Source organism: Schistocerca piceifrons, chromosome 4, assembly GCF_021461385.2.
Source record: "Schistocerca piceifrons isolate TAMUIC-IGC-003096 chromosome 4, iqSchPice1.1, whole genome shotgun sequence".
Lineage (NCBI taxonomy): Eukaryota > Metazoa > Arthropoda > Insecta > Orthoptera > Acrididae > Schistocerca > Schistocerca piceifrons.
The window spans coordinates 323,429,718-323,573,896 of record NC_060141.1 but is presented as its reverse complement, the minus strand read 5'-3'; positions in this window follow the sequence as shown (position 1 = coordinate 323,573,896).

Below are 144,179 nucleotides of genomic sequence, written 5' to 3'. Positions count from 1 at the left end.
TCGATGTTACCGTGTGGGGGAGATTCTACGGTGACAGCAGAAGTGAATGTTTCCCAGTCCGCCTTGTTTAAAGCCCATCTGGGCAGACGTCCGTGGGCCTGACGCTGGGGCAGTGACAGGAAGATAGGGAAGTGGTCACTACCACACAGGTCGTCATGTACTCTCCAGTGCATAGATAGGAGAAGTCCTGGGCTGCAAATTGATGAATCAGTGGCCGAGTAGCTACCATTAGCCACGCTGAAATGTGTAGTGGCCCCAGTATTTAAGAGGCAGAGGCAGAGGTCGAACTGAGCCAGTAAAGTTTCGACATCTCTGCCTCAGTCAGTAAGCAGGGTGCCACCCCACAAAGGGTTATGGGCGTTAAAATCTCCCAAAAGTAGGAAAGGTTTAGGGAGTTGAACAATTGGTGCAGCTAATACATTCAGCGGTACTGCACCACCTGGAGGAAGATATACATTGCAAACCGTCATTTCCTGCGTCGTCTCATTCTGACAGCCACAGCTTCAAGAGCGGTTTGAAGGGGCACAGTTTCACTACAGACTGAGCTTAGGACATAAACGGAAACTCCACCTGACACTCGATTATAGTCGCTATGGTTCCTGTAGTATCCTTTATAGCTGTGGAGGGCGGTGGAAAAAACCATCGCAATTCCACTGGAGGATGATGTCATTGTGAGACTGGAAAGGCATAGAACATTCAATGAGGCAGTTTACGCCTCAGGGTCACTTGCTGCCACCGACTTATTGCCTGAGCAGTCTATATCCATTGTGTCTGTCCTATGTCCAGCTGCTTTTGGGCTCTTCGGCCACTGGCGGTTGTCATCTTTCCCACAGGCAGAAACCTGGAAAGGGAGTGACCCAAGGGACCCCTCCCTAGAGAGAGGAGCCAAAGAAGACTTACGCTTTTCTTGTTTGGAAGTGGGGACTGATAGCATCGATGGTTGGGGGAGGTGTTGCTCCCAAATCAGGTGGTGCGGGAGCAACAGCGAGGAAAGTGCCCACCACCATCAAGGGGGTAGGTGTAGTCTGCTGGTTCTGATAGGCGACAGAAATGCGAGGAAATGGTGGGGGCGACAACCGATCTCGTAGCGGCGGCGTGAGAGGAGGTCATAGCCACAGGATGTAGTCGCTCAAATTTCCTCTTAGCCTCAGTGTAGGTCAGTCGGTCCAGCGTCTTATATTCCATGATTTTCAACACTTTCTGTAAAATCCTGCAGTCGGGCGAGCAAAGTGAATGATGCTCTCCGCAGTTGACACAGATGGGAGGCGGGGCACATGGAGTATTGGGATGTGATGGACGTCCACAATCTCGGCATGTGACGCTAGAAGTACAGCAGGAAGGCATATGGCTGAACTTCCAGCACTTGAAGCACCACATCGGGGGAGGGATACATGGCTTGATGTCACAGCAGTAGACTATCACCTTGACATTCTCAGGCAATGTATCACCATCGAAGGCCAAGTTTAAGGCACCAGTGGCAACCTGATTATCCCTTGGAACCGGATGCACATGCCGGACTAAATGATCACCTCGCCGCTCTAAATTGGCGCGCAGCTCGTCCTCAGAGTGCAAAGAAGGTCCCTGTGCAATATAAACCCTGGACCATATTTAAGTTCTTATGGGGCGTGACGGTAACAGAAACATCCCCAACATGTCACAAGCGATTAATGCACGTAACTGGGCAGAGGATGCTGTTTTCCTCAAGACTGACCCAGAGTACATTTTGGACAAGCCCTCCACCTCCATGAACTTGTCCTCCAAATGCTCCACTGAGGCTTTATGGACATGAAAGATTCCCCATCAATTCTCGTACATATGAGGTACCGGGGCAAATAAGCTTCACTGCCATCAGTAGCCTGGCATTCCTCCCATGGTGTGGCCAGGGAGGGGAACGATTTGGGGTCATATTTCCTAGCGGGTTCGGGTAGTATGGTTGGTTGTGGTGTACCATACTCCTGTTTCCAAACAGAGCACTCGAAACGGCGCCGAAGTAAAGGTATTCTGCACGGACCAAAGGTTCCAAATAAGATTTCTAAAGGCTTGATGGTTATCTGTGTAGTGGCGCCTCTTCATAGTAGTCACCAGCGTTGTGCGGAACCCGTTGACAGCGATGTGGAAGGCGAAGTATACTGTTAGCAGAGCCTGTTCTGTTGATGGTGCGAATGGAGCGCTCTACTGCCTGTCGAATCTCTGGAACAGTTCTGAAGCGAGTGCCACGAAGTGGTTCCTTCATCTTTGGAATAAAAGTCACAAGGACTTAAGTCAAGGGAGTTGGTGGATGGAACAGTACATCCCAGCCTCATCAACCGAACAAAGCAGCCACAGCTTGCGCTGTATACGCCCGCGAATTGTCGTGTTAAATGATGGGTGGGTTGCGCAGAATGTGTCGCCCCTTCTTCGGCAAGGCTGGTCGCAGGTGATCCTCCAAAAACGATCAGTAATACTGTGCATTGATGATCTGCAGTGGAGGAACGTAATGCGTTAGGGTAACATCACAGTCGTTCATGAGAAACACCATAACTTTAGACTACTCCATTCGCACCATCAACAGAACAGGCTCTGCTAACGGTGTACTACGCCTTCCACTACACAATGCTGGTGACTACTTTGAAGGACAGTAACAGGTGCAAACATGTAACACTTTTGTATCTGTTGTGAATAAATAGTTGCCACTGTTTAAGTTCCAACCCTCGTAGGTGTATTTAAACTGAAATTTAAGTTCTGAGAATACTCTGTTCAGTTTCAGGAAAAGCACAGTGGCCCCAGTGACAGACCGAAAGGCAATCGACTGAATGCATGAAGATACCAATCCGTAATAAAAGCGCTCACTGGCCTGAACACAAAAGCGGCCACTGTCTTGGACGCCTCGGCCAAAGGAAATTGATAGCATATTTGGTTAACGTCGAGAGGGGCAAACACCCTTGCCACATAAAATCATCCAAAACAGGACTGGAGATCGGGTAAAGGAATGGATTGGTGCACTACCTTCTTGTTGAGCTCTCTATAGTCAACAACTGGCCAGACCCTCCCCTCTCCCCCGGCTCCCTTTTGCCCCATACGCACCATAAAAATGGGGCATACGTAAGGTGACTTGGATGATCTAATTACACCTGCCTCCATCATCTTATCGATCTAGGTTTTCAATTGTCCAGGGTAGAGATAGTCGGTACGGGGGCCGCCTCACCGGGATCTTGTCAGTTATTTCTCTTCCATATTATTCTCCACGTACCCACTCCCAGGCGATTACGTCCGCAGCTCGTGGTCTAGGGGCTAGCGTTGCTGCCTCTGGGTCACAGGTTCCCGGATTCGATCCCGGTCGGGTTGGGGATTTTCTCTGCCCAGGGACTGGGTGTGTGTTGTCATCGTCATCGTCGTAGTCATTTGTGAGAGTGACTAGATTGGATTGTGAAAAGAAATTGGACTGTGTAAAAATTCGGACTTTGTACGGGCGCTGATGACCACGCAGTTGAGCGTCCCACAAACCAATCATCATCATTCAGCGATTACAATACATCACGAAACTCCCCACACTTTTCTAATCCTGCTTCCTTGCTAAGGCTCCAAATTCTGGTGTATGAAGATATCACCCTCACCCCTCCTCTAGCGGCAAATCGCGAACCAGTTTGCTCCCCAGAGTGGCAGTGACAAAAGGAAAAGGGATGGACACTCCCTTTCGGACCCGAAGCAAAACTTTCCTACCTCCAATAGGGAATAAGACTACCCGATAGATAAATCCGAGGGTAATCGCTACAACAAGACCTTGCGCCACTCAACATTACCTTTCAAGTGAAATCCTATATTCTAACGCTCATCCAGACACCACTCAACAAGGCCATTTTGTGTAAGTTCGCCACCTTTATCATTAACTTATAGATTTGCTTCTTATTTTTATATCAGGGCTGACATTCGTCTGCACCAACTACCTGAGTCCAGCAAGGCGTACTGCGGCTGCTCATTGAAACTAGCGCAGCAAATGGCACTTCGCGCCCAGCCGCGGCTACGATTCGCTTAAAAAAATTTCATTCTTGTAGCCGCGGCTCTCCTCTGGCTTCAGAACCTCCGCCGTCGCGAAAGAAAGTGCAATCCCTCGCTAGATGTCCCGCTTACTGACACCTGTAACAGCGGGCCTTGACCTCACCTTTCCTACTTTCTGGTTTTCCTCGTCTCCGCCACTCCCGACCTTCATAATCGAAACGTAGCCGTTTTCTGTTTGCCTGTCTTATTGCCTGACCCCGGCTAATAAAATCAGATAGTTTCTGGAAGGAGGTCGGCCTACTGCAGAAGGTGAACCGCAATCCATCATTCGGATTGATATCCTCTATAATATTAACTACCTCCCGCTCAGTGTACTTCAAAAGTAGACTACGCACTGCGTCACTCACCGTAATTACGTAGCGTTTAACAGTTCATTTTCCCCTTGTGCAGAGAAATACCTCATCGTGACCAATTCATGACGAACGCGAAGCGACAAGAACTTCTCTGCAATCCCCCACCCAAATTCCACAAACGTCAGTTTACCACCTACCAGAAAATATGGGAGTCAACAACTGGCACAAATGCTTACTAGCTAACCCCATTTCCTCTGCCCGATCTTGCAACATCAAAAGATAGTTCAGATTACAGTCGGTTCTCTCCACTGAACTGACATAACTCTCCTCCGTCCTGCAACAGCGTGAGCAATGAATCTGGTAATCTGGCAAACATTTTAACCAATCCCCTCTAGAGCACAAACTCTCCATGCTTCGCTGTTTAACATTCCGGAGGTGTCAGCCTTTTGTGAATAATCTTCTCCGCTTCCTGCACTCTCTTTAAAGACTCATTCGCCTGCCGTTCTAGGTCATTACGTAACCATTTGACTACTTTGTCCCCTAATGCCTGTATCCTAACTACCAGCTCATCCACTTCTACTTTCAATGGAGCACAAACCAATTCCAGGATGCCGCCGCTGCGCAAATCTAAAAGTCTATTACCGTAATGTAGTGTTGGAGCCCGTAAACCTACCTAACTGCGCCCGAGATAGCTCTGCGCCCTCTAAGAAAGTCACTAGAGAACAGAGCTCGGCCAAAGCAGTAGGCCGGCCGCTGTGGCCGAGCGGTTTTAGGCGCTTCAGTCCGGAACCGCGCTGCTGCTATAGCCGCGGGTTCGAATCTTGCCTCGGGCATGGATGTGTGTGATGTCCTTAGGTTAGTTAGGTTTAAGTGGTTCTAAGTTCTAGGGGACTGGGATGACCTCAGATGTTAAGTCTCACAGTGTTCAGAGCCATTTGAACCAAATCAGTACAAACACAAGACGCAGTACTCCTCACCTCGTCCTGCTGTAGCTGCTGCGTCACCCCCCAGCAGGCCCGCCGCATTGCGTAGCGCTACATCAGCTCGACCACACACTCCCGCTTACTTCCGCGCCCCGGATCACCAGCTTGTCCTTACGTAGTTCTGCAATATCGGCCACCTTCCTTCCTGATATTCTGGAAGACAATATGAAACAAGTAGCAGCTGCCGATGCAAAGAAACTAAATCACACAAAGCCAGTACCCCCGAAATAAGCAAAGTAGTCACAACTCGAATCTCAACTACGCGCCATTAAAGGATTTTTGTTGATGATGTATGTTCCTTTCACCAACCCACAACCACGCTCTGCTACTAACAGTGTATCAAGGACGGGTTGCATTGGGTATGGTTGGTGGTGGGTTGAGAGAATACATGCTCACACAATTTTCAGTTGTTTTCTTTTGTCAACCTTGCCATCCATGAAGGCGTGAGACATGAACAATACACTACTACTAATATCAAATTTCAAATAGCTACAGTAATTTAAAAATACGGAATAAAATACTTAATATCAATGAACATCCAGAATACTAATGAAATACCAGTCACTTGTTTTCTTTCTTCGAAACCAACATTGGCGTCAATCTAAACAAAAAAAAAATTACATGGCACCCAGTAACAGTTCAACGACAGTACTATACTGTTTGGTACCCAACAGCTTTCTTTAGGACAATATCAATGTATATTGACAACTCGACCTCAAACGTCTTTCTTTAGCCTGTTACAAATGGCTACTAATACCAAAAAAAAGGTCATTACAAATACACATGCGGCAAACCTACAATAGCGATTTGGTAGAATTTCATTCGTCGCCTACACATCGACCTGAGGCAATGTTTCTAAGTACACCTAACCGCTGATTGGCCAAACAACAAACACATCAAATAAGCCCTAACCGCCCAAGTCAAGTCATGTGCTAGGAGGACGCAAAATCACAATTTCCTTTGTCAGACTTCTCCACAGGGGAATTCTACAATATTAGCAACACAGGTTAATTTCTTTAACTTCACCCAACCACAAAGGACACAAATACATGTACAGGTATAACTTTGTATGTACCGTACGCCAAGGGATAAACAACTGTAAGTAGACAATAACTGACACATGAAAAGACAACAGCTCGATAACTTAACTAGAAAGCTCAATCAGAATAACAACCTAACCAGTTAACACATTTGTGGAGAAATTCCGACCACCAAGTCACTGCTTCGGCACAACTGACAAGTATCGTAAAGGCTTAATTTTTTTTTTTCCATTGCAGTGCAAGGTTCCTTCTTCCATGCGTGTATAAACAGATACAGCACAACACTAGCGGCAAGAAAGCCCTACAAATTCAGAACAGTGAACAACCGCAACAGACGATTTCACAAAACCCTCAGCACCTAGGACAAAATGTTCAGACACAGTGCTAGGCTGAGTGCTTGCAGCAGACACAATATTTCATTCCAAGCGAGCAGAATACTGTCTGAAGCAAATGATACTTTTCACTCCAACTTACTCCAACACCATTCTGCCCTATCCTCTGTACCGATCATTTGCCATCACACATGCACAAACAGGACCCCCACAGTCAATGTCCGCACACGTCCTCAGTTCCCCTCACGCCAATGTGCAGGGTCTGTTTACTCCTTCCTGGACTGGACTGGAATCCACTCCAGCTTCTCCTTGACGAGCGCCAAACTGCTTCGCGTCATCCACAACAGCGCCCTCTTTCGCCGCTGGGGGACAACCGCTGCTCTCCTGCGGAACGCTGTTTTTAGTGCCGGTCACAGGGGGGAGTTCAAGCTCCGGCGGTCGGTGTGATACCGTAACGTCACTAGTCTATTGCGGATTTCCTGTTGGACATTTATTAGATGAGCTTTCCATATTAGTTTGTGACTGATGCTTACTCCGATATATTTTGGTGTATTAGCTAACTGAAACCCACCGTGGTTCAACATCAAAGTTAGGAAACTACTGCGAAAGTAAAGAGAGCTTCACTGCAAATTTATACGCAGCCAGAACCTCTCAGACAAACAGAAGCTAAACGATGTCAAAGTTAGCGTAAGGAGGGAATTCGAAAGTAAAATTATATTTACCGACTTGACAGAAAATCCAAGGAAGTTCTGATCTTACGTTAAGTGGATCGAAACAGCAAATCCAGACACTCTAGGATGATGATGGCATTGAAACATAGCATGACACCCGTAACGCTGAAATACTAAACACCTTTTTCCAAAGCTGTTTCACAGAGGAAGACCGCACTGCAGTTCCTTCTCTAAATCCTCGCACGAACGAAAAAATGGCTGACATCGAAATTAGTGTCCAAGGAATAGAAAAGCAACTGAAATCACTCAACAGAGGAAAGTCCACTGGACCTGACGGGATACCAATTAGATTCTACACAGAGTACGTGAAAGAACTTGCTCCCCCCCCCCCCCCCCTTCTAACAGCCGTGTACCGCAAGTCTCTAGAGGAACTGAAGGTTCCAAATGATTGGAAAAGAGCACAGGTAGTTCCCGTTTTCAAGAAGGGTCGTCGAGCAGATGCGCAAAACTATAGGCCTATATCTCTGACGTCGATCTGTTGTTGAATTTTAGAACAAGTTTTTTGCTCGCTTATCATGTCATTTCTGGAAACCCAGAATCTACTCTGTAGGAATCAACATGGATTCCGGAAACAGCGATCGTGTGAGACCGAACTCGCTTTATTTGTTCATGAGACCCAGAAAATATTAGATGCAGGCTCCCAGGTAAATGCCATTTTCCTTGACTTTCGGAAGGCGTTCGATACAGTTCTGCACTGTCGCCTGATAAAGTAAGAGCCTACGGAATATAAGACCAGCTGTGTGGCTGGATTGAAGAGTTTTTAGAAAACAGAACACAGCATCTCGTTCTCAATAGAGAGACATCTACAGACGTCAAAGTAACCGCTGGCGTGCCACAGGGGAGTGTTATGGGACCATTGCTTTTCACAATATATATAAATGACCTAGTAGATAGTGTCGGAAGTTCCATGCGGCTTTTCGCGGATGATGCTCTAGTATACAGAGAAGTTGCAGCATTAGAAAATTGCAGCGAAATGCAGGAAGATCTGCAGCGGATAGGCACTTGGTGCAGGGAGTGGCAACTGACCTTTAACATAGACGAATGTAATGTATTGCGAATACATAGAAAGAAGAATCATTTATTGTATGATTATATGATAGCGGACAAACACTGGTAGCCGTTAATTCTGTAAAATATCTGGGAGTATGCGTACGGAATGATCTGAAGTGGATGGTCATATAAAATTAATTGTTGGTAAGGCGGGTGCCAGGTTGAGATTCATTGGGGGAGTTCTTAGAAAATGTAGTCCATCAACAAATGAGGTGGCTTACAAAACACTCGTTCGACCTATACTTGAGTATTGCTCATCATTGTGGGGTCTGTACCAGGTCGGGTTGACAGAGGAGATAGATAAGATCCCAAGAAGAGCGGCGCGTTTCGTCACAGGGTTATTTGGTAAGCGTGATAGCGTTACGGAGATGTTTAGCAAACTCAAGTGGCAGACTCTGCAAGAGAGGCGCGGTGTAGCTTGCTGTCCAGATTTAGAGAGGGTGCGTTTCTGGATGAGGTATCGAATATATTGCTGCCCCCTACTTATACCTCCCGAGGAGATCACGAATGTAAAATTAGAGAGATTCGAGCGCGCACGGAGGCTGTCCGGCAGTCGTTCTCCCGCGAAATATAGCGAATGGAACAGGAAAGGGAGGTAATGACAATGGCACGTAAAGTGCCCTCCGCCACACATCGTTGGGTGGCCTGTAGAGTATAAATGTAGATGTAGATGTAGATGTAGATGTACACTAAGGTGGATTTGGAAGGATCATTAGGATTCCAGGAGTTTAGGGTAGACGGTCTGAAAAAGGATACCAGTAGCATACTGAAAAGAAGTGGACTGGCGGAAGTGCTTTGGTCATGTTTGCAGTGTAGAGGAGGTAAAGGATATGAAAGAGGAAGAAACCTTGGGGGCACAACTGCAGTGGTACGGAAGGTATGGAAATTGGTGTTGTTAATAGTGACAATGGCAGGGTGATTAAGAGAGGGAGGACATAGGTAACTGGAAGCGGAGTCTGGTGTTTGAAAAGGAGTCCATAATGCCACACATGATCATAGACTTCCTCTAGGTTGAAGGTGTGTTGAGCTGGTGGAATTGGCGATGAGTGAGGTACAAAAGCTGTCATACTAGGAAAAGTTGGGTCAGAAGTCACACTGGTGTTGGTTCAGGTGTTGATGTATGCATCGAGAGAGGTTGGATTCGAAAACGTTCCTGAACACTGAGGTGCAGCAGCTGGATCAGTAGGAGGAGGTATCATTAGGAGGATTGTATGGTTTGAAGAAAAGTAGGATTTTTAAGTTTTCCAGTGTTCAGGATAGTAAACTGGAGGATTGTGTGCTTTGAAGAAAAGTAGGATTTTTAAGTTTTCCACAGTTCAGGATAGTAAACTGTAGACAGAAAAGTGGCACAACGGGTTGCTAGAGTGACTACAAAGGAGATGGGGCCATCAGGAAATTTTGTTATTGTCATGGAAGATATTGCATATTAATTGAAGTAATTATTTTATGTTGGGTGCTGTGAATGATGTACTTAAATCTCTTTGTCGTATGGTGTCCAAGTAGTGACAGCTGGGAGACCTGTTGGGTGAGGAAGAGGTTGTGGGAGGGGGAGGGTAGGCAAAGGAGCAGCAAGACGATTGCATTGGAGGTGATGGAGATGCAAGCGATGAGGTAACTGCCACGACACTGACGATGATCCACAAGGCGAGATGAGGATGTTGATGGACACATACATATACACTGGTAGAAGAAGTCTTGAGGACACAAACAAGGTAGACTGCACACACACACACACACACACACACACACACACACACACACACACACACACACGCACACGCACGCACACACACATAGCAGGTACTGTTTATGAAGTGTTAGAGAGTGCTCCTACCAGTATATCCAAGACTCTATTGATTTCGACCCATTGATCTAGCAGCAGAGATTGCGTTAGCCACTCTAGACAAACAGCTGTAGGGAAAGAGACATTCCAGTCCTCAGATAAATGACTAGTAATCATGTTCTTCCTTTGCTTTTGTATCGTTCCCCCTCTCCCCATTGGAGCCGTCCGTGGTACAGTCAACCCGCTTTGCAGCCAACTGACAGAAAATAAAGATGGAAGATCGTAGTTAAAGACGAGACTTAAATATCTCGAGGAAAATTTAATTATAGGATCTATACGATCTCGTGAGGTCCAGGATTTCCCGATAATGACCAGCGCTGGGGTGCTATTCCAATGCCAGAGAGCCCTGACAGTAGTGATGATTTAGGGAGAAAATAATCTGAAGATATGAAGTTTGTGTTGAAGAGGGCATTTGAATTGGGCAATGTCACCCATAGAGTTGCTGCAGTAGTGTAATGGTGAGCATTCCTGCCTAATAAGCAAGGAGTCCCGTGTTCAAGTCCCGACCGTGTCACGAGTTTTAACTCATTTGTTCAGCTTGAATCATTTTCCTTGGTCGACAAACCCTGTGAAAGTATCCTGATTTTCCTTAAGTCTTGCTTCAGTTATCAGACGCGACGTCAGAACTGCCTCCTTCGTTCATTAACTTCCCAAAAACCAAACAGGTCGTCTACCAGATCCCCAATCTTCATTTTTTTTTTTTTTTTTTTTTTTTTTTTTTTTTTTTTTTTTTTTTTTTTGTATACCACACTTGTCAGTAACGTAGATGCAAGAACTGTTAAGCTTACTTTGCAACACTTCTCGCACTTATCTGTCCTTGCTATCTTCGGAATTGTGTTGACGTTATTTTACCAAATGTCTGATAGTATGTCTCCAGTCTCATAGGTTCCACACACCAACCTGAATAGTCGTTGTCACTTTCTCGAATTACTTTAGAAATTCCGAAGGAATGTTATTTATAATTGCTATTACCAGAAGTCTTCGGCCGCCATTGCTGACGAAGTTTAAGCCGTAGCTGGAATCCAAATTGGGACAGAAGACATTTTAATGCTATCCCTAGGCCATGGTATTATCCACCATAAACAACATTCGGGCAGCGGACCGCGAGACTTGCACAAGAAATCTCTCAGTCGTTTTAAAATTATCATTTGCTTGGGAGGGTCCAATATTGGATATCGTTCGGTCCTTCTTTTTTGCAGAAAAGTTATATTTTTGGTGGTAAGGGGCAGGCTACTCTAACAGAAACTGGAGTGGAGCAGCGCTTCATTAGATGCTACCCAGCAGTAGATTGCGATTTACAATGTGAATCATTGGGATTAAAGGGGAACATGGAGAGAAAGGTAAAGGCTCGTGAAACTAAAAAAGCTTTACTGTTATTTAAAAACCAAAAAAAATAAGCAAAATAAGCAGTCTGTTCAAAAGTACACATTTCTGCTCATCTGAAAAATAAAAATCTGGTGCTGGGTTACATATAATGCCGTAATTCTCCACTCCATGCAGTATGAGACGGTAGGATTCACCTTGGAACGTTGTCCACAAGATGGTCGATACCTTGCCACTCCGTCCTAACCCACTCTTCGACGGTGGTATTGCAGAGGCAATTCAGAGTGTGAGGAGTGTTCATGTGACCAAGAAATGCGATCTTCCTATAATCGTATGCATGGTCCAACAGATTCACGACGACGGATATCGCAGGACATTCCATTCAGTTGGTTCCCGACTTCTTTAAAATTTTGACTAGGTGTGCGCGATGTGCTCGTGTATTCTTGTCTCAAAAACCATGAACTCATCAGCGAAATGTTGAATGCAAGGCTGGGCAGTAGTTACAGGCGATCCAGTCCCGATACTGCACAGCCCTCAAATTACACTCAACAGCGACTACAGGTGTCGGATATCTCTTCAAGCTACCAACCCAAAACATATCTTCAAATGGTTCAAATGACTCTAAGCACTATAGTACTCAACATCTGAGGTCATCAGTCCCCTAGACTTAGAACTACTTAAATCTAACTAACCTAAGGACATCACACACACCCATGCCCCAGACAGGATTATAATCTGCGACCGTAGCAGCAGCGCGGTTCCGGACTGAAGCGCCTAGAGCCGCTCGGCCACAGCGGCCGGCTAAAATATAAATGACCCACTTGGTTGTTCCCCCGCGTTTTCACTTCACAGTATCACCAACAGAAGACTTGAGCAACTTTAGATGGATTGAAATGTCCATGAAGGATTTGTTACACAGGTGACAACCAGTGGCAACTTCACATTCGACGTCACTGAGCTCTTGTGACTGACCAATCCTGCCGTTACTGCTTCTAGGTGGGCAATACAATACTCCGTGCCTCGTGTTATGCCGTCGGATCAGCCCTTCGTGATACCTAGTGATCACTTCTGCCATATTGGTATGTTCGCATACTTTTGGTTGACAGTCTATAATTTGTGGATAGTGGTCATAGATTGTTTTGTCGAACCCGGGCTACCACTAAGGAGCTGATATTCGATGTTTAGTGTTTCACGACAAGGATTGAGTGTTCGAATGACATCACTATTTTCTACTCTAATACAGTGGGTAGCTGCCCATGCTGACAGTCCTTTAGTGACAGTGCGCTCTCAGTCCAAGCTTGAAATGGTCCTTCGAGTCAAGCTGACGGAGTGGGCGACGTACAGTACACAAGCCACACTTGCAGAATGATATTTCATGCCGCTGCGGAGAGTGTGCTGGCATGAAGCTTCCTCGCAGATTAGAATTGTGTGTCGGATCGAGTAAGTTCTCTACCAACTGAGCTACCCTTTCTTCCTGAAGTACTAGCCCCGCAAGTTACGCACGGGAACTTCTCTGAAATATCATAGGTAGGAAATGAGGCGCTGGTGGAAGTAAAACCGCGAGGACTGGTCATGAATCGTGCTCGGGTTGTCAGTTGATGAAGCTCTTGCCCGCGATAAGCAAAGGTCTCGGGTTCGAGTCCCGATATGGCACACAGCTTTAATATGCCACGAAGTTTCGGAAGACATATTGTCCTGTTCGCGATTGGAGACACAATGCACCCCTATCGAATTCCAATAGGTTAGGCGGCGCAGTGGTAGGACACTAGATAGGGTGGAGCTGGTTCAAATCCGCATTCCTTCAACCAGATTTGTGTTTCCAGCAATTTTCTCGGTTAAGACAAATAGCGGGATAGTTCCTTTGCAAAGTCAAGGCAGATGTCACTCTTGGTTCTTCCCCCAACCCGAGCTCTTGCCTCGCGTCTGTTGACCTCTTCATCGGCAGGATGTGAAACGCTAATCTTCTATCATTCTTTCTACTAAGTTGCATTGAAAATGCCGGCCTACATTTACCTTCACCACCTAGGTGTCAGTATGTAGAAATTTCTTGTGACCAAAAGTCTTTCTGATTTAAAAAAAGGAAAGAAAAAGAAAAAGTTGTCCGGGTGGTTCTAAACATTGTTTTAGCAGTTCTTGTTGTTGAGGTAGTAATATTTTAAGGGCAGCGTTCCTCAGGTATTATCTGACCATTGAACGAAGCAAGACGCAAGTCATGGTCCAAGTTTGCAAGTGAAAACAATAAAGTGTATTGAAATGAATATTTGTGTCCGATCTTAGTTTTCAGTACAGCCACGGTTCAGTTTACACACATGCAGGATGCAGGAAGAATACAATATTCGAAGAAGTTATTTACAGTCATTTGTCTTCATTTCGAGATAAACCCCATCGACCACGTCGCAACAGCCACTTCTAGAAGAAGATACCTAAAGCAATGTCAATATACTTTGAAAATTATTTCTTTCAGTCAGTTTTGATACCTACTGCAATGACATCATCTGGGACGCTGAAGACTAATTGGATTACTTTGTTTCTGTTACATATGAGTTTTCAACAGTGAGCAGATTACATCTACGTAACGCACTAGTATGCAAAACGTAAGTACGTGGTGCATGTGGACGTTCTACAGTACGTCTCCCCAACACAACCCACACGAACTCGATGGGATTTAAGTCGAGGGAAAACTTCCGCAGCTCGTGGTCTAGTGCCTAGCGTTGCTGCCTCTGGATCACGGGGTTCTTGGTTCGATTTCCTGCCGGGTAGGGGATTTTCTCTGCCCGGGGACTGGGTGTTCGTGCTGTCGTCATCATTTCATCATCATCATCATCATTCGTGACAATTGCTGGATTGGACTGTGTAAAAATTGGGACTTTGTACGGGCTCTGATGACCGCGCAGTTGAGCGCCGCACAAACCAAACATCATCACCCCCAAGTTGGGGCAATGGGCACCCAATCCATTAGCCACCCTCTCGTTCCAAAAGCTCCTTCACCTGCGCTGTTCGCTACTGCAGTGCATTGCCGTTTATAAAACTGAAGTCGAGGACGAATGGAGACGTGGAAAGAAGCAGGTGGAGGAGGAGCGCAGTGTCACATTAACGTTGAGCAAAGAGTGCACGCTGTTCAAAGATTTGGAGATCAGTACGCTCATGCAAGATTACAATTCTCCACTCTGTAACACCTGGACCATCAAAACGATCATGTTCGACAGTGTTCGTGGATATATTACTGGTTCACACCTCTCGCCACATGAAGGTACGTCCACCATTGTTGAATATATTTGTTCTGGTGGTCCATGTGTTGTGGTAAGGGGAGGCATAAAGTTGCACTGGCGTACTGACTTTCAAATATCTGAACAGGTACAGTCACCGGTCAACGTTATTGTGACACTGTGCTCCTTCCCCACGTGCGTCTTTTGAAGAGTGCATTCGATCCTAGACTAGTTTTTATAAATGACAACGCGCGGCTGCATCGAACAGAGCAGGTGGAGGACCTCTTGGAACGAGAGGACTTTTGGCGAATGGAATGGTCTGCTCGTTCCCCGAACTTAAATCCCATCGAGCACGTGTGGGATGTGTTGGGGGGGCGTATTGCATCACGTCACCATGAACCACCGACCGTCAAGCCGTTGTCAACCGCGCTGGAAGAGGAATGGAACTCCTTAGCAACTCTGCGGCCAGAATGTGACCATGTTGCGGGGCATGCACTGTCGTCCATGATGATCACACACCCTATAAAGAACCATATCCCGCCTTTTTTAATGTCCAGAGAACCATCATACATTGTGATGGCTTTAGTGTAATTAATGTTTAACCTCACCTTAACGTCTCCAAGTTGCCGAGTTAACGTTGTTTTTTCGTATCAGCAAGTGTTAGAATGTGAGATCAACACCCAAGAGCCATCGGTACCACGAGATCAGACTGCAGTTTAGATGAAAATCTAAAACTTTGATATGAATGGCATTAATTTTTTTACGTACGGCTACACATTTTACACTGCGTTTTTGTCCCAGTTATATAACTGTTATATTACTGCTACAGTAATGTTTATATTCCAAACGACAGTTGTAAGTAGAGAATTTAATGCTTATGTTTCTAGTGTATATTCAATGTAATCATTCTTCTGGATCAGTTTCCTTAATTTTTACTCAGTTATGCAGATATTCCGCAATGCCAACTAAAACCTCAAAACATTCTTAAAATATGTCGAAAGGAAAAGAAAACAGCTGAACTTTGAAATTGAATATAACATTGAAAATAATAATAATGAACCTTATGAGGTTGTGCTTTAATTTACATTTTTACAGAACATGGAAAGAGGAGATTTCAGCCAAGATCTGTAAATAGGAATCATCCTGACATTTGCCTAGAATGATCTAGTAAAATCACGGGAAACCCAAATTATGATTGCTAGATCACTTTGAGAGGTGGCATGAGCCCCCTCTCATATTTCTATCTTACGATTTTTCTCTCTAATTGCATGCAGTGAAAAGTCGCTATTCCTTCACACGCGGACTTCCCACGCAGCGTCTCTCGTCACCCGGGTGGTCCGGTGACATGCGGGCTCTGCTGATCTGGAAAGGATTAAGCCGACGGGTGTGAGGAAGTCGAGTGAATGCTTTGCAGACGCCGATATGGTCAAAAGACATGCCCGGAGGGGTCTGAAGTAGCGGCTGGGCTAGAGGTTCTGTTACTTCGCAGAAACTTAGCGAAAACACTTTCTGGCGGGCTACCAGCGAGGCGTGGGAATGACTTGTGTACCCACGCAGTTGTGGCGGGAAAAATCCCGCGCTTTCTGCAAAATAGTAACTGTGATTGGCTTGCTCAGGGCATAGCTCCGTGACGCAGCAAAATCAGCGCAGAAATTGGCGCCAAGAATCTCCATTGGTGGAATGGTAGTGCTCCGGTAATAGAGTGGAATTTTCCGCCAGTTTTCGAGTTGCTGATTGGAACGTTTAACCACGGCCACTGTCGTGGGGGCGGGAATGTTGTGTGTTCGGCTTGTACAGGTGCTCTAGGTAGTCGGCTCTCGCCTTTCGGTCGAGGACGTCGAAGCAACCAGCCATCGCCTCCAGTATTCCAAATCGTGTTCTTGCAGTTAAGAAGACAGATTGGTAAGGTATGTCCGCAGCACCGGCAGACAGGGATTTTCCTAGGTGATAATCAGAGCTCAGCAGAGCGCGCCTGTTCGTCTTTTTCTAACTTTGTTCTGTCTTGGGTAGCAGCAATTAATGTTGGGTTGGCTATGTGTTTTCTCTTAAGATTTGAGTTGCAAGGAATTGGCTCCACATACCACTTCGTCATAATCCTCACAATCTAGTTTAGGGACAACTTCACATTCACAGCGTTTGTTTGAGTATCCAATTTGAGCCAATTTGATGTATTGTAAATGTTTCATGTGTTTTTGTTTATTATTTTGTGTTTAGTCTTAATAAATCATATTGTTATTTTGGACAGAACTTTCATTCTGTTAATCGGTAGAGCAACCCTATCATTCCTCACTACGTTAATGAAACCTTCGTTTATTTAATTTATTTATCAAATTAAATTACTGCAGGTGCCAAACTCTCTTCTACTCCACTGGCAGGGTTGATTAGAGTCAGTTCGCGTATTTTTTTTTTAATCCTTGTGCAACAGCAAAAGTCGGAGTTAGACTAGGGGGGGCTTAGAGCATCATTTACATATGTAGATTCTAGAAGAATTTAGTGTTAAATACACTGCTAGCCCCGGCACCTCGCAACTTATACAAACCTGTCTACTTCGTCCAGAGACTAAAATTTCACCAACAGTTCGTTATTGGTTTCGATTTCTTACGTTTATAATCACGCAGAATTGTTGGACTATTTGTTTTCGAATTCCTTGGGCCTGTTCGTGTATCATGTTCCCCTTCCTTTCTGACCCTCAGCAGCCGCTCACACTTCCCTAAAACCTACGCTCCCCCTTTTAAATTCCACGCTCGTCTCTGTCGATGTCTCTGCCTCGCTGCCGCAAGTCAGTGGCGGTATTTCTACTTGGTTGCAAAAAATTTTTATTTATCTCCTTAGGTCTTCTTGTGTCAACAGTCAGTCTCGTGTGATGCAATTCGTCATTTCCTTCACTCCTGTGGCACCTCTTCAACTTCAAGAAGCTCTCGCAACCAACGTCCGCGAATATTTGTTGAATGTGTTCCAATCTTTCTCCTCCTGAACAATTCTTACCCTCTACGTCTGCCTCAAGCCCATGGAAATTATCTTGGCACGCACTTTATGTAACGCGGCGGACGTGTTTTATAATGTCAATCACATTTCCTAACAAGTAATATGGTTTGGAGTCCCAACGTTTTGTTACAAACGAAATAAATGATGTCACACGTAACAGAAAACACTCTGTTTCAAAGTGTGTTTTAAAAGTAATGGTTCAAATTAGGAAATACGATCTGCTAAGGTTAACCGAGGTGATATCAACGATTTCAGCGAGTTCTAACAACACTTCATTAGCATAATGAATTACGTAACAAAACAGTATTACGAAACTATATACAAACACATGCACAAAAATATAAAAATGCAAAAATTAATTATCAGTATAATAATGGAGATGTTTTGTAGTCAGTCTAGTGCTAAGGAACGATTATGGTAGCGTGGGAACAGTAATTCTTTAAAAATGAATTTGATTTCAATAATTTTAATATATTCATTTGTAGGCAAACCGAAATTCAGATATCTAGCTGCCTTTAAAAAATATTAGGTGTACTTAACTTTACAGAAGTTCGGTGCACTGGTAATGTTCACATCAATTTCGCACTGGCATAACAATGAAAAAATTCTCTCACTTGTCCAACAACAAAAACAGGGTTATTGATTTATGTAGTACAGTTCTCTCTCTCTCTCTCTCTCTCTCTCTCTCTCTCTCTCTCTCTCTCTCAAATGCTAACCACACTGCTTATAAATGAATAATGTACTTTACACTGCACATTGTACTACTTTCATATTATTCTAACCATTTAATAAAATAATCAAAAACGTTTCACAGAAAAGTAAAGGCAGCAATTGTTATTTCGCAAAGCCACGACAAAATCTGAAATAGTTCCACACGCCACTAAGAGACGGCACTGGTTGTTCCCTTCATAAAACATTGGCACATATATTGAAATGTTTCAACGTAAATTATATAATAAAATGGAAACGAAAAGAAAGTGAAATTAAGGTTAGTATTCATGTCTTGAATTTACTGTGTCGTTATAGCATCGTCCTTTCCCTCTTCTAATCAGTTGCTTTCCTGATTGATCCTGCGAAGGACCACATTCTTAATTTTTAGCATCCTTCTATAAACCACTGCCATACAGTGATCCAGACATACATTCTCAGGAATTTCTCTCTCAAACTCAGGTCTTTGATACTAGCATGGCAAGCCCTCACTGCCTGTATCAATCTGCGTCTTATATCCTCCTTGCTTCGTTTGTGATGTTTTCAAGGGAGCAGAATTCTTTCACTTCGCCTCCGTAGTGATAATAAGTTTTTGTGTTAAGTTTATTGCTAACGTCATTTCTGCTACACCTCATACTTGCGTCTTTCTTTCGTTGACTCTCAGCCCATATTCTGCGCTCGTTAGACTGATTCTTCGATTAAACAAGCTGCCGTGTTCCTTCCCCACCTTCACTCAGGATAGTAACGTCATCAGCGAATCTTATTATTAATGTCTTTTAGCCCTTAATTTTAATTCGACTAATAAACCCTGCTTTTATTTTCGTTATTACTTCTTCGATGCTCAAGTTGAAATGCACGGGAGAAACAATGCATCCCCACCATATGTCTCCTTTAATCCCTGTACTCCTTTCATGGTCTTCCACTTTTATGTACATACTGAACATTTTCCACCTTTCTTTACAGCTTATACTTTATTTTCCAATGATAGGTTGACAAATCCTATGAATGTGTGAGGACTTTTCTTACGTATTTCCTCCATTATGAAGGAAACGGACGTAACGTCTTTGGTGTTCTTACCTTTCGCATAGCCAAACTGATCTCATCTGCAGATCCTCAATTTTCTTCTCCATCCATCTGAATACTGTCCTTGTCAGCAACTTAGATACATGAACTCATGCACTTGCTTGCGTCTGTCTTTGATTTCTTCTTGTAATCAATGGAACGGAATATTGTTGCCATTATAAACAATGTACCAACTTGCAACACATTTGCCAATCGCTGCAACTTGAGAAGTAATCTGTCACGAACACGCACACACATCTACTGACAGGGGAAAATTAACTTTACCTCTCTGTCTTTGGAAAAATTTAAACAATGCCTTCGTTGCAGGGAAAAGGGAGCTTCCGAATGTTCGAATGCGTGTGTAATCTTATAAGGCTTAACTGCTAAGGTTATCAGTCACTAAGCTTACACACTACTTAACCTAAATTATCCTAGGGACAAACAACACACACACCCATGCCCGAGGGAGGACTCGAACATCCGCCGGGACCAGAGGGAACTTCCGTAGAATTGTAAATTTTATTTCTTTTATCTTTTCCACATTACGATTAAATAATTTATTGGCTGCAAGAGATTCATGAATTCTGGGTGCCCTACATACTTCTTTCCACACAAATTCCTTTCAGTACGATATGGATATTATCTATTTGCATCTAGATCAATAGTCGCAATGGGTTAAAAGGTGCAATTTGCGAGGATTCTGGCAATTATCCCTCTAGGCGAAGAAAGTAACGATTATGTTTAATATGCCAAAAGATATATGAAATGCAGTAAATAAGTGAGATGCCCTTTCTTGTTGTTAAGTGTTGGATTAAGATACCGCAACTCCATTTGTAACACAATACATCACCTATATACAGTGTGGAGAAAAATTGTCACGAAATTTTAACCCTGGGTAGCTGATGCCAGTAGGAACCAAAATTACTACTGTTGTGCAGGTCCAAAAGGCACCATTTTTTAACTCCGGAATCTTGGTGCCATGCACTGCGATTGGCTGTGGGATTACGCTGTTGCCGTTCGTCGGTTGACGGACAGCACTATGGTTATCGATTCACACATACACACGTCCCTCGCCCAGTCACTGCCCCAACGTGATACGGACACCTGTCAAATAGGTCTTGCTGTTTGTCTCTACCTCACGTCAGAGGCATTCATACGTAAGATTCGCTTCGGAGCACACATACGTCACCTGCGATTTAGTCATACAGTAAGCATGGCGGCACAGTATTCGTTTTAAGAATAACAAGGTACGGTTTTGTTTATGGACTAGCCGACGATAATGCGCATGAAGCTCGACGGTTGTATGAGGAACGGTATCCAGCAAGACGCGACCCACATCAACAAACATTTACAGCAATTCACCGGTGACTTGGCGAAATAGGCTCGTTAGCGGGATATTGTGGTGTTGGAAGACCTCGAACACGACGGGATGCTGTATTTCAAGAGACTGTTCTCGAGCGCTTCGAGGAAGCACCTACGACAAGTACTCGAGCGGTTGGACACGACATGGGGGTCACTCATCGGTTAGCCTGGGAGGTTTCGAGGGATGGCGGCCAGCATCCATTTAGTTTCCACTCTGTCCAAGAGATGAATCCTGTAACTTCCTGGTAGATTAAACCTATGTGCCGGACCGAGACTCGAATTCAGGACCTTTGCCTTTCGCTGGCAAGTGTTCTACCAACTGAGCTACCCAAGCACGACTCACGTCCCGTCCTCAAAGCTTTACTTCTGCCAGTACCTCGCCTCCTACCTTCCAAACTAGCATAAGTAAAGCTTTGAGGATGGGCCGTGAGTCGTGCTTGGGTAGCTCAGTTGGTAGAGCACTTGCCCGCGAAAGGCAAAGGTCCCGAGTTCGAGTCTCGGTCCGGCACACAGTTTTAATCTGCCAGGAAGTTTCATATCAGCGCACACTCCACTGCAGAGTGAAAATCTCATTCCATAAATCCTGTGGCGGACTATGAACACAGGCTAGAGTTTTGCCGGTGGTTTCTGCGACGTGTTGCACGAGATCCCTACTTCCCCGCCATTGTGTTGTTTACCGACGAATGCACCTTTCATCGAGATGGCCTTTACAACATTCGAAACGTTCATTACGGGGCAAGGGGAAATTCTCACGTCACGTACGTCCACCGACACCAGGAACGATTTTCGCTCAACATGTGGCCAGGAATTGTAGGTGACCATCTGATTGGGCCGGTCCATCTACCTCGTCTACTTACTGGGGCAAATTACCTTCCCTTTTTGCAAGAAACTCTACCCAGCCTGCTGGAAGATGTTCCGCTGGACATACGGCGTATGTGATTGCAGCATGATGGGGTGCCCGCACATAACGCTAGTGCTGTGTACACACATTTAAATGAACTCTTCGACGGCCGGGTAATTGGCAGAGGTGTTCGTAGGATATAGCCCCCGCGATCACCAAACTTCACGCCACCTGTGTGGATTCTTCAAGGTTCTAGTTCACCCATCCAGTAGCGAACCACTTGGAAACGAAGAGGAATCAATGGATTGCATTCAACATTCCGCCAGTCACATCAGGCCAATGCTAGTAATCTTTGAAGGAGTTCGGTAAAACACCGTTCGACGTTACCATGCTTGTGTCGCGTCAGAGGGTCGCCAGTTCGAACACCTGCTTTAAGTAAACAGTGTCCTATCTAAAAAAAAAAATAAGGCCCTTTTTAGGGCCAACACAATTTGTAAAAGTCTTTCTGTACGTGAACTAACAGCTGTTGACGGGTTTGTTCCCGGTAGGTCTCATCGTGAAACTACAGTGGATGTGTTAGGACCCCAGCGGATTCGCTCCAGGCCCCCAGAGTGGAAGGCTGGCGCTCTACCATCGAGCGTGCGGGCCGCCTTGGATACATCGCGATCTCCAGTAGGCAAAGCATTCGCGGTCGTGAGTTGTCCAGAGCATCCGACAACAGGGCATTCCGCGCCCAATCAGAGCGCGTGGCGTCAAGTTACCGTAGTTAAAAAACTGTGCGTTGTCGACCTACACAGCATTACTAATTTTGGTTCCTACTGGCATCAGCTATCCAGGTTTACAATTTCGTAACACTGTTTTTCTCCACCCTTAATGTAATGACAGGGCAATTTGTACCACCAGTGAGTGATAGACAACAAGTTAAACAGAGCAATACACACGGAGTAAAAATGCAGATGTGTGGAATAGAACTTTTGCTGACAAAACGTACATTGCCTCACAGGTCACGTAACTTCGTGAGGGCGTAAAGATTGCCGGGCAGCGATCTGCATATTTTGAACGTCATTACATTGTTAGCACAGAAAGTGCTGCGGTAATGTGCACGTGGTTCACATAGAAAAAGTGTGTTTGCATATTCTCCTTAAGTCACGTTCCGTGTTGAAAAATTTATTTCTGTCTCGCAGTGTCATCTACTAAGTGAAAGGTAAATGTAACAGCAAGAAAGCAGAGTGAAGAGAACGACTATCATAAAGGGATTCGATGACGTCTTATACACAGTGCTTACACGTTAACCAAATGGTGCTCTCTCTCTCTCTCTCGAACATACACACACACACACACACACACACACACACACACACACACACTCAATGTTGCTTTCATGGAATGATCATTCTTTATTCCAACGCCTATAAACATCACCTTATCAAAACATTTTCCTGCGAAGTGTTTTGAGTTGACTCTGAAATACAGTATTTTGAGGGATGAATTTTTTTTAATTATATTTTCTCGTACCATATTTAAGTTTCAATCAATATCAGGAAAACTAAAATACCAATTACACAATTATTCACCACAACCAAGGCACGTTATTATGACTTCCTACAATGATCACTTTATTATAAAGTTTAGTAGTTTGGAAATCCGCATAAAACGGAAGAAATGGCTCGGACTGTGTCGTGTTCAAATAAAATCTGTAGATTAACGCTGCCCAAAGTTTATACTTCAGTGGATCGGCTGATAGTATGCTCCCACACCACTGAATTTATATCTCTGCAATCTCGTAATTACGTAGTCGTAGAATCACACAAATCAACCTCACAACAAAATAATGGTGATAGACAAAGAATATGCCACTACGCACTCGAATATTCGGTAACTGAGTTAGGAAAATTGGACATGAGAAACAGCATGCGCAGTTAGATTATACAACTGGTTTCAACTGAATTGAACATAATGCACAAGCCATTTCGCATCCCTAAGACACATTTCCGAATTGAAGCAATCACATAAATTCTACAAACTACTTCAAGAAAATCACAGAATAAACTAAATTGAAGGAGAGAGTGATTCAACTGACTGCACAATATTTTCGATTAAACAAGAATACGATTCTCTTATGTGATTCAAGCCTACAAAATTAAAACAGACATGAAATTTCTCCAACTCCACGTGAACTGATACAAGGTCACTTCTGCAACTCATAGCATGTTTAGCACACGAAACTATCGAAATACTGAGCCGTCGAATGCACCACACGTATGATTTAATAGGAAACATTGCATGTGAACAGATACCTCTAATAACTCCAATAAATGGACTTATCTCAGCAATACTGCTGCCGCCACATCTAACTCATGTAATCGTCTAGCAGTCCCAAGCGCACGCAAACAAGTGTGGACTTTAATAAAGGTATTCGCATGAGTGGTCTCCTAATCGCCCGGAAACTGTTGACAGAAAGCATCCACCAAACGTCACACAAGGAAACATCGCCAATTTGACCTCGTATTCTAAGGAGGAAAAAAGCACACTTGCAAGGCATCAGTCCAGTAAACGATCCCGAGGGAAAATTTGTGGCATAATTCTGATAGCGCGTAGTTGTAACCTTCTGAACGGTTTTTTTTTTTTTTTTTTTTGAGTCATCAGCCTTGTGATCGGTATCATGCGGCTCGGCACGAATTCCTCTCCTGTGCCAAGCTCTTCATCTCATTGTAGTACTTGCATCCTACATCATCAATTATTTCCTGGATGTATTCCAATCTCTGCCTTCCTCTACAGTTTTTGCCATCTACAGCTCCCTCTACTGGCTTGGAAGTCATTCGCTGACGTCTTAACAGACGTCCTATCATACTGCTCTTCTCCTTGTCAGTGTTTTCCCCAAAATTCCTTTCCTCTCCGATTCTGCGCAAAACCTCCTCATTCCTTACCTTATCAGTCCACCTAATTTTCAGCATTCGTCCGTAGCACCACATCTCAAACCCTTCGATTCTCTTCTGTTCCGGTTTTCCCACAGTCTGTGTTTCACTACCATACAATGTTTGCTCCAGACGTACATTCTCACACATTCCTTCCTCAAATTAAGGCCTATGTTTGACACTAGTAGACTTTTCTTGGCCAGGAATGCCCTTTTGGACAGTGCTAGTCTATATTTGATGTCCTTCCGTCATTGGTTACGTCACGGCCTGCATAGTAGAATTCATTAACTTCAGCTAGTCCGGGGGCATCAATTCTGATGTAAAGTTTCCCACTGTTCTCATTTCTGCTACTTCTCGTTACTTTAGTGTTTCTTCGATTTACTCCGAGTCCATATTCTGTACTCATTAGACTGTTAATCCATTTAGCGTTGTTGTTGTTGTGGTCTTCAGTCCTGAGACTGGTTTCGTGCAGCTCTCCATGCTACTCTATCCTGTGCAAGCTGCTTCATCTCCCAGTACGTACTGCAGCCTACATCCTTCTGAATCTGCTTAGTGTATTCATCTCTTGGTCTCCCTCTACGGTTTTTAGCCTCCACGCTGCCCTCCAGTACTAAATTGGTGATCCCTTGATGCCTCAGAACATGTCCTACCAACCGATCCCTTCTTCTAGTCAACTTGTGCCACAAACTCCTCTTCTCCCCAATTCTGTTCAATACCTCCTCATTAGTTATGTGATCTACCCATCTAATCTTCAGCATTCTTCTATAGCACCACATTTCGAGAGCTTCTATCCTCTTCTTGTCTAAACTATTTATCGTCCATGTTTCACTTCCATACATGGCTACGCTCCATACAAATACTTTCAGAAACGACTTCCTGACATTTAAATCTATACACGATGTTAACAAATTTCTCTTCTTCAGAAACGCTTTCCTTGCTATTGCCAGTCTACACTTTATATCCTCTCTACTTCGACCATCATCAGTTATTTCGCTCCCCAAATTGTAAAACTCCTTTACTACTTTAAGTGACTCATTTCCTAAACTAATTCCCTCAACATCACCCGACTTAATTCGACTACATTCCATTAGCCTCGTTTTGCTTTTGTTGATGTTCATCTTATATCCTCCTTTCAAGACACTGTCCATTCCGTTCAACTGCTCTTCCAAGTTCCTTGCTGTCTCTGACAGAATTACGATGTCATCGGCGAAGCTTAAAGTTTTTATTTCTTCTCCATGGATTTTAATACCTACTCCGAATTTTTCTTTTCTTTCTTTTACTGCTTGTTCAATATACAGATTGAACAACATCAGGGAGAGGCTATAACCCTGTCTCACTCCGTTCCCAACCACTGCTTCCCTTTCATGTCCCTCGACTCTTATAACAGCCATCTGCTTTCTGTACAATTGTAAATAGCCTTTCGCTCCCTGTATTTTACACCTGCCACCTTCAGAATATGAAAGAGAGTATTTCAGTCAACATTGTCAAAAGCTTACTCTAAGTCTACAAATGCTAGAAACGTAGGTTTGACGTTTCTTGATCTAGCTTCTAAAATAAGTCGTAGGGTCAGTATTGCCTCACGCGTTCCCATATTTCTACGGAATCCAAACTGATATTCCCTGAGGTCGGCTTCTACCAGTTTTTCCATTCGTCTGTAAAGAATTCGCGTTACTATTTTGCAGCCGTGACTTATTAAACTGATAGTTCGGTAATTTTCACATCTATCAACGTCTGCTTTCTTTGCGATTGGAATTATTATATTCATCTTGAAGTCTGAGGGTATTTCGCCTGTCTCATACATTTTGCTCACCAGTGGTAGAGTTTTGTCAGAACTGGCTCTCCCAAGGCTGTCAGTAGTTCTAATGGAATGTTGTCTACTCCTGGGGCCTTGTTTCGACTTAGGTCTTTCAGTGCTCTGTCAAACTCTTCATGCATTATCGTATCTCCCATTTCATCTTCATCTACATCCTCTTGCATTTCCATAATATTGTCCTGAAGTACATCGCCCTTGTATAGACCCTCTATATACTCCTTCCACCTCTCTGTTTCCCCTTCTTTGCTTAGAACTGGGTTTCCATCTCAGCTCTTCATATTCATACAAATGGTTCTCTTTTCTCCAAAGGTCTCTTTAATTTTCCTGTAGGCAGTATCTATCTTACCCCTAGTGAGATAAGCCTCTACATCCTTACATTTGTCCTCTAGCCATCCCTGCTTAGGCCATTTTGCACTTCTTGTCAATCTCATTTTTGAGACGTTTGTATTCCTTTTTGCCTGCTTCATTTACTGCATTTTTATATTTTCTCCTTCCGTCAATTAAATTCAATATTTCTTCTGTCACCTAAGGATTTCTACTAGCCCTCGTCTTTTTACCTACTTGATCCTCTGCTGCCTTCACTACTTCATCCCTCAAAGCTACCCATTCTTCTTCTACTGTATTTCTTTCCCCCATTCCTGTCAATTGTTCCCTTATGCTCTCTCTGAAACCCTGTACAACATCTGGTTTTTTCGGTTTATCCAGGTCCCATCTCCTTAAATTCCCACCTTTTTGCAGTTTCTTCAGTTTTAGTCTGCAGTTCATAACCAAGAGATTGTCGTCAGAGTCCACATCTGCCCCTGGAAATGTCTTACAATTTAAAACCTGGTTCCTAAATCTCTGTCTTACCATTATATAATCTACCTGAAACCTGTCAGTATCTCCAGGCTTCTTCCATGTATACAACGTTCTTTTATGATTCTTGAACCAAGTGTTAGCAATGATTAAATTGTGCTCTGTGCAAAATTCCAGCAGGCGACTTCCTCTTTCATTTCTTAACCCTAATCCATATTCACCTACTACGTTTCCTTCTCTTCCTTTTCCTACTATCGAATTCCAGTCACCCATGACTATTAAATTTTCGTCTCCCTTCACTATCTGAATAATTTCTTTTATCTCTTCATACATTTCTTCAATTTCTTCGTCATCTGCAGAGCTAGTTGGCATATAGACTTGTACTACTGTCGTAGGCGTGGGCTTCGTGTCTAATTTGGCCACAACAATGCGTTCGCTGTACTGTTTCTAGTAGCTTACCCGCATTCCTATTGCTTTATTCATTATTAAACCTACTCCTGCGTTACCCCTATTTGATTTTGTATTTATAACCCTGTATTCACTTGACCAAAAGTCTTGTTCCACCTGCCACCGAACTTCACTATTTCCCACTATATCTAACTTTAACCTATCCATTTCCCTTCTTAAATTTTCTAACCTACCTGGCCGATTAAGGGATCTGACAATCCACGCTCCGATCCGTAGAACGCCAGTTTTCTTTCTCCTGATAACGACGTCCTCCTGAGTAGTCCCCGCCCGGAGATCCGAATGGGGGACTATTTTACCTCCGGAATATTTTACCCAAGAGGACGCCATCATCATTTATCCATACAGTAAAGCTGCATGCCCTCGGGAAAAAAATTACGGCCGTAGTTTCCCCTTGCTTTCAGCCGTTCGGCCGTTTTGGTTAGTGTTACAAGGTCAGATCAGTCAATCATCCAGACTGTTGCCCCTGCAACTACTGAAAAGGCTGCTGCCCCTCTTCAGGAACCATACGTTTGTCTGGCCTCTTAGCAGATACCCCTCCATTGTGGTAGCGCCTACGGTACGGCTCTCTGTATCGCTGAGGCACGCAAGCCTCCCCACCAACGGCAATGTCTATGGTTCATGGGGGGAGGATCCATTTAGCAGATCACGTAATTCTTATTCTGTCCTGAGTGAAAGTGAATAAGAATTCAATTTAGCAGATCACGTAATTCTTATTCACTTTCACTCAGGATAGAAATGTCATCAGTGAATTGTACCGTTGATATCCTTTCACCTTGAATTTTAGTCCTTTCACCTTTGAATTTGAATTTCCAGCATTTCATCATTGAACAGTAGGAACGAAAGACTACATTCCTGTCTTAGACCCTTTTTAATTCGAGCGCTTCGTTCTTGGTCGACCACTCTTATTATTCCCTCTTGGTCATGTTGTATATTACCCGTCTCTCCCTACAGCTTACCCCTATTTTTCTCAGAATTTCGAATATTTTACACCATTTTACACTGTCGAACTCTTTTTCCAGATCGACAAATCCTATGAACTTGTCTTGGTTTTTATGTAGTCTTGCTTCGATTATCAATCGCAACGTCAGAATTGCCTCTCTCGTGCCTTTAGCTTTCCTAAAGCCAAACGGATCGTCATCTAACACATTCACAGTTTTCTTTTCCAACTCTTCTGAAAGTACAGCGTTTAAACATTAGCGCGGATTGTTTGTCTGTCATTCGCCCCGCCTCACTGCAGCTGCATAATTCCCGAGCGCGAAGTGGTGTACAATGTAGCGACACCGAGAGCTATCCTATTCGTGAAATTGTGAAGGAGAGCCAAGAGAATAGGGAAAGGTGGACATAACCGATCAAAGCGTTTCGAATTTTGTTCGAGACCACATGTTATTCTACGCGAAAAATAGTAAGTAATATGAGTATGTAACATGTCATGCACATATACGATCAACTTTAACATTATTCCCATATTCATATTCCGCAGTTACATACTCCCTCCAGAATCAAAATGAGTAAACCTAAGCAGCTTAACTATTATTATAAAATGAAGTTAATGAATTTCAATTTACACTTTTATCACACCATTTACTTCGAAGAATAATATATCTCCTGCAAAAGCTCTTCACTGTAATATTGGCAGCTTTAAAATCCAGAGCAAATAACGCACAATAACGATGTTTAAATTTTTTTTACTGACACACTCGTTCCCTTCATTCATTTACATAGCATTTGTGAATCACAACGTAAGAATGTTCAAAGGAAACATATATCTGGCACCAGTTACAGTGCAGAAATCGCGTACTTTGAAGCAATGAATAAAGCAATTTACCACGGTCAAAACAGTAGTTCACAAATCTCTCACTCACTTCTCTGGACAATACGTCGTGCTCAGACACCGGGGCCTGGAGTGGGGCGGAGAGAGTGACAACCGGTGAGTGCCCACGTTTAAAAGCTGTTCGTTCAGATCTTATCTACGTATTATCAGAATTATGGACCAAATTTTCGAGTGGGCTCCATTCCTGGGATTGATATCTTGCAAGTAAGCTTTTTTGTCCTTGAAGTATGAGGTCAACCTGCTATTTCCCTGTCAGACATCTCAAAGATACACAATGTATACAGAGTGTTCGGAAATTCCCGTTAATAGCTTCGATGGCTTGTAGTGGGGACTGAGTACCGTTTCCGTTTTACGGCCGTTATTATTCAGATGTTTAACTCATCCACGTCTTGTAGAGGAAATGAATTAGGCGTGACGCAGTACGATTATTAGTAACAATTCGGAAGGATGTGTGGAGAAACTTCCATGTATCACTTAAGCACATTCGTTTGTATTAACAATTAAACATTATGTGTTTACTACAAAACAAAAAGAACGTATTATACTGTACATACAGACGAGTACTGAAGCATTAAAACAGCGGCGCTTTGTGACGACCACCAGGATTCTTTCAGACACTGTACCTACGAAGCTTGTTCTGGTACACACTCCACGTCCCACCTGGTGTCTCTTCAGTATCTACTACAGCGTTAGAACTCGACCCCACAAGAAGTAGTCCATAGGACTAGGATGGAAGCGGCCACGTGGCTGGACCATATCGGCCTGTCCATTTTTCACCATATCATCTGTTGAGATGTCTCCGAACCGCTTGTGACAAATGAGGTGGTGAACCATCATACAGAAACCACATTTAGTAACGGACATTCAGTGGCACAACTTCCAAGAACGGGTACAATATGTTTTGTAGGAAGATCAAGTATGTAGCACCAGTTAGCTTGATTGAAAACAGACGTGGACACGTTACACATCTGAACTGAAATCGTCGTAGGACGGAAACGGTGCGTTTCCGGATATAGGTCCCTATTCAAAATACACTACTGGTCATTAAAATTGCTACATCAAGAAGAAATGCCGATGATAAACGGGTATTCATTGGACAAATATATTATACTTCAACTGACATCTACATCTACATCTACATGACTACTCTGCAATTCACATTTAAATGCTTGGCAGAGGGTTCATCGAACCACAATCATACTATCTCTCTACCATTCCACTCCCGAACAGCGCGCGGGAAAAACGAACACCTAAACCTTTCTGTTCGAGCTCTGATTTCTCTTATTTTATTTTGATGATCATTCCTACCTATGTAGGCTGCGGTCAACAAAATATTTTCGCATTCGGAAGAGAAAGTTGGTGACTGAAATTTCGTAAATACACTCCTGGAAATTGAAATAAGAACACCGTGAATTGATTGTCCCACGAAGCGGAAACTTTATTGACACATTCCTGGGGTCAGATACATCACATGATCACACTGACAGAACCACAGGCACATAGACACAAGCAACAGAGCATGCACAATGTCGGCACTAGTACAGTGTATATCCACCTTTCGCAGCAATGCAGGCTGCTATTCTCCCATGGAGACGATCGTAGAGATGCTGGATGTAGTCCTGTGGAACGGCTTGCCATGCCATTTCCACCTGGCGCCTCAGTTGGACCAGCGTTCGTGCTGGACGTGCAGACCGCGTGAGACGACGCTTCATCCAGTCCCAAACATGCTCAATGGGGGACAGATCCGGAGATCTTGCTGGCCAGGGTAGTTGACTTACACCTTCTAGAGCACGTTGGGTGGCACGGGATACACGCGGACGTGCATTGTCCTGTTGGAACAGCAAGTTCCCTTGCCGGTCTAGGAATGGTAGAACGATGGGTTCGATGACGGTTTGGATGTACCGTGCACTATTCAGTGTCCCTCGACGATCACCAGTGCTGTACGGCCAGTGTAGGAGATCGCTCCCCACACCATGATGCCGGGTGTTGGCCCTGTGTGCCTCGGTCGTATGCAGTCCTGATTGTGGCGCTCACCTGCACGCCGCCAAACACGCATACGACTATCATTGGCACCAAGGCAGAAGCGACTCTCATCGCTGAAGACGACACGTCTCCATTCGTCCCTCCATTCACGCCTGTCGCGACACCACTGGAGGCGGGCTGCACGATGTTGGGGCATGAGCGGAAGACGGCCTAACGGTGTGCGGGACCGTAGCCCAGCTTCATGGAGACGGTTGCAAATGGTCCTCGCCGATACCCCAGGAGCAACAGTGTCCCTAATTTGCTGGGAAGTGGCGGTGCGGTCCCCTACGGCACTGCGTAGGATCCTACGGTCTTGGCGTGCATCCGTGCGTCGCTGCGGTCCGGTCCCAGGTCGACGGGCACGTGCACCTTCCGCCGACCACTGGCGACAACATCGATGTACTGTGGAGACCTCACGCCCCACGTGTTGAGCAATTCGGCGGTACGTCCACCCGGCGTCCCACATGCCCACTATACGCCCTCGCTCAAAGTCCGTCAACTGCACATACGGTTCACGTCCACGCTGTCGCGGCATGCTACCAGTATTAAAGACTGCGATGGAGCTCCGTATGCCACGGCAAACTGGCTGACACTGACGGCGGCGGTGCACAAATGCTGCGCAGCTAGCGCCATTCGACGGCCAACACCGCGGTTCGTGGTGTGTCCGCTGTGCCGTGCGTGTGATCATTGCTTGTACAGCCCTCTCGCAGTGTCCGGAGCAAGTATGGTGGGTCTGACACACCGGTGTCAATGTGTTCTTTTTTCCATTTCCAGGAGTGTAGATCTCGCCGCGGCGAAAAACGTCTTTGCTTTAATCACTTCCATCCCAATTCGCGTATCATATCTGCCACACTCTCTCCCCTATTACGTGATAATACAAAACGAGCTGCCCTTTTTTGCACCCTTTCGATGTCCTCCGTCAATCCCATCTGGTAAGGATCCCACACCGCGCAGCAATATTCTAACAGAAGACGAACGAATGTAGTGTAAGCTGTCTCTTTAGTGGACTTGTTGCATCTTCTAAGTGTCCTGCCAATGAAACGCAACCTTTGGCCCGCCTTCCCCACAATATTATCTATGTGGTCTTTCCATCTGAAGTTGTTCGTAATTTTAACACCCAGGTACTTAGTTGAATTGACAGCCTTGAGAACTGTGCTATTTATCGAGTTATCGAATTCCAACGGATTTATTTTGGAACTCATGTGGATCACCTCACACTTTTCGTTGTTTAGCGTCAACTGCCACCTGCCACACCATACAGCAATCTTTTCTAAATCGCTTTGCAACTGAAACTGGTCTTCGGATGACCTTACTAGACGGTAAATTATAGCATCATCTGCGAACAACCTAAGAGAACTGTTCATATTGTCACCCAGGTCATTTATATAGATCAGGAACAGCAGAGGTCCCAGGACGCTTCCCTGGGGCACACCTGATACCACTTCGTTTTAGTCGATGATTTGCCGTCTATTACTACGAACTGCGATCTTCCTGACAGGAAATCACGAATCCAGTCGCACAACTGAGACGATACCCCATAGGCTCGCAATTTGATTACAAGTCGCTTGTGACGAACGGTGTCATAAGCTTTCCGGAAATCTGGAAACACGGAATCAACTTGAGATCCCCTGTCGATAGCGGCCATTACTTCGTGCGAATAAAACAGCGGCGTTGTGATTACATTTTCACGCAATTTGGGTGCATACATCCTGAGGAATCAGTACCCAGAACAACCACCTCCGGCCATAATAACGGCCGTGATACGCCTGGGCATTGAGTCAAATAGAGCTTGGATGGCGTGTACAGGTACAGCTGCCCATGCAGCTTCAACACGATACCACAGTTCATCAAGAGTAGTGACTGGCGTATTGTGACGAGCCAGTTGCTAGGCCACCATTGACCAGACGTTTTCAATTGGTGAGGGATCTGGAGAATGGGCTGGCCAGAATCTGTATCCAGAAAGGCCCGTACAGGATCTGCAACATGCGGTCGTGCATAATCTTGCTAAAATGTAGGGTTTCGCAGGGATCGAATGAAGGGTAGAGCCACACGTCGTAACACATCTGAAATGTAACGTCCACTGTTGAAAGTGCCGTCAATGCGAACAAGAGGTGACCGAGACGTGTAACCAATGGCACCCCATACCATCACTCCGGGTGATACGCCAGTATGGCAATGACGAATACACGCTTCCAATGTGCGTTCACCGCGATGTCGCCAAACACGGATACAACCATCATGATGCTGTAAACAGAACCTGGATTCATCCGAAAAAATGACGTTTTGCCATTCGTGCACCCAGGTTCGTCGTTGAGTACACCATCCCAGGAGCTCCTGTCTGTGATGCAGCGTCAAGGGAAACGGCAGCCAAGGTTTCCGAGCTGATAGTGCATGCTGCTGGAAACGTCGTCGAACTGTTCGTGCAGATGGTTGTTGTCTTGCAAACGTCCCCATCTGTTGACTCAGGGATCGAGACGTGGCTGCACGATCCGTTGCAGCCATACGGATAAGATGCCTGTCATCTCGACTGCTAGTGATAGGAGGACGTTGGGATCCAGCACGGCGTTCCGTATTAGCCTCCTGAACCCACCGATTCCATATTCTGCTAACAGTCATTGGATCTCGACCAACGCGAACAGCAATGTCGCTATACGATAAACCGCAATCGCGATAGGCTACAATCCGACCTTTATCAAAGTCGGAAACGTGGTGGTACGCATTTCTCGTCCTTACACGAGGCATCACAACAACGTTTCACCTGGCAAGCCGGTCAACTGCTGTTTGTGTATGAGAAATCGGTTGGAAACTTTCCTCATGTCAGCACGTTGTAGGTGTCGCCACCGGCACCAAGCTTGTGTGAATGCTCTGAAAAGCTAATCATTTGCGTATCACAGCATCTTCTTCCTGTCGGTTAAATTTCGCGTCTGTAGCACGTCATCTTCATAGTGTAGCAATTTTAATGGCCAGTAGTGTATTGTGCACTCACTCCCCCCTAATAGTCCTAGAAATTTGCAACGGGCATTTCCGAACTTCCTGTTTATCTACGCGTATACCTGTTACAGAAACATCAATTCAAAATATCGGAAAGGACAAGTTCGGGAGTCCCTGAACGAAATTTATTGAAAAATTGCAAGAGGTCGTTTAACCGGCGACTTTCAGTGTGGTGAATGTGCCGCACGGGCTGCTTGGTGGCGCTACTGCACAGACTGATGGCCCGGCAGCGCTGCACTCCGGCCCTCTAAAGGTCAGCGGCTGCTGGAGCAGCGGGATGACGGGCCGACGTCTCTCGGGAGGACGGAAGCCATTAGCACTTGAGCGGCGACACAGCCGCCGGACTAGTGCGCCCCCCTCCCCCCACCCCCCACCCCCCACAACCACTTCTAGCAGCAGTATAGGCAGCTCCTCTGCTGGAAGCGCTACTGCCGAGGCACGTGACACGTCTCAGGCAGCCACCCATTACTGTCTCTACTTAGTAATGAGAGGCGTACAATGATTCTGACGAAAGACAAACTTTCTACTTTCTTTGATATTATGATCACTTACATGACGGGAAAAAACCGCAACGCAAGAAATTATTAATGTAGAACAATGAATTTTCTGGAATACATTTGTTTATTATTGTCCAGATAACATATGCAAGTGATTACCATTACAAGGTTACAAGTTAATGTAAGGGCAAGATAGGCCATTGAAAATACGAAATGCTGGCGTACTAATAACCGATGTAACCGCCAGAATGCTGAATGCAAGAATACAAACGTGCGTGCATTGTGCTGCAATGGTGCCGGATGTCACTTTGTGGGTTGTAGTTCAATTTCCGTGGCACTTGGTCGGTCAATGCAAGGGCGGTTAACGCTGTTTTGTGGATGACGCTGGAGTTGTCGACCACTGAAGTCTCATATATGCTCGATTAGAGACAGATCTGGTGATAGACTAGACCTAGGCAATATGTGGACACTGTCTAGAGTATGTTGGGTTACAGCGGTATGTGGGCGAGCTTTATCATGTTGGAAATCATCCCCTGAAATTCTGTTCATGAATGGCAGCGCAAAAGGTCTAATCATCAGACTGATACACAGATCGGTAATTAGGGAGCATGGGGTAACCACGATAGTGCTCCTGCTGTCATACTAAATCGTACCCCTGATAGTAACTCCAGGTGTAGATCCAGTGTGTCTAGCACGCAGACAGGTTGGTTACAGGCTCAAAACTGGCCTCCTTCTAACCAACTTACGGCCATCACTGGCACCGAAGGAGAACCAGCTTTCAACAGAATACACAACAGGCCTCAACCCGGCCCTGCAGTTAGCTCTCGCTTGACACCACTTAAGTGCAAATGGTGGTGGTTTGGGGTCAGTGGAATGCGTGCTAGAGGACGTCTGGCTCGGAGCTATCTTTGATGTAACCGATTCATAACATTTCTTTGTCACTATTGTGCGAACTGCTGCTCAGATGGCTGCTGCAGATGCAGTACGATGCACCAGAGCCACACGCCGTACACGATGGTCTTCCTTCTCGGTAGTGCCACGAGGTGTCCAGAGCCACGTTTTCTTGAGAGTCCACTGCTTCGAATCCACAGCCGTCTGGCAGTGGAGCGGACTTTTTATCTGCAAGCGTCAGTCCTGCCAGTCACAAGGGTGACTGACTCAGGCTGCAGGCCAGGTCGATCTTTGTGTTCCATGGATAGAGAACCGATCTGCCCGAGTGCAAGCTGATCAGCTTAGGCGCTGGGCGCCTGTGTCGCCGCTACTGGGCCAGTACATGTACGGCCTTACCGGATGTATGCAGAGACTGCCACTGGAGCTGTCCGTCGTGTTGTTGCGGACTCTTCCGCCTAAACGTCATCTCGACAACCGACAAAAGCGACATGCAGATTCCTGGGGCCGAGCCTAAAGGCAACTTGACTCATCGACAGCGCTGAGGCTTTGTCAGACGTCTACACCCACGCCAGGCTGCGGCGACGCACGGCCGCCAAATCCTCCTGCGGCGAGGCCGCAGTACCGGCTACAGCCAAGGCAGGACCTCTGCTCAGCGAGTTCCTCGCCGGGCTCTAACGTGCCACCTCGTGCTTCCAAACAGTGCTAACTCAGCATGGTCGTTGTTAGACAGCGCCGCGAGGAAGGAGTGATTGTAAAACTCTCGCCAATAAATGACTATTAATTGAATAATGTTTCACTAGCGCCCCGTCACATCTGTAGGATCACTCAATCCTGCTCTCCACTCGACCACCTGATAACAACGCGGCTCCGGTTTAGATGGTAACAGTATTCTGAATCATAGTTATCACGAATTTTTTTTTTATTATAGCTTGTCCACCATGGCTGAGGAGCTAGTTCTCCATGCTCACCGCCCTGTCTGTCCGCCCCGATAGCTGATTGGTCAGCGTGACGGATTGCCGTCCCACGGGCCCGGGTTCGATTTCCAGCTGGGTGGGGGATTTTCTCCGCTCAGGGACTGGGTGTTGTGTTGTCTTCATCGTCATTTCATCCTCATACGGCGCGCAGGTCGCCCAATGTGGCGTCGAATGTAATAAGACCTGCACCAAGGCGGCTGGATCTGCCCCGCAGGGGGCCTCCCGGCCAGTGACTCCAAACGCCCATTTTCCATTTTACCGTATTGTCTACCATACTGCAACGTCATCGTGGCCTGTCTCGAGATCATAAACACTCAGCACTATCCTGACCCCCACTACATCGTGTTAACCGCGCATTTGTGTAAAAATTATTCCTATAAACTGTATCTGAGAAGTGTTTAATTTCTAAGTGTGATGTTATCAGTGAACTATGTATTGTTGATGAGAAAGGGACTGGATTGGTAAATATGACACCTTGCTGCTGTTTATCATGAAAGTGTATTGTAAAGCCATATAACTACGCTTTAGTTGTCACCTGGCGGTGAATCAGTGAATGGCCATGAAGTTATTGCATTTCTCTCACCATAATTGTGTTACTGGTCAACTGCATAAATTTCTTCCCTTCCAGAATTGGTGGCATTTGTGGAGTGGGCTGCACTGAGTGGAGGCATTTACCACTCATCCACAGTATATCTTGCAAGGTGGGTGCCAGTATGTCTGGCAGAACAGGACTGACCATTTTCCAGTCTGAACAGTGATCTGTTGTAATTCATTGCGTGACTTATGTGAGATATCTGAAGTTTGATAACATCTAGGTGGCCTACTTCTGCTACAGAGGACGCCAATTTAAGCTCCTGCGCCTTTATAGATGTTGGGAGAGCTGAAGTTGTGGTAATGTATTTGATAACCTTCTTGTGAAAAGTGGGTAGTTGGTAGTGGAGAAATTGAAACTGAAGTTGTCACATGTCGAGAGCGTGTTACATTCGGGGCAGACTCTTCTGTATGGTAGCCAGTTGACAGGTCCAGCTGTCAAGCTCTTTTACTCAACATGTCGCTTAACAACTGCAAATAAATGCTCCCTTAGTAAACTAAAAATAGCTCCACTCTATGAACACGATCTTAACAAAGTTATTTTGTCTGTACACGTAAGAAAAATGAACAAAAAATGCTGGGGATGTATAGTCTGCCTATAAACTGTAAAGCAAAACTGCTCATGGTGGGGGAAGTCGCCTCTCCCGGACGAACGCTAGAGCTACTGCACAGGACGACTGTTTCTCCTCTAGCAGTGTACACGAGTGTGCAGAGATTTTCGTAGATTCCGTCCATATGCGTTTCTTGGATTAGTAGTATTAGTAACTCATATTTGTGTTCCATGTCCACACCCGGGTTCGATTCCCGGTGGGGTCAGGGATTTTCTCTGCCTCGTGATGACTGGGTGTTGTGTGATGTCCTTAGGTTACTTAGGTTTAAGTAGTTCTAAGTTCTAGGGGACTGATGACCATAGATGTTAAGTCCCATAGAGCTCAGAGCCATTGTGTTCCATGTAATGTTAATGCACTTTGTGACAGATAAACATCCATGGGTGTGTCTGTATACAATGTCGCCAGTAATTCCTAACCTAATTCTCTTAACAATAAACATTAAATTTTATACCATTAAAACACGATTTTTAATAATATATAGTCGTCCAAACTCTGCAACTGGAAAACTATTAATCACAAAAAAATGAATAGGATCTTTTCTGTAGAAAATTTAATGTAGTTAATATTGTAGTGGAATTCACTTTCGCTGGAAGCCACGGTTTCCGAGGTATTCAAGGAAAACACAAAAAAGTGACCTTTAAACGCACCTTCCCAACCCCACGCTCACACTTCACCTGTCGGGTTCGTAGTATATTGTTCATGGCACTCCATCCTATTACTGTACATAAACGTACAACTACACGAATGTTTTCCATAGTCGATCTTTCTTGTCAATGCGCAGAATATAAATCGCTCATCCCAAATACAGTGGTATGAACCATTCGTATGTTAAACTGTGTGTCTTTTGAATGATCACCTATTCATCGTCTAAGAGAAGAACTATGAAAACGGAAAGAAACAAAATGTCGATATAATAGGAGCAAAGACACACGTCACTCTAAGACAAAGAAAAAAAAGACGCACCATGCAGGAGTTATCCGAATGTGACGGAAATCGGCAGATGCAATGAGCATTTACACATAAATGAATTATTACTATTTCAGAAGACTTGGATGATTTATCCAGGGGAAAGAGCTTAACAAATTGCGCAAGTCAATAACGCGTTGCTGCACCTCTGACCCTTATGCAAGCAGTTATTCATGTTGGCAATATTGACAGAATTGTTGGATGTCCTCTTGAGGCATAGCATGCCAGACTCTGCCCGATCGGCGGGCTAAATTGTCAACATCCCAAGCTGGTTGGAGGACTCCGACGACAAAGCTTCAAACGCTCTCTATTGGAGAGAGATCCGGCGACCTTGCTGCCCAAGGTAGGGTTTGGCGAGCACTAAGACAAGCAGTAGAAACCTTCGCTGTCTTCAGGAGCGCATTATTTTGTTGTAATGTAATCCCAGGTTGGGTTGCCATAAAGGGCAACAAAACGAGGCGTAGAATATCGCCGACGAACCGTACCGCTGTGCTGTAAGCATGTCACAGATGACCACCAAAGTGGTCCTGCTACGAAAGGCACCCCAGACGATCGCTCCTGGTTGTCGGGACGTATGGCGAGCGACAATCAGCTATGGTATCCTACAATTGTATGGGGCGTCTCCAGACACATCTTCGCTGGTCATCGCTAACTTTCTTCTAAATTACATTTGTTGATAGGAGTATATAAAAATGTCTATGAGCCCTACATTCCACTGGTCGTTTCACCCTAATGAAATGGTTCAAATGGCTCTGAGCACTATGGGACCCTAATGAAATGGTTCAAATGGCTCTGAGCACTATGGGACTTAACATCTGTGGTCATCAGTCCCCTAGAACTTAGAACTACCTAAACCTAACTAACCTAAGGACATCACACACATCCATGCCCGAGGCAGGATTCGAACCTGCGACCGTAACAGTCGCGCGGCTCCTTCGTCCTAATGATAAAAACTTTCAATACAAGCTATCAATCCTACGAAAAACTGTGGACACGATTGAAAGTCCAGATGTCTGGCAACTTGCACCTTTTATTATCTCACTTACTAATACCACTGAAATCCAACTATAAGTATCTCTGTCCTCTGATAGATAAGATTTTTTGTTCACTCAGTCCTGTAAGCATCGCACTCTAAATGGAAAATTTCCCCATGAAATTAGAATTCTTCGTTTCATTATGAAGTCAACACTTTCGCAACATAGACTAATGACAATAATGAATACTAGTATAAAAGCATTTGTACCTCCTATATAACATAGACTCAATGATCTACACCAATGTGCAAATGCAGTTAAAAGTTCCTCTTTTTACATTATGGGAAAATGAGAATGAATATTTACACTACCCAATATTCAGGGAAGCTATGAAAGTCGACAGATACCTATATAAAGATTCAAACCTATCACTCACGCGGAGGAAAATTTCCAAATGTTAGCAGATCGCCCCTGCAATAGCGAATACGAATGCGTCATAAGAGGCTGAGCCTTTTGGCAATGCGTTCCAGAAAAAGGACTGCACAGATGGGGCAGCCAGGCGAGTGTTTCATGACGGAGAATGTTGAACGCTGAGTAAGATGCAACCAAAGCAGATCAAAATTTCTTTTATTGCGCTAATGAAACATCAGGCTACATAGGGAAAAAATTTTGAAAACTGTACTACATAAAACAAGAGGAGTAAGTACTTGATAATAGATACAGTTGTGAAGCACTGGGGTCCACTCTGTAGTTTATAGGTTGAGTGGACTGTAGACCATTATAGGGATCATTCTAAGGAATACAGGAAAAAGCTTCACTCAAGTGAAAAATTACCTTCTAGTACTGCGCACACTTTTGAACAATAGCAACTTTTTGAAAAAACTGGAACTTATTAACACAAGTAAATTAAGTACGAAACGTCAAACGCTTTCGAAAAAGTTTTACGACACTGTTTAGCGCCGTGCGAGAGCTCCAGTCGTCCACTAGCAGCGTTAGCGCCGTCGGCCAAAAATTTCCTGTAACGATTGCAGAATGCCTGTTCGTTATTGCTGATCCAGAGAAAATTATTTCCCTTTACGCACTGGTAATGAACAATACCAGTTTTACTATCAAACCTCACATATTCAAACATCATGAAAACTACTAAAAACTCTGTGCATGCTACAAGGCGCTGATTCCTGAGTATACCAAAAAGAAATGGAATCTGTATTTTCTATTGCCTATTTCCTCTTAACTTGCCGTTTCTGGTGAATATCAGTTCTTCCTTCAATGGTTTTGATTAATAAGTCACATAACACACTAGGTTAAGTTTCTAATATAATAACTGGACTGAAACTTTACAGCAGCAGATTTTTCATTATGATAAAGCAAAAGAATTACTTTTACAGAAATTTCTGCCTGAGTAAACGTCTTTTATGTTTTAACTTGTAAATAAGAATCTCTGATTTGTTTGGCGTTTCACTGGTGGAATACAAGAAACTAAGCAGGTGGTAATTCCGATAAAATTTAATTGTACCTAACATCCATATCTAGAAACTACTATGAAATGCATTGCAAATAGAACTTAGAAAGGTACAACATGTTAGGATTTCTTCCCATTCCAATCGCGTAAGGGCAGGCCACAAGTAGCGCATCGGGACCGCCGTGTCGTCCTCAGATGAGGATGCGGATAGGAGGGGCGTGTGGTCAGCTCACCGCTCTCCCGGTCGTTAGGATGGTTTTCTTTGACCAGAGCCGCTACTATTCGTTCGAGCAGCTCCTCAATTGGCGTCACGAGGCTGAGTGCACCCCGAAAACTGGCAACAGCGCATGGCGGCCCGGATGGTCGCCCATCCAAGTGCCGGCAATCATGTAAGGAGTGCTGCTGGAATCATCCCTGTGCGTGCCGTATTCAGTATAGTCTTGTCTTCACGTACCCTACGGGTGGAATATGCAGAATGACAAGGAATATCTCTAGTTTCTTCTACAGGTCCCTAAATCCCTGTGAGCAGGTTTCCGCAGGATAATTGGCGTCTTTCTTCAAAGGTCTGTCAATCCATGTTATTCAACACTTCTGTGATCTTCTCCTTTGAGGCAAACAAATAATATAAGGAGATATCAAATGAAAACTAGACAGATATAAAGAAGTTAGTAAACTGTTTATTATTTTAGGTCATCGCCGTTATTGTTAATATATTTATCCTGCAACAGAAGGCGGTCAGTATCTTCCTGGAAAAATGTTTGCAGTTTCCTACGAATTTTTTTCTTCCGAAGCCAATCCACAGTCATGAATGTCTTTCTTCCGGGATCCAGCTGTCCAAATGGACATTTTGGAGAAACTGAAGCACGTCATAAAGTCCAAACGCCAAGGGATGTTGACGGTTAACATCATTCTGCTTTCTCAGATGTTTCCAAGGTTGTTTCGACGACGCTGCAGAAGTTTCGCTGGGTAGCCCTTACACGTTCTCCACACAGTCCAGTTCTCTCTCATGCGACTTCCATATTTTTGGAGCCTTGGAGAAAGACATTCGTGGCCGTAAAATGAAATTAATTTATAAAAATACCCGGAAATGACCTGTTATTTCTGTTTATTTGCATAAAGAATATTTTTCTGCGTAGTCGGTAGAAGTTAGAAACCTTCATCTGAATTGCAAATGGTTCATATGGCTCTGAGCACTATGGGACTTAACATTTGAGGTCATCAGTCCCCTAGACTTAGTACTTAAACCTAACTAGGCTAAGGACATCACACACATCCATGCCCGAGGCAGGATTCGAACCTGCGACCATAGCAGCAGCGCGGTTCCGGACTGAAGTGCCTAGAACCGCTCGCCCACAGGGGCCCGCTGTGAATTGCAATTACTGCCAATGTTTGCTATCTAACAGTATCGTAATTCTGTTATAACAGGTTTAATTTGAAACCATATCCATTGCCACAAAAAAGAACCAAGTTTAAACGTGAACATGTCTATAATAAACTTTCATGAAATATTTTTACTTTCGTGTGCAATTTCTAACATGGCAGAAGGTCGGTACAAATCAAAATCTGTTAGTTCTGCAAGTGACGGGTGACGCTGCTTTCCTCGCCTTTCGTCACCCCGCAGCGGCCAAGAAGCGCGTACCCTCCACACACCACACACAGTAGATAAAGTTCTGTATGAGATGGTCGTTCTGTACTGTCTGTTGGTAACAACATGGCCCATGTCTCTGATCCGTACCTGCGGCAGATGAAACTTGCTGGCAGATTAAAACTGTGTGCCGGACCGAGACTCGAACTCTGGACCTTTGCCTTTCGAGGGCAAGTGCTCTACCATCTGAGCTACCCAAGCATGACTCACGCCCCGTCTTCACAGCTTTACTTCTGCCAATACCTCGTCTCCTACCTTCCAAACTTTACAGAAGCTCTCCTGCGAACTTAGCAGAACTAGCGCTCCTGATAGAAAGGAAATTGTGGAGACATGGCTTAGCCACTGCCTGGGGGATGTTTCCAGAATGAGATTTTCACTCTGCAGCGGATTGTGCGCTGATATGAAACTTCCTGGCAGATTAAAACTGTGTGCCGGACCGAGACTCGAACTCGGGACCTTTGCCTTTTGCGCGCAAGTGCTTTCCCAACTGAGCTACACAAGCACGACACACGCCCCGTCCTCACAGCAGCGGTAGATGTAGGACATCACCGTCCTAGAAGTACAGCCAGCCGGTGCGAACTAATAACAGATAGTGCTGCATTATTACCAGCGTAGATGAGAGACCGCAAGTGGAGGTCAGCCGTTATCCATAATTTCAATGACGCCTCATAGGCCTGTTATTCATGGTAATTGCTTGTAATTATTATGACTTATATGTAAAATTATTAATGAAATCTCATATATAATACGTCGGATTGCACCTTATCTTTTTAGAACGAAGAACCATAAATTAATAAACTCTAAATTACTTAAATGAGTTAACTATACCTCACAATGTCCCTCTTCCTCCTCCTCTGCGGTTATTGTTAGCGTTCCAGTGTGGCCTAGATAAGCTCAGAGGTTGGACATCCCTGGTTTAAGCCCTGTGTCTGAAAAGTCTTTACTAAAATTTCTGTCGGAGACGTTTTTTATCCATACTGCCTGCGGAATAAGCATACTTAGCTTCAAATTTATCACAGATCGATAGTCCACTGCATCAAACACAAGGAAAGATAAAAGTCTTATAATCCTATTGTAAGCGAGGCACATGGCTAAGGTACTGAACCTCATACTCTGCAAAATTTAACAGCGTGCAGAGGGAACTTCTTTGCGTTCGTGCTGCCTTGAATAATTCTGTCGAGAGATAGATTGAAAGACGTGCAGATACCAAGAGGCTATTTCGGAAAACCGATATGTACTATAGGAATGCAGCACGTGGAATTGCTTATCATCCACCAGGGGCTGTTCGTTCGGCGGTGCGGAAAATATCAACATTCCCCTACAGCAAACAATTGTCTTCGTGCAATATACATGCCAGTAACGGATATTACACGATATGGTCAGCGAAACTACGTTCTTGTTCGTGACAGTGGCACACCTATTACTAAAAAGAAAGCCAAAGTGTGAACTTTGAGAACTGTATTAGTGATCAACTTGGGCAGTGAACACTTATGTGCTGTACAACTGAAAAAAAAACGCGAGGTACAAACATTAACAAAACATATCTGTGTGCAGTGACCGAAAACACAAAACTGTGATCGGTGTGTGTTCGAAACTGTACAGACAACATTTTTAGTTTGGACGCTACCTCCTGTGCGCCAACAATTAATATAACGTCACGGACCACGTAGTAGGACGTTACTGCAATGGCAACTACGGTGGAATGCCGTCAAATAAAAATTGTGAAACATAAATATTCCATACGAAGTGATGACAACAGGGATGTGCAGTGCTTACTTCAGCATCATATCTCCTGCATCATTCAGCACCAGTACGTGCAAACGAACACGAAAATACCAAATAACTGAGCCTGTGTCTCGATGATGCAATAATTTTGACTAATCAATTCTTACCCACAGCCATAACATCTTACAAAATCCGTTCTATAACATAATGTGCATTTGTTTCGTGATTTGCACGAATCAGCATCCTCTCCCGTGTTGAAAACTTTAGCGAGCGGTGCGCAACAATGCAGACGCACCACGCAGACAAAATAACGTCGTTCCGTACTCCACATCCTGACCGCCGGCTACGGACAAGAAAGAAGACAACAGTTTCCAGTCGACGCTCCATGGCAACGGGCACGAGGAATCGCGGTAGCTACATACAGCGTCATCCACACCACACGACGAGAAATGCGCTGACAAAAATAAAAAATAACTCAAAATATTACCAACACAATATAAAAAAATTTGGTGAACACTTTTATATAAAAACTATATGTTTGTTTCTTTTTCAGAAAATTTTATATTTGATGTAAATACTTCTAATACCAAAACATATAGAACCAACTTACGTAAGTAACACAAAGGGTTAAATCTATCAGCTCTGCCGAGGTTTTTCTGGGGTTTCCCTGCGGCCTTCGTCCAAATGGAAGAGCTTGTTATATTGTAACTGTCCCCAGTCATGTTATGTAAAAAGACTCAAAATGAATGTGTACCCATGACCTAATACACGGTAAAGTGAACTGAAAGTGACCAACGAACGAAAGAAAAGTGACACTCGTGGTCTACAAGAACCAAACATTAAGTAGTGTGTTCTTTGTAGCCCAGGGGGCCGTGTAGTGTCCCTTTTGCAATATTCACCATTATCGAGGTGGAACATAAATAAAAATGACTGTATGTGACTCAAAATTAATTGCAACCGTTGATTTATCTGCGAAAGGTAATAACACTAACTGTAAAAATAAACAATATAGATCTATAAATGCAGAAAAGACATTATTTTTATTGTATGAGATTATAATGTGATTATCTTTGCAAGAGTATAAAATACAATGCAATGCGCGTTCTTCTATCTACACTCCTGGAAATGGAAAAAAGAACACATTGACACCGGTGTGTCAGACCCACCATACTTGCTCCGGACACTGCGAGAGAGCTGTACAAGCAATGATCACACGCAAGGCACAGCGGACACACCAGGACCCGCGGTGTTGGCCGTCGAATGGCGCTAGCTGCGCAGCATTTGTGCACCGCCGCCGTCAGTGTCAGCCAGTTTGCCGTGGCATACGGAGCTCCATCGCAGTCTTTAACACTGGTAGCATGCCGCGACAGCGTGGACGTGAACCGTATGTGCAGTTGACGGACTTTGAGCGAGGGCGTATAGTGGGCATGCGGGAGGCCGGGTGGACGTACCGCCGAATTGCTCAACACGTGGGGCGTGAGGTCTCCACAGTACATCGATGTTGTCGCCAGTGGTCGGCGGAAGGTGCACGTGCCCGTAGACCTGGGACCGGACCGCAGCGACGCACGGATGCACGCCAAGACCGTAGGATCCTACGCAGTGCCGTAGGGGACCGCACCGCCACTTCCCAGCAAATTAGGGACACTGTTGCTCCTGGGGTATCGGCGAGGACCATTCGCAACCGCCTCCATGAAGCTGGGCTACGGTCCCGCACACCGTTAGGCCGTCTTCCGCTCACGCCCCAACATCGTGCAGCCCGCCTCCAGTGGTGTCGCGACAGGCGTGAATGGAGGGACGAATGCAGACGTGTCGTCTTCAGCGATGAGAGTCGCTTCTGCCTTGGTGCCAATGATGGTCGTATGCGTGTTTGGCGCCGTGCAGGTGAGCGCCACAATCAGGACTGCATACGACCGAGGCACACAGGGCCAACACCCGGCATCATGGTGTGGGGAGCGATCTCCTACACTGGCCGTACACCACTGCTGATCGTCGAGGGGACACTGAATAGTGCACGGTACATCCAAACCGTCATCGAACCCATCGTTCTACCATTCTTAGACCGGCAAGGGAACTTGCTGTTCCAACAGGACAATGCACGTCCGCATGTATCCCGTGCCACCCAACGTGCTCTAGAAGGTGTAAGTCAACTACCCTGGCCAGCAAGATCTCCGGATCTGTCCCCCATTGAGCATGTTTGGGACTGGATGAAGCGTCGTCTCACGCGGTCTGCACGTCCAGCACGAACGCTGGTCCAACTGAGGCGCCAGGTGGAAATGGCATGGCAAGCCGTTCCACAGGACTACATCCAGCATCTCTACGATCGTCTCCATGGGAGAATAGCAGCCTGCATTGCTGCGAAAGGTGGATATACGCTGTACTAGTGCCGACATTGTGCATGCTCTGTTGCCTGTGTCTATGTGCCTGTGGTTCTGTCAGTGTGATCATGTGATGTATCTGACCCCAGGAATGTGTCAATAAAGTTTCCCCTTCCTGGGACAATGAATTCACGGTGTTCTTATTTCAATTTCCAGGAGTGTAGTCTGTTTTGTTCTGTTCGTTCTGGTATTAGCTGGAATAAGGTACGCAAGCTATTGTGGTCGCTAGCATTTGTTTCTGTCGTAACGTAATTGCAAATATTTAATGGTGTAAACTGTGTCCTAGTAAGAATATATTAGTATAAAGTGATCTCCGTGTGTTATTTCAAGAACCTACGCCACATTTATCTTATGAAAAGAATATTTAATGAAAATTATTTAGCATGTTTCCAGCTGCTGCGGAGCGAGTAACAGCGATCTCTGATTGTTAACAATTAGCCGCCATTACGCGGTACATTTAAAAATATTTTTTCACAGCACAATGTCTGACAGCCGGAGCGGAAGAAATTATGTAAAAATATTCAGTGAGATTAAATGAAGTAATCCAGTGAAATAATTTTATTAAAACTTGTCTATTTTCTGTGATAGTGAACTGGAACTGAGTAATACTACGCTATTGCATTTACAGTAATTTGTAGGGAGCCTGGCGCTCGATAAAACCAGATATAATACGTAATTGGCAACCTACGAAATTCATTATTTTGCTTATTATATCTCTTTTGTATTTTGTTGAAAGCTAAACGTAATAACTAACTTCACTAAAAATCAGTAACATATCACGATAAATCAAAGGACAAACAAATTTACTTGGAGAGTGTTTCCTCTAAATAAATAGTATACATTATTTTTTTAAGAGATATAATAAACACCGGTCTTCCGGCCATTTGTTTTTACATAAATTACAGCTCAATATGTTACTGATCTACTGCAAGATATGATTATAAACTGTTATATGAAACTAAATAAAAACTACACCTACTTTTCAATTACACTTCTTGTCTCTAGGGCGTTCTGGTATCAGCAGGCCCAGATAAGTCCCTGATCAGTCACAACTGTATTTCTCCAATTCACCACATTGTCCATTACTGCTTCCCTGATACATAAAAAATGTTAATCTACATTAACTAGTTATATCTAATACCTAACTTCTAATAACCTAGTAACCATCATAAAAATTTTCTCATCATCTGATCTGTCCATTTTTAATCCCATTTACAAATGTGCAGTCGCGGTGGTAAATTACTTTCAATCCTTATCGCTAATATAGAATTTTTTTATCAGCCGTACATTTGTACCACATGTTATCAGTGCAAGAAACGTGTAAACTCAGAGCAAACTTACTCCACATCGCCTGCGAGTTGCTCACTCGATGTGATACTGTTGTTGTGATCTTCAGTCCTGAGACTGGTTTGATGCAGCTCTCCATGCTACCCTATCCTGTCCAAGCTTCTTCATCTCCCAGTACTTACTGTAACCCACATCCTTCTGAATCTGCTTAGTCCATTCATCTCTTGGTCTTTTACCCTCCACGCTGCCCTCCAATGCTAAATTTGTTATCCCTTGATGCCTCAGAACATGTCCTACTAACCGGTCCTTCTTTTTTCAAGTTGTGCCACATACTCCACTTCTCCCCAACTCTATTCAATACTTCATCATTAGTTATGTGATCTACCCATCTATTCTTCAGCATTCTTCTGTAGCACCACATTTCGAAAGCTTCTATTCTCTTCTTGTCCAAACTATTTATCGTCCATGTTTCACTTCCATACATGGCTACACTCCATACAAATACTTTCAGAAACGACTTCCTGACACTTAAATCTATACTTGATGTTAACAAATTTTTTTTCTTCAGAAACGCTTTCCTTGCCATTGCCAGTCTACATTTTATATCTTCTCTACTTCGACCATCATCAGTTATTTTGCTCCACAAATAGCAAAACTCCTTTACTTCTTTAAGTGTCTCATTTCCTAATCTAACTCCCTCAGCATCACCGGACTTAATTCGACTACATTCCATTAGCCTCGATTTGTTTTTGTTGATGTTCATCTTATATCCTCCTTTCAAGACACTGTCCATTCCGTTCAACTGCTCTTCCAAGTCCTTTGCTGTCTGTGATAGAATTACAATGTCATCGGCGAACCTCAAAGTTTTTATTTCTTCTCCGTGGATTTTAATACCTACTCCAAATTTTTCTTTTGTTTCCTTTTGTGCTTGCTCAATATACAGATTGAATAACATCGGGGAGAGGCTATAACCCTGTCTAACTCCCTTCCCAACCACTGCTTCCCTGTCATGCCCCTCGACTATTATAACTGCCATCTGGTTCCAGTACAAATTGTAAATAGCCTTTCGCTCCCTGTATTTTACACCTGCCACCTTTAGAATTTGAAAGAGAGTATTCCAGTCAACATTGTCAAAAGCTTTCTCTAAGTCTACAAATGCTAGAAACGTAGGTTTGCCTTTCCTTAATCTTTCTTCTAAAATAAGTCGTAAGGTCAATATTGCCTCACGTGTTCCAATATTTCTAAGGAATCCAAACTGATCTTCCCCGAGGTCGGCTTCTACCAGTTTTTCCATTCGTCTGTAAAGAATTCGCGTTACTCTTTTGCAGCCATGACTTATTAAACTGATAGTTCGGTAATTTTCACATCTATCAACGCCTGCTTCTTTGAGATTGGAATTATTATATTCTTCTTGAAGTCTAAGGGAATTTCGCCTGTCTCATACATCTTGCTCACCAGATGGTAGAGTTTTGTCAGGACTGGCTCTCCCAAGGCCATCAGTAGATCTAATGGAATGTTGTCTACTACCGGGGCCTTGTTTCGACTCAGGTCTTTCAGTGCTCTGTCAAACTCTTCACGCAGTATCGTATCTCCCATTTCATCTTCATCTACATCCTCTTCAATTTCCATAATATTGTCCTCAAGTACATCGCCCTTGTATAAACCCTCTATATACTCCTTCCACCTTTCTGTTTTACCATCTTTGCTTAGAACTGGGTTTCCATCTGAGCTCTTGATATTCATACAAGTGGCTCTCTTCTCTCCAAAGGTCTCTGTAATTTTCCTGTAGGCAGTATCTATCTTACCCCTAGTGAGATAAGCCTCTTCATCCTTACATTTGTCCTCTAGCCATCCCTGCTTAGCCATTCTGCACTTCCTGTCGATCTCATTTTTGAGACGTTTGTATTCCTTTGTGCCTGTTTCACTTGCTACATTTTTGTATTTTCTCCTTTCATCAATTAAGTTCAATATTTCTTCTGTTACCCAAGGATTTCTACTAGCCCTTGTATTTTTACCTACTTGATCCACTGCTGCCTTCACTACTTCATCCCTCAGAGCTACCCATTCTTCTTCTGCTGTATTTCTTTCTCCCATTCCTGTCAATTGTTTCCTTATGCTCTCCCTGAATCTCTGTACAAACCTCTGGTTCTTTCAGTTTATCCAGGTCCCATCTCCATAAATTCCCGCCTTTTTGCAGTTTCTTCAGTTTTCATCTACAGTTCATAACCAACTGATTGTGGTCAGAGTCCACATCTGCCCCTGGAAATGTCTTACAATTTAAAACCTGGTTCCTAAATCTCTGTCTTACCATTATATAATCTATCTGATACCTTCTAGTATCTCCAGGATTCTTCCATGTATACAACCTTCTTTCATGATTCTTGAACCAAGTGTTAGCTATGATTAAGTTATGCTCTCTGCAAAACTCTACCAGGCTGCTTCCTCTTTCATTTCTTAGCCCCAATCCATATTCACCTAGTGTGTTTCCTTCCCTCCCTTTTCGTACTTTCGAATTCCAGTCACCCATGACTATTAAATTTTCGTCTCCCTTCACTACCTGAATAATTTATTTTATCTCATCATACATTTCTTCAATTTCTTCATCTTCTGCAGAGCTAGTTGGCATATCAACTTGTACTACTGTAGTAGGCGTGGGCTTCGTGTCTGTCTTGGCAACAATAATGCGTTCACTATGCTTTTTGTAGTAGCTTACCCGCACTCCTATTTTTTTATTCATTATTAAACCTACTCCTGCATTACCCCTATTTGATTTTGTGTTTATAACCCTGTATTCACCTGACCAAAAGTCTTGTTCCTCCTGCCACCGAACTTCACTAATTCCCACTATATCCAACTTTAACCTATCCATTTCCCTTTTTAAATTTTCTAATCTACCTGCCCGGTTAAGGGATCTGACATTCCACGCTCCGATCCCTAGAACGCCAGTTTTCTTCTTCCTGATAATGACATCCTCTTGAGTGGTCCCCTCCCGGAGATCCGAATGGGGGACTATTTTACCTCCGAAATATTTTACCCAAGAGGACGCTATCATCATTTATCCATACAGTAAAGCTGCATGCCCTCGGGAAAAATTACGGCTGTAGTTTCCCCTTGCTTTCAGCCGTTCGCAGTACCAGCACAGCAAGGTCGTTTTGGTTAATGTTGCAAGGCCAGGTCAGTCAATCATCCAGACTGTTGCCCCTGCAACTACTGAAAAGGCTGCTGCCCCTCTTCAGGAACCACACGTTTGTCTGGCCTCTCAACAGATACCCCTCCGTCGTGGTTGCACCTACGGTACGGCTATCTGTATCGCTGAGGCACGCAAGCCTCCCCACCAACGGCAAGGTCCATGGTTCATGGGGAAGGATGTGATACTACCAAAAAATATTTTTCAGGTGACTTAACAGTTCGTAGAACAAAATGTGGTTGCTTCAGTTTGTTTCTGGCGGTAGCATGGCGCGTCCCACAAAAGAAGTCACCTCTCTTTATTCAAATCACTCACTCGCCTCAATAAATTTCTATTAACTATGCATACTGTTTAGTGAATTAATGTGCTTTAGGTCTTTCTACAATGTTCAACTGACTTACATAACTACTGTTGCAAGATATCATTATAATCTCTAATCTGTTCCCCTCGTGCTACATATTATAAACACCCACAGAACCGCGAGATGTTCTCGTGTTAGTGGTCTTGTATGGCCTCTCGTTGTATCTTCAAACGTATTTTTACCACTTTCTATCAGTTCCTGTCTTCTTTCCTCTCCTCCTTTCCCGTCAGTTACGCATCTAGCTTCGATATGTTAAATTTCCCTGTCTCCCTGACAGATGCAGTTTTCAATCGTGTGATGACATGTTCTGACTCATTTTCTTCAGCACAGTCTCCCATCTCTGACTGTCATGTATGCTTTTGTCCCTCGATGTTCCCCTTTCTTCATCTATTGATTATCTGTGGATCACACATTCCATGATGATATGATCTGGCAATTCAAGCTGTAGACAGTCTCATACATAACTATTTCGTTTTTCAATCATTTACTGGCACGTTGTGTACAAAGGGGATCAGTCCTTGAATATCGCCCATCACAAATCTTTCGTCGTTTTTAATACATATTTCGTAAACAAGTTTTCCAGTGTCACTGCTATCCCACGTTTCCTACGGCTCTCTCATTAACTTCTTTCGTATTTCTAACATGTCATAGGACCTTCTCACCGTGACATAAACGGAGCCATCTCCTGTATATCTAACAATACGGTCAAATGGCCACATTCCTAAAACTACCGTGAAGGCCATCGTAGCACCTTTCCAATTGCTGCCACCACCAGTATATGAACCCTAACGCTATTTCCGTGCGCTATGATGCTGCCAACGAAAATCGTGATATATTCTGGTGTGATGTCCTCCGGTGCCCGCTAGGTGAAATCCCTGTGTCACCGGTTGCATAAGCAGCAGGCGCAGCCGTTCGGCGCGGCTTACAGTGACGGCTGCATCAAGAACGCATGCTAGCGTACGGAACTACTTTGGCACGCCCTCAAGCCAGTCACCCGTCACATCACATCACGTTATATGGAGAACCAACGAGCAAGCAGGGCGTCGTCCCGGCGGGCGGCAACCACTCAAGAGATTCAGTGTACTCACCTGCGTGATAATGTAACAAACTCCACCGGACGTCTTCAGTCAGTCCATAGCGAGTTCACGGCACTTCAATTCACGGCCGGTTTGAGGTCGCGCTAAGAAGCCAGCGAGCTACCGTCTACGACAGTCATCTGTGAGAGGTATCGCCGCCAGTACAGAGGACCCACAGGAAGTCATCTCGGAATTTAAGTAGGCAGATACGGACTTGTAAGAGGAACAATCAGACCTGCACTCCCTGCTCTCTGTGTCGTTTTGCGGGCTTAGTTACTGCACGTTACTTGTCCCAGGAAGTCTGTTTGTATTTAGCTATCCAGAGTTCTATATTCCACTGATTGTTCTAATGAATGCAGTTATTGTACTTGAATTATTTATTTATGTATTTGTCTCTGGCACTACGCTGACGCAGTTGTTAATTGTGACGTTTCCATTATCAACAGACAACCTTGACTACGACAGAGGACTGACAGGTTATGTCGATAGCAGATGGTCATTCTGATAGACATGCCGACAAACTAAGCAGTGCCACAGTTGACATATAGACAACATATAGTTAGCTGTAAAGGCAATCTAAATCGATTTCGGGCTATTTTCATGATTTCTTCATTATGACTGAGGACTGGGGCTAGTATTTTAACTTCAGGTAGGAAGTTCTCTTTTTCGTCTAACATGATGCCGAAATGCTTGGTTCCTACGGTCCTAATCGTAAGATTCGCAGACACCAGTGACACTGATACAGTCTCTGGCAGCATGGCGAAGGGATGACGTACCCCGACCATTCGGCTGCGAAAGTCCATCATGTCTGCAACCATAGCAATGGTAATAAATACAGACGGTGGAGGCTATTGTAGCGAGCGACACACAAAGCGAGGCAGTTTACTCGCTCCCGCATCCGGCGGCACCACATAGGCGCAGCATCTACATCTCTATCTACATGGATACTCTACAAATCACATTTAAGTGTCTGGCAGCGGGTTCATCGAACCACCTTCAAAATTCTCTATTATTCCAATCTCGTACAGCGCGAGGAAAGAACGAAAACTTTGAAACCTTCCCATCTTCTCTAAATCTCTTTTGTTACGCAACCTTCCCTTCTACAATAACCTATGAAACCTTCCCTTAGGATTTCTATCTCTTGCTTAATAATAGCAAATGAAATCTTCCCTTTGAAATTAATTCTCTTTCTCAATAATAATAAGTGCAATCTTCGCATACAAATTTAAATGCTGCTTATTAAAAGCGATTTGCTGATTATTTCGACGAACATAGAATGTGTCGTCGTCGTGGCCCTCAGTCGTTACCTGCAATAACCCAAAACTGTTCCTTACCTTTTTTACTGTTACTGGATCGCCAACTGACTGCTACGTCGAACTGCGACATGAGTATACTTACTCTGTTTTACTATACTCTATTAGCTGCTGGTGGGCTGTCATTATAAGTGGCTGTATTTATTACCAAAGCTGACGTTATTCTTTAATAGCAAAGCTGACGTTATTCTTTAATTAATTTGACTGAAGTTACGTAATTCATAGTTAAACCTTTTCTTGACAACAATAAAATTTTGTAAAGTTTTAGGTTGATGGCTTTTGGGATGGATTATAATCAGTAATGCAACATTGCTGGCAAAAACTAATTATATTCTGAAAACGTTTCTTCAAATTTTTACTGCTTGTAATGAAATGATTTTACAAACGTTCAAATGGGACTTTCTTTTTACAATAATCTTACAACTAGCATTGCGCAAACATACCTTCAGTAGCCTAGAGTTTCTCAAAAAAAAAATTCAATAATCTTAGTTCTTCTTATGATAATAGTTAGCTCATGTCTCTGTACATCCGTTTATAATCTCTTGTAAATCATAGCTGGTGGCTGGCAGGCACACCGCTCCTCTCAACCTCTCGCTTCAGACCTGCTACCGATTCACTTCACATCTCGCCTACTACTGACTTCCTACGAACGCTAAAGTGCGATCTCTCCCACCAACAATGCTTTCTGGTGCAGACAATCCCTGCTACCATTAAAAAATGTATCAATGCGCGGTCTTTCCCGAACTTTTCTTAAAATGTATCCATTCGTGGTTTCTCCCGCCCTTTTTAAAACTACATCAATGTGCGGTCTCTCCCGTCAACAATACTTTGGTGCAGACATTCCCTGCCACCACATTTTTTTCCAAAATGACAAATATTAATTATTCCTACTTAATCCTATTAATAAAATATAAACATCTTTCATAAATCGTGGTTTGACAACAGACAATATAAATATACACGTCTTACGACCTATATTTTTCCATACGAGCTCTGATTTCCCTTATTTTATCGTGTTGATCGTTCCCTATATAGGTCGGTGTCAACAAAATATTTTCAAATTCGGAGGAGAAAGCTGGTGATTAGAATTTCGTGAGAAGATTCCGTCGCAACGAAAAACGCCTTCCTTTTCATGATGTCCATCCCAAATCCTGTTTCATTTCAGTGACACCCTCTCCCATATTTCACGATGATACAACACGTGCTGCCCTGCTTTGAATATTTTCGATGTACTCCGTCAATCCTATCTGGTAAGGATCCCACACCACGCAGCAGTATTCTAAAAGAGGATGGACAAGCGTAGTGCAGACAGTGACCTTAGTAGATCTGTCACATTTTCTAAGTGTCCTGCCAATAAAATACAGTCTTTGGTTAGCCTTCCACACAACATTTTCTATGTGTTCCTTCCAATTTAAGTTGTTCGTAATTGTAATTCATAGGTATTTAGTTGAATTTACAGCCTTTAGATTTGACTGATTTATCGTGTAACCGAAGGTAAACGAATTCGTTGTGGCACTCATGTGGATATCCTCACACTTTTCGTTATTTTTGGTCAACTGCCAATTTTCGCACCATTCACATATCCTTTCTAAATCTTTTTGTAATTTGTTTTGATCTTCGGATGCTTTTATTAGTTGATTAACGGCAGCCTCATATGCAAACAACCTAAGACGACTGCTTAGATTGTCTCCCAAATCGCTTATATAGATAAGGAACAGCAAAGAGCCTATAACACTACCTTGGGAACCCTAGAAATCACTTCTGTTTTACTCGATGACTTTCCGTCAATTGCTACGAACTGTGACCTCTCTGACATGAAGTCACAAATCCAGTCACACAACTGATACGATATTCCATATGCACGCAATTTTACTACAAGCAGTTTGTGTGGTACAGTGTCAAACGCCTTCGGGAAATTCAGAAATACGGAATCGATCAGAAATACCTTGTCAACAGCACTCAACACTTCATGCGAAAAAAGAGCTAGCTGTGGTTCGCAAGAACGATGTTTTCTAAACCCATGTCGACTGCGTGGCAATAGAGCGTTTTCTTCGAGGTCATTCTTTATGTTCGAAGACAATATATGTTTCAAATGGCTCTGAGCACTATGGGACTTAACTTCTAAGGTCATCAGTCCCCTAGAACTTAGAACTACTTAAAGCTAACTAACCTAAGGACATCACACACATCCATGCCCGAGGCAAGATTCGAACCTGCGACCGTAGCAGTCGCGCGGCTCCAGACTGTAGCGCCTTTAACCACTTGGCCACTCCGGCCGGCGACAATAGATGTTCCAGAATCCTGCTGCATATCGACGTTAATGATGTGGGCCTGTAATTAAGTGGATAAGTCTTACTACCCTTCTTGAATATTGGTGTGACCTGTGCAACTTTCCAGTTAATGATATGGGCCTGTAATTAAGTGGATTACTCCTACTACCTTTCTTGAATATTGGTGTGACCTGTGCAACTTTCCAGTCTTTGGGTACGGATCTTTCGTCGAGCGAACGGTTGTATATGATTGTTAAGTATGGAGCTAATGCATCAGCATATTCTGCAAGGAACCTAATTGGTATACAGTCTGGACCAGAAGACATGCTTTTATTAAGTGATTTAAGTTGCTTCACTACTCCGAGGACGTTTACTTCTACGTTACGTTGGCAGCTCTTCTTGATCAGAATTCTGGAGTATTTATTTCGTCTTCTTTTGTGAGGGCATTTCGGAAGGCTGTGTTTAGCAATTCTGCTTTGGCAGCACTGTCTTCGATAGTAACTCCATTGTTATCGCACAGAGAAGACATTGATTGTTTCTTGCCGCTAACATACTTCACATACGATCAGAATCTCTTTTGATTTTCTGCCAGGATTCGAGACAAAGTTTCGGTGTGGAAACTGTTACAAGCATCTCGCATTGAAGTCCGCGCTAAATTTTGATGCTTCTGTAAAAGATCGCCAACCTTGAGGATTTTGTGTGTTTAAATTTGACATGTTTGCTTAGTTGTCTCTGCAACAGTGTTCTGACCCATTTTATGTACCAAGGAAGATCGCCTCCGTCGTTTGTTAATTTATTTGGTATAAATCTCTCAGTTACTGCCGATACTACACTCCTGGAAATGGAAAAAAGAACACATTGACACCGGTGTGTCAGACCCACCATACTTGCTCCGGACACTGCGAGAGGGCTGTACAAGCAATGATCACACGCACGACACAGCGGACACACCAGGAACCGCGGTGTTGGCCGTCGAATGGCGCTAGCTGCGCAGCATTTGTGCACCGCCGCCGTCAGTGTCAGCCAGTTTGCCGTGGCATACGGAGCTCCATCGCAGTCTTTAACACTGGTAGCATGCCGCGACAGCGTGGACGTGAACCGTATGTGCAGTTGACGGACTTTGAGCGAGGGCGTATAGTGGGCATGCGGGAGGCCGGGTGGACCTACCGCCGAATTGCTCAACACGTGGGGCGTGAGGTCTCCACAGTACATCAATGTTGTCGCCAGTGGTCGGCGGAAGGTGCACGTGCCCGTCGACCTGGGACCGGACCGCAGCGACGCACGGATGCACGCCAAGACCGTAGGATCCTACGCAGTGCCGTAGGGGACCGCACCGCCACTTCCCAGCAAATTAGGGACACTGTTGCTCCTGGGGTATCGGCGAGGACCATTCGCAACCGTCTCCATGAAGCTGGGCTACGGTTCCGCACACCGTTAGGCCGTCTTCTGCTCACGCCCCAACATCGTGCAGCCCGCCTCCAGTGGTGTCGCGACAGGCGTGAATGGAGGGACGAATGGAGACGTGTCGTCTTCAGCGATCAGAGTCGCTTCTGCCTTGGTGCCAATGATGGTCGTATGCGTGTTTGGCGCCGTGCAGGTGAGCGCCACAATCAGGACTGCATACGACCGAGGCACACAGGGCCAACACCCGGCATCATGGTGTGGGGAGCGATCTCCTACACTGGCCGTACACCACTGGTGATCGTCGAGGGGACACTGAATAGTGCACGGTACATCCAAACCGTCATCGAACCCATCGTTCTACCATTCCTAGACCGGCAAGGGAACTTGCTGTTCCAACAGGACAATGCACGTCCGCATGTATCCCGTGCCACCCAACGTGCTCTAGAAGGTGTAAGTCAACTACCCTGGCCAGCAAGATCTCCGGATCTGTCCCCCATTGAGCATGTTTGGGACTGGATGAAGCGTCGTCTCACGCGGTCTGCACGTCCAGCACGAACGCTGGTCCAACTGAGGCGCCAGGTGGAAATGGCATGGCAAGCCGTTCCACAGGACTACATCTAGCATCTCTACGATTGTCTCCATGGGAGAATAGCAGCCTGCATTGCTGCGAAAGGTGGATATACACTGTACTAGTGCCGACATTGTGCATGCTCTGTTGCCTGTGTCTATGTGCCTGTGGTTCTGTCAGTGTGATCATGTGATGTATCTGACCCCAGGAATGTGTCAATAAAGTTTCCCCTTCGTGGGACAATGAATTCACGGTGTTCTTATTTCAATTTCCAGGAGTGTATTTCTTTGAGTTCAATCCACATCTGGTGTACACTTATGTTATTAATTTGGAAGGAATGGAGATTGTCTTTCAGGAAGGCGTCACGTGAATTTTTATCTGCTTTTTTGAAAATGTATATTTTTCATTTAAGCTACGACAATTTACAACTGTTATACCGATGGTTCCTGTATCTACGTTCTTCCTGTGTTCGGCTTGCATCCTTTGTGACTGAAGTCCTTCTTGTTCTTTCCCGAGAACCTCTAACCTTAAAAAAACCGGCCAGTCGTCGCCACACAGTCGCTGCTATCCGTGTAGCCGCCTCCTGCGTATGGTGGACACCTGACCTATTCAGCGGAACCCGAAACCCAAACATCCTTCGGCGCAAGTCGAGGAATGTGCAGCCTAGACGGTCGCAGAACCGTCTGAGCCTCTGATTCAGACTCCCTGCTCAGCTCTGTAGCAGAGGTCCGCAATCGGTCCTGTAGACTATGCTGCAAATGGTCAGCTCTGCTTTCATCTTGCAAGCAAGACTGGCTGCCTTTACCACTTCGATTAGCAGCTCGAAACAAGAGAGTATCTCTTCTGATCCAAAGTGACACATATCATTGGTAGCGACATGAGCAACCCCCTGCAGCTGGCTGCACCCTGTGCTCTTCATGGCATCTAGGAGGACCCGTTCCTCATCTGGAATGACTCCACCCGTGCATACACGGAGTGCGCATTGATTTTCTTTCCCTTCTTGGCATCCATGTCCCTAAAGGGCCCCATAACGCGCCTAAGGTGTTGGAGCTCCCAACTATCAATAATCCCACCCCCTATGATTGTCCGGATCCTGCAGCCTGAGAGATTTCCTCTGAAACAGGACAGGCGACAGCATCTGGCTCAGCGACAGTGTCAGTCACAGACAGCACCTGGAACCTGTTTGTCATACAAACCGGGGAGGCCTTACGTGCAGCCGCCTGGGATGTCTTTCGCCGCCTTCTATGCCCCTGGGCGACCTCCCACTCGACCATAGGTGAGGGATCAACCTCAGTGCAGGCAGTAACTGGGCTGGCCACCGGTGAGGACCGATCGGAGGACTCTGACGTGCTGGACGTCCGTTGGACCCCCACGGCCGGCCCATAACACTTGTGCCCATCCACTGCAGCTGCAAGCTGTGTAACCGAAGCCATCACAGCCTGAAACTGAGAGCGAAGTGTCACCAACTCGGCTCGCATTTGCACACAACAATCGCAGTCCCTGTCCACACTGAAGACCGTGGAAAGCTAAACTATGCAGATATACGGACTATAGGCACGTGCTGCGCAACTCTACTGTAGACCCTGACGAAAACGTAGGAACTATGACTAATAAATTAGATTAATACGCAGAGATTCAAAAACTTAACTACCGAAGCACTCGGGTGAAACTAAATAATTCGCCGCTGATTAGGAACTTGCAATATGTCACAAAATCGGTTTACTTTCCGACGCAAGCGAAAACGCGAGAACTGTGGCTACTAGATATTACATAAGCACGCAGAAACTCAAGAAAATAAACTATTAGAGCACACAGATGATATTATAAACTTCGCTCCTGGTTAGGAACTCGTAAAACTCACTAAATCTGTTACTTCCCTATTGCTGCTTGTGTCTCGGCCGGCTGCTGCTGCCTGAGCGCCGCACCGTACACGCCGGAGAAATGCCCTCCTCCTCCACATGACGTCACGTGACGTGATTTCCTGATCTCTAGAACCGAACAAGGCTGCCACCACAACAACTGACTGTAATAGCTGATCCCTTTGTCATCCAAACCAACTCCTATTCCTTCCACTATCGCATCACCAGTTATGGCTTTCATCACACGGGATCTCGCTTTATTTGTTCATGAGACCCAGAAAATATTAGATACAGGATCCCAGGTAGATACTATTTTTCTTGACTTCCGGAAGGCGTTCGATACAGTTCCGCACTGTCGCCTGATAAACAAAGTAAGAGCCTACGGAATATCAGACCAGCTGTGTGGCTGGATTGAAGAGTTTTTAGCAAACAGAACACAGCATGTTGTTCTCAATGGAGAGACGTCTACAGACGTTAAAGTAACCTCTGGCGTGCCACAGGGGAGTGTTATGGGACCATTGCTTTTCACAATATATATAAATGACCTAGTAGATAGTGTCGGAAGTTCCATGCGGCTTTTCGCGGATGATGCTGTAGTATACAGAGAAGTTGCAACATTAGAAAATTGTAGCGAAATGCAGGAAAATCTGCAGCGGATAGGCACTTGGTGCAGGGAGTAGCAACTGACCCTTAACATAGACAAATGTAATGTATTGCGAATACATAGAAAGAAGGATCCTTTATTGTATGATTATATGATAACGGAACAAACACTGGTAGCAGTTACTTCTGTAAAATATCTGGGAGTATGCGTGCGGAACGATTTGAAGTGGAATGATCATATAAAATTAATTGTTGGTAAGGCGGGTACCAGGTTGAGATTCATTGGGAGAGTCCTTAGAAAATGGAATCCATCAACAAAGGAGGTGGCTTACAAAACACTCCTTCGACCTATACTTGGGTATTGCTCATCAGTGTGGGATCCGTACCAGATCGGGTTGACGGAGGAGATAGAGAAGATCCACAGAAGAGCGGCGCGTTTCGTCACAGGGTTATTTGGTAAGCGTGATAGCGTTACAGAGATGTTTAACAAACTCAAGTGGCAGACTCTGCAAGAGAGGCGCTCTGCATCGCGGAGTAGCTTGCTGTCCAGGTTTCGAGAGGGTGCGTTTCTGGATGAGGTATCGAATATATTGCTTCCCCCTACTTATACCTAGAGAGATTAGAGCGCGCACGGAGGCTTTCAGACAGCCGTTCTTCCCGCGAACCATACGCGACTGGAACAGGAAAGGGAGGTAATGACAGTGGCACGTAAAGTGCCCTCCGCCACACACCGTTGGGTGGCTTGCGGAGTATAAATATAGATGTAGATGTAGATGTAGATCAGTAAAAATCAGGGCTTTCATTGTTTCCCATCTTCACTTACGACGAATGCTGCGATGGTTCGGCTTTATACCCTAAACTCGTCCAACCCTCGTTTGTGCCCAGTCTCGGATACCGTTATTTGTGCCGTTGAGGGTGGTGCACCAGATAAGGAAATGGCTCTGAGCACTATGGGACTTAACATCTGAGGTCGTCAGTCCCCTAGAACTTAGAAGTACTTAAACATAACTAACCTAAGGACATCACACACATCAATGCCCGAGGCAGGATTCGAACCTGCGACCGTAGAGGTCGCGCGGTTCCAGACTGAAGCGCGTATAACCGCTCGGCCACACAGGCCGGTAGATGAGGAAATAGATACTGTACTAGCAGCAGCCCTCCTGCCTCGACGGACATTCCTCACGTTCCTGAAGTTGAATTACACACTGAAGAGCGGAGCAATAGGAGAGCAAAAGCATAGGGAGGGGGGGAAATGGAAGGGAGGCTACTGGATTCTTTCACCTGACAACAAAAAGATTCGCGCTGAAGACTTCAGGATAGTTGAGGGTTACCCATTTTGAAACAGTCGCGGTCATGATTCCCCTGACGAAAATATGGACACGGAAGAATCTTCGCGATTCCAGTCTATACACCCTCATGGGCAGAAGCCGACACAAGGCCGTCGGGTAGCCATCGTCTTCCGATACAGAGTCGGACATACAACATACCCACCATAAATGTTAACGGGATTGCTAGCGACCAGAAGATCCGCTCTCTCGCAGATTTTCTCTACAGAACATCTTGTTAGAGCAAACAGTGCCCTCTGATCATTGGATGAGATTCGATTTGCGTTCTCCAGTCTAAGACCAGAGCAGAATTTTAATAAATATTCCGAATTTAAAACCCGTGCTAGCGGCTTTCAGATGTTCGGTATTTGGATAATTATATTCGAAAACAGCTTCGCTTTCACCTGCTTCTCTCACTAACCGTCAAGTGGGCTCGATAGGTCTCTCCTGCTCTTCAGCCACAGGTAATGAGTGATCACATACTCCCCGTCAGCTTCACTGATCGCTGTGCATATATGCCTGTTTCGTCAACGTCAGCCAGCTTCTCGTGGTTCCTGCTATTATAAAATAAATATTAGTATCCTACAGGACTCTGACCTCAAAACAGAAATAACACAGAGGTGGGGAAAAATCCTTGCGCACTGGCGTGGTTTTTCTAATGCCTTGACATGGTGGCCAAACCATGCAGAACCCAGACTTCAATCTGCTGTCGAGCGTTACGTCAGACAGAAACGGCTCTGAAACATAGGTTTAATGAATTTTATTGTCAGTGTATCAGAGAGAATACCGAGGAACCATTGTCATCGACGCTGTCGACTACGCAAAAATAAAATTTTTCAAGTTCAGAACTACTGAGCTTTGGCGACAACACTTCAGTGGAGTCTTAGCGCAGTCCCAAGCGAAGTACTTAGCAACAGAGGGACGTGTATCCTTATTCCATGTGTTGTGCACTCCACGTCGCGCGACACAAAGCGGATCACTGAAATCGTGAATGACGTCCGTCACTGAATAAACTTACAGCGAGGGGTTCTGGACTGCGGCTACTCCCACCATAGCAATATATTTGCCAGTCACTAAATCGATGGCCAGAACTGTAACACATTGTTAGGCGTTCCGCGACGGCATGTGCAGGAGGTGAACAGTCACGGTCTAAAAGCTCTCTCTACCTTAGAAGAAATACGGAAAACCACTTTTCGTGCAGCTAAAGAAAAATCCCCAAGGTCTGATGGGCTGGTGGCAGAAATACTTATGGCATATGGCGAGGTGTTAGTGTGACCGCAAGGTTGAAAGATGCATTATAGTCCTTCTTCCTAACCCCGGCTGTAGGAATTCATGTGAGTAAGCTCCGTCCCATTACGGTGCTCAATGTAATTTTTTTAAAATTACGCGATCGATTGAAATTCGTTAGTAATTGCTCCTGCAGATGATACTGGAACAATAACAACAATGAGCAGTTTCTCGCCGAAGTATTCTATCGATACTTTCGAACGCGTCAGCTATGATTTCTTGGTGGATTTGCTCATGCACATTGGATACGGAGACAATTTCACAGCCATTCTTCGTGGTATTATAACAGGGGGTATCTTACAAAATTCCACTTAATGGACACTTTCCCATTTGGCCCAAGGGTTCGCCAAGGTTGCCCGCTTTACTTCACACTATATGCTATAGTCGTGACCAAAACGGCCATTGCCTATCTGATCGAGAAAAAGGAAACTCAGTCAACTACTCGGTCTCGTGCAGAAACATATATGAAACATTTTACGCATCACGGGTCCGATCGTTGTAGTGCTTAATAGGGATCACAAGCTGTGAAATAGTCACGAACACAAAATAGTGACCTAAGAAGCGCAGAATTTGTTTCTTTTATTCCAGTTTACGAAAACAAAATAAAATTTGGCTCACATTATCGATTTCGGTCAGCAGTGACTATCTTCAGACCTGTTTAAAACATATCCTAATATGATATTATATTAGGATGTTGTAAATAGATCTGAAGATTATATATTATGCTACGAGACCAAGACGCTGCTGTGTTCTATTACATTTTTTATTAACATGGGCCTATTTCGGCGTGATTGCCATCTTCAGTTATCTGTGGAAGTACATAGTTGGGTACAATATCTCAGAATTTGGAAATAGGTAACTTAACGTATTATAGAATTATGCTTTGCTACATTCACTATGTGATCAAAAGTATCCGGACACCCCCCAAAACATACTTTTTTCATATTAGATGCATTGTGCTGCCTCCTACTGACAGGTACTCCATATCAACGACCTCAGTACTCATTAGACATCGTGAGAGAGCAGAATGGGGCGCTCCGCGAATCTCACGGACTTCAAGTGTGATCAGGTGATTGGGTGTCACTTGTGCCATACGTCTGTAGGCGAAATTTCCACACTCCTAAACGTCCATAGGTCCACTGTTTCCGATATGATAGTGAAGTGGAAACGTGAAGGGACACGTACGGCACAAAAGCGTACAGGCGGACCTCGTCTGTCGACTGACGGAGACCGCCGACAGTTGAAGAGGGTCTTGATGCGTAATTGACAGACACCTATCCAGACCATCACACAGGAATTCCAAACTGCATCAGGATCCACTGCAAGTACTATGACACTTAGGCGGGAGGTGAGAAAACGGATTTCAAGGCCGAGCGGCTGCACATAAGTCACACATCACGGCGGTAAATGCCAAACGACGCCTCGCTTGGTGTACGGAGCGTAAAAACTGGACAATTGAACAGTGGAAAAACGTTGTGTGGAGCGACAAATCACGGTACACAACGTGGCGATCCGATGGCAGGGCGTGGGTATGGCGGATGCCCGGTGAACTTCATCTGCCAGCGTGTGTAGTGCCAACAGTAAAATTTGGAGGCGGTGGTGTTCCGATGTGGTAGTATTTCTCATGGAGGGGGCTTGCACCCCTTGTTGTTTTGCGTGGCACTATCACAGCACAGGCCTACATTGATGTTTTAAGCACCTTTTTGCTTCCCACTGCTGAAGAGCAATTCGGGGATAGCGATTGCATCTTTCAACAGGATCGAGCACCTGTTCATAATGCATGGCCTTGATCCCTGTAATGGACTGGCCAGCACAGAGTTCTGACCTGAAACCTACAGAAAACCTTTGGGATGTTTCGGAACGCCGACTTCGTGCCAGGCCTCAGCGACCGACATCGATACCTCTTCTCAGTGCAGCAGTCCGTGAAGAAGGGCTGCCATACCCCAAGAAAGCTTCTAGCACCTGACTGAAGGTATACCTGCGAGTGTGGAAGCTGTCATCAAGGCTAAAGGGGGGCCAACACCATACTGAATTCCAGCATTACCGATGGAGGGCGCTGCGAGCTTGTAAGACATTTTCAGCTAGGTGTCCGGATACTTTTGATCACATAGTGAACTTCAGGTGGTCTTGATTTTGATATGGTATCGCTGTCTTAGTTGTTGTCACTACTATGTAAGTTTGCTCCTTTGATGTTGGTAGAGCTACAGTAGTTGTTAAACTGTAGCTGGAGCAGTTATACAGTTATATAATCGAAAACAGCAGCATCTTGATCTCATAGCATAAAATATGACATATACCACGCGGAAAGCCCAGATGATTACTGATCTGAAGATGGTCAACTATGACCGAAATTGCTAATCTGAAGGCAAAAATGTTTTGTGGCTATAGGCTGGAATAAAGGAAATAAATTCTAAATTGTAAATGATAAAATTTCCACCAATGAGCAAACTTCAAAACATTCATCTAGTTGCCAGTGTCACTAGTAGAATTCGTGGAAACATTCATTAGTTATTACATAGATTCTTCTGTGGAACAGCATTACCAATCTTAAGTTTCATAGCCACCGGTTGTCAATCATCGACCTAATGAATTTTGATGCTGGGTTACACTGCCACCCATGTAACAGCAAATCAAAAAGCTCCACTCGTTGAATATCCATTCTATATTGCGTGCAGATTTTGGCGGATTACAGCTTTAAGTAAGCACAGAACAATACTGGCAATGTATTACATATCACGGTCAAGGAATCATCGTCTGCACGATCCCTCGAACAATACTCGTGTCAATAAATACAATAGTGAAAAAGCACAAACTAACTTCAGCATTGGGACAGATCCTGACGGTATGAAATACGTGACACCTGTGAAAACGCAGTGAATGTGAACGCTTGCAACAACAAAGTTTTGTTTCACTCAAATTATATGTACGAGGACTGACTGAAAAGTAATGCCTCCACCTTCGTAAATCTTCAATAGTTGGCAGCATTGGTATGTGGCAGGTACTAACTTGTTCCGTAGCCTCTTCTCTACAACTCCAGTTGGCGGGAAGCCTTAGCATTCAACGGTTGTGTTGTTACAGTGTAAAGTATGGAACCCTGCGCAGACGGTCGATCAATGCGATTTAAGCAACGTACAGTAATTGAAGTCTTGACAGGAGGAGGTGTCACCCCAAAGGAGATTCATCAGAGAATGAAAGCAGTTTATGGTGGTTGTATTGATGAGAGTATTATGCATCCCTGGGCGAGTATGTTTAAAGACCTTGAGGCAGGAATAGGTGACCTGCGTGCAAACAAAGAATTGGACGTCCTATGACAGCAACCACTGGATTTCACAAGCAAAATGTTGACAGATTGATTCAAGACGATCGTCGTATCACTTAGAGAGAAACTGCAAGCACAATCGCCATTTCAAAAGAGCGTGTGGGTCACATTATTGCTTTGCTTGGCTATCGGAAGATCTATGCATGATGAGTACCCCGGATGCTGACTTCTGAAATGAAAGTGCACAGACTTTAAATTTGCCAGGAACTCCTCTGGCGTTACGAGAATGAAGACGCACAGTACTCACATCAACACAATCACCATAAACCTGCTTTCATTTTCTGATGAATCTCCTTTAGGGTGACCGACCGTCTGAGCAGGGTTCCATACTTTACACTGTAACAACACAACCGTTCAATGCTAAGGCTTCCCGTCAACTAGAGCTGTAAAGAAGAGGCTAGGGAACAAGCCAGTACCTGCCGCATACCAATGCTGCTAACTATTGAAGAGTTACGAACGTGGAGGTATTACTTTTCAGTCAACCATCGTAGTTAGTTACTTTAAACTTTATAGTATGAATTCTGCTCAGATGGAACTGGAAGAGGAAATACCAAGAGCGAAGAAAACAAATGAAAGGTGTGACAAGATGATCCTCACTTTTATGGTCAGAGGAACAGTTCTCTGCCCAATAAACGAACATAGTTCAACGTAAGTTTTCTAGGACACGGAGATGCCATTGGAAGACACAATTTTATGCAGTTTTGATTGCGGCTGCATTGTTTTATATGTGAGACGCAAGTAGGTAGAGTCAAGTCGTGTATTCATGCGCACTGGAGTCCGATATGTTCTTCCTATCTTCAGTACTTTGTCTACTCTGAGTGCTTCATGGTGTGGCTGCCGCTCTTAGCACACGGAAGATTCTTTGAGGCGTGTGGCATCCGTTTTTAAGGTAAGTGTTAAATTCCGTTGCTATTTTCGCTTACCTATGATATATAAGGAATTACATCTAACAACCATTCCATGATAATTTCTATAAAAAAAAGTATAATATGACTAGTTCCTACTGCGTGTATCTCATGCAGTTTCGCCCACTCGATTGTCTTGCAGTATCGGGCAGAAGTAATTTCCAATTTAAAATTATATTTTCTTCTTCTTGCTTCTTTTCAGATCAAAGTGGCGAAAAATCTTAGAAAGAAAGAGGAAAAATGAAATGAAAGGTACATGAATGGTTGTGAGCAAGGTTATGTCCAATGAAAAGACGACGAGAGCGGCAGATGAGGCGTTTTCAACAATTAGTAAAAAAAAAAAAGATAGCCACTGAAGAGATTAAAAGCAGTAATAAAAAGTGTTTAAAAAAGCTGAACCTAAGTCAATCGTCCCAAAATAAAATAAACACACGAAGGGTGCCCATGAAAAGCCAATTACGAAGCGGTGAATAAAACTGTAATTTACTGGAAACAATGGGTCAATAGAAGAGACTGAAAAGTGTATTATGTGTTTAAATTCATTTAAAGAAGAATTAGTGCTATGTACCAAGTGCAGAGGCTGGCACATGATGGATGTGTTTATGAGGACATATTTGTATTTTATTTGCGATTTCTACAAAACAGAGAGATAAACATTTATGATCTGAGCTGAAATACTTACAATCAATTCCCTTGCTGATGTGTTCTATTATTACTCAATAAGTATCATTGCAATGTATCACTGACAACCGGACAATGGCCGATACTGCAAGACACAGTCTACAAACCTTGTAATTGTGTCTCTTTCGATGCAATTAAGTACTATAAATAAAAAATAAAAATTATTAGGCTGTTCAGTTCACAGAATATGTCATCAAGTGAGAGAATATAATATTATTTCGATTAAACGCCACAGTTCCATAGATCAGTCAAAAAACTTCAGCCGGCCGATACTGTACGACTATCTACCCTAATAAGATCAACTGACGATTTTACTGAGGTGCCTGCATCGATTTTACATCTCATATCAAACTCGTGTGTTACGTAAGAGTGGTCACAGATCCTTAAACTCCCTAAAGAACCCAGAGTAAATGAATATCTTGGTGTTTGTGATTTTGCAAAGAATTACTCATTCATCTTTTAGATTGAAGTACTGGTATTTCCTTGAAATAATTCACAGGCTATGATTTACTCGTTATAGCATACTACAGTGTCTCAAATAGTAATGAAATACGCCATGCGTCACATGCGAAAATATCTGCCTTCTACGTGATACTTGCTGTGTTTATTTTTGCCGGTACAATTTCATCAATTTATTAAAATGTCACTTTCCAGCTGGATGTGCAGCCCAGTACAAAAACAGAAAGAATTTCATTACTCCGTCCTACCATCGGAAAGATTTTCATGTTACACTCGAATGGCATTTTTTTTTTTTTTTTTTTTTTTTTTTTTTTGCTGTAGCATATGGTAAAGGAAATTGTGATGGCGTTGTAGGGATTGTAAAGAGATTATCCACACTTGTCAGCGTCAAGCAACTCACGAAAACCATCTTTTGACGCAACGACAGTTGTTAATGTGGTGCAAAGGAAATATTCCTTCATGTGAATCCACTATATGTCAGCTTCCCATCTTGATTAAGACATTGCCAAGCTGTTGACAAAAGTGTACTAAAACAAAGACACATTCTGCTTCTTTAGTGAAAAAAGAAGACTCAATGACTGTTATGGTGAATGACATAATATTAACGGACACACATAGATTTGTTGCCTGTATGTATGGACGTCATTGATGGGTCGTACATGTCTTACTAACTTATGAAGAAACAGGTGAAGTACATCTTCTTACATCCATATAGTCTTTTGGGTTATCAAAATATTTGACATTCTCACAAGACTTGATCCAGTGACACCAACTGGAAGATCACACACTCTCCCTGCATAAGATCTGGTGAACATTAACTTGTTATTTAGTTTGAGACTTGTGAAACGAGCTGTAACCACTCATTATTGCTTTTTCATTGAAGCTCCATTGTAAATGGTTCATAATATCACTAAAATAATATAAACCATATTCCTGTACATTACTTATGAACTGCATTTTCAATCATTTGTGTTTCACATTTATGGGATACCTTCTGTAATTTCGTTGTGTGCTAATGCTGACAAAATAAATTTGTGGGACCATCTTGATATTTACCAACTTTATATTTGAGCAATACAATATTTTTTTTTAAAAAAGTTTGAAGACGGTGTGTTTTGAGCTATTCAAGTTCAAAGATTAAAGTCAATGACCTTGAATGTTAAAATTCATAGAAACCCGCCATGTTGTGTATCAGAACAAAGTTCTACTCATTAGCTTTTCAATTATACAAGGTTCGTTGGTGCACCTGGATTAGAACTAGAAGTATACTCATTAATGTTCAGACAGCTCCTTGTAAATTACAAAATGGTTCAAATGGCTCTGAGCACTATGGGACTCAACATCTTAGGTCATAAGTCCCCTAGAACTTAGAAATACTTAAACCTAACTAACCTAAGGACATCACACACACCCATGCCCGAGGCAGGATTCGAACCTGCGACCGTAGCGGTCACGCGGTTCCGGATTGCAGCGCCAGAACCGCTAGACCACCGCGGCCGGCTGTAAATTACAATTTCCAAACTTTGCAGAGCTGTAACTTTCTTCACAATTGTCAAATATCTCTGCAAATTGGTAGTTTCCCATCTCTTACCTGCATCACTGGATACACAAAATTTGAAAGTAATCTGAGATGGTCGGATTGAAAATGTTATTTTTCAGCGTTCAACTGACACGAAATTGCCTTATAACCATTCTTTCCTTTTTCCTCTTTAGTACGTGATATCATCTTTATCTGTAGAGACTAATATAAATTATGAATAATCACTAACTTGTTAACGACCAAAAACGATATGGTCTCAAGGCTAAAGGTTCGATTTTAAGGTCCACTCGACGAACAAAAATGGTTCAAATGGCCCTGAGCACTTAACATCTGAGGTCATCAGTCTCCTAGAACTTAGAACTACTTAAACCTAACTAACCTAAGGACATCACACACATCCATGCCCGAGGCAAGATTCGAACCTGCGACCGCAGCGGTCGCGTGGTTCCAGACTGAAGCGCCTAGCACCGCTCGGCCACAGCGGCCGGCGCACTCGACGAACACAGAATTAGATATGGACCACAAGCTCTTATTGGGGAAAGATAGGGTAGGAAATAGTACGTGTCCTTTCAAAAGAAAAATGTCGGAATTTGCCTTAGGCGATTTAGGGAAACCATGGGAAATCTATATCTGTACGTCCAGAAGGGTATTCGAACCATTATCCTATCGAATACACGTCCAGCGTCTTAGCGTTGCACACTTCCCTCCGTACGTCTTCAGAGTTAATCAGATGACTGCATCAACATAAAACTGTTTACGATATTCTACTTTCAATAGCGACAGTCACGAAGTAGTGGTCACGAAGAAGATCAAGTTAAAGAATTCTGCTACATAGACAGCAAAGTATCCAACGACGGACGGAGTGAGGAGGACATCAAAAGCAGACTTGAACTGGAAAAAAGGGCATTCCTCGCCAAGAGAAGTCTACTAGTATCAAACACAGGCCTTATTTGTGGAAGAAATTTCTGAGAATGTACGTTTCGAGCACAGCATTGGATGGTAGTGAAACATGGACTGTGCGAAAAGCGGAAGAGAAGAGAATCGAAGTATTTGAGATATGGTGCTACAGACGAATGTTGAAGATTAGATGAACTGATAAGATAAGAAATGAGGAGGTTCCGCTCAGAATCGAAGAGGAAAGGGTTATGTGGAAAACACTGACAAGTGGAAGGTACAGGATGATATGACATCTGTTAAGACATCAGCGAATGACTTCCATGATATTAGAAAGACCTGTAGATTGCAAAAACTGTAGAGGAAGGCAGAGATTGGAATACATCCAGCAAATAATTGAGGACGTAAGTTGCAAGTGCTACTCTGAAATGAATAGGTTGACATTGGAGATGATTCTTGGCGGGCCGCATCAAACCAGTCAGAAGACTGATGGCTCAAAAAAAAAAAAATATTAGCGACAGGAGAATCACGTAAATGTGTAAAGGGTAACCAGCATATAACTGCCTTTCCACAGCGTCAGTCGCAGTGCCAAAGACCAACTGTCGCTGGTCCCGCTGTGCGCCAGTGTTAGCAGTGAGCAGGCCGCAGATTTACATGCCATTAGCATCCAAACGACTCGCTGGGCCGACCTGAGCCGTCAAAGTAGCGACCTGCCTACAGGCCTGTGGCGTAGCTCCAGACTCCTTAACATCGACGAAGCTCCACTACCAAGCCCAGCGAATTCATGCAATCAGTTGCTCGGTTGCTACCACCTCTTATCCAGTTGACAAAGAACAGTGTAGTCTACTCTAGGGTATAATCTCACAGATTTCAACTAATTTTCGTAAAGGAGGAACGAAGATGGTATTTGCGGAAACACTCAGGAGGTAAGCAGTTTATTTGTCGTACAAAGAACTAACTCGTGCAAAAAAAATTATGATCTTTATTAGCGTTGTAATCACAGTTGTTGCATTCGATGTTGAAGAAAACATATAAATATCCCAAATACAATTACGTGACCAAAATCATGGGATAGTGATTCGCACGTACACACATGGCCGCAGTATCGCGTACATAAGGTATAAAAGGGCAGTGCATTGGCGGAGCTGTCGTTTGTACACAGATAATTCATGTGAAAAGGTTTCCGACGGAGTTGAAATGAAATGAGCTTATGGCATCGTTGGCCGGCAGGCCTCTTCCGGGGAAGTTCGGCGGCCAAGTGCAAATCTTATTTCAGTCGGCGCCACATTGGGCGACCCGGCCCGGTGATGAGAATGAAATGATGACGAGGACGACACAACAACCAGTCTCCGAGCGGAGAAAATCGCCCACCTGGCGAAGAGTCGAACCCGGGCCCGGTTGCATGGGAGACGAGCACGTTACCACCCAGATAAGGAGGCGGACTCCGACTGTGTTATGGCCGCACGACGGGAATTAATAGACTTTGTAAGTAGGCTGTTTATGTTTTCTTATTGGCAACGTTTCGTAGCGCTCTGTATGAAAATCACTGGCTGTGCTGTGTGCAGTCTGTGGCTAGTTTGCATTGTTGTCTGCCATTGTAGTGTTGGGCAGCTGGATGTGAACAGCGCGTAGCGTTGCGCAGTTGGAGGCGGGCCGCCAGCAGTGGTGGATGTGGGGAAGTGAGATGGCGGATTTTTGAGAATGGATAATCTGGAGGTGTGTCCATCAGAAACAGTACATTTGTACGAATGGATGTCATGAACTGCTATATATATTATGACTATTAAGGTAAATACATTGTTTGTTCTCTATTAAAATCTTTGATTTGCTAACTGTGCCTATCAGTAGTTTGTGCCTTCCGTAGTTTGAATCTTTTATTTAGCTGGCAGTAGTGGCGCTCGCTGTATTGCAGTAGTTCGAGTAACGAAGATTTTTGTGAGGTAAGTGATTTGTGAAACGTGTAGGTTAATGTTAGTCAAGGCCATTCTTTTGTTGGGATTTTTGAAAGTCAGATTGCGTTGCGCTAAAAATATTGTGTGTCAGTTTAAGCACAGTCATGTATAATTTTTCTAAGGGGATGTTTCATATGTCGACCCTTAGTCGAGGATACCTCACTGGAATCTTCTGATTTTTTCTTGTAGTTTGTGTAATTAGCGTAGCTATTGTTTATTGCTAGCGCGTAATTGTAGAGAGAATCTCCTTTGTAGTTGCAGTCTTTCATTGTTGTTGTGGCATGCATGTAGATTTGCACCAAGTATTTCGCAGCTGCGCTTGCAATTAACTAGATATTATTTTCAGTGCTATGTTAATGTGTTTTCTTATTTTGCTCTTCAAATTGTGCTTTTCTTTGTTGTCATGTGAAATATTGTGACAATAATGGCGTGTGAAAAACGTAATACTAGCCTCCAAAGTAAACTGAGAAATGACAGTGAAGACGAAAGCAGTGTGTTAGCGCCGCCGAGTAATGAATTAACTAATGTTCAAAGTAGTAATTTGGTAATTGTGCATAGGGAAATGGAGCGGCCTGCAAATAATGGTGTAGGTAGTGAAACAATTAGTGAACAGGGAAGCATTATCGATCGATCGATCGGCAACAGCTCGCCTCAGGAATCTGAAATGACAGGACACAATCTTGCAAATACTGTAGATTCAGGTTTTGCGTCCTCACCGTTTTCCCAAATAAGTCAAGACACATTTTCTGCTTGTCAAAATGTGAATGTTGCCGGTGCAAATTCACTGCCGAAAAGCACTGAGGAACATGTTTCAGACACCAGTGCATTGTTATTACAATTAATACAACAAATGGGACAAACACAGCAAAAGCTTCAAAAGTTAGACACAATGGAACAAAATCTTCGAAAGTTAGACACAGTGGAACAAAATCAGAGACAAACACAGCAAAAGCTTCAAAAGTTAGACACAATGGAACAAAATCTTCAAAAGTTAGACACAATGGAACAACACCAGTGACAAACACAGCAACAGTTAGACACAATGGAACAAAATCTTCGGAAGTTAGACACCACACTTGAACAAACACGTGAAGATTTAACTACTGAGATACATAACATTGAATCGAAATGTCAATAAGCCTGTAATGACGTAAAAACACAAATTTGTGAGCATTTCCAACCTATTTTTTCGCGTCATGAAAATGCATTACAGAATCACGAAGCAGCCATAAAAGAACTGCAAACTATTGTTCATGAAAATCACGACACCTTGCAAACTAAAATTGACTCAGTTGCATCTACCGATTCGGTTACGCAACTTGCAAAAACTCAGGAAAACTTAAAGGACACAGTAGATACGATTTCAACACAAATGGACACTCTGAAACTTGGTTCAGAAAAACACACAGAGGAAATAATTTCACTATCGGATAAAGTAGCCGAACTTTCAGATCAGTTCACTAACTTATTTACAAAGGTAGATGATGATCTGAATGACACAAGACCTGTAGCCTTCACGGACACTGAAGAGTATGAACAAATTAGAAAATTCAAACAAAATCAAAATCAAATCAATACACAGTACAAAAGAGAAATCCGGGAAGTACAAGATCAGTTGGCACAAGTAATACAAGAATTACATACTTCAGAGGACACTCGCGCTCCAGTATGGGAAGAGGGACATAGAAATACGGAACAGCCACAAAATAATAACACAGCGCATTTCGGAAATTATGAAAGAAATTGGCAAGGTGCACCGAATTTTGAAATGGAACCGCCGAAACGACGTAACAGTGACCGATATGCGACTCGCCGACATAATGATTTTGACTACAAGCTGTTCATTACTACACGTAAATTTAAAACATTTAAGAATTCTGGCAACGACATTCATCCACAAGCGTGGCTCCATCAATTCTCTCATCGTTTTCCTCCCAACTGGTCCTTAGAGCACAGATTAGAATTTATGTGTGGCTATTTAGAGAATGAACCAGCTGTAAGAATGCGATCGGTCATTCACGATTGTCACAGTGAAGGAGAATTTTACCATGCCTTCCTCTCAGCATATTGGTCTCAAGCTACACAAGACCGAGTAAAACATAGCATCATAATGATGAAACATTTCGAACAATCTGAATTTTCCAGTCTTGTGAAATATTTTGAAGACATGTTTCACAAGAATCAGTACCTGTCAAACCCATACAGCCCCTCAGAACTCATCCCCATTTGCTTAATCAAATTACCTGAACATTTAAGACATATTATTTTGGCAGGACATTGCAAAGACGACATTGAAGCTTTTCAGGGACTCTTACAAGAACTGGAAATTGACACTGACAATCGCGGGTCGCGAAAACAGCAACACAACAATTACAGGTCACATCCGTCACAATTCTGCGATGAAACAAATAATAACTGGACACGACAAAGCTATTCTTACAACGCAAATCGTGAACAAAACAGACACCTCCCATATGACAACCACTGGCAGAGTAATAGTTACAGAGAAAGACCGCATTTCCGTAGTAATGAATATGACACAGACAATCATAGAAACAGGCAATATGGCAACCAGAACTATTATTATCACGGGAGACAGAATAAATTCAGACGCAACGGTCCACCATGCAGTGATAATTCAGGGAGAAATTCTCCACCACATTACCGACAAACTAGAAACTATGTAAACTACCGACAAAACGGCAGACCTGAATTCCATCAGAACTGGCGAGCTTCAAACAGGGCAAGGTCTTCTCGTCAAGGTGAAATTTGTAGAAGTTAGGTCTCCTAATCCTAATGACGACGCGCGCCAACAAAGAGACAGACAATGACTTGTACCGCAGGCAGCCACGTGCGCCGGCTGGCTCCGCGAAAAATAACAGACGCTAACCGTGAAAAAAATTTTAGCATTCCTTACCGACGTATACAACATGATAATTGCTTTGAAGTTTAAACTCTGTCCACTAGGAATAGTAAAATATTGCCCCACATTTCACATGTAAACCCGATTATTGAAAGATAATCTGCTTTTTAACTTTGTCTTTGCCATAAAACTTTTCACTTTACATTGCTAGTATGCTTTGTCAGACTTAGAATCTGTTAACATGCAACAATGTTTGAAGTTAAATATCCAGTCAAGAACCAAGAGAACTTATTTAAACAGAAATTACGAATGCATTGTTATTGTGAACAGACGACACAGTGTTATTGTGTGTGTACATTCTTGCTTGTTAGTTGCACGATTACATAACAACTATAAGGCTCACATACTTAGAACATTTACCAGTTCTGCTAATGAGATTTTAATGCAACATTTTGGTTTACTTGAAAATACATTCTGGATATAAAGTACTTTCTGTGAGATACCAGATGAAACAGTGGTTAGTTTATGTGACAGCTACACGATTTTATCACGACGCTTCTAATGAGTGACAATTTACAATGTTGCTTTTGCGGTGTATCTGTTTTATATCTGCACAGTTTTTCTGAATTCTTCTGTAAAGTAAAACATGTTTTAGTAGTAACTTTCGTGGTATAGCTACAAGGAGACAGCCTTTTCTGTAGGACAACAATACGTTACAGCACAGTACTTACTTCACCACGGCAATAAGCGTAATAACTAAGATATCTATACGCTAAGCATTTCACTTTTATTTATCATGAAGTAGGTACATTGACTTTTGCGGAACTTAGCTTTTGGAGGACGATAACTATTACACTTCCACACAGATTATCTTACAACAAGACGCACAGTTTAGCGCTAAAATACACGCATTTGAGTGATTAATTTTGTACTTAAAACATTTATTTTTAAAGATTTTTGAATTACAATGATACAAAGGTTTTCTGTGATACATTTCATTCCATTGCTGTAATCTGTAACACCTGAGGGTATAATTACGTTAATCCTCAGGGGGGTACACGCTTACTTTGTGTACCATGTGTTTGGCAAGCACAAGGAGCCCTAGCTAATATGGTATTTGCTTATACAACTTTACACATCGGTACAATATTTCTCTAACACACAAATTACACAGCTATCTGATCATTTAACTGAGAGATAAACTTTTTTTTACTACATCAGTGACACATGTTTACGCAATTACACAGTGGGGTAACCTCACACTTATGAAATTGTATTTTGTCTGTACTTTGTGAACTGTTCATATGTTTTTAGAACCATTGTGATACTATGAGAGCTTTGAATGATGTATTTGGTAAGGGAGCATGATTTTAAAGTACGTTTGAGGTAGATGGCACTATTGACATAGGCAGAGAATTTTTTTTAGGTTTTGACATTATTGCAGAAAGCCACGACGTTTTTGAGATTTGACTGAGTTGTTATGATGTTATTTTTATGACGACGATGTGTATTATGCTGTTGAGGTATGTTTATGATCAATAAGCTGATGTTATATGAGGAATTTGATTATGCTACATATTTATTAAGATGAGATATTGAAAAAGTGTCAACGAATATGTATATGTGTAATAAGGTAAGGAATAATGAGTAGTGGTTAGGGACTCTGACTTGTGAAAAAGGATGTTGGAAACCAAGAATCGTACTTTAAGAGTTATGAAATGTGTGTAAATGCGTGAATGTATCACAATGCAGGCGAAAATTTTTTGCATACTGTTATATTCATAGGATTTTGTTTCTACACATTTGCAACACAAATTCTTGACCTGTGAAATTTTTAATATGAGACTGTCACTGTAATGCAAACTGGTGTTGTAAATATTTCACTAAGAAAGTTAAGTGACCATCTTCACGTAGTGAGCCATGGGCACCCAGCTGCACGACAGTCACCTGGAAAAAAGCCACTAGTGTGTGCCTTTCAGAGGCACAGGTGGAGAAAAAAAAGGGGCCATTATCCTCGCTATTGACATTCCTTTGTAGAAAGCATCGCAAATACGACACGCTCAAACTTGAAAACATATGATTACACTGTGGAGTTCTTAATTTATGATATTTACTAAAATGCCTAATGAAATGATGAGAAACATTTTACATCTATTGTCTTTCTAGTTGAGAGAATTTTTTTTGCCTTTGGAGATGCCATTTGCCTAGTGAATGACGTTTCATATGTTGCTTTATATATATATTTGCTCATTTTGTTTAATATCAAGTTTCTAGCTGTGCTGCAGCACTGGTTAAAATAAAATTTAATAGATGTACTAATATCACTATTTTCTGTCTACAGACCAAGTAAAGAAAAATTTTATGATGTACTTTCATAGAAAAGAGAGCACAAATAGACATTTCCCTTCACAGAAATTGCATAAATAATTTTTTAATAACTTGGTAACTTTCTTGCAGAGTAAGTTTTTGTGAATCATCACTCTAGTGTTAAGATGTGACATAGGTATTAGACATGGCCATCTTTAGCGTAATATTTTTTCTGCTTGAGCTTTGTCATGTTTAGGTATAGGTCATAGCATTTGCTGCTGTTGTTTGCCAGGCATAGTTCTACTGAATTTTACCTTGTGTTAAGCCAGTTTTACTACTGATTTATTTTTCTTGTTTGCTGCACATTGCCTTATATTGGTTGTAATATTGCATTTGCTTTGCTAATTTATGCTGCTTGCTTTGCCTGTTTGCATTTTTTTGGTATTGCTGTTTGTGTAAATTTGTTATGTGCTGCTGCAATGCCTCGTCCCTTAGTTTGTATCTGAGCTCAGTAGATTTAAGTTAGCTTAAGATGGGGTAGGCTATATAAGAGAACAAGCTGTGATGAATTGGAAGAAATGCATTGAGAAGCTATAAGAAAATGGTTTGGCCAAAGAAGTATTTTGAAAGAGGATATGAACAAAAAAAAGTAGGGTTTAGGGACAACAGGTTTAGGTAGGATCTTCTTGGAAATAAATGATGAGGTAAGATAATGGAAAATAAATAATGAGGTAAGAAATGTGTGAACATATAAATACAGAAAGCATGGTTGGATAGAATTTTTTTGGTGGAAACAAATGTTGAAATAAGAGGAAAGATATATGGAATGTCATACTGAAAACAAACCCTGTCCTGTATTTTTGTGTTATTACACTATGTGAATTTGAGTTTTTCCTGTCTTAATGTGATTAGCTAATAAGAGTTATGTTGTAGAATTTTTCTGATAATATGTTATTTTCTTTGTAAAGGTGTTTAGAAGTTATTTATTCTGTTCTGTTTTAATGCTCATGTGTGACGCTGAGGTTTCGAAAGTTATTCTCATCTTTTATGTATGTACTCATGTCATAATTCCTGTAACACTGATGTATATGTTATTTCGAATCTTTTGTAAAGACTGTACTACAAATGTTATCTGTATTGTTATGTTCTTTAATAATGTACACTCCTGGAAATTGAAATAAGAACACCGTGAATTCATTGTCCCACGAAGGGGAAACTTTATTGACACATTCCTGGGGTCAGATACATCACATGATCACACTGACAGAACCACAGGCACATAGACACAGGCAACAGAGCATGCACAATGTCGGCACTAGTACAGTGTATATCCACCTTTCGCAGCAATGCAGGCTGCTATTCTCCCATGGAGACGATCGTAGAGATGCTAGATGTAGTCCTGTGGAACGGCTTGCCATGCCATTTCCACCTGGCGCCTCAGTTGGACCAGCGTTCGTGCTGGACGTGCAGACCGCGTGAGACGACGCTTCATCCAGTCCCAAACATGCTCAATGGGGGACAGATCCGGAGATCTTGCTGGCCAGGGTAGTTGACTTACACCTTCTAGAGCACGTTGGGTGGCACGGGATACATGCGGACGTGCATTGTCCTGTTGGAACAGCAAGTTCCCTTGCCGGTCTAGGAATGTTAGAACGATGGGTTCGATGACGGTTTGGATGTACTGTGCACTATTCAGTGTCCCCTCGACGATCACCAGTGGTGTACGGCCAGTGTAGGAGATCGCTCCCCACACCATGATGCCGGGTGTTGGCCCTGTGTGCCTCGGTCGTATGCAGTCCTGATTGTGGAGCTCACCTGCACGGCGCCAAACACGCATACGACCATCATTGGCACCAAGGCAGAAGCGACTCTCATCGCTGAAGACGACACGTCTCCATTCGTCCCTCCATTCACGCCTGTCGCGACACCACTGGAGGCGGGCTGCACGATGTTGGGGCGTAAGCGGAAGACGGCCTAACGGTGTGCGGAACCGTAGCCCAGCTTCATGGAGACGGTTGCGAATGGTCCTCACCGATATCCCAGGAGCAACAGTGTCCCTAATTTGCTGGGAAGTGGTGGTGCGGTCCCCTACGGCACTGCGTAGGATCCTACGGTCTTGGCGTGCATCCGTGCGTCGCTGTGGTCCGGTCCTAGGTCGACGGGCACGTGCACCTTCCGCCGACCACTGGCGACAACATCGATGTACTGTGGAGACCTCACGCCCCACGTGTTGAGCAATTCGGCGGTACGTCCACCCGGCCTCCCGCATGCCCACTATACGCCCTCGCTCAAAGTCCGTCAACTGCACATACGGTTCACGTCCACGCTGTCGCGGCATGCTACCAGTGTTAAAGACTGCGATGGAGCTCCGTATGCCACGGCAAACTGGCTGACACTGACGGCGGCGGTGCACAAATGCTGCGCAGCTAGCGCCATTCGACGGCCAACACCGCGGTTCCTGGTGTGTCCGCTGTGCCGTGCGTGTGATCATTGCTTGTACAGCCCTCTTGCAGTGTCCGGAGCAAGTATGGTGGGTCTGACACACCGGTGTCAATGTGTTCTTTTTTCCATTTCCAGGAGTGTATTTTGTACCTTTGTTATTGTTTTCTCATGTTATAAAATTGTAATTGACACCAGTTCATCAAATTTCTGATGGTCGTAGTATATGCAAAACATGTGAGAAGTTGGGACTGTTAGTGTTTGGACGTGTGTTAATAATTCAGCAAGGGTCTGATTAACATCATTGCTGGTTCTAAGGACAATTCCAGAAACTTTGTGAGTGCACAAGTGGTGGTTTATGAACTTGCTATATTCTCTGCAAGACTCTTCGATGGTGATTGTGCACCTGCACTGTCGCAACGGATGGCGGCTAGCAATGTCTACAAGGACTACAGTGGGTCTACTACACCTTTGATGACTCACCAACACCATTATTTCTACAAGGACTGCAGTGGGTCTGCACCTCTGGTGGCCCATCAATACCATAATCTCTACTAGGACTACAGTGGGTCTGCTCTGTGATCAACTACCTACCAGTATTCTTTAAAACTTCGACTGACTCTGCTGTGGGTTTCCTCTGTTGTGGCCCATTACCTGTCTGCATGTCGAGAGTCAGCACTGTCTTTCCGTTGGGAGGACAACATTACTTTTACAAGACTGCATGGAAATCCGCTACTTCCATGTGCATTTTCTTTTACTGCTCAGCCTTTGAGAAAAACACTGCAATTTTACGGTGATGAATGATCAGGACTGTCTTTATGGACTGTGAGAAAATTTTAGCTTTTGACCAACATTGTATCAATAAGTGTGTGCATTTGATATCTTTGTTATTGTAATTATGAAAAATTTTATCAAATCATTATTGGCCACTGCCCAAAACAATTAGTAAAATTTTTTGTGGGGAGCATGGGGGCTACGTCAGTAGGCTGTTTATGTTTTCTTATTGGCAATGTTACGTAGCGCTCTGTATGAAAATCACTGGCTATGCTGTGTGCAGTCTGTGGCTAGTTTGCATTGTTGTCTGCCATTGTAGTGTTGGGCAGCTGGATGTGAACAGCACGTAGCGTTGCGCAGTTGGAGGCGGGCCGCCAGCAGTGGTGGATGTGGGGAAGTGAGATGGCGGATTTTTGAGAATGGATAATCTCGAGGTGTGTCCATCAAAAACAGTACATTTGTACGAATGGATGCCATGAACTGCTATATATATTATGACTATTAAAGTAAATACATTGTTTGTTCTCTATTAAAATCTTTCATTTGCTAACTATGCCTATCAGTAGTTAGTGCCTTCCGTAGTTTAAATCTTTTATTTACCTGGCAGTAGTGGCGCTCGCTATATGGCAGTAGTTCGAGTAATGAAGATTTTTGTGAGATAAGTGATTTGTGAAAGGTATAGGTTAATGTTAGTCAGGGGATTCTTTTGTAGGGATTTCTGAAAGTCAGATTGCGTTGCGCTAAAAATATTGTGTCAGTTTAAGCACAGTCATGTATAATTTTTCTAAGGGGATGTTTCAACTTTGAACGAGGAATGATAGTTGGAGCCTGACGCATGGGAAATTATATTCCGGAAATCGTTAGGGTTCAAATGGTTCAAATGGCTCTGAGCACTATGGGACTTAACATCTGAGGTCATCAGTCCCCTAGAACTTAGAACTACTTACACCTAACGACATCACACACATCCATACCAGAGGCAGGATTCGAACATGCGATCGTAGCAGTCGCGCGGGTCCGAACTGAAGCGCCTAGAACCGCTCGATCACTCCGGCCGGCGAAGTCGTTAGGGGATTCAATATTCCTAGATTCACAGTGTCAAGAGTGTCTCGAGAATACCAAATTTCAGGCATTAGCTCTCACCACGGACAACACAGTGACCGACAGTCTTCATTTAACGACCGAGAGCAGCGGCGTTTGCGTTGAGTTGTCAGTGCTAACAGACAAGCAACACTGCGTGAAATAACCGCAGAAATCAATGTGGAACGCACGACGAACGCATCCGTTAGGATAGTGCGACGAAATATGGTGGTAATTAACTACGGCAGCATATGACCGGCGGGAGTGTTTGCTGCGCGGGTTCGTGGCCATATCGGTTGGTCCCTAAATGATTGGAAAACCGTGGTCTGGTCAGATGTGTCCCCATTTTGTTTGGTCAGACCTGATGGTAGGGTTCGAATGTGGTGCAGATTACTCGAAGCCATGGATCCAAGTCATCAACAACGCACTATGCGAACTGGTAGTGGCTCCATAATGGTGTGGTCTGTGTTTACATTGAATGGACTGGGTCTTCTGGTCCAACTGAACAGACCATTGATTGGAAATGGTTCTGTTCGGGTACTTGGAGACTATTTTCAGCCATTCGTGGACTTCATGTTCCCAAACAATGATGGACTTTTGACGGATGCCAATGCGACATGTCACAGGCCACAATTGTTCGCGTTTGGTTATACAATACTATATCTTTTACACGAATGAAGATGGAGACTTCGGGCTGATTTTAAATTTCTAATTAGAAATAAGACTTTACCTTCGTGTCAAATGTAAGGTGCCATTTCGTGTGGTCGCTGGTAGGGCTCTCCCTAAAGGAAGTAGCCCATTAGCCAGCTCTTTCATTACTCAATGCCTGTCTAATTGACATGGCCTTAACACAACAACAACAACAGGCATTTTCGTTCTCCGATTCAGCGGGTGCAATTCTTGTGAGAAAATGCTATTGAATTTATAAACTCCCCTTGAAAATAAAAAAAAACTTTGTAGTGGTATCTATAAGTTAACATTTACTCCAAATCTCAATACTTTTTGTACAGAAGGTAAAGTCTTCTTAAATCAGACGAATCTTTTTGAAATACCCTGGCCTTTTATACACACACGCACACACACACACACACACACACACACACACACACATATATATATATATATATATATATATATATATATATATATATATATATATATATGCGAATAGTTATTTCCTACCTGATTTTGACAATCTTTCCCTGAAGCCAAGAACTCAACAGTTCAAGTCATGATAGCTCTGAGGGATGAAGTAGACAGAGAGGCATTAGAAGACCCGCTAGTACAAACGCTTGATTGGAGATGGTTCACCTCAAAAAGGAAGAAATAAAATTAGGGCTTAACATGTCGTCTACGACGTGATAATTAGAGATGGAGCACATGTCTCGAATTAGACAACAATGGGGAATAAACTCGGCCGTAGCCTTTTGAGAGGTACCAATCACTCACCATAATCGATTTTCCGACACCATGAGAAACCTAAATGCTAGTCAGGAATCCACACCCAGCTTCTGCCAGATGGAAACTGTCGTCTACGACGTGATAATTAGAGATGGAGCACATGTCTCGAATTAGACAACAATGGGGAATAAACTTGGCCGTAGCCTTTTGAGAGGTACCAATCACTCACCATAATCGATTTTCCGACACCATGAGAAACCTAAATGCTAGTCAGGAATCCACACCCAGCTTCTGCCAGATGGAAACTGAGAGGCCGTAGCATTGAACAGCCTTGGTGGTCGCCACTCAGTTGGGGCATCCTGAATGTGGATTCGCTTCGTTGTAGCTGTCGATTAACGCACCACTAGTATGCGACACACCTTCAAGCAATGTCCATACACAATTGCAATACGCTAAAATACTAATATCGTTAGAAGAGGTCAAGAAAGTAGGTCTAAAAAACAATAGACTATAACCCCCCCCCTCCCTCTTGCTCCATGAGACCTTCTTCCTCAACTGACAGGAATCGATGGAACGGAGAGCAAATTTCTTTTAAATCATCAGTCCCAAATGGAGGAAACGACTGCCAAGGCTCAAGGTACTCTACAGTTTCATCGAAAAGGAGCTGGAAGAATACGAACAGGGAGGAAGCACCATCGCTTGCAGGAGAATAAGCGAATTTCAGTCACTGAACTGGACGATGACGCTTTTCATTCCGAAAAAACTACGTAAGCTTTCGCTTGTCATTTCTCGCTTGTTTGTGTCAATGTCTTTCATCGTTGGATTTTGTTCTTTGTTACTGTTGTTTGACTAAACATTTGTATAAAGGATAGAAATTATAAGTACTACAATTTATCGGAAGACGGTTAGGTTGAGATGGGTTATGAACTTATGATTTCATTTATGTAAAGCAAGCAAAGAGTTTTTCTTTCTTTTCTCTGCCCACCTTCTTTTACTCTTCAGAACTTACAGATAAATGGACACTATTCCCTATTATGCGATATAGTTCATCATACTTATTGCTAGAATGAAACATTTCTTCTCGATTTTATACTGCCTGTGGCACCGTTAGACGGTTTTGTTCTTTGCACTGTCGTCAATTTATTTTGAATCCACAAGCAGCTCAAATTTTCTTCACATACAAACATACTAGGATAACTACAACTTTACAATTTTTTCATTGGTTACTGGGCGTCAAACGTATTATATTTAGTTTGTCTTTGTTGCGATTATCTCATGAACTATCTTGTATCAAGAACAATTCACGCCACTGATGAGGAATTTGAGGTATAAATTGTTTCAAATTTTGTCCCAGTTAAGATTTGTATTTTTAATGTATTCTGTTTAGTTTTGGCTCTTTAATTAGCGAATCACAAATTTTTTGTGGTTATTTTCTGTTGAAAGTTTATACACGGATCAGCCAGAACATTGTGACCATCGAGCTACTATCAATATAAAGACGACCAGGCAACAGTAGTGTCACCTGGCGAGGAAAGACTGCTAGTCAGGCACACGCGCCGTACATGTAGTATCAGTGAGCGCACTGTCCGTATGTAGAGTGGGGAAGGCGCGCGATTTGAGTTTGACCGAAGGCAGATTGTAATGGTCCGTAGGCTCGGCACGAGCGTTTCGGAAACTGCACGACTTGTCAGGTGTTCATGAAGTGCTGCGGTGAGTTTCTTCTACACGTAGCAAAAATAAGATGAAACCACATCCAGATGTCGTGGAGTTGGGAGGACACCCCTCATCACAGATGTCGGGCGTCGTACGCAGAACACACTGGTAAAACAGGACAGGCGGCGAACTGCGGTGGAACTGGGCAGAGTACAAATGAGTCTGAATACACGGTCCACCGAGCACTCTTAACCATGGGCCACCGCAGCCGACGAGCCATACATCCCTTCCATGCAACGACGCGTCGCCGAAGGGGGACATACCGGCCTTTAGATAGGTGGTCATAATGTTGTGGCTCATCAGTGTATCAATCCACAATCAGCTTAGCTTTTTCACGAAATCTTTTATGTTATTTATAGTCAACGTGCTTTTTCATTACTAGTATTGAGATATTTGGCATTGTACATAGCAGCAAAGTTCACACACATACCTCTCCTCATATTTTTCCACCGCTTGATAAATTACGTGTAACAATATTCGCCTGTACAATGTTGCATGCAGTGCTTTCTATTGTACTTATTAACCCCTGTCGTCACCTTTCACCTTTCTACAAGCCAAAACTACTCATATGTCAACTGCCATTCTACGGTTCCGGTCACTACTGTCTGTGTACCGAAACCCGCTAACCGGTCCTGCAGTGATACAAGTTTCGCAGACACATCTAAGGAAATGCTGTGGTGGTACCACATTTCCGTGTCAGAAACAGGAAATATGAACCACGAAACCACGAAAAAACCAATTCTCATCTGTTGCCTTGCCGAAGAAGAGTATACAGCGCACCAAAAGAGAATCAACGTGGTTGTTTTCTCTCAGTCCCTTTTGCCGCTTGTAGATCTATCGTAGTCTCTGCTATTGGACAGTGTGTCCGCTATAGCCTGCTCCTTGTCGGTAACTTTGTAACTGCATTTGTGTGGACCTGCCTGCCTGAAGCATCCGGTCCCTCTCTTCGGGGCGAGCAGCTAACTCGAAAGGAGACGCCAGAGACGTGTCTCGGGGCAGCAAACTCCGAAGTGGGCGGGACGCACTGTGTATCTTAACCACTTGTTGGAGGTGATGTGCGTACCAAATACCCTCTTTTCTGTTTCATCATGTGAGTAGGTATAATGGTGGACAGTGAATCCTCCTTGACTGTTAACTCAGGACTTAAGTACACGAATGCAAAAACCAGAGGTCTGCAATGCCTTTTTTGAGTCATTAATCTTGTGACTGGTTTGATGTGGCCCCGCCACGCATTCCTCTCCTACGAACCTGCTATCTTGGAGTAGAACTTGCAACTTACCTCCTCAATTATTTGCTGGATGTATTCCAGTCTCTGCCTACAGCTTTTACCCTCTTCAGTTCCCTCTAGTACCTGATGTCCTATCATCCTGTCTCCTCTCCTTGTCAGTGTTTCCCATATACTGCTTTCCTCGACAATTCTGCGGAGAACCTCCTCATTCCTCATCAGTCCATCTAATTTACAATAATCTCCTGTAGCACCACATCTCAAATTATTCGAGTCTCTTCTTCGCCTGTTACCTCACAGTTCATGTTTCACTACCATACAATGCTGTGCAAGCGAATAGTTGCGCATAATGCGCTAGCAAATTTTTTCTGTGCCGGTGATATACTTGCAGGAAGAAAGTTATATAGTTGATTTCACTCTTACATCCCTGATAGCGAGCAGAAAGATGCTTTACACTGTCACATGATAGGAAACAGAAGGTAGGTGTCTGCAATAGTAGCGTGTAATTTATAGGTATTCTTAAGACCCGAAGCTTAGTGTATTTATGTATCCAACAAATGACTGTACCAGATAGTTCCAAAACTGTTTTATGTTATGATGGTACAAGTAATACAAGCATAGTTCTTAAAAGTTCAGGTAACGATCTGACCAATAAATCAAATAACTGATTGCCGGGAATGCTGCCTCACAGCCAACAAGCTGGTTCATTTTCAAAAGACATACAATTAATTTATCACACGCAGTCCTGTTAAGAGCGATATACCATCGCGATACAAGGAAGTGAAAGACATCGAATATCAGAGGTTGAGGATACACAGACAGCTCTCCTGGAAGGCATGTATTCATAAACTTTAAAGGTTGGGAGTGGGATGGGGGACGGAAGTTTCCACTCGCTTGGCAGTGGTTTCTTTTTTTTAAATTTTTATGTCATGCATTTGCATCTTTATTCTTTAATTGTCTTCTTCGGGTTCATTGTACACTGTACATCGACAGAAAAATTTACAGAAACTTGAAATATTTTATGATAATACTCATGGACCACAGATGATGGATAGGCTTACCATTTATACTTTAATTACCACTGAGCGCCGTTAGTACATTCAAGGAATTTAAATATCATAAAAGTTACTTATATTACTTGAATGTTCTAATAGTGTTCAGTGGTAATTAAAGTGTGAATGATGATCGTATTCATGAGTATTATCATAAAGACATATGTAAGCCTGCATGCAACACTTTTAACAGACACAAACGACTGATTTTGCACGATATTTTTGCTTGTTACTGAAGAGCGTGGGCCGTTTGACGGGAGTCGGACGGTGGCTGGCTCTGTGGAACTCAGCGTCGGAGGCAGGAGTGTGCTCGGAGGGCTTGTCCGCTGGGCTGCGGCAGCAAGTCCCGTAAAGGACTCAGTGCTGGCGGCAGTCATCTCACTGTCCAGCACTGCTCTGGGGTCGCGGTGGTGCCGCTGCTTTCCGGCGACGAGAAGTGCTCCCTGCCTCGAAATCGAGACTTATTTATGCGTGTCCTGTGCGTATTTATTTCATTGAAATCTTGCACCCAGTGACATCAACCATAACAAGAGACCTACACTGGTGTGGTGACAGCACCCCACTGGCTACCCGGTTCTGCTGCGTGGTCCACTTTACTGCCACGGTCGGCCATACTGTCTTCTGTTTATGTGACCCATATTGTGCCACATTGGTGGCTACCGGATCCCGGCCATTGATGCAACACTTAAAGGCGGCTTCCACTCTACTTCTCCTTACTCGTGTTAAAGATTTTTAATTTTTACTCAGTGACTAGTTAGCTGCACCACTTTATACTGATGTTTTTTATTTGCAATGGAAGATCAAACTGACCCCGTTGTACACATGCTCATGTACATATTTCTGTTTCATGTAACTAGTACGGTCATGTGATGTTCTTTTTATTATCATAGCATTATGCAACATTACTTTTCGCAATATTTCCTTAACGAACATTAATACTAGAGGTACGTTTGATCAAACAGTTTTTTCATATTTTGGAAATTTGTGGTTAGATCTTATGGGACCAAACTGCTCAGGTCATCATATAAAATAAATAAAATGAATTAAAATAAAATATTAATTATTTTATCTGTATGATTGTCTCTCCTATGAGTCGTCAGGTTTTAATTATTCGGTATCAGACGCTTGACAATGGCTTTTTCGTAAAGGCAATGTTACTCGTAGTTGACCGTGAAATAAAACTGAAATAATCGGACTTCGTAATTAAATCGTTTCCAAAGATTGCTGCGGTAGGTGCGGACTCATAATCTAAATCTCAATATTACAATAATTTGCCAGCCATGCCAAAACGTCGTACAGAGGTGATTGTCTACTAAACAAAAAAATTACACAGTTAGTTAAATCAGATATATTCAATGAATAAGCCTACAGTTCATAATCCTACTTACTTTTATAAATATAAATTCTTTTCAGAATCGAGTGCCTAGTATGGTTGCAACTCGCAGTAATTTTCTATAACATGAAATATGGCGGTGTGCCAGACAATAAACTAAAATACGTGCTTCTCCGCACCACTTCAACCAGAGCTCTCCCTTCTTAATCAAACATACGAGTAACGTAATTGTGCTTTTGTTTTATCAGCGACACAGCGCTGCAGTTGTGTGCCATAGGTTTTATTTATTTGTCACTGATTATTTATTTAATTAATATCTCGCGTTTCCGAGGAAACTCACGCTCGGCATGCAAATGTGCCTTTATATTGCCCCCTGAATTGCGAGGCGAAAGGACACACCTGCAGGCGAGCAATTCACCTAAAGGCACAAGAAAATCTAAGTTGTCTACAACTATTTACATGACCTACATTATACACATTATACACATTATATACAACTTTGAATGACGCGGGTGCGCCGTAAAAGTTCTTATGTTGGCAGATAGAGTGCGCGCATGCGCAGAAGCGTCTGTGTGACTGCCGTTATCTCGTACAGTCAGATCACGCGGCACAGTATTGCAGTTCATATTGTTCGTGTGCGCGCGTTTCTCAGTCGTTGCACAAAGAAAATATTCAACCAAGATTACATATGAAGGCTACATTCTATGACAGGTAACTTAGTTTTAAATTTACAATATTCGTTATAACACAATACAACTTAGAGTGTTGAATGTTCTTAGTTACATAGTATTGTTTTGAAATACTTCAAAGAAAAATGTCCGTATGTTTCAGGTGCGTTGACCTATACACATCGTGTCGTTATCGCAGTTCATATTCATCTGCTGCACAATAATTTTTTACAGGTTAGTATCGTCGTGGTAAAGTTTTTTTGATCAGAGTAACATCGTTGTATAACAACGTGATTAATACATAAGCGTGTCCATTTCCTATTTCCATTATAGTCGTTGTGATGCAGTTCGTTGTGAGTAAAAGCATTGCTTATTACAGATCAGACGTGACCCGTCGAGTAATTGGTCCACGTGCAGTTCGTTTTTTACATTCCGTGGAAGCTTGGTTGCAGAACCTCGGACGGCACATAGCTGGCGTCGATCCTTGGACCGTCCAGGTAAGAGTGTCCGTCACATTTCGAGAACATTTCATTCCCTGAAGTTCCAACCAAAATTCTTCCACCCGTCGTGTTGTTTTCTGGTCAGGCACTTTGTGTCCATTTAATCCAGTTAACATCTTGAAGTTAGGTACTGTTGTAATGTCACTAGACGATGCACGAATTATGCAATTCACATTTTCAGTTTTTTGCTGAATATAGCTCACCTAAATGTTCGTAGTTATTAATCAAGGGAATCGTTCATCGCGTTTACATAGGTACGATGCATAATGAATGGCATTAACCGTTTCCTTCACATAGGTTTCTGCGTAGTTGCAGAGTTAGTAATGTTCGTTAATGTCCGTGAACAGAGGTTCACTATGCAATGTCTTTTTGGCACTCGTTTTGTTCAAAATTTTACATAGTAACATTTACATGATACATCAGTTAAAAAAAAAAAAGTAATTATACATACACACGTCACATATTTTCTTAGCATAAAGATAATACAGTTGCACATAAACATGTTTACATCATCATTACATAGCTATAGGTTATTACATTGTGTCACATTTGATTACATGAATTGCAGATATTTACATCCTCTTTAGCGGTTTTGCTGGGATATTATCGATGTTTTTTGTGATGTCATCTGAAATTAAGATAGGTTAGACACAACATTCATTACATCAGTAGGCAAGACCAGGCGTTTTCACTACTCAATAAATATTCAAAATAGTAAGAGAGAGAAAATGTTCGATTCCTCGCGTTTTGTGCGTGTGTGTAGAGTGTCTGTGTGGCCTTGACTACTGATAGATGCTTTTCGTGTTGAGAGATGTGCGTCTAATCTATTTCTCAAAGTAAAAGATCGCTTCACAGATGACGTCTGTCAGTTCGTCAGGTGTCATACCAAGTCAGTGGTACCTACAATAACAAATGTTCCGTGAAAAATTAATATGTCATTCACTGCTACGTAATCATAAATTTTACTTTAATATTCAGTCTTCTCGGTGGAGCCGCGGCGTTGAAAGAAAAGTTCTTCTGTCTTCCACTGCGACTCTGGAACGCTGAAATGAAAATTTCTATACTATTTATTATCTGTGTTGTAGCAACAGAGTTTTTCGAGTTGCTTAGCAATATTTTGATGGGTATGACTTTGACATTATTCAGCATGAAATGCTCTAAGATCTCGGTGTGCGTATAGCCCAATAATTTTGTTAGTTCTACGATGTTGTAACAGATACGCACCAGGATGCGGTATGTTAACAATTATATACGGTCCTTCATATAGCAGACGCCACTTAGCGTTGCGTCGTTTGAGTGCTACAGATTTATGATGAGTACGAAGTAGTACAAGCATTCCTACCTCGAATTTTTGTTTTCTTTTTATTATGTTTCTGTGATGTTTGTTTCGTATTTGTGCGTGATGTGTCAATGTAGTCAATACTTCTTTTATTTTCTGTTCAGGTGTGATTTCCTTGTCTGACAACTTAGGTAACGGTTCTATCCACTGATCGTTCTGTTTGCAATTGAACATGATCTCGTTAGGTGTGTAATTTGTATCGTAAATATTTAAGTTATTGTGTACGTCTTCGAAAAGACTTAGGTAGGACACCCAATTAGTATGTTTTGATGAAATATAGGTCCTCATGAAACGATTTAATTCTCGGAAAAGTCTCTCAGTCGCGTTACATTGTGGACTAAACCTCGAAATAAATATACTTTTAATGTTATTGTCCTTCAAGAAATTTCTCCATTTGTACCCAGAGTAGTATGCTGCATTATCTGATAGAATTGCTTTAGGTTTTCCTACGTGCGTCAGGTAATCACTTGAGAATCTTCGTATTATAGCACTTGCAGTGGCGGATTTTAAAGCATAAAGTTTAACATGTTTAGAAAATATATCGTAAAAAGCTAAGATATATTTGACGCCTCCAGAGCTAGCTGGATGCGGTCCACTGATGTCAGTACACAGAATTTCCAGGGGTTTACTAGGTAAAATAGAATGTAAATCTGTTTTTGTGGATAAATTCTGAGGTTTTGATTTTTGACAGATGACACATGTTTTCAGTTCCCTGTAAATTTTTCTTCTCATATTGCTAAAATAACAGTATGTACTGAGCTTCGCTAAACACTTTATTGTCCCATAATGACCCCAAACTAAGTGTGTGTGCCAAATTAAATTACGTTCAGACTCTTTGGGAATGCATACACACCAGTTAGTAGCATTTGGATGTCGTCGATAAAATAACACATCATTGTGTAACTTGTAATACTTAGTCGAAGGATGATTGTGTTTTTCTACCAGTAATGTTATTATCTTATACCAGTGAGGGTCAGATTTTTGTAATTCAGCCATGTTTCTGCACATATCAATATAATATTGGTGATACTGCTTGTCTTGCATTAAGAGAATCCTGTAGTCATTTATATTTTCTAAGTCACTGTTGGTATCATTCATACCTTGTGGACGTCTAGACAAAGTGTCTGCAATGGTGTTGTCCTTACCTCTTATGTACTTAATTTCAAAAGAGTAGTTCTGAAGTGTAACTGCCCATCGTGATAGTCTAGGATGTACAAGTTTACAAGTTAACAAAAATGTCAGGGCCTGGTGATCGGTGTAAATTACTGTATGTTTTCCAAATAAATAATAATTGAATTTCTTGAATGCCCATACTATGGAAAGTGTTTCTAACTCAGTAGTGGAGTATGTACGCTCACATTCAGTTAGAGTGCGACTCGCAAACCCAATAATTCTTATCTGTTCCTCCTGTTTATTCTTTACAACTTGAAATAAGCAACAGCCCAAGCCAGTACGTGAAGCGTCACAAGTCATACAAAAATCTAAATTGAAATCTGGATGGCTCAATATGTTAGCATTCACTAAAGCATGTTTAATTGTATTAAAGTCATTCTGGCACTGTTCCGACCAGATCCAAACTTGATTCTTTCTGAGTAGATTTAGCAGATGTTTACTGTTCAAAAGTGGTTGTGGCAAAAAACGTCTGAAAAATGAACATAGCCCAAGGAATGATTTTAACTGCTTTTTAGTTCGAGGGCTAGGAAAGTTTCTGATAGCATCTAATTTACTGGGATCCGGACGTATGCCCTGTGAATTAATGATATGTCCTAAATACTTTATCTCACTGCAACCAAACTTTGATTTTCTAAGATTGGCTGTGACTCCAGCTTGTGCAAATTTTTCTAAAATTCTTTGAAGTGTGTCAACGTGTTCATTCCAGGATTGTGTAGCTATCAGTATATCATCTACATAGTGTGTGACTGTCTCAACTAAATCGTCGCCAAGCACGGTATCCAGGGCTGTAATGAATACCCCAGAGCTGACATTCAGTCCGAAGGGTAGAACACAAAACTGATAGGTTCGCCCCCCGAACATAAATGCAGTTTATTTCCGAGAACCAGGAGTGATACCCACCTGCCAAAACGAATTAGCGAGATCTATTGTGGAAAAATATTTTGCATCTAGAAATTTCTGTAATTGCTCTTCTAAATTTTCAGGTTTTGTGTGAACCGGTAAAATTATTTCATTAATAGCTCGTGCGTCTAACACTAACCTAATGCTTCCATTTGATTTTTTGACAACAAGTAGAGGACTACAGTAAGGTGAGGTGGATGGTTCAATGACCTTCCAGTCTAACATTTGTTTTAATTCTTGCCACACAGCAGGTCGTTGAGATAACGGTACGTTATATGTCTTATGGTAGAAGATCTTGTGAGGCTTAACTTCAATCTTGTACACATACGTGTTGATAACACCTAATCGTTTGGTAAAAACTTGTAAGTATTTGGATAACCCTTCCTGTAGTTTTATACGTTCATGTACACTGAGAGCTGTAGCTTCACTTATCTTATGATCAAGCAATGTTTTCAAGTCCATTAGCGCTGCGTCAGATGAGTGTGTTTGCATGTCTTGAATGTCTTTGTCAAGTACTAACTGAACCTTGTACCCTGTACAGTGTTTGTCATGCTTTAGAGTTCTCCTGTCCAAATCAATAATAATTACCCTGCTTTTATCATTTAAAATACATTTACCTTTGGAGAAGTCTATAATGCAGTCCTTCTCGCTCATAATATCTATTCCTAATATGCAGTTAGTCACAAGGTTTTGTACAACCAGGAATGGCCATTGTACGGTTCCATTACCTATCTTAACGTTTACAAAAACTTGCTTCGTAACCCTACATGACTTATTACCTAGTGCAGTAGTTATTTTACAGTTTTGGGCAGGAAACTCAGGCACAGGTTCGAATTCACACATCTTTTTATAAAAATTAAAAGATAAAACGCTCACAGCTGCACCTGTATCTAGGATAATAGTAGTTGGAATCCCACCTACTACACCAGTAGTGGATGCTAAAACAATTTCATTTGTGTTTAAACGACATTGTGTACTGTCTTGTAAAAGTTCATCTCATATATTGTTATTGTGGTTGTATCTTATAAATAAAACAGGTAGTTTTTGTTTAGAATTACTCGGCATATCATTATTCTGTTGTTCAAGTGTGGTGTCAAATAACTGATTAACATTGAAGCCGCCCCCCAAGGATTCTTCAGCCACGACCTGGGGCAAAGTAGTGACTGTTTCTAGTTTGTTGGATTAGCATTTGTACTAGGTACTGACACAGATTGAGGTTGTGCATCAGGTGTCATTTCTATTATATTCACATTCGGATATTGCCTATTATGATCTCCAAACTTTTGCGGTTGTTGTTGCTGTTGCGCATTATAACTTACCTGTCGGTCGTAAGGTATGCTCCAATTTTGACCTGGTGGCTGCTGTGGTAAAGCAGAGTTTGAATGAAAGTACTGATCGTTACGAGTCCAACCTTGATGCTGTCTTGGCTCGTAGTTATTATTATTTCTATTTCTGTTTGTGTTTTTGTTATTACCTTTGTATCCGTTGTTACCGTTGTAGTTATTACCGCGGTGCCTTTTGTATGGATTGCCGCATGAAATGTTATTACTGTTGTAACTATTGTTTGTATTGGAATACGGGTGTTAATTTTGATTTCCGTACTGAGACGGCATGTGAGTTTGCTGTTTTTGTTGTACCGCGTATCCAACTGTGGGCGCGCCAGAATTGTGTTGGCAAGCCTGCATGTTTTGCATACCACTAGTGTAAACATTGTGGCTGCTGTTTTGCCGCGCGAAGCGCTGATCTTCAAGTAACATGTCAACCGAATCTAAAGCTGTTAAAAAATAATCTGAATCGTCATCCGGGATATGTAGGAGTTTTTCTTTAATGTTGAAAGGCAATTTGGCCTTCAACGCACGGAGTATATCTCGCGTTGCGACTGGTTCGTCTAAAAAGTGTCCCATGTTCAAGTATTTTTCAAAATATCTGCGTAAGTTACCATTTTTACTGTTAAAAGTTTCAGGTTCTAAAATTTGTCTTCTGAGTCGCTCCTGAACGGATTGCGACCAGAATTTGTTCAGAAAAGCACGCTCAAACACACTGTACGTGGTACATACGTCAGCTTGACTGTATGCCCAGACAGCTGCATCGCCTTGGATGTAACCGACAATATATGAAATCTTTTTCCGGTCACTCCAAGTGCGTGGAAATGCGTTACTAAAAGATTTGAGAAAAATCACCGGATGAATGGTTCGTTTTTCTGGGATAAAAATCTGAAATTGCCTGTGTTTCATTAAGCTTTCGTCTTCCTTTGCATTATGATATGGATTTGTCCCACTGTAATTACTGCTATGTCCAGCTGGCGAGTAATTACGATAATGTTGCTGTGGTTTACCATGATAATAGCTTGTGTTTGTGTTTGCACATCGTGGTATGTGTTGTAGTTGTGGTGTGTTTTGTTCTTGTGTGTTTGTCGTGTGCGGTATGTGTGTGTCATACTCGAATGTATATTGGTTCCTGAACTGTGCATTTTGACTAATATTTTCGTTACATTCAGACTGTGGTCGATCGGTGAATTGTCCCATGGGTGCAGTGACGGATTGTACTGCGTCACTGATCAGCTGTTTGTTATTAGCAATGTATTGCGCTACGGAGTCGTGCACAATTGTTGGTAAATTTTCACGTAAGCATCTATCAAAATGTTTGTCTTTGTTCACTACCCAATCATGAAATTCTTTATTAATATTTTGAAAATGAGCTGTGGCATCAGATTGTAAGATGTCAGTCAGGTGTTGTTCAACATTGTCAAATTTATTCTGTACGTCAGTAATTCGTTTTTTAAGGTTGTCATGTACTGAAGGATATGTCTGAATTTGTTCAGTAAGAACTTCACACGTGACATTAAGGTTTTTTACTTGTGTCTGTAAAAGTGCTACGTCAGTTGTAGTCTTTTCTTGTCTGGTATTAAGCTGGGAAAATTTAGTACTGAGTTCAGTCATCTGTTTGGTCAGTGTGGCGTCTATAAGGTCCACACGCTTACATAAAGTGTCATTAGCTGTCTTGAGTGCTATGAGATCAGATTTGATTCCGTCATTTTGTGTCTTTAACTGTTCATTTTGTGTCTTTAAGGTTGCCATATTTTCGGCGTTTTGTTTCATTAGCATTTGTAACATGTCGGCAATGTTTGCCGTTTGCAAGGTCTCTGCCCCCGCCGCGTCATTAGACGTGACGTCATGCATTAACATGGGCTCTGATTGAGACTTTGAAATTTTTGTGGTAGAAGGCCTATTGTCAAAATTTTCGTCAACACTTGCGTCAATGTTTGATGAATCGTCACTACCGGTTGCTGTCGTAAAGTCATTTTCTAACATTTGTCTCTCGTCCGAGTCAGATTGCGTCTGAATAGTACGTCTTTGCTGTTCCATTTTTGCGTATTGTTTTCTAGTTATTACCATGCCACACGTGATATATGTTTCAAGAAAATATTTGACACTGATTTTAAAATAAAATGCAGTTGAGCATGAATCGGTCGTAGCAACAATGGCTGTCTGTTAATTTAAAAATATAAACTGAATTTGAGATTATTGGTAATGGCTGCTGGCCATGTTATTATGTATCGTACAGAAGTCGGCCATATTGTACACTCGTGTATTGGTATTGTTGCATACGTTATTGTTTAAGGAAAAATACTGAGAATGGAATTTATCACTGAAACTGTTATGTGGAAAAGAAACACTACAGAATTTTACTGAAAAGCAAGCCTGCTAATGCAAAGATGCTGCGTCTTACCTTATTTTGCTGGAAGCTTCTTTGCGTCTTCCCGCAAAATTTTATAATTGGCAAATATCTTCTGATTTTTGTTATTTCTCATATAGTCAAGTCCAGGTCCAGAAAGTTGATTTTTCACATGAAACAAAGAGAACAATGTAACAAATGACAAAATAACAAGTCCGACACGCAGTCGCCAATATAAAATAAATAAAATGAATTAAAATAAAATATTAATTATTTTATCTGTATGATTGTCTCTCCTATGAGTCGTCAGGTTTTAATTATTCGGTATCAGACGCTTGACAATGGCTTATTCGTAAAGGCAATGTTACTCGTAGTTGACCGTGAAATAAAACTGAAATAATCGGACTTCGTAATTAAATCGTTTCCAAAGACTGCTGCGGTAGGTGCGGACTCATAATCTAAATCTCAATATTACAATAATTTGCCAGCCATGCCAAAACGTCGTACAGAGGTGATTGTCTACTAAACAAAAAAATTACACAGTTAGTTAAATCAGATATATTCAATGAATAAGCCTACAGTTCATAATCCTACTTACTTTTATAAATATAAATTCTTTTCAGAATCGAGTGCCTAGTATGGTTGCAACTCGCAGTAATTTTCTATAACATGAAATATGGCGGTGTGCCAGACAATAAACTAAAATACGTGCTTCTCCGCACCACTTCAACCAGAGCTCTCCCTTCTTAATCAAACATACGAGTAACGTAATTGTGCTTTTGTTTTATCAGCGACACAGCGCTGCAGTTGTGTGCCATAGGCTTTATTTATTTGTCACTGATTATTTATTTAATTAATATCTCGCGTTTCCGAGGAAACTCACGCTCGGCATGCAAATGTGCCTTTATAATCAGTCCCTAAGCTTACACACTACTTAATCTAAGTTACGCTACGGATAACACACATACCAATGCCCGAGGGAGGACTCGAACCTCTGACGGGGGAAGTCGCGCGGACCGTGACAAAGAACCTCAAACCGCGCGGCTACCCAGCGCGGCTACCCCGCGCGGCTAGTCTTTTCATATATGAATATTGTTGTGAGCAATATGTATTCATCAACGTAAATAATTCGTGTGATTGGACCTTCTGCCAAGCTTTTGCTTTGTCATTTAAATAAAGATTAATTAAGGAAGCACCCTTTCAACAATGGCAGAAACACCATCGAATACTGTGAATAAAATTTCCATTTTCCATCTTTAAAGGAATGAATGTTTTGTCAAGCTGGGCATACTTTTGCTTTGTCTGTAATATTCTGGATTACGTTTTCTCATAGAAACCATACCGTAATTAAAGAATTGCAACATCAAGTAATAGCATTCAACAACACGACCAGCCTTCAGTGTGCCTAAATCAGGTGGTTTGCCCATGGATAATTGTATATTGAGACCCGTGTTTCGTTTTCTTGCTGTTTGTCTCCTACTCAAACTTCAGGCGATAACATGGTGGATCATCTAGCTAAACTTTTTGATAAGACCAGGAGAAGATAATTTAAATTTTGCTAGTTTATATCCCACTATCGGAAATTTTTTCACAGAGCGACATCTCCTGAGCAAAATGTTGGGGCATGGGGGCAGGGGGTGATGATGGAACGCATCAGGCTCATTTAGCTGGTCCCTTTTCATTCACTTCGATATGCAGATTCGATTTAACATAATTTAAGTTATGCAGATTGTGCAAACAAATTTTTCGTACTGGGTAAAGCTATAACATCGATAGTAATGGGTAGTTTCATTTTCTTTTCTGACTGTACTACAGTTAACCTAGTGGATGCTACTATAGTTATTTCTTTTCGTCAACTTTCCAGCTGTGGCCTTACTGCAGTTCATGGGACTGGACTTCCAGAAGTGAAAGGAACCCCGCCGACGACCGGTGTGGCCGAGCGGTTCTAGGCGCTTCAGTCCGCATCCGCGCTGCTGCTACGGTCGCAGATTCGTATCCTGCCTCGGGCATGGGTGTGTGTGATGTCCTTAGGTTAGTTAGGTGTAAATAGTTCTAAGTCTAGGGGACTGATGACGATGTTAAGTCCCATAGTCCTTAGAGCCATTTGAACCATTCTTTGGAACTCCGCCGATAAGGAACAAGGACTTCCGAGAAATGGCAAGCGGTCAACGTAGGGAAAAGCGGCTGCGGCCATACGCGTTGTCCGTATGGAGACGGAGGACCGGAAGCAACACAGTAGAGCACGTACATCAAAGCCAATGACTCTATAATATGAGCCAAGGCGGCAGACACACAAAGAAAAAGCTGAGACGCAGCTGCAGAAAGGTTCGTTTTACGGCCTTTGCTTTGTTAGAGAAAGGTGCCCTGAAACCTTAAGCTCTGCAGTGAAGAAATCAGAGAAGCAGAAAAAAACGTTCTGCGAGATAGACATGTCTCAGCCATACTGAAAAACTTGAAAACAGGTGTATAAAAAATTGTAGTTTGAAGCTGGCCAGCAGGCTGCTGCCAGGGAATGAAAATACTTTTTTCTCTTAATTATTTTTCCACAGCTATAAATACCGCACTAACAACTAAAAACACCACTGATTGATGCCTTTGGTGGGACATCAGTATGACAGTGATTGAGTTGTTTGTTTTTTTTCTAGAACAGAGAGGCGAAAAGCGAAATTATTGGATCTGACGTTTTTGCAGGTTTCTGGTGTGAGTTTTTTAACAACGAAACATAATCAATGATTAACTGTGCACCACTTAATTTCGAGTTATGCCTTTTTCCTAGTTTGTGGACTTAAAATTTATAATAAATTCAGAGTTGTGCAAATCACGCTTTTGCTAATGTAGTTGACAAGCCCTCTATGATGATCTACATTTTCAAATAAAACAGTTTTGAATACTCCAACTTAAGATTCACGAACTTTTGAGGCGCTTATATAATCTGTTGTGCAGATCTAATTCAGCACTTACTCTTAAGGGTGGATCATGATTCCCATCATTATCTGCCATTCATTAGTAAACTGAAATTATTATCTTATACACAAACATGGAATAAGATTGTGAGATCGTTGCCTGTTAAACTATTTTGCAGACGGTTGGTTATTGTCAACTTAATCTTGCCCCAGGCATCTTTCTTGCAGAGGAAATCGAGCGTAAATCAACAAGTCTCTCATTACAGCGAGTGAATTCCCCTCCCCCCGCCCACCCCCACCCCCCACCCCCTTATATATTTAGAGCTGACTCTTTGGTCAGATTGCTTTTTAGATGACGCAATAGACAGAGTTCCCCGTAACAACAAGTCAGGATTGTACAGGTACTTTTGCAGTCTTTAGCCTTGCCCCATCGTATCCTCAGCTCACTGACGCCACAAAACTATAAATGGGCTCGTTCTGCCTTCGTGAAACACCATTTAACTATCCACGAAAGAATATGGAGCTATTCAGCTTCTTACAACGTTGTAACAGTTCCTTCTTGAGTTCATCTAATTTCAGAGCATTCCTAAAATATTTATGGTACTCAGGAGGACGTCGTTATCAGGAGAAAGAAAACTGGCGTTCTACGGATCGGAGAGTGGAATGTCAGATCCCTTAATCGGGCAGGTAGATTAGAAAATTTAAAAAGGGAAATGGATAGGTTAAAGTTAGATATAGTGGGAATTAGTGAAGTTCGGTGGCAGGAGGAACAAGACTTTTGGTCAAGTGAATACAGGGTTATAAATACAAAATCAAATAGGGGTAATGCAGGAGTAGGTTTAATAATGAATAAAAAAAATAGGAGTGCGGGTAAGCGACTACAAACAGCATAGTGAACGCATTATTGTGGCCAAGATAGACATGAAGCCCACACCTACTACAGTAGTACAAGTTTATATGCCAACTAGCTCTGCAGATGATGAAGAAATTGATGAAATGTCTGATCAGATTAAAGAAATTATTCAGGTAGTGAAGGGAGACGAAAATTTAATAGTCATGGGTGACTGGAATTAGAGAGTAGGAAAAGAGAGAGAAGGAAACATAGTAGGTGCATACGGATTGGGGGTAAGAAATGAAAGACGAAGCCGTCTGGTAGAATTTTGCACAGAGCATAAATTAATCGTAGTTAACACTTGGTTCAAGAATCATGAAAGAAGGTTGTATACATGGAAGAACCCTGGAGATACTAAACGGTATCAGATAGGTTATATAATGGTAAGACAGAGATTTAGGAACCAGGTTTTAAATTGTAAGACATTTCCAGGGGCAGATGTGGACTCTGACCACAATCTATTGGTTATGAACTGTAGATTAAAACTGAAGAAACTGCAAAAGGTCGGAATTTAAGGAGATGGGGCCTGGATGAACTGAAAGAACCAGAGGTTGTACAGATTTTCAGGGAGAGCATAAGGGAACCATTGACAGGAATGGGGGGAAGAAATACAGAAGAAGAAGAATGGGTAGCTTTGAGGGATGAAATAGTGAAGGCAGCAGAGGATCAAATAGGTAAAAACACGAAGGCTAGTAGAAACCCTTGGGTAACAGATGAAATATTGAATTTAGTTGATGAAAGAAGAAAATATAAAATTGCAGTAAATGAAGCAGGCAAAATGAATACAAACGTCACAAAAATGATACCGACAGGAAGTGCAAAATGGCTAAGCAGGGATGGCTACAGGACAAATGTAAGGATCTAGAGGCTTATCTCACTAGGGGTAAGATAGATACTGCCTATAGGAAAATTAAAGAGACCTTTGGAGAGAAGAGAACCACTTGTATGAATATCAAGAGCTCAGATGCTAACCCAGTTCTAAGGAAAGAAGGGAAGGCAGAAAGGTGGAAGGAGTATATAGAGGGTTTATACAAGGGCGATGTACTTGAGGACAATATTATGGAAATGGAAGAGGATGTAGATGAAGATGAAATGGGAGATAAGATACTACGTTACGAGTTTGACATAGCACTGAAAGACCTAAGTCGAAACAAGGCCCCGGGAGTAGACAACATTCCATTAGAACTACTGACGGCCTTGCGAGAGCCGGTCGTGACAAAACTCTACCATCTGGTGAGCAAGGTGTATGAGACAGGCGAAATACCCTCAGACTTCAAGAAGAATATAGTAATTCCAATCCCAAAGAAACCAGGTGTTGACAGTTGTGAAAATTACCGAACTATCAGTTTAATAAGTAACAGCTGCAAAATACTAATAAGTCACAGCTGCAAAATACTAACGCGAATTCTTTACAGACGAATGGAAAAACTGGTAGAAGTCGACCTCGGGGAAGATCAGTTTAGATTCCGTAGAAATGTTGGAACACGGAGGCAATACTAACCTTACGCCTTATCTTTGAAGAAAGATTACGGAAAGGCAAACCTACGTTTCTAGCATTTGTAGACTTAGAGAAAGCTTTTGACAATGTTGACTGGAATACTCTCTTTCATATTCTGAAGGTGGCAGGGGTAAAATACAGGGAGCGAAAGGCTATTTACAATTTGTACAGAAACCAGATGGCAGTTATAAGAGTCGAGGGGTATGAAAGGGAAGCAGTGGTTGGGAAGGGAGTGCGACAGGGTTGTAGTCTCTCCCCGATGTTATTTAATCTGTATATTGAGTAAGCAGTAAAGGAAACGAAAGGAAAATTCGGAGTAGGTATTAGAATCCATGGAGAAGAAAGAAAAACTTTGAGGTTCGCCGATGACATTGTAATTCTGTCAGAGAGAGCATAGGACTTGGAAGAGCAGTTGAACGGAATGGACAGTGTCTTGAAAGGAGGATATAAGATGAACATCAACAAAATCAAAACGAGGATCATGGAATGTAGTCGAATTAAGTTGGGTGATGTTGAGGGTATTAGATTAGGAAATGAGACACTGAAAGCAGTAAAGGAGTTTGCTATTTGTGGAGCAAAATAACTGATGATTGTCGAAGTAGAGAGGATAGAAAATGTAGACTGGCAATGGGAAGGAAAGCATTTCTGAAGAAGAGAAATTTGTTAACATCGAGTATAGATTTAAGTATCAGGAAGTCGTTTCTGAAAGTATTTGTATGGAGTGTAGCCATGTATGGAAGTGAAACATGGACGATAAATAGTTTGGACAAGAAGAGAATAGAAGCTTTCGAAATGTGGTGCTACAGAAGAATGCTGAAGATTAGATGGGTAGATCACGTAACTAATGAGGAGGTATTGAATAGAATAGGGGAGAAGAGGAGTTTGTAGCACAATTTGACTAGAAGAAGGGACCGGTTGGTAGGGCATGTTCTTAGGCATGAAGGGAGCACAAAGTTAGCATTGGAGGGCAGCGTGGAGGGCTGCATCAAACCAGTCTCAGGACTGAAGACCACAACAACAACAACAATCATACAACTTAATCATCGGCAGCAGCTGCTCATCTCTCCAGAAACCCATCTTTACTGCCGTCAAAATATTATCTACAAATACCAGCACTTCCTCTCCTGCCTTGACGCAAAAAGGATTAACTAGCCCAGAGCTAGCTCAACAATATAACATTGGAGCAGTCAAACTGGACGAAGCCCTGTTCTCCCTTACAGCATTAAACTGTATATAAAGTTCCGTATTATCTGCCTTTAACTGGGCTACCTACTGTAAAAAAGACTGAACTGCTTCCTGAGTGGTAATAATCTGTGCTCCTGACTCACCCATTGTGGAGTCTGTATCGATACACACAAAAAGGAAGAAAAAAACAGGAACACATAATAAAATAACTGTATAGCCCATTGTAACAATGAAATACTACTACGACTACTTTTATCTAGTCATCAGCCATCCATACTCATTGACCATACCTACCACACATATGACATTTAATTGGTGCGTATTCTGCACAAGGTGTTCTGAAATCCAGTAAAATGCATTTCATGCATCTTTCTGGACACATGGCGGCTTAGCCTTCCATAGTATTCTCCCAAGCTCATACATTCCACTGAGTTAACAAACCAAGCCCTCAATTTCCTGACATTTGATGTGTCCTGGCATCACATTTACCAATACAGCACGAGAAGGAGAAATCAGAATAGTCCTTGCATTCACTCTTCTGTGGTGATCACAAAATATACTGCAGTGGTTGACGTCGTCCCAAATCCAGTTCGCGACTTCTGTGCTAGTATGTAGTCAGAAGCGACATTCGTTTTCTCTTCTGACACCAACTGCAGATGCTGAAACACATGTGGCAGCAATATGTAGTGGTTTGTGTGTGTGTGTGTGTGTGTGTGTGTGTGTGTTTTGATCTCTATATTGGGTGGAATAGTTGTTCTAGTTGTCACTATGGCAGTCAGCTCTCCACCTCATTGGGTTTATAGTGGGATGGCAGGTAGGAAAGAAGTGGAAAGCCACTGATAAATCAAGAGAGTAGCTATCGGTCATCATCAGACGCCGGTCCAGGTGCACATCAAGGGTGCTGAACTCAGCACTCAGTCTGCGCAGGCACACCCAGCTCATGGCGTCAGCAGGTTGTGGCGGACAGCATGCCATCAGCATTGCGACAGCGAGGAAACACAGAGACAGGGCTCCAGCCTGGGTAGCAAGCAGCTGTTGGGGCCTCCAGGCAACATGACTACGCTGCCAGGTGATGGTACACCGGAGCAGTTAGAGCTGAACTGCTGACTCCAGCGTAGACAGCAGCAGTAGATGTGCCCGCACAGGGCAAGCAGATAGTCCGGCTCAGGCGTCAGCCAAGGACCCCAAGTAATCGATGAAAGTCAGCTGGCAACTCCCAGATTCCAGCTCAGGTGCAGCAGGCAGTCCGCAAGCTTATTAAACACCGCTTCTTGCAGCGGCACCCAAACGACCGATTTCAGGACAATGACTAGCGTTGAGTACATCTGGTAGCTGGTGGCTAATTAGCTAAAATGGGCAGTAAATTTGACGGTCTGACCCACCAATGTTTTAAAACACACATGCTCCAGGAAGCTGCCCAATGCAAGGATAGGTCATGTGGCAACCATGTTCGGTATTACTCCAGCCTGAATTCGTTCAAATGGTTCAAATGGCTCTGAGCACTATGGGACTTAACATCTGAGGTCATCAGTCCTTTAGAACTTAGAACGACTTAAACCTAACTAACCTAAGCACATCACACACATCCATGCCCGAGGCAGGATTCTAACCTGCGACCGTAGCAGTCGGCTGGATTCGTACTTCTGTTGTGTCTGCGATGCTTGATCCCGCCAATGGCAGTGAGATCTAGATGTATGGTAACTTAATGTATGGCATGGCCTGGGCAGCAACTCCTGGTGCATCAGCTCTGGCCACTCTTATCAAAAAACAATTAAATGGTCTTCCACTGTTCTTCTTCAAAATTGGTTCAAATGGCTCTGAGCACTATGGGACTTAACATCTGAGGTCATCAGTCCCCTAGAACTTAGAACTACTTAAATCTAACTAACCTAAGGACATCACATACATCCATGCCAGAGGCAGGATTCGAACCTGCGACCGTAGCGGTCGCGCGGTTCCAGACTGAAGTGCCTAGAACCGCTCGGCCAAACCGGCCGGCTTTTCTGCTTCCTTGACGCTTCTTGCATCAACAGGTGACTGCATCTCTTGTTAACTTGGCCACACCAAGTGCAACGGAAACCATGGTGCAACAGTTCACACCATGATCATCTCGCTGAGCGAAGTGGTGCAATATTTAACACAGTGGACTTGCATTCGGGAGGATGACAGTTCATATCTCTGTCCTGCCATCCAGATTTAGGATTTTCCCCTAAATCGCTAAAGGAAAGTGCCAGGATGGTCCTTTTGAAACGCCAACCTTCTCTAATCCGAGCTTTCCCTCCGTCTCGAATGAACTCGTTGTCGACAGGACTGTACACTCTAATCTTCCCTGCTTTCTTTCTACGATCATCTCGTGGACATCTGTTGAAGGAATTAGATATTTACGCTACTGTTTCATAGTACATCTATTCCTTCATATAGTTTGCAGTAAATAACCCACTACATTTCAAAAGTGCATAATTAAGAGTGCAATATCAGAAGACAAAGTTACATTCATTTTCCACATTAAGATGGATTTTAGCACAAGCACAATGATGTCACCATATTTCTTGTTGAGTGATGTAAAATGGCTGACAGACTTCAAAGTTTAAGTTTTCAAACAAAAGTTTCTCCTTGACAAAAATTTCTCTTTTGTAGCAGAATTAATATTTGTATATACTCTAAGACAAAAAGAAAAAACGAAGCACCACAAAGGAATTATCCGAATGTAACGGAAATTGGTACACGTAATGTACATGATAGACAAACTAATGACTACAAATTCAGAAAAATTCTATGATTTATTCAAGAGAAAATGCTTCACAAATTTAGCAAGTCAGAAACACGTTGGTTATCCCAGTAGTTATTCGGCTTGGCGTTGATGATAGAGTTGTTGAATCTCCTCCTGAGGAATATCTTGCCAAATTCTGTTCAGTTGGCGCTTTAGCTCGTCAAATTCGCGAGTTGTTTGGAGTGTCCTGCCCATAATGCACCAAATGGTCTCATTTGAGGACAGATTCTGCGACCTTTCTGGCCAATGTAGGGTCTGGCAAGCACGAAGACAAGCAGAAGAAACTCTCACACTGTGCGAGAGGCCATTATCTCCGATGGTCGATAGGGTTAATTTCGGAAGCCATCAGTCAAGACAATTCTACTCCAGTCAATGAGATTCCAGGCCGAAGACGCGCCTCGAGACGCTCGGACAGTGGTGGGATTACAACCTGTGTGTCACCCGCCATACAGCCCTACAACCAAGAGTGATGGTCTGTGGTGCCATTTCTTTTCATAGCAATATCCCTTTGGTTGTTATCCACGGCACCCTTACAGCGCATCGATACATCGATGGTGCTCTACGCCCCGTTTTGTTGCCCTTCACGGCAAACCATCCTGGGCTTACAGTTCAGCAAGACAATGCCCCCACACTCACACAAGGCGAGAGGTTCTGCTGCTTGTCTTCATGCTTGCCAAACCCTGCCTTGGCCAGCAATGCCGCCGGATATCTCCGAATTGGTATCTTTTGGAACATGGCGCTTCCATCTCGGGAGTTTCGAGCTCTAACGCGTCAATTGAACAGATTTGGCACGATATCCCTCACGAGGACATCCAACAACTCCGTCAATCAACGCCAAGGCGCAAAACTGCCTGGGCCAGGGCTCGACCAATGCGTTATTGACTTGATCGATTTGTGAAGCTCTTTCTCTTGACCAAATCACCCAATTTTTCTGAAACTGCAATCATTTGTTTGTCTGTATGTGTACATCACGTTACCGATTCCGCCCCACTCGGATAACTCCTTCGTGATGCTTCATTCGTTGTTTCTTTTTTTATTTGTTTTTTGAGAGCAATGTGTGAAAGGTGGTGAGTAGGATCACTAATTCACATCCGTGTAAGTGGTCAGCATCAACATACGAATATGTACTTTTAAGGTAAAATGACTTGTTCAACATCATTACGATTAATCTTACAAATGAACCATGGAACACCAAACTAATGAATGGGTAACATTCTGTGAGTCGTAGCGTGGAATGTCAAAATTCTGATTCTTGGTGGAAAGCTAGAAAATTGCAAAGGGACATGCAAACACACTGTCTAGATACAAGAGTGTGCGTCGGCGAAGTGAAACGGAAAGAAGATAAGAATTTATGGTGAGATGAACATAGGATAATATCAACAGCAGCAGAGAATGATGGAATGGGTGTGTGATTCGTCATGAACAGGAAAGTAGGGCAGAGAATGAGTTACTGTGAACAGTTCGGCGGTAGGACTGTTCTCTGCAGAATTGACAGCAAACCAACACCAACAACAATAGCTCGATGTATATCCCTCTGTCACTAGCAGTTGATGAAAAGACAGAAACTGAGGAACATATTGGACGTGTTATTCAGTATGTAAATGGAGATGAAATTACTCGTATAATAATAATGAGTTATTCGAACGCTGTTGTAAGGAAACGAATAGAAGACAATGTTACACTAGAATATGGGCATAATGCTAGAAACGACAAAATGAGAAAGCTTAACGACAACTGTAACAAATTTCTGCTAGTAACAGCGAATATATTGTTCAAAAATCAGAAGAGGAGAAGGTATACTAGGAAATGGCCTGGAGACACGAGAAGATTCCAACTGGATTACATCATAGTGAGACAGAGATCAGAAAAAGACATACGTAAGAGCTGATTTAGATTCAGATCACAATTTTGTTGTGATGCAGAGTAGGGTGAAGTTTAAGAAAATCGTTATTAAGAATCAATGAGGAAAGATGAGCCTGCCTGCAGTACTGAAGAATGATGAGATGGGTTCGAAGTTCATTAAAACTGTGTACAGTGCGATGTAAATACCACAGCAGGTAATACAGTTTACGAGGAATGGTCATTTCTAAAGTGGGCAATCACAGACGTTGTACAGAAAGTAAGGAAGGTAACTGCGAAGAAATCTTGGGTACCAGTAGAAGTCCTTCAGTTGATCAACGAAAGGATGAAGTCATTATCGAAATGTTTGCAGGAAAAATGAAGAACTCGATAAAGAAATGATCGTTGGAAGTACAGATTCATCACATAAAAAAGTCAAACAACCCACGGTGAAATTAAAAGCAAAGACGGTAACATTAAAAGTGCAGTGGGGATTACACTGTTAAATCGAGAGGTGAGAGCGGACAGGTGCCTTGAATGGTTCTAAGAGAGGGAGAATTATCTGATAGCGCGATAGGTAAAGAAATGGGTGTCTGTATGGAAGACATAGGGGATACACTATTACAATCAAATTTTAACAGATCTTTCGATCACTGCCGGTCAGATAAAGAGCGAATGGATGAATAGCATTTCTTCAGAATTTCTAAAATCATTGAGGAAAGTAGCAATAAAATTACTTATCGAGATGGTTCGTGGAATGTTTGAGGTTGGAGACATAACATGAGACATCCGAAAAAAAAATTAGTGCCCAACCCAAAGAAAGCAAGGACAGATAAGTGTGAGAACTATTGCACAACCAGCTTAACAATTCATGGGCCACAGTTGCAGTTGCTCACAATAATAATGTATAGAAGAATAGAAGAGAAAATCATGTATGTGTTAGACGACGATCATTTTGGATTTAGTAAAAAGTAATGCACCAGAGAGCCCAATTCTATAGCCAAGTTGTCAGCATATCTAACTGCTATGTCCATGACGTGGGCTCATTCCCGGTACTGTCAGCGATCTTTCCTTGGCGGCAGTAGTGGAACAAGGTACATTCAGACTCGTGGTGTCAGTTGAGGAGCTACTTGAACGAGGAGTAGTGCCTCCAAGGTCTGGGAAGCTCACAATGGTCGGAGAATGGTGTATTTACTTCATGCCCTTCCATACCGCATCTGCAGAAAATGACACGGCGGCTGGTCGTTGCTGAATGGCCAGACAGAGCCAGTAGTAGGGGCTTTAGCTTTTCAAAAGCACCAGAGAAGCTATCCTGACGTTGCTCTTGATATAAGAAGCATGACTTGAGAACAATCACGACATAGAATTTGGTAATGTAGAAAAGGCTTTGATGTTGTCAGATTTTAGGAATTCTCAGAAAATAGTTATAATCAATAGGGAACGACCAGTCGTATATAAAATGCACAAGAATGAAGAGGGAATAATAGTAATGGGACACCTAAAACGAAGTGCTCGGATTAGGAGCGGAATAAGACAATGATATAATCTTTCGCCATTAGACTCATTCTATACAACGAAGACGAGAAATGACGGAAATAAAAGTTGCGGAGTGGGATTCAAACTGAGTGCGAAACGCTATTAATGATAAGGTTCGCTAATGACATTGCTATCCTCGCTCAAAGTGAGAAAGAATTGCAGGACCTGTTACGGAATGAACAGTGTCATGAGTACAGAATATGGACTGGGAGTAAACCGAATGAAAACTAAATCAATGAAGAGTACCTGAGAGAGATAAGCAACATACTTAAGATCGAAACTGGATCACGTAGCAGACGAACTAAACGAATTGGGAGAAAAATAAAGCATTGGGTTTCTTCCACTGTCTTTACATCTTGGGCCTGTTGCTCTTCCGCTCGTTGAAACTACAAAATTTCTGGGGCTCATGCTTGATAAACTTTCTTGGTCCTCCCACGTGCCTTACCCGGCCGCCTGCTTTACCTGGGCCCTTACTGTCCTACGTGTCCTCAGCGGTAGTTCCTGGGGAGCGGATCGGACCACTCTCCTCCGTTTGTACCGATCCCTTGTCCGTTCTAAACTGAACTATGGGTGTTTTGTTTATTCATCTGCACATCCGTCCATTTTACGCCGTCTTAAAACAATCCACGACCGTGAAATGCGTTTGGCCACTGGCACCTTTTACACTATCCTGGTTGAGATTCTCTGTGCAGAAGCTACCGAACTACCGCTGTCATACCTGCCATATGCATGCCGTTTATTTACCATGCCTCACCACCCATCCTGTGTTTCCTTTCTCGGTGACTCCTTGACCGTCAGTATGGGACGCGTCCTTCTTCTCTGTTACCTCCCGGAGTTCGCTTTCAGCTATTGCTCCGGTAGCTTAACTTCACGCTTCCTGCCACGTTCGCGACGCGTGTGAACCCTTCAACATTCGTGTTCTTTTTGGACTTCATTCGCTTCCGAAGGAAATTACTCCAGATTCGATCTATCGTCGTAATTTTCTCGACCCTCGCACGTAACTCAGGAATAGCACCTTCGTGTACTGATGGCTCTAACACTGTCCATGGTGTTGGGTGTACCTTCGTCACTAGCACCGACCATTTTCGGTACAGGCTTCCGGAACACTGCTCACATATGCTCCGATTCTCTCAGTGCTCTTCAGTGTTTCTGTGAGCAGTAGGCTGTCCATCCCTTAATGCAATGGGTCCAAGAAAGATTCCACTTGCTCGCTCTTGAGAGGGACACTGTGAGATTTATGTGAATTCCTGGTAACGTCAGTCTGACGGGAAACGAGGCTGCTAACGCAGCTGCCAAGGCTGCAGTCCTCCTGCCGCGGTCAACTAACTCTTCCATTGCTTCGGATGATCTCCGTGTTGCCGTCTGTCACAGGTGGTGTCACTCTGGCAACATCACTCCTCTTTCCTTCATGGGAACAAGCTCAGGGGAATTAAACCCCTCCAGCGGCTTCGCTGACCTCCTCTCAGCCCTCTCGCCGCGAGAAGGTCATTTTAGTTAGGTTACGTATTGGACACTGTCGTTTTAGCCATCGTCGTTTGTTAGATGGTGATCCCCCACCACTATGTGCTCACTGTCATCAAACTTTGATGGTTCGCCATTTCCCGATCGATTGCCCTTTTTCTATCCACTTACTGCACTTACTGCCTAGTATACTTCGCCATGAGTTATAGGCCGTTTTAGCGAACGACGCTCGGGATGTCGATCGCGTTTTATTTTGTATCCGTCGTAGCAATATGGCGAAGGACATTTAAACTATAATTCGTGACCTCTGATGTCTCTATGGGGTATTTTGTTGACCTTTCTCCAAGAGAAAGTCCTTGTTCTTAACTCTCTTTCCTAGCGTCGATTAGGCTTAACGTGCAGATGCTTTTAACTACTTTTTCGTATTAGTGTTCTAAGGACGTGCCATGAGCACTTACGACCTCAGTTGTTTTTGCCTCCTAAAACAGAACAAAACCACTGATCGACAGAGTAAAAAGAATTTTAAAAAACGTGACATTCGTCGCTTTAAGAAGTCTGCTCGTATCAAATACAGAATGTGTTACAAGTTAAAATATTATAAATTTCCTAGAGACCGAAAAGATTATATCTATGAATCAGAACGGTTTTGGAAAACATCGCTCTTGCTAAACTCAGCTTGCCGTTTTCTCACATTATATTGTCAACCATTTATGTAGGACAAGATGCAGATTTTATATTCCTAGATTTCCGAAAAGTATTTGAATGGGGCCCCACTGCAAACTTAATGAAGATGCGAGCATACGGAATAAGTTCACAGATACATGAGTAGCCCGAAGACTTCTTAAGTAGCGGCCGCGGTGGTCGTGCGGTTCTAGGTGCTTCAGTCCGGAACCGCGAGACTGCTCCGGTCGCAGGTTCGGATCCTGCCTCGGGCATGGATGTGTGTGATGATGTCCTTATGTTAGTTAGGTTTAAGTAGTTCTAAGTTCTAGGGGACTGATGACCTCAGATGTTAAGTCCCATAGTGCTCAGAGCCATTTGAACCATTTGAACTTCTTCAGTAACAGAACCTAGTCCCTTGTCCTTGATGACGAGTGTTCATCAGAGACAAACGTATCTTCAGGAATGCCCCAGGGAAGTGTGACAGGACTGCTATTATTTTCTGTGCACATAAATAATGTGACAGGCAGGGTGAACAGCAATCTGCAGCTTTTTTTGATAATGCTGTTGTATACGGTGCAGTGAGACTGCAAGCCATTGCTTGCTTTAATCATAAATATATGTCTGAGTGTTGCTAAATATTATGATCTTTGCATAAAGAAAAGTAATACCTTCTCAATAACCTTCAAATCATGAGCTACACCCTTAATTTTTACATACGAAATTAGTGAATTTACTCCAGGCACTTTCATTGCCCATGACTGTGGTCACTTTCAGAACTCAAATTAATAATCAGTTCAACTACACACATCAAACAAAGTTTTGCATCACCTCGGTTCCAAGAGTTCCGTAACCTGTACAGAAAACTGGAATTGAGATCAATAAAAACATCATTTCCGCCCTTTTTATTGCTCATTACAACCACACATTGCATGTTGTACCACCATACTGCGAGACCTTCAGTGGTGGTAGTCCTGATTACTGTACACACCGGTACCTCTAATACCCAGTAGCACGTCCTCTTGCATTGATGGATACCTGTATTCGTCGTGGCATAGTATCCACAAGTTCATCAAGGCACTGTTGGTCCTCGTTGTGCCACTCCTCAACGACGATTCGGCGTAGATCCCTCAGAGTGGTTGGTGGGTCACGTCGTCCATAAACAGCCCTTTTCAATCTACGAGGCATGTTCCATAGGGTACATGTCTGGAGAACATGCTGGCCAGTCTAAACGAGCGATGTCGTTATTCTAAAGGAAGTCAGTCACTAGATGTGCACGATGGGGGCGCGAATTGTCGTCCATGTAGACGAATACCTCGCCAGTATGCTACCGATATGGTTGTACTATCGGTCGGAGGATGGCATTCACGTATCGTACAGCCGTTACGGTGCCTTCCATGACCACTAGCGGCGTACGTCGGCTCTACAAAACGCCACCCCAAAAACAGCAGGGAACCTCCACCTTGCTGCACGCGCTGGACACTATGTCTAAGGAGTTCAGCCTGACCGGGTTGCCTCCAAGCACGTGTCCGACGACTGTCTGGTTGAAAGCATATGCGATACTCATCGGTGAAGAGAGCGTGATGCCAATCCTGTGCGGTCCAAAAATGGCTCTGAGCACTATGGGACTTAACAGCTATGGTCATCAGTCCCCTAGAACTTAGAACTAGTTAAACCTAACTAAACTAAGGACATCACACAACACCCAGTCATCACGAGGCAGAGAAAATCCCTGACCCCGCCGGGAATCGAACCCGGGAACCCGGGCGTGGGAAGCGAGAACGCTACCTGTGCGGCCCATTCGGCATGTTGTTGGGCTCATCTATATCTCTCTGCGTGGTGTCGTGGTTGCAAAGATGGACCTCGCCATGGACGTCGGGAGTGAAGTTGCACATCAAGCAGCCTATTGCGCACCGTTTGCGTCGTAACACGACGTCCTGTGGCTGCACGAAACAATATGGTGGCGTTGCTGTCAGGCTCCCTGCCTGCCATAATCCGTAGGTAGCGGTCATCCACTGCAGTAGTAGCCCTTGGGCGGCCTGAGCGAGGCATGTCATCGACAGTTTCTGTCTCTCAGTATATCCTCCATGTCAGATCAACATCGCTTTGATTCACTCTGAGACACTTGGACACTTCCCTTGTTTAGAGCCCTTCCTGGCACAAAGTAACAATGCGGACGCGCTCGAACGGCGGTATTGAGCGTCCAGGCGTGGTTGAACTACAGACAACAGCCGTGTACCTCCTTCCTGGTGGAATGACTCTGTGGTGTCACCGCCAGACACCACACTTGCTAGGTGGTAGCCTTTAAATCGGCCGCGGTCCGTTAGTATACGTCGGACCCGCGTGTCGCCACTGTCAGTGATTGCAGACCGAGCGCCGCCATACGGCACGTCTAGAGAGACTTCCTAGCACTCGCCCCAGTTGTACAGCCGACTTTGCTAGCGAGGGTTCACTGACAAATTACGCTCTCATTTGCCGAGACGATAGTTAGCACATAGCCTTCAGCTACGTCATTTGCTACGACCTAGCAAGGCGCCATTACCAGTTACTATTGATGCTGTAAAACATGTACCGTCAAGAGCGATGTTCACCAATTATGGATTAAAGTTAAGTATTCCAACAGATACGTACTATTTTTGCTAGTCTCATATCCTTGACCTGTTCCAGACCTCACGCCAGCCTGCGTGAGCTTAAATGTGTGCCTTTCGGCTTCCTCTCACAGTGGATTGGTGCTCTTGCCAGTCCACAACAGTTGGCGACGAGAATTCTGCGTTCGTAACTATATTGTACTGATTTACTTGTGTAATGGCTTCGCTACAATCTCCAGATGTACTGTCCGAATTTTATCGCTTACAGAATCATCAGACGCAGGCCTTACTGGATGCCCTTGGACAGCTTGTCCAGGGTCAACGTGCAATGCAAAACGATGCGGCAGCCGCCACTCCACCGCTCACGCAGCCACACCATGCAGTTGCACCACCTTTTCGTCCGTTTGATGCTGCACTAGAAAGCTGGACGGAGTGGTCACGCCAATTTGGATTCCATCTCGCCGCCTACAGAATTCAAGGTAATGAGCGGCAGCCTTTTCTCCTTTCCTCCGTAGGCGTGAATACGTATCGTATGATAGTGAAATTATTTCCCCGCCGCGACGTAGCAACTCTGTCCTATGACGAAATTTTGTCTGCATTAGATGCATATTTCAAAGAATCAGTCAATGTCGTTGCAAAAAGGTATACCTTCTTTCGTACAAAATGTACGGCAGGTCGAACTAATCGGGAGTGGGTTGCAACCTTGCAAGGCCTTACTAGGGATTGTGCTTTTGAGTGTGAATGTGGACTCCCTTATTCAGATACTATGGTGCGTGGTGCAATTGCACAGAACGTTTCTGATGTTCGTATAAGGGAACAGATTTTGAAACTAGTCAATCCCTCCCTTCACCAAGTGATGGACATATTGGATCAGCAGGACACATTTGACTTTGCTCAGGAATCATTTGAAACTTCGCCACCCGTGTGTCAGGTTAACCAGCCCGCCGGGCGAGCTGCACGGCACAGTAAACAGTCCTCACGCCCGGCCGCGCCAAAGCCGCCTGGCTCTCAGCCACGTGTCCCGCGCCGGCAAGCAAATGCAGTGAAATCATGCCCACGGTGTGCTACTAAACATTAGTGTGAGAATTGCCTATCACGCCAGGCTATTTGCTTTTTCTGTAATAAAAAAGGACATGTTCAAAGTGTTTGCCAGAAAAAGCTCCTATCGGACACTCACAACCATTCCAGGCCCTTTGCTTCACGCTGGAATCGGAATCGAACCAAGGATATTCAGGCTCGCGACACTTCGCCCATGGAAATTCATGTAGTTCATTCCACTCCGCCCAGTGCTACTCTCTCTCACAGTGACTGTGTTCGTCCCACAAATAGTGTGCGTCGACATCGCTGGAACTCCCGTCAAGTCGCAAGTGATTCTGTACCAGTGTCAGTTCACGTTGCATGAGACAGTCGCTCTTGTCGTCAGCAGGACAATAAACTTTTTGTAGACTTGAACATTAACGGTAAAGTGATACCATTCCAGCTCGATACCGGAGCTGCAGTTTCATTGATCAATCACGTCATGTACAAACAGCTGGGCACACATCCGTTGCGTGCCGCAAATGTTAGGCTAACTACATATTCAGGTCAGGGGCTCCCTGTGTTAGGACAGTGCAGCCTTCTTGCAACATACAAGGGACAAACAAAACTTGTGTCATTGTACGTCCTTCATTCTTCTTCTGCAGTGAACTTGTTTGGTTTCGATTTATTTCAGTTGTTTAACTTGTCTATAGTCAATCAGGTCCTATCAGTGAACCAGACTGTGCCTTCAGACAGTGTTTCTCGTCTATGTGAAGAATTTGCAGACATTTTTGCACCGGGCCTCGGTTGCGCTAAGAACTATAAAGCACATTTGGAACTGAAAGTCAATGCACAACCGAAATTTTTCAGAGCGCGCAATGTTCCCCACGCATTGCGTGATGAGGTCGCGAAAACATTACACGATTTGGAATCACAAGGTGTAATTGAACGTGTGCAGGCTTCTCTCTGGGCATCACCCTTAGTAATTTTGCCGAAACCTTCCGGAAAATGGAGACTTTGTGTGGACTTCAAGGCAACAGTGAATCCACAACTAGTGATTGCAACTTTTCCTTTACCCCGCCCGGAAGATCTTTTTGACAAACTGTGCCCGGGTAAATATTTTTCAAAGTTGGACCTAGCAGATGCGTACTTGCAAATACCGGTGGACGAAGAATCCCAGCGCGTTTTAGTGGTTAACAGACATCTTGGTTTGTATCGATTCAAACGACTGCCATTCGGGTGTGCATCCACCCCTGCATTGTTTCAGCAATATCTACAAACTGTTTGTGCGTCGGTCCCTACTGCAGCAAACTATATCGACGATATTGTGATCTGCGGAAAGACGGAAGAAGAACATTAAGCCAATCTCAGAACATTATTTCAGGTCTTGCGACAAAATGGTCTTCGCTTGCGGAAGGACAAATGTGTGTTTTTTGCTCGTGACTTACCCTATCTGGGACATGTCCTCAATGCCCAAGGCATACATCCCAGTCCAGAGCACCTCCGTGCCATACAAGACTTGCCTTCGCCGCAGAATTTGATGCAGCTACAGAGTGTGCTGGGAAAAATAAATTATTATCATCGCTATGTGCGCCACGCCTCTTCCATCTCAGCTCCGCTTCATCGCTTATGCCGTAAAGGTGTTCCGTTCGTCTGGACGACGGAATGCGAACGCGCCTTTCGCCAGTTCAAATCGGCGTTGCTTTCCAATACTTGCCTTACGCCATTCGATCCCTAGAAACCCCTTTTGTTGATGGTAGATACATCGGATTTCGGGATTGGTGCTGTGCTTGCGCACAAAGATGGTTCGCACGATCACCCTATTGCATTTGTGTCTAAATTGCTCTCGTCTGCACAAAGAAATTATTCGCAGATAGAGAAAGAAGAATTGGCTCTCGTATTTGGTGTTACTAAGTTTCATGATTTCTTGTATGGTCGTCACTTTACTATCATCACAGACCACAAACCTTTGACGTCACTTTTTCATCCGAACAAGCCTGTACCTCCACGTACAGCGCAGAAATTCCTTCGCTGGTCTATTTTCCTCTCGCAGTACCGCTACGATATCTTGTATCAGTCCACTGCTAAGCAGGGAAACGCCGATGCGTTGCCCCGTTTGCCTGTTGCTGAGGATAGAGCATTCGATTCTTCCGAACTTGCTTGCATGTTCATTGATGCGGAAACCGATGACGTGTACGAATCGTTTCCGATTGATTTTCGTCGTGTAGCTACAGCCACGGCTGCTGACCCTGTCCTTGCTACCGTTTTGCGTTTTGTTGCTACGCAATGGCCCTTGTCAAAGTCACGGATCGAGGATCCGTTGGTTCGCCGATTTTTTGCTCACAAGGAGAGACTTTTTGTACGACGTGGTGTTGCTGTTGCGTTCTGATAATGATCAGTCCAGGGTCGTGGTCCCACGTTCGTTATAGTCCTCTGTCTTACGGCTTCTCCACCAAGGACATTGGGGTATAGTGCGAACGAAACAACTTGCTCGTCAGCACTGTACTTGGTTCGGAATCGATGCTGCGATTACACAAATGTGCTCTTCTTGCATGGTGTGTGCCGAACAACAATCAGCACCACCGCAGAGATTCTTTTCATGGCCAAAAGCCACTTCCCCTTGGCAACGCTTACACATCGATTTTGCTGGTCCGTTCTGGAATGCTCGATGGTTGGTTGTTGTCGATTCATTCAGTAATTTTCCTTTTGTTGTCCGGATGTCTTCCACGACGTCATCTGCCACCATCCAAGCGTTATCCGCTATCTTTTGCATTGAAGGTCTTCCACAGACTATTGTTTCCGACAATGGCCCACAATTCATGTCCGCAGAATTTCAGTCATTCTGCAAGGCCAGTGGTATTCAACATCTGACGTCCGCGCCGTTTTCGCCACAGTCAAACGGTGCCGCTGAACGTTTGGTCAGGACTTTCAAGTCATTGATGTTGAAGCTGAAAGAGTCGCATTCTCGGGAGGTCGCGTTATTGCTCTTTTTGTCCGTCGTATCGCTCTCAGCCCCGAGATGGTCGCTCGCCGGCTAAGTTGCTCCACAGTCGCCCTCATCGAACCTTGATGTCTTTGCAACATCCGCTGCATCAGGTTCCTGTGCAGCGGCAGACACCTGCTTTTGCCCCAGGTGACGTTGTCTACTACCGCAACTATCGAGGTTCACGGCGTTGGCTCGCAGGGCGCAGTCTTCGCTGCCTCGGCCGCGCTATGTATCTGGTTTTGGGGGCCTCTGGTGTGCGTCGGCATCTCAATCAGCTGCGCCTCTGTCGTCGCACGGGATCCGCCGCTCCCCGTCTGCTTTCAGCGACGGTGCCGTCCGGTCAGCGCCCTGGGGACCCATCTACTGGCTCGCCTCAGCCCCAGGTGTTACCCACGATGCCTTCCACTTTGCCCCATGGCGACGCGCCGCCGCCGCCGCCGCCGCCGCCGCCGCCTGTTCTCCCCCCGGCGACGCCCGCAGTGGACGCGTCGCTGCAACCGCCGGGCGCCTTCCTGGGTCACGCGCCGCCGATCGCTTCCCGTGACCAGTTGTCCTCCTCCATGGACCTCTTGCCCGTTCCGGACCATGTGTCGTCCTCGCCCGTCGGGTGCCCCGGCCCGATGGAGGTCGACCCTTCGGCCCCTCCCGTCTCTCTACGGGCGCATACACCGCATGTTGGCGTGCACCCTGGAGCTGGTTTTCAGGCGTTTCCTAGCTCCCCTCGGTTCGAATGGCAGGGTGCGGGTGGCACAGCCTCGCCTGTTGTTAGGCTCCCCACCTCGTCGCATACGTCAACATGGGGTCCTCCCCACGGTGGGCGGAAGCCTTATGCCACAAGGGAGGAATGTGGTGTCACCGCCAGACACCACACTTGCTAGGTGGTAGCCGTTAAATCGGCCGCGGTCCGTTAGTATAAGTCGGACCCGCGTGTCCCCACTATCAGTGATTGCAGACCGAGCGCCGCCATACGGCACGTCTAGAGAGACTTCCTAGCACTCGCCCCAGTTGTACAGCCGACTTTGCTAGCGAGGGTTCACTGACAAATTACGCTCTCATTTGCCGAGACGATAGTTAGCACATAGCCTTCAGCTACGTCATTTGCTACGACCTAGCAAGGCGCCATTACCAGTTACTATTGATGCTGTAAAACATGTACCGTCAAGAGCGATGTTCACCAATTATGGATTAAAGTTAAGTATTCCAACAGATACGTACTATTTTTGCTAGTCTCATATCCCTGACCTGTTCCAGACCTCACGCCAGCCTGTGTGAGCTTAAACGCGTGCCTTTAGGCTTCCTCTCATAGTGTATTGGCGCTCTTGCCAGTCCACAACAGACTCGAACTGATCGGCTGTCGGACACCCCCCCCCCCCCCTCATGTGTAAAAGGCGTTGCTCACGCATGATTGTATACATCTTTGGGTGGGTTTAGTGACATGTCTGAACAGTCAAAGAGACTGTGTCTGTGATACAGTGTCCACAATCAACGTGTCTTCAGGAATTCTGGGGATCGGGGTGATGCAAAACGTTTTTTGATCTGTGTAATTTCCTAATATTCAACCTTGAATTCCTGATGTACCCATGTATCACAACAATGAAACAAAATCCGTGAATAGTGGAGGCAGTATGAATGAGAGAAATGGCACATTTAAGCTTACAAAAATGACAGGTTTTTATAAATCAATTTATAACTACGACGAGCTGATAAATCTTACAAAAAGAAGTAACAAACACAAATCTGGAAACTGATACCTTACCGTTTTACCTTAATTCACATGGCAGCAGAAAACGGTGTGCAATAGGCGAGGGGCGACATGCTGCGGCAACTGCATTGTTCTGATACACCCACGAAAACTTTCAAACTACGTGAACTGGCATTTTGATTATTGGAACGTGGGAAGCTTCCCTATCAGAGCCCTGAAATCCCAGCAGAATTCAATGTGGGGTGCATCCGATTGCTGGTCTGGCCAAATCAATTTAACTGGCACAGGCACAACGACGCATGCTGGAATTGTCAAACGTCAGACGGCCGATTCAGGACGAATAAATTAACCCTGTCGATACAAAATATGTCTGAGATGCGATTCCACTGTCGGTACAGCTCAAAACTACCACTGGCTCTTAGTCCACCATAAGCTACAGACTATAAGTCTCATCCACAAAGGAAAGACGTGAAATTTTCCACAGGGGAGAACTAGAAGATGAAGGAGGCAAAGAGTCATAACCACTTTCCACCAAGCCTCAGTACAGGAGCCAAATCAGCAAAAACGAAACCGCCTCCACATTGTACAAACCAATCGAACTCTCCTCTACTCATTGAATCTCCCTTCTCGACTGTTCTGTTGGCCTGGTAGCCAATCCAGATACAGCACAAGTCTTCCCACTCTGGGGAACAAGCCTCTGCTTTGCATGTCCTGAGAGGAGCCAATCAGCGACTCGGAATCTCTCTTGTCCGGAAAAAAGACGACTTTAGACTAGGGAGGCGTCGTTCTCACGGCAAGCATGGCCTCGTTTCGTCAAAAAACATCTACCTAGATGGGACCACAGTCCCTCATTTACAGAGAGATCTAATCTTTACAGGATGACTACTTCCAATTTCTGAAATAAAGCTGTTGAGCTTCCTCTGAAATACATGTTTCGCCACTCACTAAATGAACCTGGCGACTTCCTGGCATCAGGCGATTTAGTCATGCCTCCACTAAACACTTGCACCAGCCATTCTGTTCATATTGTCCCAGCTTCTAACATGAAAAGGCTTGGAGTATTATGATCTTCCCACCGTTTGCACAAAAGCTCAGATCACAGCCGTCTCTCTCAAATAGCTTCCTCCACCTGCTTTCTGCCAACTGACCACCTTTGCTAGGGACTGTTGCCTGGCCTAGGTAAAATGTTTTGCAAGCCAGAGCTCTAATGTTCTGACCCTAAGTGGGATGTGTGGAGTTCTACAGCCCGAGGTCCAAACCTAAGAGGAAAGAGAGTGGTGCTGCGACCTGACGTCCCTCTGCAAGTACAATCCACAGAGTGCTGCTTCCCAGAATCACTCGCACAGCCAGGTCGCTGGATTCAACATTTTGGCCCACAATCTATCTCTCCCCCTGTTCTCCGTTTCCTGCACTACGGTCCCTCGGGTACAAGTTCTCTACAGGCTATAAATACAGTTATATGAACATTCTGCCCGCAATTTCCTCACGTAAAAAAGCCATAAACCATACATACCAAATGCAATGCTGGGGAACACCGAGATCATGACCGAAAATATCTGCAACAATCTGACTGACAGTGTTGTTAAAGTGAGAGTGGCGTGCCACCTCACTTCTTTTTGGTCATCAGTCTACTGACTGGTTTGATGCGGCCCGCCACAAATTCCTTTCCTGTGCTAACCTCTTCATCTCAGAGTAGCACTTGCAACCTACGTCCTCAATTATTTGCTTGGCGTATTCCAATCTCTGTCTTCCTCTATAGTTTTTACCCTCTACAGCTCCTTCTAGTACCATGGAAGTCATTCCCTCATGTCTTAGCAGATGTCCTATCATCCTGTCCCTTCTCCTTATCAGTGTTTCCCACATATTCCTTTCCTCTCCGATTCTGCGTAGAACCTCCTCATTCCTTACTTTATCAGTCCACCTAATTTTCAACATTCGTCTATAGCACCACATCTCAAATGCTTCGATTCTCTTCTGTTCCGGTTTTCCCACAGTCCATGTTTCACTACCATACAATGCTGTACTCCAGACGTACATCCTCAGAAATTTCTTCCTCAAATTAAGGCCGGTATTTGATATTAGTAGACTTCTCTTGGCCACAAATGCCTTTTTTTCCATAGCGAGTCTGCTTTTGATGTCCTCCTTGCTCCGTCCGTCGTTGGTTATTTTACTGCCTAGGTAGCAGAATTCCTTAACTTCATTGACTTCGTGACCATCAATCCTGATGTTAAGTTTCTCGCTGTTCTCATTTCTACTACTTCTCATTACCTTCGTCTTTCTCCGATTTACTCTCAAACCATACTGTATACTCATTAGACTGTTTATTCCGCTCAGCAGATCATTTAATTCTTCTTCACTTTCACTCAGGATAGCAATGTCATCAACGAATCGTATCATTGATATCCTTTCACCTTGTATTTTAATTCCACTCCTGAACCATTCTTTTATTTCCATCATTGCTTCCTCGATGTACAGATTGAAGAGTAGGGACGAAAGGCTACAGCCTTGTCTTACACCCTTCTTAATACGAGCACTTCGTTCTTGATCATCCACTCTTATTATTCCCTCTTGGTTGTTGTACATATTGTATATGACCCGTCTCTCCCTATAGCTTACCCCTACTTTTTTCAGAATCTCGAACAGCTTGCACCATTTTATATTGTCGAACGCTTTTTCCAGGTCGACAAATCCTATGAAAGTGTCTTGATTTTTCTTTAGCCTTGCTTCCATTATTAGCCGTAACGTCAGAATTGCCTCTCTCGTCCCTTTACTTTTCCTAAAGCCAAACTGATCGTCACCTAGCGCATTCTCAATTTTCTTTTCCATTCTTCTGTATATTATTCTTGTAAGCAGCTTCGATGCATGAGCTGTTAAGCTGATTGTGCGATAATTCTCGCACTTGTCAGCTCTTGCCGTCTTCGGAATTGTGTGGATGATGCTTTTCCGAAAGTCAGATGGTATATCGCCAGACTCATATATTCTACACACCAACGTGAATAGTCGTTTTGCTGCCACTTCCCCCAATGATTTTAGAAATTCTGATGGAATGTTATCTATCCCTTCTGCCTTATTTGACCGTAAGTCCTCCAAAGCTCTTTTAAATTCCGATTCTAATACTGGCCCCCCTATCTCTTTTAAATCGACTCTTGTTTCTTCTTCTATCACATCAGACAAATCTTCACCCTCATAGAGGCTTTCAATGTATTCTTTCCACCTATCTGCTCTCTCCTCAGCATTTAACAGTGGAATTCCCGTTGCACTCTTAATGTTACCACCGTTGCTTTTAATGTCACTAAAGTTTGTTTTGACTTTCCTGTATGCTGAGTCTGTCCTTCCGACAATCATATCTTTTTCGATGTCTTCACATTTTTCCTGCAGCCATTTCGTCTTAGCTTCCCTGCACTTCCTATTTATTTCATTCCTCAGCGACTTGTATCTCTGTATTCATGATTTTCCCGGAACATGTTTGTACTTCCTCCTTTCATCAATCAACTGAAATATTTCTTCTGTTACCCATGGTTTCTTCGCAGCTGTCTTCTTTGTACCTATGTTTTCCTTCCCAACTTCTGTGATGGCCCTTTTTAGAGATGTCCATTCCTCTTCAACTGTACTGCCTACTGCGCTATTCCTTATTGCTGTATCTATAGCGTTAGAGAACTTCAAACGTATCTCGTCATTCCTTAGTACTTCCGTATCCCACTTCTTTGCGTATTGATTCTTCCTGACTAATGTCTTGAACTTCAGCCTACTCTTCATCACTACTATATTGTGATCTGAGTCTATATCTGCTCCTGGGTACGCCTTACAATCCAGTATCTGATTTCGGAATCTCTGTCTGACCATGATGTAATCTAATTGAAATCTTCCCGTATCTCCCGGCCTTTTCCAAGTATACCTCCTCCTATTGTGATTCTTGAACAGGGTATTCGCTATTACTAGCTGAAACATGTTACAGAACTCAATTAGTCTTTCTCCTCTTTCATTCCTTGTCCCAAGCCCATATTATCCTGTAACCTTTTCTTCTACTCCTTCCCCTACAACTGCATTCCAGTCTCCCATGACTTTTAGATTTTCGTCCCCCTTTACGTACTGCATTACCCTTTCAATATCCTCATACACTTTCTCTATCTGTTCATCTTCAGCTTGCGACGTCGGCATGTATACCTGAACTATTGCTGTCGGTGTTGGTCTGCTGTCGATTCTGATTAGAACAACCCGATCACTGAACTGTTCACAGTAACACACCCTCTGCCCTACCTTCCTATTCATAACGAATCCTATACCTGTTATACCATTTTCTGCTGCTGTTGATATTACCCGATACTCATCTGACCAGAAATCATTTTTTTCCTTCCATTTCACTTCACTGACCCCTACTATATCTAGATTGAGCCTTTGCATTTCCCTTTTCAGATTTTTTAGTTTCCCTACCACGTTCAAGCTTCTGACATGCCTCGCCCCGACTCGTAGAACGTTATCCTTTCGTAGATTATTCAATCTTTTTCTCATGGTAACCTCCCCCTTGGCAGTCCCCTCCCGGAGATCCGAATGGGGGACTATTCCGGAATCTTTTGCCAATGGAGAGATCATCATGACACTTCTTCAATTACAATCCACATGTCCTGTGGATACACGTTACGTGTCTTTAATGCAGTGGTTTCCATTGCCTTCTGCATCCTCATGTCGTTGGTCATTGCTGATTCTTCCGCCTTTAGGGGCAATTTCCCACCCCTAGGACAAGAGAGTGCCCTGAACCTCTATCCGCTCCTCCACCCTCGCTGACAAGGCCGTTGGCAGAATGAGGCTGACTTCTTATGCCGGAAGTCTTCGGCCGCCAATGCTGATTATTTATCAAAATTTAGGCAGTTGCGGGGATCGAACCCGGGACCGAAGACGTTTTTGATTATGAATCCTCCCCCTAGACCACGTGTCGACCTCTCACGACGTCGAAATGAGCGACTGTAGGAGGATGCAAGGTGGCTTAGACAAAATTTCTGGTTGGTGCGATGAATGGCAGCTAGTTCTAAATGTAAAAATGTATAAGTCAATGCCAATGAGCAGGAAAAAAAAGTCTGTAATGTTCGGCTACAGCTTTAGTTGTGTCCTGCTTGACACAATCACATCGTATAAATATCTGGACGTAACGTTCCAAAGCAATATGAAATGGAACGAGCATGTGAGGATTGTATAGGGATGGTGAATGGTTGACTTCGGTTTATTGGGAGAATTTAGGAAAACATGGTTAATTTGTAAAGGATATCACACAGAGGACACTAGTTTGACCTGCTCTTGAGCACTACTTGAGTGTTTGGGGTCAACAACAGGTTAGATTGAAGGAAGACATTGAAGCAATTTAGAGGCGGGCTGCTACATTTGTTACTGGCAGGTTCGAATAACATGCAGATGATACGGAGATGTTTTGGGAACTAAAATGGGAATCCCTGCAGTCAATGCATCTTCCTTTTCGAGCAACACTACTAAGAAAATTTAGAGAACCTGCCTTTTCAGCTGACTGCAGAAAGATTCTACTGCTGCCTGATTACTCATCCGCCAGATGTATATGTGGATGATGTACACTTCAGATATGGAGACTGTTGGAAAGGTGCAGTTTGCAGCATAATGTTGACACACACTTAAAGCTTTATTAGCCATTTATGAGACATCACTGTGTGCACATAAATGCCTGTTGCATCCGATCCATATCTGCATTACTCGTTCTCAGACGGCCAGAGCTCGTCCTCTTCCTGACACCTCAAATTCCTTGAACCTCGCGTGTCACTGTGATTGTCAGACGTGATGATGGTGTGCTCCGGTAAGCAGTGTGGTTCCTCTGATGGACCTGGGTGCCAGACTAGGTTTCTATCAAATATTTTACACGTAGTGTCATCTGCTGGGAGGGGGGAGTGCGAGCAGTTTCGGCAATATCAAATTTCTGAAGTATAAGTGATACAGTTTTAAAAATCATTTTGGAATACCGTGTACAGGTCACAATTTGCGGAAAAAAAACTTTTCGAAAATATATGTGTAGAGGACAACCCTGTATGGAAGAGAATCGAGGGCTGTGAGAAAAATAGAAAAGAAGAGAATGAAATTTCCACTGTGCAGCGGAGTGTGCCTGAAACACCCCCTCTCCCCCCCCCCCCCCCCCCCCCCCAGGCTATAACTAAGCCATGTCTCCGCAAAATCCTCTCTTCCAGCTAGTCTTGCAAGTTTCGTAGGAAAACTGTGAACTTTGCAAGGTAGGAGACGGGTTACTGACGGAAGTAAAGCTGTAAGAAAGGGTCGTGAGTCGTGCTTGGATAGCACAGTCGGTGGCGCACTTGCCCATGCAAAGCATGTCTGTCCAGCAAAAAGTTCTAATCGGCCCCGAAGTTTCAGAAAAGAAGACAATAGAAATATTTCAGTCTGTAGTGCTGTACACTGAATCGGCAAGGGGAGGAACATGTAGAGAACATTGACATGAAAAAGGCACGCGATGAGAGGATAACTTTAAAGATACCAGTGAATAACTTCCATTGTACTTGAGGGAGCCGTAGCGCCAAGGGAAGACAGAGGGAGGACGCGAGCTAACATTCCAAAGATATTTGGCTTCACCTGCAGTTCCTCTTCGTCGAAATGTCTTGGCTAAAACTCGTCTAGGGGTTGAACTGCACGTGTCGGCTTACACGCCCTAAATTAGACACTTGTGACAGTTTGGTTAAATTGTCTGGCTGATGGCAAGTTTGCGAAATACAAAGTTAACGTAACATGTAATAACAGTAATAATAATATCGGGAACTAAATTAACTACCCATAAATGATGTAGGCCACACAGTTGCCATTTGGTTAGAATAATGTTTAATCCGAAAGCAAACAAATAGTGAAAGTGGTCGTGTTTGGAATAATTGTTACACTCGAGCGCATATCCATTTGACACAGTTCGATCATTCACAATCTCATCGCGAATTACCAGTCCAATACTCCACCTCGTTGACCATGTCCACCTCATTGACTATGCGAAAAGTTAGAGCTCACAACAGGCGCGCGGCTGCTCACTACTCAGAGAGTTGGTTCAAATGGCTCTGAGCACTATGGTACTCACCTTCTGAGGTCATCAGTCCCCTAGGACTTAGAACTGCTTAAACCTAACTAACCTAAGGACATCAAACACATCCATGCCCAAGGCAAGATTCGAACCTGCGACCGTAGCGATCGCGCGGTTTCAGACTGTAGCGCCTAGAACCGCTCGGCCACTCCGACCGGCACTCAGAGAGTAAGTCCCGCGATACCACACATCACGAAATTTTCTATGTCGTGTCACTTCCTAGCTGCCTAAAGACCGACTGTCCTCATTCGCGTCTCAATCTGAACTGTACCCTTTGGTTTCTCCAGCCGAACTGTTCTCTTTGGTGTTTAGACCAGAACTGCCCTCTGCCCGTCCCGGCCGCATTTCCCAAGCACCGAATATCCTCGCTCAGCTGACTAGGTCAGATCCCTTTCCTGAAGCCATCCATCTAATTGGCTACAGCTTGTTATACATTACGGCTGGTCCCGGCGGAGGTTCGAGCCCTCTCTCGGGCATGGGTGTGTGTGTTGTCCTTAGGATAGTTTAGGTTAAGTAGTGTGTAAGCTTAGGGACTGATGACCTTAGCAGTTAATTCCCATAAGATTTCACACATATTTTTTTATTCTACATTATTTTACATTTTAACTCATTTAAATAATCAAAGCTTGACCACTTTCACGTTATAAATAAAGTAACAATAATATCCATTACATAATAAACGTTCAACTCTTTTAGATAAAACCAATACAATTTCCTTCTTAACTTTGAATGTCACGGCCAGTAGCCTTGCACCAATGTACTTTCTGATAAATAAACAAAGAACAAAAGTAAGTATTATGCACTAAACTTTACAACAATTATTCTATTACCTAATGATTCAATAAGGTGTCATGCTGTCATCGTTGAATGTGTTTTGTGTGAAGGAAATGATCTGATGCTTAACTGAAAATAGTGATAATTTAAATTTACTATATCTTTCAGACAAATAAAGTTACAAAGTTGATATTTAGAATATTTGTCATTTTAATGATGCGCATCTACATGAAACGTCGATCGTTAAGAGCCGGCCGATGTGGCCGTGCGGTTCTAGGCGCTGCAGTCTGGAACCGCGAGACCGCTACGGTCGCAGGTTCGAATCCTGCCTCGGGCATAGATGTGTGTGATGTCCTTACGTTAGTTAGGTTTAACTAGTTCTAAGTTCTAGGGGACTAATGACCTCAGAAGTTGAGTCCCATAGTGCTCAGAGCCATTTTTTTTTTTATCGACCAAAGCGTTCAGATTTTAGCATTCAGGTCTTTGTTACAAAACTTGTTAATTTCACTTTGATAGTAAATCCTAAACTATTATAGATGTGGATAACATTCAAGTTTTATTGGGATCACCATGAAACTTTATGGAGGATGGCAGATTAAAATTACTGTGGCTTCATTCCCTGCACGGCTACAGAATTAAATAATTTTCATAAATGTTTCTCTTTATGGCCGATCTTAGGTCCGCCATATTTAAAACTGCTATGCCTCTTTGGCCATAGGTTCTCATCTGTCTCACTCGCACACTACAGCGCTTATGCCTTAATAGACAATAGACGCCTGTGAGTTTCCCCGTCTCGTGTTGAATATGCGCCCTTTGTGGCACGCGGTCCTCGACAACCGGGTTCGTCACACAATTCCTGTAGGCTGACTCTTTTGGCCATATATTTAAATGAGAGCGCAGTGCTTGTTAACTCACAAAGAATATAACCAATATGTAACTGAGTACGTCGAGTGGAGTGCAGTGTTTGCAAAGGAGACTAAGTCATGGCGGGCAGCATCAAACCAGTGGGAACACTGATGAAAACAGGAAGCGTTTAATGCAGAGAACAATTATTCGGTGTAAAAGTGTAACAATTATACAGTTTACACTGTGTATTCAATGTCGGGAACATGAGAATAGGGTAGTAAGCCACGTAAAACCAGAAGCTAACGATCGACAGTTTGACGGAGGCTACGGCGGAACTGCATACGCTAACAAGTGCGGCGCCGTACCCCGCCGCCTGCTGTAGCGGTCGTGTTGCAGGCCGGGTCAGTTTGCAAACAGCGGCGCACAGAGGCGGCCTGATTGCTCAGCCGCCAGCAAACAAGCCTTGATTAGTACCTCGCCCCCTCCCCGTCACCACGCCCGCGGGCACCGTGGAACAAAAGCTAAACTACTGCACCACAGTTGTCCAGCTCTGTTGACCAGTTTGTAGCAGTTAATAGCCAGTGCTTCAGGCGCAGCGTGGAAGTAAACCAATTTGAACGAGTGCTTCAATCAGCTGGAACGTGGCTACTTCGGCAATAGATTTCACAAGGGCCATTTGCAACAGAACCTTGTTCCTCAAAAAATATCGCGCGGGATAGCCGCGCGGTCTTAGGCGCCTTGTCACGGTCCGCGCGGATCCCCCCGTCGGATGTTTGAGTCCTCCCTCTGGCATGGGTGTGTGTGTGTGTTGTCCTTAGCGTAAGCTAAAGTTAGATTACGTAGTGCGTAAGCTTAGGGACCGATGACCTCAGCAGTTTGGTCCCGTAAGACCTTACCACAAATTTCCTCAAAAAATGACCTTGAGGATAATTTGAGCTAGCATGACGAAAAACGTACTTGCGCTGCAACAAGGCTGCTCTCCATGGAACAAATGTCCTTTTGCTTTGACTTGAATTACACTTAACAACGCTAAAGTGCATTTTGTGCTACCTGTATGCGTATATGATTTATCAACACTCTGCAAGCTATCGCCGGGAAACACTAATGTGCGTGAGTTCTTAAGGGACCAAACTGCAGAGATCATCGGTCCCTAGACCTACACTCTACTTACACTAACCTATGCTAAGAACTACACACACACACCCATCCATGATGCCCGGGGGGGAGGGGGGGGGGGCGCAGTCCGTGACATGGCGCCCCTAACCACGCGGCCACTCCTCTCGGCGAAACACTAATATAATGAGCTAGTTAAAGGTTGAACAACTCTCTTCAGTAAATTGATTCCTTAGGATGGATAGGATGTGTGACTGCTGTGTACGGACGCAGGAGGAGCTGGCCACTGTTCGCGAACAGCTGAGCGCGTTGATGGCCGCGGTCAGCCGTCTTCAGGCTGCTGCCTCGGAGTGTAGCGGCAGTGGGGAGTCTGGTGCGTCGCAGGGTACACCCCAGGTGTTACATGCTTCACACACTGTCCCTGCTGTCGAGACATCTTCGCCGGTACCGGGCGCGGTTGGGCCACCCTCTCCCCAAGGGGAGTGGCGGGTTCAGCGGCGTTCGCGGCGCACGAGGCGGAGGGTCAATGTGGAGGCTGGCCGTGTGGCATCGCCCGCTCTGCCTGTGAGTGGACATGTGGCTGCTCCTTCAGCAAGGTCCGAGCAGGCACAGGGGGGGAGGGGTTTATTAGTTATTGGGAGCTCCAACGTTAGGCGGGTGATGGAGCCCCTTAGGGAAATAGCGGGAAGGTCGGGGAAGAAGGCCAGTGTTCACTCTGTCTGCTTGCCGGGGGGCCTCATCCGAGATGTGGAGGAAGCCCTACCGGCGGCGATAGAGAGCACAGGGTGCACCCGACTGCAAATTGTTGCTCATGTCGGCACCAATGACTCCTGCCGTCTGGGTTCAGAGGTCATCCTCAGTTCGTACAGGCGGTTGGCGGAATTGGTGAAGGCGGAAAGCCTCGCTCGCGGGGTGGAATCAGAGCTAACAATTTGTAGTATCGTTCCCAGAACCGATCGCGGTCCTCTGGTTTGGAGCCGAGTGGAAGGCTTAAACCAGAGGCTCAGACGATTCTGCGGAGATCTGGGGTGCAAATTTCTCGACCTCCGCTATCGGGTGGAGAAATGTAGGGTCCCCCTGAATAGGTCAGGCGTGCACTACACGCCGGAAGCGGCTACAAGGGTAGCGGAGTACGTGTGGAGTGCACATGGGGGTTTTTTAGGTTAGAGAATCCCCTCCCTAGGCCCGACAAGACGCCTCCTGAGACGCGGCAAGGTAGGAGTAGGGAAAATGCAACAGGGAATAACAAAATTAATGTGCTAATAGTAAACTGCAGGAGCGTCTATAGAAAGGTCCCAGAACTGCTCTCATTAATAAACGGTCACAATGCCCATATAGTACTAGGGACAGAAAGTTGGCTGAAACCAGACGTAAACAGTAATGAAATCCTAAACTCAGATTGGAATGTATACCGTAGAGACAGGCTGAACAGTGAAGGGGGAGGCGTGTTTATAGCGATAAGAAGTGCAATAGTATCGAAGGAAATTGACGGAGATCCGAAATGTGAAATGATTTGGGTGAAGGTCACGGTTAAAGCAGGCTCAGACATGGTAATTGGATGTCTCTATAGGCCCCCTGGCTCAACAGCTGTTGTGGCTGAGCACCTGAAGGATAATTTGGAAAATATTTCGAGTAGATTTCCCCACCATGTTATAGTTCTGGGTGGAGATTTTAATTTGCCAGATATAGACTGGGAGACTCAAACGTTCATAACGGGTGGCAGGGACAAAGAATCCTGTGAAATTTTTTTAAGTGCTTTATCTGAAAACTACCTTGAGCAGTTAAACAGAGAACCGACTCGTGGGGATAACATATTAGACCTTCTGGTGACAAACAGACCGGAACTATTTGAAAAAGTTAACGCAGAACAGGGAATCAGCGATCATAAAGCGGTTACGGCATCGATGATTTCAGCCGTAAATAGGAATATTAAAAAGGGTAGGAAGATTTTTCTGTTTAGAAAAAGTGACAAAAAGCAGATTTCAGAGTACCTGTTGGCTCAACACAAAAGTTTTGTCTCAAGTACAGATAGTGTTGAGGATCAGTGGACGAAGTTCAAAACCGTCGTACATTATGCGTTAGATGAGTATGTGCCAAGCAAGATCGTAAGAGATGGGAAAGAGCCACCGTGGTACAACAACCGAGTTAGAAAACTGCTGCGGAAGCAAAGGGAACTTCACAGCAAACATAAACATAGCCAAAGCCTTGCAGACAAACAAAAATTACGCGAAGCGAAATGTAGTGTGAGGAGGGCTATGCGAGAGGCGTTCAATGAATTCGAAAGTAAAGTTCTATGTACTGACTTGGCAGAAAATCCTAAGAAATTTTGGTCTTATGTCAAAGCGGTAGGTGGATCAAAACAAAATGTCCAGACACTCTGTGACCAAAATGGTACTGAAACAGAGGATGACAGACTAAAGGCCGAAATACTAAATGTCTTTTTCCAAAGTTGTTTCACAGAGGAAGATTGCACTGTAGTTCCTTCTCTAGATTGTCGCACAGATGACAAAATGGTAGATATCGAAATAGACGACAGAGGGATAGAGAAACAATTAAAATCGCTCAAAAGAGGAAAGGCCGCTGGACCTGATGGGATACCAGTTCAGTTTTACACAGAGTACGCGAAGGAACTTGCCCCCCTTCTTGCAGCGGTGTACCGTAGGTCTCTAGAAGAGCGTAGCGTTCCAAAGGATTGGAAAAGGGCACAGGTCATCCCCGTTTTCAAGAAGGGACGTCGAGCAGATGTGCAGAACTATAGACCTATATCTCTAACGTCGATCAGTTGCAGAATTTTGGAACACGTATTGTGTTCGAGTATAATGACTTTTCTGGAGACTAGAAATCTACTCTGTAGGAATCAGCATGGGTTTCGAAAAAGACGGTCATGTGAAACCCAGCTCGCGCTATTCGTCCACGAGACTCAGAGGGCCATAGACACGGGTTCACAGGTAGATGCCGTGTTTCTTGACTTCCGCAAGGCGTTCGATACAGTACCCCACAGTCGTTTAATGAACAAAGTAAGAGCATATGGACTATCAGACCAATTGTGTGATTGGATTGAGGAGTTCCTAGATAACAGGACGCAGCATGTTATTCTCAATGGAGAGAAGTCTTCCGAAGTAAGAGTGATTTCAGGTGTGCCGCAGGGGAGTGTCATAGGACCGTTGCTATTCACAATATACATAAATGACCTGGTGGATGACATCGGAAGTTCACTGAGACTTTTTGCAGATGATGCTGTGGTGTACCGAGAGGTTGTAACAATGGAAAATTGTATTGAAATGCAGGAGGATCTGCAGCGAATTGACGCATGGTGCAGGGAATGGCAATTGAATCTCAATGTAGACAAGTGTAATGTGCTGCGAATATACAGAAAGATAGATCCTTTATCATTTAGCTACAAAATAGCAGGTCAGCAACTGGAAGCAGTTAATACCATAAATTATCTGGGAGTACGCATTAGGAGTGATTTAAAATGGAATGATCATATAATGTTGATCGTCGGTAAAGCAGATGCCAGACTGAGATTCATCGGAAGAATCCTAAGGAAATGCAATCCGAAAACAAAGGAAGTAGGTTACAGTACGCTTGTTCGCCCACTGCTTGAATACTGCTCAGCAGTGTGGGATCCGTACCAGATAGGGTTGATAGAAGAGATAGAGAAGATCCAACGGAGAGCAGCGCGCTTCGTTACAGGATCATTTAGTAATCGCGAAAGCGTTACGGAGATGATAGATAAACTCCAGTGGAAGACTCTGCAGGAGAGACGATCAGTAGCTCGGTACGGGCTTTTATTGAAGTTTCGAGAACATACCTTCACCGAAGAGTCAAGCAGTATATTGCTCCCTCCTACGTATATCTCGCGAAGAGACCATGAGGATAAAACCAGAGAGATTAGAGCCCACACAGAGGCATACCGACAGTCCTTCTTTCCACGAACAATACGAGACTGGAATAGAAGGGAGAACCGATAGAGGTACTGAAGGTACCCTCCGCCACACACCGTCAGGTGGCTTGCGGAGTATGGACGTAGATGTAGATGTAGATGTAGATGTAACTTGGATTTTGTGGATTAGAGGCACACAATACACGGTCAGAGGTACTGCACGTAACATTTCTGTCCACATGAACTATTTTAAGCATGCTAATCGGTAGTATACTCACATTCCATTCAGTGGTTTCCTTGTTGTCTAGTTAAAGTTTAGTTCGTATAGTGTTGTCCTCATGGAATTTAGAGATCGCCGTAAGCAGGATATCGCATGTATACATCTATGCGGCCATGAGCATCGGAAGTAGACGTAATATTAAACATATATGCAAAAGAGACTGTGCAGCCCAAATCGCCAGAGTAGTGCTATTTTCAAGGATGTGAATAGTTTTCGTGTTTTTCTGTAGAGTATGAACTCATCAGCCCTGAGCGCCAAAAGAAGTAGAAAATTAACGTGTACGTATCCATAGAGACAAAGAAAAAAATATAGGTAAAACAGAGAAAGTGCTATATTCAGTAGGTCGAAATATTTTACTCCAGAAGTTGAAGGAATGAAGTCAATGGAGGTGGTATTTCTGTAAATTCTTCGGAGAAAAACTTGGTAAATGATACTTCCAGCCATCCAAATTTCTCACGATTCTGACAGAGTATTACGAAAACATTCAGATAAAGCAGCTAGAAGAAATTAACCTGAGTCTAGGCCAAAACAAACGTTTTTCCAGGTGAATAGGCAACGTAAGGCCAAATTTTGACATTTGTGAACCAAACCTACAGTAGTGGTCGTAGTGGGCATCGACGGCAGCGAGGCGGGAGGCGACGTCTTCGCATCGATGTGGCGAGCAAAAGAACCATCCACTGTTCCATGACTTTTATTCGACCACTACTGAAAGAAACAGAGCAGATGGAGAACCCAGGGTCCCTCCCAAGCCCTCTCTGAAGAGTGTAACCATAAAGACAAACGTGCAAGTTAGTGAGGAGAATTGTGTTCTGAGAGTTGGACAGTATTAAAAAGGGTAATTCAGAAGATAAAAGTGAAACAGAGTAAACAAAGAAGGTGTATTGTAGCAAATTATCAAATTATGATTACGTTTTATTAATTTACAGAGATCCGCTTCAGTTGTACTAATGGTTATTCAAACCACGACCGGTTTCAGCCTGGCCCGACCGCATGCTATGCCTTACCAAATACAATAATTTTATACACCTGGGAATATGATAATTCAACATCCCAAAACAGATAGTGGTTTGAATAATCATCTGCACAACTGAAGCGGATCTTTTCAAATTATCTGATCAAGCGTCTATTTGCGGATGTCCTATGTACCATACCTTGTAAAATTACGTTTGTGTATGTGTGTGTGTGTGTGTGTGTGTGTGTGTGTGCGTGTGTGTGTGTGTGTGTGTGTGTGTGTGTGTGTGTGTGTTTAGGCATTAAGAGTAAAACCTTTCCTGATTACTGGATGTTTGTATTCTATTGAAATCTATTGCCATTAATAATTTTTGCAAATTTGTGGTAAGGTCTTATGGGACCAAACTGCAGAGGTCATCGGTCGCTAAGCTTACACACTACTTAATCTAACTTAAACTAACTTACGCTATGGACAACACACACACACCCATGCCGGAACTCTAATCTCCGACGGGGAGAGCCACACGGACGGTGACAAGATGCCAAATACCGCGCGGCTGCCATTAACAGGTAATGGGAACAAAAAAGAGTTTGTAACAAACTAAAAGCAACAAATCTACCAACATGTAAATATTTATATGTAGAGCAAGAGTATTTCTATAGAATTTTAAGGACAAAAAAATCGAAATGTGATCAGAAAATGGCATTCCAGGTATTGCTCTTCTAAACTCCTGGAGTTTTAAAACCTGACACTGTTCCGGGTACCACTCCGGAAACTGTGGTTTTAACGGATAAACACCTGGTCCCGGGTTGTGCACATGCTGTAAATCAAACGGATTAACAGTTGCTCATACAAGACGTTTCTTACACTCGTCTAATTCGTCCTCGGGTTATGTGCAATTGCGCAAGTGCTGAGAGCGATTACGTTCTCTACTGGATTAGAAAATGATCACACATAATCATGACATTAGAGAAAAGTGTTTGTTTTGGTGGTTCTTTGTACCCATGCAGAGTCTGCCGATTTAGTGTGTGTGTGTGTGTGTGTGTGTGTGTGCGTGCGCTGACGGAAAAAAATCGCAGCACCAAAAAATAATAAATATAGAGTACTGAAATTCCCGGAATACATTTGTCTAGGTAACATATTTAAGTGATTAACATTGCAAGATCACAGGTTAATGTAAGCGTGAAATAAACCACTGCAAATGTGAAGTGCAGGTACTTTAATAACCGCTGTAACCACCAGAATGTTGAATGCAAGCATACAAAGCTGCATTCATTGTGCTGTATAGGCACCGAGTGTCAGTTTGTGGGATGGAGTTCCACGCCTGTTGGAATTGATCGATCAATACAGGAGCAGTTAATGCTGTTTGTGGACGACGCTGGGGTTATCGTCCGATGATGTCCCATACAGGTTCGACTGGAGACTAATCTGGTGATCGACTAGTCCAAGGCAACACGTCGACACTCTGCACCCGTTGGGTTACAACAGTGGTATGTGGGCGAGCGGATTTCTGCTCGAAAACGCCCTCTGGAAAGCTGTTCATGAATGACAGTGCAACAGGTCGAATCACCAGATAGACGTAGAAATTTGCAGTCAGGGTGCGTGGGATAACCACGTTGATTTCAGGCCCTCAACTGACCTCCATCCTCCTAAGCAACCCACCGTCATCACTGGCACCGAGGTAGAACCAGCTGTCGTCAGAAAACGCACCATTCCTCCACCCTGCCCTCCAGTGAGCTTTCAATTGATACCACTGAAGTCGCCAATGGTGGTAGTTTGCGGTCAGTGGAGTGCACGCTACGGAGCGTCTGTCTCGGAGCTCTCCTTTAAGTAACCTATCTGTAACAGTTCTATGTGCCACTGTAGGTCGCCGCACGGGGTAGCCGTGCGGTCAGGGGCGTCTTGTCACGGCCCGCGCGACTGTCCCTGTCGGAGGTTCGAGTCCTCCCTCTGGCATGGGTGCATGTGTCGTCCTTAGCGTAAGTTAGTTTAAGTTAGATTGAGCAGTGTGTAAGCATAGGGACCGATGACCTAAGCAGCTTGGTCCCATAAGACCTTACCACAAATTTCCAAATTGTCACTGTAGTTCTAACTGCTGCCCAGATTGCTGCTGTAGTTGCAGTACGATGCGCCAGAGCCATATTCCGAACACGATAGCCGTCCCTCTGGGTAGTGCCACTTTTTCGTGCGGAGTACCGTTTTCTTGCGACCGTAATTTCTCGTGACCACTGCTGCCAGCAGTCATGTACAGTGGTTATATTCCTGCCAAGGCTTTCTGCAATATAGCAGAAGATACATCCAGTTTCTCATAGTCCTATAACACTACCTCGTTCAAACTCAGTCAGGTACTAATAATGGCGTCTTTGCCACCTTAAATGCATTCTTCACTAACATCAACTCACCACGTCCAATCTCAAAGGTAACTAACGCCAACGACCATTACAGCGGGTATTTACAGCAAAGCTGATTTGCTAGCGCTACTGGCGCTGTTCGTACGAGACTGACACGAAATTTTTCGTATGTAGAAACATGCCTGCCAACTTTCTTTTATGTCGAACAACTCTTTCTTGGTGTTGTGGCTTTTTTCCGTCGGTGTACACAGTGATAAGCCAAAACATTATGACTACGGCCACCGCGGGGTTATATGCTACCTGGTGGCGCTGAGGGCACTTGACGAGGTAGGAGAAGTACATGAGCGGAACAAAGAGGAACGTGGAATCATTCTAGCTACGATATGTGGCGCAAACGCAGAAGTCCGCCGACATAAGCAACTTTGGCAAAAGCCAGATTGTAGTCGTCCAGTGCCGGCAGCTCGGATCTCGAAAACGGCGAAGCTGGTCAGTTGTTCACTTGCTAATGTGGAAAGTGGGTGTAGAATGCTGAAACCACGAGTAGGCGAAAAGAAATTGGACGTTCACAACTCATCACAGAACATAGGGATCGGAGGCTTGGCCGCTCTCTAAAGCAACATAGGCGGCGATCTGTGGCAGATCTGCCTACAGAGTACGGTGTTGGCGCAGGCATAGGTGTTTTGGACCAGTGTTGAATATGGTGTTCCGCAACAGAGGGTCCCAACGTGTTCCCATGTTTACCCAACAACATCATTAAAATGGTTCAAATGGCTTTGAGCACTATGGGACTCAACTGCTGAGGTCATCAGTCCCCTAGAACTTAGAACTACTTAAACATAACTAACCTAAGGACATCACACACTTCCATGCCCGAGGCAGGATTCGAACCTGTGACCGTGGCGGTCACGCGGTTCCAGACTGTAGCGCCTAGAACCGCTCGGCCACTCCGGCCGGCACTACATCATCACCTGTTATTTTTGATAACATGTCTCTTGGAGAACGGCGGCTTTTTTTATTGCTTAAGAGTCAACATGAACAGTCATAAGTGCAATAAAAACGTTTTTAATGGGTCTTTTTTCGGTGTGTTTTAGACCATCTTCAAACCTACCGCTGACATGTGTGCATCCAATAAAATTAGAAGGATATAGAAATATGTAACATCCATCTGAAATAACAAATAATAAAAGAAAAATTTATACCCAGGATAGTAGACGGCGGCGGTGAAAGGAACAGGGTCTATGTCTCTACGAACACTAACTGCTAAGGAGAGCAAAGCAGTTGCTGCTTAAACACGCGATGCTCCGTCCACTGTACAGAGACATTCCATAAAAAGTAAAAGAAAGAATAAAAAAGGAACGGGAGAGACGGTACTGTCTATAGTAAGTCTTCAAAAAGTCTTCATAGAAATACTTTTCTCTGAAGTCTAGTTGCTCACTGAGTATGTATGAGGGTTTATTTTTGTAGTGAGCATAAATTGCTATCTCTTCTCGTATATTAATAACAGTCCTTCAGGTGCGCTGTGAGGAATTTCTAAGTTATTCGTTATACATCCTTCTGAGTGATTGTGAAGTGTTAAGTGTTGGCCAAATACTGATTCATTACGAGGTGTATCTGAAGTATGTTTTGGTAACTAATAGTGAAGTTTCTACCTGTCTGTCCAATGTACTCTTTGTCGTAGTCTTTACATAATATTTTATAAGCAGCGAAATTGAGATAGGCGTAATTGCAGTTTCCATTTGTACGTTTCAGCCTATTCTGCAGAAGCTTATAGTAGTAAAGGCTAATGTCAAATTGGTGTTCTTGAACGACTTATTAATTTTGTCAGAAATTAAGCCTTTTCGTAGTGTTGTAACCTATATTTCTGTACGTTTGATATTTTGTACGTCTATTTTTACTGAATATTTCTGTACATCTGACCTGACGTTTTGTACGACTACTTCATGGAACGATTCTAAACAACTATGTTCACGGCTTTTTAACTTCATTTCTCTTATGCTCACTGTTTTATGTCTCTGACTATCTCTATGGCTCTATGAGATTTTGGGCCATACCTCGTTTGATGTAACGTACGTATTATTATCCCTTTCTATGCTTTAGGGATTATACTCTACTTGTTATCTTTGTTAGCTACTTAGTTAGTGTCAGCTAGCGAATCCGACACATATGACGACAGTCGCCTTACTTGCATGCTTATAGCTGGTGATAACTAATCACTGTCGCAGCTTTGAAATCGGCTCCTGTGAAACGTGCACATCGTTACCTCCATGCCGCTTCGACGATAAATAACGGCTTCGATCAAGCAGTATTTTCACTGGCACTACGAACTAAGAGCAATACGCAATCACTTGCGTACATTTCCACATGCCGACCTGCCTGTCATTCGACATCCAGCCTATGTTGCAGCTATCAGATCATGGATGCTGGATGGCGCATATCGGTGTGACCACGCCGTCTCCAAGGGAACCACAAGCGTCGGTTCACCGCCATCATTGCTAGCATACAGTCTAAGAGTTTGCGATAAATCCCCACAGATGACTACTGACGTTTTCACAACAGATTATGATTGGTTATCTATATTATACATATTTTTATCACAGATTGACTTAATGGTGTTTATAGCAGTTAATTTGTATAATATAAGGTATCTACTTCTTTATCTGTTATTAGTTTTCATGTAACCATTCTGGATATAATTTATTGTAACAAATATTTTACGTCCTGAATGCCTGACTGGCTACCGCTGATGAAATTTGTTGTACAGTGGACGGAACATCGCGTGCTTAAGCAACAGATGCACTGTTCTCCTTAGCAGTTAGCGTTCGTGGAGCCATAGCCCCTGATTCTTTCACAGCCGCCGTCTAGCACTCTGGGTACAATTTTTTGTTTTATTATTTGTTATATCAGGTGTATGTCCTTCAAATTTTACTGGATGCCCACATTTCAGTGGTAACTTTGAATATGGTCTAAAACAGACCGAAACCGGTGACCCCATAAAAAAACAAGAAATTTGTTGCCGTTGTGACTGTTCATGTTCATTCTTATCGTCAGCTATGATTACAGTGGACACGGCATTATCGATATTGGATCGCGGATCAATGGAATCTTGTCGCCTGCTCCCATGAATTCCGTTTATTGTTAAACCAGGAGGATGTTCGTGTTCAGATACACCGACTTTCAGGCGAACGGCTGCTCGAAACATGCAACGCGCCACGGACACAGACAGTAGGAGCAGTATTATACACTGCTGGCCATCAAAATTTCTACACCAAGAAGAAATGCAGATGATAAACGGGTATTCATTGGACAAATATATTGTACTAGAACTGACATGTGATTACATTTTCACGCAGTTTTGGTGCATAGATCCTGAGAAATTAGTACCCACAAGAATCACCTCTGCCCGTAATAACGGCCTTGATACGCCTGGGCATTGAGTCAAACAGAGCTTGGATGGCGTGTACAGGTACAGCTGCCCATGCAGCTTCAACACGATACCACAGTTCATCAAGAGTAGTGACTGGCGTATTGTGACGAGCCAGTTGCTCGGCCACCATTGACCAGACGTTTCCAATTGGTCAGAGATCTGGAGAATGTGCTGGCCATGGCAGCAGTCGAACATTCTCTGTATCCAGAAAGGCCAGTACAGGACCTGCAACATGCGGTCGTGCATTATCCTGCTGAAATGTAGGGTTTCGCAGGGATCGAACGAAGGGTAGAGCCACAGGTCGTAACACATCTGAAATGTAACGTCCACTATTCAAAGTGCCGTCAATGCGAACAGGAGGAGACCGAGACGTGTAACCAATGGCACCCCGTACAATCACGCTGGGTGATACACCAGTATGGGATGACGAATACACGCTTCCAATGTGCGTTCACCGCGATGTCGCCAAACACGGATGCGACCATCATGATGCTGTAAACAGCACCTCGATTCATCCGAAAAAATGACGTTTTGCCATTCGTGCACCCAGGTTCGTCGTTGAGTACACCATCGCAGGCGCTCCTGTCTGTGATGCAGCGTCAAGGGTAACCGCAGCCACGGTCTCCGAGCTGATAGTCCATGCTGCTGCAGACGTCGTCGATCTGTTCGTGCAGATGGTTGTTGTCTTGCAAACGTCCCCATCTGTTGACTCGGGGATCGAGACGTGGCTGCATGATCCGTTACAGCCATGCGGATAAGATGCTTGTCATCTCGACTGTTAGTGATACGAGGCCGTTGGGATCCAGCACGGCGTTCCATATTACCCTCCTGAACCCACCGATTCCATATTCTGCTAATAGTCATTGGATCTCGACCAACGCGAGCAGCAATGTCGCGATACGATAAACTGCAATCGTGATAGGCTACAATCCGACTTTTATCAAAGTCGGTAACGTGATGGTACTCATTTCTCCTCCTTACACGAGGCATCACAACAACGATTCACCAGGCAACGCCGGTCAACTGCTGTTTGTGTATGAGAAATCGGTTGGAAATTTTCCTCATGTCAGCACGTTGTAGGTGTCACCCCTGGCGCCAACCTTGTGTGAATGCTCTGAAAAGCTAATCGTTTGCATATCACAGCATCTTCTTCCTGTCGGTTAAATTTCGCGTCTGTAGCACGTCATCTTCGTGGTGTAGCAATTTTAATGGCCAGTAGTGTATAATGGGAGACATGCGTCGGTCTTTAATGCGTCCTGCGGTAATAATCGAAGGCACCATGACAGCTCAAAATGGCTCTGAGCACTATGGGACTCAACTGCTGTGGTCATTAGTCCCCTAGAACTTAGAACTAGTTAAACCTAACTAACCTAAGGACATCACAAACATCCATACCCGAGGCAGGATTCGAACCTGCGACCGTAGCGGTCTTGCGGTTCCAGACTGCAGCGCCTTTAACCGCACGGCCACTTCGGCCGACACACCATGACAGCTGTGGAATACCTGAACATTATTAGGGACCACCTGTGACCTCTTATGGTTGATGTCTTCATCAACAACGATGCCATCTTCTAGAGAGACAACTGTTTGTGTCGCAAGGCCAGAAACGTCCATCAATGGTTTGAGGTACGTGACAGTAAACTCACGTTGATGGCTTGGCCATCAAATTCGATTTATCTCAGTGCGATGAAAACCATCTGGGACGCTATCTAGCGCCAGCTCCGCGTCCACAAATCAACCGCCCGTAAATTAATAGAAATGTGTGAGGCCTGTGCGTAGGCATCTGGTACCACATACATCTGACAAACTTGTCATGTACTTCTCGAATCCATGGTACGCAGCATCACTTCTCAATCTCGTTCCATAAGTTGACCAGCACGCTTCTAAGTAGGTGGTCACACTGGTTTAGCTAATCAATGATATTAAATGGGATAAAGTTTTGTAAATTTCAACTTACATATTCGTATTGACGTTTGCAACTCGTACAAGGTTAAGAAATGTTGATTATCCGACGTGCAGGTGCAAATCTGAAGCGGAAGTGTAGCTCTGATTCAGCTTTAAAATAACTTGTGTAGCATCCAGGAGGACAATGGGTGGCAGTAGAAGTCAACAGTACGGTGGCACAGCGAAAAAAAGCCGCCGTAATTAAGCGTGTCGCCAGCTGCAGCTGCGCGGCTAACCAGCTGAGACCTTTCTCTGAGGTGAGGGTGCGAGCTCATTAGGCGCGGTAATGACACTCGCGCGGCGCTGATGAATATTCACGCCCCCACTGCGAGAAACTCGCTCCCTGCACGCCGTATTACGTGCGCCAAGAACGACTGTTTATTCGTCGCCAGGATCAGATTTCGCAAACGAGAAGG